This window comes from Topomyia yanbarensis, chromosome 3 (genome assembly GCF_030247195.1).
Source record: "Topomyia yanbarensis strain Yona2022 chromosome 3, ASM3024719v1, whole genome shotgun sequence".
NCBI classification, from domain to species: Eukaryota; Metazoa; Arthropoda; class Insecta; order Diptera; family Culicidae; genus Topomyia; species Topomyia yanbarensis.
This window is the reverse complement of record NC_080672.1, coordinates 397,213,368-397,335,263: the sequence shown is the minus strand read 5'-3', so window position 1 is coordinate 397,335,263 and position 121,896 is coordinate 397,213,368. Positions and strand designations below refer to the sequence as shown.

The following is a 121,896-nucleotide window of genomic DNA, read 5'->3' as shown; positions in this document are numbered from 1 at the left end:
TTGAATTTCTAATGGATCCGACTTCCGGTTCCGGAATTACAGGGTGATGAGTACGATCACGCAGAAAATGTCGATTTTAAGAAATTCTGCAATGAATGTATAATGGTGAAAATTTTTCCAAAATGTGACCACAACTGCTTCGATTTGTAGTACTAGGTCATTAACAGCCATTCAAAGTCTCTTTGGTCACATTGGCCACCATCATCGGTTCCGGAAGACCCGGCGGAAGTATCCAAATTCAGACTAACAGTCACATCGGTTTCTCGGAGGTGGCTAGACCGAATCAACCAAACTTAGTCTAAAATGAAAGATGTTGCGTCCCCGTAAATGGCTATTTAATTTCATCCCGATCCGACTTCCGGTTCCGGAGTTACAGGTTGTGGCGTGCGATCACATAGCAAATTGTGATTCAAACCGATACTCCGATGAAAGCAAAAAAGGTAAAAATTTCGCTAAAATGTCTCTCAAACAACTTAAATTTGCTGTTCTAGGTCACCGACGGCCAACCAAACTTTCGTTGACTACATTGACCACCATAGACGGTTCCGGAAGTGCCCGGGAAAAGCGGCCATCTTTCAAAATTTATGAACTCACATCAGTTTCCCGGAAATGGTTGGGCCAATTTTCACAAACTTAGTCCCAAATGATAGCTATATTATCCCCACAGATGTCTGTAAAATTTCGCACGGACCGCTTGTATGGTTCCGGAAATATAGACTGAACGGTCCGGTCACACATGAAATTCCCATATAAGCCGGAACTCAAATTTTTTTTCAAAGGGGGGACCCCATGAAATTTCAGAAATCGAATTCGTATTTTTGATGCCAAACATCTTTAAAATGCATGAAACGTCGAGATTTTATGTTATCACGAAATTTTTTTTTTTTTTTGAAATCGACTTTTTGGGACTTTGCCTTTTTTCAGTTCAATATTACCGAGGCTGTTTTTTCTTTTTCAAAATTTTAGAACTCGAATAATGATTTATTTTCCTGTATATAGTTGTCATGTGATGTATGATAATAAAATGTAATATATGCATTTAAAAGTTTTTAATGAATATAAATAACGCACACATTCTCGTGATTCATGATTGAGAAAGGCACAATTGCACCGCTAGGTGGATTAAAATAGGTTTTTCAGTTCAATATTACCGTGGCTGTTTTTTCTTTTTCAAAATTTTAGAACTCGAATAATGATTTATTTTCCTGTATATAGTTGTCATGTGATGTATGATAATAAAATGTAATATATGCATTTAAAAGTTTTTAATGAGTATAAACAACGCACACATTCTCGTGATTCATGATTGAGAAAGGCACAATTGCACCGCTAGGTGGATTAAAATAGGTTTTTAAAATGAAAATCGACTTTTTGGGACTTGTGACTTTTGTCATATGCCATTCGAATCAGTTCATCGAGATCGGAAAATGTCTGTGTGTGTGGCATTTAAACTCACATAATTTTCTCAGAGATGGACGAATCGATTTACACAAACTTAGCTTCAACTGAAAGGTAAAACGCTCCCATAGGCTGCTTTTGAATTTTTAGTTGATCCGACTTCCGGTTCTGGAGTTACGGGTTGAAGAGTGCCACCACAATACAAATTTCCATATAAACTGGTACCACCATGATGTCCAAATGATGTAATACATATTCAAACTTACTTGGATTTTCGGGTCTAGGTGACTGATGATCAATGAAAGTAGCTTTGACCACATTAGCCAACTATGACGGTTCATGATGCCCCCGGGATACTCGTCAAGTTCCTAAGCTCTTTTCCAACGTATTCCTTACCGATTTTCACAAACTTAATTTTAAATGAAAGATATAATAATGCCACTGACTTCTATTGAATTTCATTCAGTACCGATTTTTCGGTTCTGGAGCTACGGGTTAGTTATTACGGTCACATAGAATTTTTCATATAAACCGGTACAATCGTAACACCTCGTAGGTTAAAAATCTATTGAAGTAAGCATCAAATTACTTCGATTCGCAGGCCTAGATCACTGATGGCAAATCAAAGATTCTTAGAATATTTTGTCCACTACCGATAATTTTGGAAATCCCGGGTTCCGGGCATATTCCAGAACTAAAGCCACTTCGGGGATGACTGAACCAATTTTTACTCACCACGTCTCAATTGGAAGGTATAATATGAAGTTGGTTGTTGAATCTACCCCAGGGGCGGATCCAGAAAAAAATGCGGGAGGGGTCTGAAATTCAGGTTTTTAAATGAACATTGCGAAATACGTAATAACCTTATTTAATGAATATCAATTTTGTTGGAAAAAATTGGTTTGGAATGATTTTGAGTTAGAAACTAATATAAAATTGCAACTAATTTTTAATTTATCAACAAAAAAATTTCGGAGGGGGTCCGAATCCCCAAGACCCTCCCCCTGGATCCGCCACTGATGTACCCCGTATACCAAAATAAGTGGTGACTCCCGACGCATTCTTCCCCTCCCACTAATTATCTACACCCATCCTCCCCCACCATTTCAAAATATGTTACCTTGAAGACAACATCGAACTAACGCTGATTGAGTTAATTAAATTTGACATTTTCGTTCGTTTGAAATGTGTTAGCGTCGACATGTTGTTCATCAGGTTCGTGGCAGTTGTTAACTTATATATACTTACCGAGTGCAATAAGAATGTAATAGATATTTCCACAATAGTATATTGAACGTATCCAACTATTATATCATAGTTTGGATAAATGAAAAAGGCACAATTGCACCAGGTGCAATTTCCGTGGCCGTTTCGAAAAATTTTTGTAAACTAAAGTTCCCATACATGGTGCGAACATTACCCTTCTTCTCCCACCAGCTGATCAAGACGACCAAACTAAGTCTGGGACCGTTCATAAACCACGTAGACCGAAATTTGAGAGTTTTTAACCCCCCCCCCTCCCCCTTAGTAGATCTTAGTAGACTTTTATCAACCCCCCGCCCCTGCCAATAGTCTACGTAGACTTTTAATTTATTTTATTCGCGGGAAATGTGCAATAATGTTAATGTTATAATGTTAATATTATAATGTTATAATGTTTATAATGTTCAATTAAAAATTAGCGTTCAGATTTATTTCAAGCTTTTTAAATATTAAAGAAAGGTTTTTCACATTGGTTTTTGTCTATGATTGATCAAATCAATTAATACCAATTCAAGATGCTTTCCAACGATTGTGTTAACGGAATACTTCTTTTCAAGGTTAGTCACTCAAATATATGCAAAAAGATATATTGCTATAACTAGCTTAAATTTTGGCCGAAGTGCGACCTACACCAACAATGCAAAATTGCTAAACACTTTTTGAGCCTTACTGGTGCATTCAAAATTGTTAAATTATAAGAAACATTTACAAAATAAATGTGTACTACAATCTAGACTAAAATAATAAACCAAACATGTACACAAATTTCACTTTTCGTGAACAAATTTCAATATTTCTAAGATGATAAGATAATCTAAATTGTCTTATTTGATTAAGGGAACGAATATTTATTTTTCTTATGTAATTAATAGCCATATCACCTGAGAGTATTATCGCAAAGTATCAAAGCTTAACTCCGAATATTTACGAAAATAAATATAGTAGAACCGGTTTGCACGGAGTTGCATAGGGTCAAGACGGAAAAATTAACGGGTGTTTAAAGATTTTGAAATCAGTGTAAATGATTGCAAGAGAAACTGATTAACTCGAGTAAACACTTTGTTGTAGAAGTTTAACTACACTACTACTTTAACCACCGAAATCAATAAATAAAAAATTAAAAAAAAATAATCCACTTATTGTTAAAAATCGGGTGTTTTGTTGTTACAATGCTTAACTTTGACCATTTTTTAACTTTTTATGGTTCATACATTTAATGGTCCATGCATGTCTGCTAACTAGCGGTGTCTCAGATGATTTCACAGTCAAAATCTTCCGTCGAGAGGAATTTTGGGCGATCGTCTTTTAATCTGTCATTTTGTATTATTCCTAGATCAAAACTATACGCAAAATATACGCAAGAAACAACACCGTGTGAGGTTATCCAAAAAAAATCGTGGGTTCTGAGTTGAGTGGTCGCTTAACGTCAATAGTGTACTAGCTTTGTAGTGTCTGCATAAATACTGAATAGACCGATATTTTGAATACAACTATCTTTAAATCCCATTTATAATTAGTAATACGAGAATAACAAAAAATAAAAGTCTACGTAGACTTTTTCAAAGACCCCTCCCCTCTCCCCTCGTAGACAAACGTAGACTTTTGCCAGACCCTCCCCCTTATGAGTCTACGTGGTTTCTTTTTTTTTTATTTCAATTATAGAGGTTTTAACCTTAAGGTCATTCGCCTCTTCGGGTTAGAAAAATCTCTTAGGAAAAATTTCTAACCCTATGTGCGGGGTCGGGACTCGAACCCAGGTGCGCTGCGTACAAGGCAATCGATTTACCAATACGCTACGCCCACTCCCCTTCTACGTGGTTTATGAACGGCCCCTCTCAAACCTTATCGGTTTTCTCCTCCACTTCCCCTCACCCTCATGCTCGTTTGGCTGCACTTTTTGACACTTCGGTAGTCTGTGTAATAAAGTGTCTGTAGTTGTCATGTCATGTATAATAAAAATGTACATTTGAAAGTTTCCAATGAATACAGTGAAAACCCGTTTTTATCAGCCCCCAATTTTGTCAGCTTTTCGACACGATTTCGTGAGCCGGCCAGGATTATGAGGCTATGTCTGCGGAACAGCGTTGAATATTTTAACATCTTCGGTTTATTAAAGAAAATAAATAAATCTGTGTTGTTGTTGCCCCTATTTTGTAAACCTAAAATACACCAAAGGGGCTGATACAAAACGGGTCTTCGGTGTATAAACAACACTGACATTCTAGTGCTCATTATTGAGAAAGGCACAATTGCACCGCTAGGTGGATTAAAACAGGTTTTTGTTATTATTATTACACGCTATTTACCATTCGAAGGATGGGTCGTTAACCCATATATAATGAAACCGAATTGTGATATTGCACGGTAATCGCGGGTGGCCGACCCTAACAATACTCCAATTTTCTGAGTTACTGAGTTCTATTGCGCTGGCGCATCGTTGCGTTAACATTAATAAAAATCCCCAAAACAATTCCACGCACACATAAAAATCTACACCCCACTGGAAGTGTGTGCTATCAGGCTCCCCATCATAGCGATGTGATTCACATTCTGAATACACACGACAAACGAGTGAGAGCACTTCAGCACTCATCCCGTCCTGTTGCAGGTGTTTAGTTTACTATCCAAGTCCAAACTATTGTCTACTTTTTTGGTGGTTGATTAATTATTTATAGTGGTAGCTACTACACGAGGGTCGAAAATCCGTGCTAAGCCGCGTGGTTGCTCTGCACGTGGCAGTGTGCATCGATAATAGATAGTGCTGAAAACGGAGATAAAACGATCGCTCGCTGTCATTATTTTGTGTACTGTTGCCAGTCACGGTATCGTGGCTGGGCTACTATAGAATGCCCTGTTGAGTGATGTAGTATTGAAAGGATACATGCATCAGTGAGGGTGGCCTACTGCGTGTGTAATTTTGTTTTGATTATTCGTGTTTTGATTACTAATCGGCAGAGCGCCTTAAGAAGAATTGTTCGGTGAATTCTCAAGTTGCTAATTGAATAGATTAGAAACGCCAACTTTAGTCAAAATAAAATAATCAAAACTGGGACAATATTCGTTCCAGGGCGGAAATAATGCAATAAACATACAACGGTGTGACTGAATGGTAAGTATTTTATTTCGTGTGAGCATGTCTGTTCTGAAGGTCGAAATTTAGTACTGGTTCTGGTGAGAAATGTTCTATTGTTGTGTGTCAAGGGTTAAACAAAGTCTGCCAAATCATGGATTACTCTCTGTTTTAAACGAGGCGATGTTATCATAACTTGAAAAATTTGTCTTTGAGCATACACCAGTTACGGAGTATTCTGTTAGACCCCGTACTTAATCCTAGCCCCTATATTCATCCAACCCATTTTAACGCGTTAGTTATCTTTTTTATTTCAGTTTTTATTTGATTATATTTTTTAATTTACTTTTCATTTTAGTACATTTCTAATATAATATATAGACACCAAATCATGTAAGGAATAGGGGCGAAAGATACCCGCATAAATCTGTACCATATGCCAACCATTGTTTCAAACGTCGAAAAACCATTTTCAATATGGTTCGTTCAACAATAGATTAACCATTGCCTGGTATAATATCGAACATAACCAGTGTCGTTTTTCCATGCTCGACCATACAAACAAACAACGGGTCGTTAAGAACAGTCACCATACCAAAATATGCGATTTTCCATATACATTCTGACAACATACCATTCAAGAACTATACAGATTATGGTGGCATGCATATTTTAGATCTAGCGATGTATAAAATATTGGCGCAGAAAAAAAATGTTTTCCCTTTCACTTTTCAATTCTATCGATTGATGAAATTTCATTTTGTTACACGCTATCTTCTGATGAGAGCTTGGTTGAGACTAACTGGACTGTCGCTTTATCCAACTGAGCTATTGCCGTAATATTGCAAGATGAATATTTTTGATCTTGTTAAGCTACAGGTTTTTGGATCAGCATAAACAGATATACGTATAACAAAAACCACCAGAGCAATATTAACCTCTAGCGCAAAAGTACAATGTAGTATACAAATCTAAAAATATAGCATAAGTGGAAGATATTGGAAATGGTAACTAAATAAGTATGATAGTATAATAGTTGAATTATAATGATGGAATGTATCAGTAGTATTCCCAATATGGTGAGTATTATATGAATAGTTAGGAAATGGTTCCGAAGATTTCTGGAATGGTATTTATTTATACGGGTACCACTTGCGGTTTAGCCACAAGTGGTAACTTGCACCCCTCGTTTTGAAGTGATGTGATGGCTACTATACAGCGTGCTGAGTATTATTCGTGTGCTTTTTGTGAAAGCGACTACGAAACTTCATATCATCTAGTAATGCAGGTTTTTAAATCTCAATTTATAGACGAACCTAGGTCCAGGGAGCTAAAACCTTAAAGATACATTATTGTTACTCACCCAGTGTAGTAAAGAGCCATAGGCTTTATCAGTAGGATTCAACATTTTTTTCGAGAGTTAAGACTTTTATTAAAATATAAATAAAAATATTAATAATTACAAAAATGATTTCTCGACAAACATATGATTACGGCCTAAAAGCCAACTGTCAAAATCCACTTTGAATGGAAATTCCAGACAAACCGTTACTAATCGAACACAGTTCACAACAGTTTATGAAAGAGAAAACTTTTCTCTTTCATTTACTATCAACATCTGTGATTGGCGTGTAACTGTTTGTCCGGAATTTCCATTCAAAGTGGATTTTGACAGTTGGCTTTTAGGCCGTAATCATATGTTTGTCGAGATTTGTAACTCCGAACTAAACCGAATTATCTTCGGATTTAGGTTTAAAAGGACATACACAAATGATGTACCATTTTAGGGCGCAAAGGGTGTAACAAGTTTGTGACGAAGTATGATGAGAGGGAGGGTAGGGTTAGCAGTTGTGCGATGTATCATTAAGTTTAAAACTGTTGATAGGCACCATAGTGTATTGCTTTCAGAGAACAATTTAATATTACCCCAATACTCTAGTATGGGAATGTCAAATACACTCATGTCATTTTGCCATTCTGATATAGAAAGATGCGATCGCTCAGGATTTCGACTTTTTAAACAAAGCCGAGTCTTCTGCCATTCAACCCATTTCGTCGAGATGGGAAAATCTATGTATGTGTGCGTAGGTGTGTGTGCGTGTTTTTAGAGAGCAATGTTCTAAAACACCCTAAGCACGAAAAATTGTACAAAAACCAATAACTTAGGGAACGAGGTTGGGCAGCCACCCGACCTGCTAAATCAACTACTCTTGCACGGAACCTGATTCCTCGCCGGCACTACCTTACGGCATTACTTTGGGGATAGGTTTTCTATGTGCACAGCACACGTTCCAATCCAACTGCTTAGTAGTTCAGTAGGATTAAAGGGCGAACACGAAATTATTGCGACACATTCAACAGGACATAACTTTTTTACCATTGGGTAAAAATCAACCAAATTTTGCACACTTTCTCATTGATGTGTATTGTTTACATGCTGTCAAACTCGAAGTCGTGTTTTTCGATTCAACGAAAATGGAGGTGAACCAACGCGATCGAGAGAACAAATTCTTTCCAAACACCTGGAATTTCCTGACCTGTCGCACCGGCAGTTGGGTAAAAATGTTAAACATTCACCATTCAACCGTCTCCAGAGTGTTGAAGCGGTTGACGTTGGACCACGGCAAAGGATCTGGAAGAAAACCGGGACCGGAGAACAAAAAGACGGAGGGAAAGGTGAAGCGGATGATTAAAGCAAATCCCAACGTCTCAAGCCGTGATTTGGCTAAAAAAATCGGCATGTCGCAGAGCTACGTCTAGAATGCAAAGAAGAGAGCTGGACTGCATACATACAAGGTACAGAACTTCCCAAACTGCGATGAGCGGCAACAATCGACGGCTAAACTCGGGCACGGAAGCTCTACGAGAAGATGCTGACAAAATATGGCTGCTGTGTGATGGACGACGAAACGTATATAAAAGCCGATTTTAAGCAAATTCCGGGGTTGGAGTTTTTCACCGGCAAGAGCACGTTCTATGTGGACGACAAATTTAAGAAGAAGAAAATGTCGAAGTTCGCCTCAAAATATCTCATTTGGCAGGCCATCTGCTCTTGCGGACTGAGGAGTGAGCCTTTCGTGACAAAGGACACAGTAAATGGCGAGATCTACATATCTGAGTGCCTCGAGAAGCGCCTTTTGTCGTTCTTGCAGCAGCACGACGAAGCTCCGCTATTTTGGCCAGATTTGGCATCATGCCACTATTCTAAAAGTGTCCTGGAGTGGTTTGAGGCCAATTCTGTCCATTTTGTTCCAAAGAACATGAATCCGCCAAACTGTCCGGAGCTGCTTCCGGTGGAGCAGTACTGGGTAATGATGAAGCGGGAACTTCGGAAGGGCAAGAAGACAGTCACAGACGAGAAGGACATGTTGAGAAAATGGAAAAAAACTGAGAAACTGGTACCGGATGACACTGTAAAGACTTTGATGGAGGGCATCAAGCGAAAATGCGTTCAATTTTACACTCAAGACTCCATCGATTAACTTTTCTTGATTTTTGAAGTAAATATATGTATAAAACTACCCTAAAATTTTGGTTTGATTTTAAACATTATAAAAAAATTGACATTTTCGGTGTTCGCCCTTTATGCAAAAAAATATAAAATTTTATGTTCAGATATTTAAAATGCAAAATGTTAACAGTTTCGAATTCCGCCAGGTAGAGGTGTGCGCCGCCGCGCCACGCCGCCGCCGCCGATGATTTTGACACGCCGCCGATTTTAGGAAAAAATGGTCAGCGCGCCGATTGCCTTTTTTGTGCTGCGCCGCCGATCATATTTAAACTCGCGCCGAGTCCATTGTAAACGACCCAATGGGTCACGCGCCTCATCGAGACGACCAGATCTAAAAACCCATCAACTTAACGATCATGAGAGGAGACCCACCGTGTACTCGATCGCGCTGGTATGAAACGACAACCAGTAGAAGAAAGCCAATCCGCGTGTGCTGAAGATTATATTCTAAAAAGTTTACTCGATTTATAAATTATAAAGATTTATTTGAAATTGTATTTAAAACACAGTTATACGCTGCAATTTGCAAGTCGCGTTAGATGTATTAACTCGTAAAAGAGCTGTGATCATTATCGGTGATAGAAATTCACATTTAACAATCTGTAACTAATTCGAGGTTAGTTTCCCACTAAACTGCTTTTGTATAACTCCATAAAATTAGCAAATTTTCATATTGTAGTTAACGGAACCTAATTCACGCACTTCACAGTCACGATTAGGTCACTAGTGACGCTGCTGAAGGTAATATCATTGAAACTTAATACTAAAAATACTAGGATTAATGCAATATAATATTGCAGAATTGACACGAAGTCACAAATAAGTTGCGAACGCAAATATAGGAGGAATAGAAGAGGAATAAATACTAAACGTAAGTTATGCGCTCTGAATTGTATATAGCATATGCTTATAACATATCATTGTCATCCTAGGAAGTTTTTATTATTCATTGTGAATAAATAATTATTCGGAAATCATTTGCTCCTCTCATTGCGAAGCAACAATTTGACCTGAATGTGTATTGAGTGAAAGAATTTTGGTTTACTTTACGATAATCTTATTGGTTGTAATAGTTTTGTGTGATTCTTACCATTACCAATCTTGAGGCAGCATATTGTAGTCCATATGGAAACAAAGCTGCTTTCGAACCGCACGGCAATTCAGCAAGAAGTTAAACTGTCACCGTATCTGCGAGCGGTTTGCTTATGAACTGTGAATTTATATAGTGTTCCGCTGTTTAAAGACTGGACAAGCGAATATCAGCCGAATAGGTCGGTAAAAGGTATTAAGATATTCAGAAGTTAAGCAATATACTTGTTCTAAGCGTTTCTTGTTTTACTAATCAATCAATCGATATGATAATAAAATAGCCTGGACAATACTTTTGCTGCCTTCCTACTCGCATAGTCATCCGGATCGCAGCAATCAACAGTCAGTCTGTGGAAACCATAATACTCTCTGCTGTTGAATTCTCAGTAGTTAAAGACACAAGTTACTTAGTGCAAGAACATATTTGGCTCATGCGGAATTAGATAGCATATCGACCGAATGATGTCACTTTTTCATGGTTAGAAACAGTTAAAACTTAATGAACCGACATATAAGCCAGTACAATTGTTTCTACAAAATCTGTGTAAATATTTAAATAAAAATACGTTGCAAATTACCATCGCACGCGTGAATCACCATTCTACTCAAATTTGCACGCAAGCAAAGCTCGTATAGCGATTGCTGAACATCTACTGGCGATGTTGAAAGCAGGCCTCGAAAGTTAACTCACGTCACGTCATGCCTTCGATATAGTAATTCAAGCCGTACGACTTTTAACTATTAACCTTGGTCTGGTAGTTCAGAGGGTAAGGCGTTGGTGTCGTATAAGCCACCCGTCGTATAAGCCAGCCCCCGCCAGGAAGGATTCTTAGTAGTCAGTAGCCTCGTAACACTAGCCATGCAGTAGCACTGCACATTCCTAAAACCTGGCTGCAAAGTCTGCCGAAATGAAACTTGGAACGAAAAACTAGTGAAACATACTTCTGTCAGCATAATGGAAGGTTTTCTGTACGTTTACAACTGGTTCTCTCTAGAAAAATCCGCATTTCAATTTTCTTATCCTTTGTTTCTCTTTTCCTTTAATTTACCGAAAAAGTCTACAAAATCGATACAGTAGAACTTTGCCGCAATCGAAACTACCATACCATATTGGCCTATTGTTCGAAAGTGATTCGATGTTTAACCTGTATTGGAAGCCGCACCATTTTGTAATTTTATCATGCTAAGGATTTTTTCCAACGATATACGTGGACAAAATATTGAGTGCGGTGTATCAAACGATCAGAGTGGCCCAGAAAACGTCCCGTTAATTTCTATTTCAATATTTCAGCAAAAACATTATTGGTTATCCGCAGAATCTCGTGCTCGTGACTTTCTATTGAGAGTGGAGACCTTCTTTAGCGGTGGGGATACAGTTGACTGCTTGTCTGCTGTATCTTTGGGATTATTTGCTTCTCTCATGTCTGACGTCCAGGTCTTCATAGTTAAAGCTGTATTGGTGCCGACGGTCGGATGTTGAATCTTACTTCTTGCACTTGCGCGTGAGCAACGTCGCCTTTTTATCCTCACCGATAGTGCTAACAGTTGATTTTGGGGTGCTGGATGCTGTTTAGCAGTTGTCATTATGTCCTGAACAACTGTCACAAATTTGGGAACCGTTTGTAGGTATTTGTATAGAGATCACTGTTCAAATAGGTATATCGTCGATGAGTCGGCAATTCGCTGAGATGCATTCTCGTTTGTATATGTATCTTTGTATTGCGCAAGGATTGTTCACGATGTGGCGTCTGATGTTAATACATGCGCGTAAGAATTTGCATGTTATGGGGACAAAGCGTGGTTTATTTAATAGTTCCGTGATTTTCAGTTGAATAATCGATCCACATTCTCAGCATAAAGAAATTTCTCCAAGTATCAGGTTAATAAATTCTATTTCACTTCACTCGGTTGTATAGGTCTGGCTCAGGCAGAAGTAGAAATTAGACTGAAGACCAGGTATTGTTATTTTATCTCAGAGGAATATTTATTAAAATGAATGGCATAAAACTTTGCTTTCTGAAACTGTGTTAGCATCGATATTCGTAACGGTTGGCATTGCAAGCATTAGGAGCGGTTGTTTAAATTTATCTTTAGTAATCGCAATTTTGGATATTTACTTTTATTTTTTTTCCATTTTCTCAAATAAAATTAATTCCCGGTTAAAAAACAGTGTTATGCTTAAAGCTGATGACACCGCTACCTCATCAATATTTGGTTTAATTTTGACACACGCAGACACAATAGTCAACATAGCAAGATGATTGAGCAAATTACTACTTTCCATCCATATCAAAAAATATCCCACGCCGCTTTGCGCCGCCGCCGCCGCCGATGATTTTAGCAAACGGCGTCACGCCGATACGCCGCCGCCGCCGGCCCAAATCACACCTACGCCGCCGACAACGACATTTTTCATCGGCGCACACCTCTACCGCCAGGGATAGGATAGGATTGTTATATTTTATAAAGCTGTGAGATAATTTTCACAAAATTAAAAAAAATTGATATCCGCCTTTTCCGGTTTAATCATATAAAATGATTTCCAACCTCGAATATAATTTATAGTACACAACCCGGCTCAGAGCTCTACCACACAAACTTCCGACATTTATTTCGATTCGTTTCTGTTTATTAACGCCCAGATCGCTCAACAACAACCATCAGCCTACTGAGTGACTGTTTGGTTGAGCTCAATGTTAGTAGTATGGCAGTCACACTGACTGTAGTATTCCACTGTAATACGCAGAGGGACCAAAGTATTCAGCTCACGGGCTGAGTGGCATGTGATAAGATAATGGCTGCTTTCACTGGCTTCAGAAATGTGCTACTATAGATAAGGGATTGTTACTCACCAACACGCATCTGAAGCGGGATGACCAGTTGAAAGAAATCGACTAATCGGTCAAGAAAGCTTCGCACGTCTTATCCGCTGTGACGATGAAAACGTCGACACGCACGGTCCGAGCAACCTATCCTTATCAATCATACACGAACCCGTGGCAGGCATTGGCATTCTTGTCGACGTTTTCTGCTCTCAGATTGCGCTTGACAGTTGCTGCCGTTGTTGTATGGGCTGCAGAGTCCGGTACTGAGCAATAATTGACGTAGGTAGCTGATTTTGCAATAGTGGAAGAAGAGATTTGAATACGTGTTCGTTACATCTGTCGGTTGTCACCGTTATCGTGGTACTGCATCCGCTTGCAGGTCGTAGTGTTTACCTATTTAGTCCGTCCGTTCTGGCAGCCTCAGCAGAACTTACCTTCATAGATATTCATATATCGGGTTGTGCTGCTTAGCAGTGTTTATCCCACCGCGTGCAAACAGTCATAGTGATAAGCCGGTGTGCGGTGTGTCGTGTGATTCAAGAAGTGGTGCGAGTGGGTGAGAGCTACCAACCGCGACGATTGAAGAGGGAAAGAAGTAAGTCAAACATGCAGATTGACTGATAAAATAAAAGAACGCGGTTGCACTAGGTACAACTCCTCGCTGGCATTAATTTATTATAGCCCACACCATAGCATTTTGGAAGGCAGCCGGGCGCAAGTTGAAGCTCACGGCATCAGAATGTACGTGCTACTATCACTATAATAATTCATCCGTGCATAGTCAACAATAACAAAAAAAACCGAAAAGAAATTACTTTGTAGTGCTTGCAGTTCGCTTGTTGCCTCCGATTCCCAAACCTATAAGCTCAGTTGGGCAGCAATGGTCACAAGTGTCATTACGGTTGTTACTGCGTTGGCCTCTCGTGCAAGTGCTCCTAGTGCGTGTAGTGAACTGGAACTGGAACTAGGAACCGTAGAACGGGACGGTGGTGCTCGGAGGAGATCGTCTGTTTTGAAGAGTTTGTTCAGACGTGACCCTGGCGGTGGTTTGACGCAGACAGGAAAAATCGGAACCAAGGTGGCCAAGGTATTGTGCACGGATTAACTACTTGAGATAAGTGAACTATGGCTGCAAACGGTCCCTCTGTATAATTGACTGCAAACTGGACCAGAACGAAAATATTATCGCCATATAAGCGATCTAAGAAACAATACAATTGACCTTGAATCATGATTTGTATTACTATTTTTACCAGTGTAAAACACTTCATGAAAACATTTTCGATTTATGGAAAATTTATTTGCTGGTATGATACCGAGTGTTGCAGTGTTTGTAAGCTCACATTTTAGAATCAGATTTGATATTTTTGGACTCCAAAATAATGAACATTTCAAAAGACTTGTCTTACTTAAAACTAACCAAATAAAAGTGCTTGATAACTTCAAAACATCGATGAAAAAAGTTCGCTGGAATCAGGTTAGAAGCTAAATCGAAGTTTACATAACACTTTGTTATGTCTGTGTCTTTAAACATCACGTACATGATTGTTAGGAAAGCCCGTATAATGAGTCGTTGATTAACATTGGTCATAGTTCGGACCATTTTTTGCTTGGAGCATAGGCAAAATTATTCTAAATGATTAAAACAGTCTTTGACGATTCTAATAAATTGGTGCCACCTAAATAAAATACAAAAAAAAACTACATAGATTTGGCTCTATTTCTGCAAGTGTCGCACTATTTCGTTAATTCTTCGGTCGGTTGATTCAATTACCACCTTGTGAGAGAAGAGGTGCTTGATTGTTTCATTGCATGCAGTGCCTCCAGGATTAAAGATCAGCATGTGTTTGAAAGGTGGGAAGCCCTATTTGGCAAGAACCGTCGGAGCTGGCGACTCCCCTTCCTGGGAACGAATAGAAAGCGACAGTGTGTATGCGTAGTGCTTGTTGGTGGATTTTGAAATATTAATTAATACCTAAGGTTATGTGGAGAAGGCAAAGCGTTACGCATTACCTAAGTCAAGGAACTGGAATGGTGTAACGCCATCGGAAGTGGTGGCTCCTTGCAAACAAGCATGAGATGCATTAGTATGCCCAGTTTACTCGAATATTGGAATTGATTCCTTTTTTCAAACATGAGCAGTTCTTTGAATCTTTATTCTAAATAACTCTTGTAGGCAAAATTGTGATGTTCTCGTTTTCCCAGTTTACTTAAACATAGGGGTTACTTCTTTCGAGCTTTCTGTGTATCTGTATTAAAATCAAATTAATTGCACATTTTTATCATGGTGCTGGGTTTTTAGAACAGTCATATTCCTTTTTGCATTAGCAAAATTTCGTACGAAAACCTGCAATCCACTCGATTGCTCGGTTTTTTCAAACATATGACACTAAACACTTTCGAATGTATATACCAATGGTAATAATACTACACGACTGTTATGTTAAATGACCAGCTACCATATAATGTCTTATATCGAACGACATTATGCCAAAAGACTTTATGCCAAACAGGCTAGTCTCTTTTAAACGTTGAGAATTTTTTATATGTTGTGTTGCATTGGTTATGCTGATTATTTTTCACATGAATACATTTTATAAAAGATTTTCCCTTTTTTCAACGTGAATTGTTCTTTTGAGTTTCATTTTTAAAACATTTGTTTTGATACCTTTTTGAAGTTAAGCAGCTTTTATTTACTTTCAAGCTAGTGACTATGATTAAAGTTTCTTATTTGATGCGTTTCATTGATCGTATTCATCAGGAGCCAATCCAGAATATTTTTTCGGGAGGGATTTTAACCCATTATAACCCAGGGGTTTCAAAAAGTGAGCCAAATGCAGTGATATTTTCAATTCCACCAAAAAATGTATCAATGATTATGGGAAAAATAAAATCATCGCTTAAAATGGTTTTGAGAATGAAAATTTCTAGTGCAAAAAATTTCGTGCGCTTAAATAAAAACAACAAATTTTAAGTTGTTTGACATATTTCTTCGGATTTTCTGATAGACAACACTTCTTTTACATCTGTCGGAACGTTTTGTCACATAATGGAATTATTAGCAGGAATTCCAACAATAAAATTCAATTAAATGTATTGCTTACTTTTCAGCCGCCATTTGCCCCAGCTATACACGGTTCAAAAATGTAAACAAAATTATAAAAAATGGCAGTTGTCTTGTTTCACAATAAAATATGAGGTGCAATGATCCCATTAGTGCAATAATAAAACAGTTAGATGCCAAAAATCTGCAGTAAATACGCGTTAAACGATGGATAGTTCTGCGTATGAAATTTCATACGCTGGGATATAATGGGTTAAAATGAACATTGTACAATTCGTAATACTAAATAAACTTATTTAATGAATATAAGTTTTGAGTTTATAACTAATATAAACTTGAACCTAATTTAAAATTTCTCAAACAGTAAAAACATGTCGGAGGAACTTCGAACCCCCAGGATACTCCCTTTGGTTCGGCACTGGTATTTATATAACGAAGCATGATAAATGAAATCAATGAAGATGACATCTCTTGGTTGATGGTCACGGTTACAATGAAAATGCTTCTTTTCAAGCCACAGAGACAGATAGTCTGCCAAACCAGATAGTCTATACTGAACTTCGACAATTTAATTTCTTTCAAAATGTTTCCAAAATGTTTTCCGCTTCCGATTTCCTCCCAATCGACTCATTTTGATTATCAACAAACATCCCCCAAGCACTTTTATTATGTTGCTGACTGTTGATATGGATACTTCTAACGATTTCGCCAACTTAGCGTGCGAATAGGTCAGATTTTCGTGAGGCACGAACAAACTTTTTATGCGTTGCCCCTCTCGCGTGAAAACCATTTTTATAAATGAATGTTCAAATCAAATTCATCATTCTGTACACACATCTATAAAATACACACTTAAAAGAAATACAGATTTTTTCCCTTTCTCATATAAGAAAGGTTATGCAATCGGTCCAAATGAACGCGGCTCCCCGTCAGAATCACATACTACAATTTGCAGACGAGACAGGCAATGTCGCCCACTAAAACACTGCATTAGGCCAATTGTAGCGGGCCGTGATTCTGAATGTGATATTCATTGTACGGTTCAGGTATGTGCGGGCGTAGTGACTCGCGATCGCGTGTATCATCGCGAAGAGCTCGAGCATTTGTAGTTAACGTGTTCGATCGCGTGTGCGTTTGTATGTCGCGTGTGCTAACGTGTATGTAACTTCGCGTGTATAAATTCTATTTTATTACCGTGTGCCTTTCGCATATTCGCGTGTGTTCTTGAATAAACGCGCGCGGACCGTGAGTCTAATACTTTATTTTTTGGTGTACTGCTAAGATGCTAAAGGAGTGTGAGATCTTCTATATCACCAAAAAAACCCGGTGATGCCGCCATGAAACGTGTTGTCTAGTGGATACGCGCCTTATTTTATTTTTTTGGTCCTACTGAATGTATGGACCTAAGTTATTAAGGTTGCACAGAGAATGCGCAAAATTCGCAAACAAAAAAAGCAGTGTTTTTCCAAACAGTATGTATGATCTTCATAAAAATCAATCAGCAGTACTGTAACAACATTCTACATACGCTGATTGATTTTTATGAAAATCTGACATACGGTGTGGAAAAAAACTGCTTTTTTCGTTTGCGAATTTTGCGCATTCTCTGTGCAACCTTAAGACAGAGAGTAATGGTTTCCGGACGTGACCGATTCATGAGCGTGCGAGAACGGACGTTTGTAGGTTCGTGTTTGAGATAGCGTTTGAAACATCGTGAGTGCTAAAACGTTCTCCTTATTACCGAGGTGTTATTAAGTTTGTGCAATCGCGAACGTAGGTGTGCGTTGTTAATCGCGAAGGGCTTAAGCGTTCGTACGTCAACGTGTTTGTCACGTGTGCTCGCGTTCATGTGACTTCGCGTGTACAAGACTGGATTTTGTAACCATGTGGCATTTCCTATATACGCGTGCGTTCCTGGATGGTCACGTGGACCTTCATTCTGATAGTTAGTTTTTGGTGTACAATTCACATTCTGACAGGGAGTAAGTTACCCCATATCACTTGAATCCTGGGTCATCTCGCCACGTAACGTGGTGTCCAGTGGATATGAGAGCTTTCTTTTCTTTTAATTGATCCAATTGATGGCATGGACCTAGTCTGCTGACATCAAGGATGGAAACATCCGGAAGTGACCGATTCATGAACGTGCAAGTGCGGGAGTTTTTAGGTTCACGCTTGAGACCGCGTTTGAAAATTTGTAGGAGCTGAGACATTCACTTTATCATTGGGATGCCATCATGTTTACTAGATCGCGGGTGTAGATGCCGGGGATGATCGCGAAGGGCTCAAGCATTTGAATTTTAACGTGTTTGTCACGTGTATGTGACTTCGCGTGTATAACTTCGATTTTATAATGACGTAGCGTGTATTTTTGTTTGATCGTGCGCGGATCGTGAATCTGATACTTAATTTTTAATGTATGGTACAGATGGTAGTCCGTTTCCCTATGGGGAAACTTGAGTTCCAGGTCATGTCACCATGGAACGTGTTATTTAGTGAATATGAGCGTCACTTTTTTGATTGGTTCAACTGAAGGCATTAGACCAGACTGGTAAAACTTTTGGATGTGACCGTTTCATGATCGCGCGAGTGGTGGGTTAATGTTTGAGACCGCGTTTGGAAGTTTAAAGATGCCACGTTTACTTAACTACCGGGGTGTTTTCATGTAGGCGAAATCGCGGGCGTAAGTATATGTGGATTATTGCAATTGCATGGTCGCGTTTGTGGCCAGGTTTGTGTTATCGCGAAGGCCACGAGCGTTTGTACCTATATGAGTATAGATAGCGTATAGTAGAGATATACTAATAAAAGGAATCATAACATGTCGAATAAAGGAAAAAAGATGCAAAGAGCTTGACTAGAAGTGTATGAATTGAACAATACTTTTTTGGTATACATAAATAATGGAAAAGCAAACTAATCGATGTACAAAAGAAACAGACTAATGAAGTAGAATAGAAAAACACATGTAACATGCAATCAAACTCGTCTAAATGCAGCAAATGTTGTATATTTACCTTTTACGACAATTGCATGCTGTTAGACTTTCATCATGCTATGCTGGCCGGGAACGGATGATTCGCGTGTGTCGGTAAATTTATTTTATTCTAATTTATCCAACCCGATTTTCCGAATGAATAGAACCAAATGCTCAGATTGATCACCAGAAGTATTAGCCACTATTCTATCATATACGTCAGTTCTGCACCCATTCCCTGACCCAATTCTCACAAATACTCAGACGAATACATACATAGATAGACATACGACCAGCACATAACAGTTGTACACTAGAACGAAAAACTACGATTATCACAAAGCTACAACTAATAGGTTTCTACTTATTCTACTTTATTAAATTAATTTAATTATTAAATTAATTTAATTAGTATATGCATGATGACGAAGTCGACCGATAAATGGACACACAATGACTCCCTCTGTGAGCCCCGTCCACGAATACCACCAATAGAACAATATTTGCAAACATGTCACACAGCAAAAGTCAATCTACGTTGATCTGCCAGTCGGCCACGACACCGCGCGTAGACCAGTGGTTTAGCGTTGGTATGCGCAGGTGCAGAGTATGAAGAAACACATAACATAAAAAAAAAGGCGCATAAGCCCTCGCGGTATCCTCGATGCACCACTATCGAGGCGTAATGCAATACCCATCTTAAAGCAATTGATGCCTGATGATGTTTGCAATACCGTCAAACCCCTAAACCTTGGGGAGGGGATTTTCCAATTAACGCGGTTTTTGCAAAAATATTCCAAGTTCTTTTGAATGCAAAAGACTTTGACTTTTTTCTAAAAAAAAATCTATCCATTTAAATGCAAAGAACTTAGAAGAATTTTAGCAGTTTTTTGCACGGATTTCGCAATTAACACGGTTTATTGAAAAAAAAAAATATTCTAGGTACCGTAAAATGGGATTTCTTTGATCACCAGGGTAAGTTTGATCGAATTAGACTTTTTTCAGTAATGTACGATAAGATGAATCCCTCTATCAAAATCATCGAAACAAAAAAACAAACCATAGTCTAAACATATTCAGCATCTATTAGCAATGATTATTTCGTCATTTCAGGGCTTAAGACCACTCGGGGCCCCTGTGCACTACTGAACGAAGGGGCCCCTATAGTTGACCAGAATTCTCTGTACTTCATTATGCGCTTTAGGCTATTTTCGTAAACAATGCGGTTACGTATAACTGCGTATATATTACAACATCTATTATATGTCATAAGAAGCCATTCTTCATTGATAGATGGGCAGGAATACCAGTTTAGAAATCTACCACTGACTGAAGTATGACTTATTGAAACGGACAAAATACGGGAACACTTCATATTTAGCTATTTTGATTTCTCTTAGTTCATACTATCTTCAGGTTTTTAGGGCTTCCCACTCTTAATGCTATCCTCTAAAATATTACACCACAAGCCTTTCTCAGAATCACGCAGAATTACCATGTTTAGTTGAGGTACAGTTTAACGTGTAATGTTCATATTCTGTAAATGTAATAATGTGCAAATGTAAATAAAAATGTAAAGTTTGAGAAATTTGGTGAGTTTTCTTTTTTATTAACATAATCAGAAAATTTAGCCTAGCAAACTTTAGAAAATTCAGCTCGCACATTGCATGAATTCTAAATGATCCCATCGCTAACTTAGAAGCGACTCGTGAACACCACAGTTTCGAGAGTACCTGATGTTTACCGCCAAAGATTGATTTAATATCATTGAAAAATACAAAAAAATTGGAATCAGGTCAGATTTCTTTTTTTTTGATCTGGCTAGCAATTTGCAGTCGCGGCAAACGAGGTCAGATTTGTGTCACAATCGGGATTATGATCCAGGGCAAGGAATTTACCACAAAGTGTGCCTCAAAAAAACGTCGACTACCTCTTTTAGACGTAACAGTTATGCAAAATCATTTGTGGAATTGTATAGAGTCATCAAAATAAATGTTGTGCCCAAAGACTGCAATACGCCGAGAAACTAGCTCTACAGCTCCAGTAGGACAACTCTCGAAAAAAAAGACAGCAATACGCCAAACTGTCCGGAGCTTTAGTAAATCGAAAGATACTGGACAATTCCGAAGCAGCAACTAAAAATCCGATTTTGCTAAAAAATGAAATGAAAATTTAATGACAGTACTGATGTATGGAGAACAAGATTGGATGGTTTTACCTAAAATTGTCCGCTTACAGCCATTTTTTCTAAAAATGATTTCAAGTTGAAGTCCGTTTTTGTATTCCGGGGTGACTTTGATAACCTGCATGTTCACCATTATTAAGTTATTGATGTCAATGTTTTTCATTCAAATGTTTGTTTAAACTAATTCTGGAAAGGCACTCATTGTTAAATAGATGTTAATTGGTATTATACAAAGCATTTCAATGTACTGTAAAAAACGAGTAACCCAAAATTCGTATAATTAGTGTCCAACTAGAATAAAAGATTCTGAAAACCTTTAAAACCACTAAAATTGTTTATTTCAGTGCTTTATCAATATACAAAAAGTTTCATCCATTCTAACACGTTGGAATATTGAACAATAAAAAAAATGTTGCGAATTTTAGCTTAAAATAATTTGAAATAATTGCCAATTAGTTCCACAAGAATGTATTTAAAATAAACAAACTCTGAAAAGTAAATTTGGCACATCCCACTCTGAAGGAAAATAAAAAATCGCTTGTAATTTATTACTCTTGCACAAATCTGAGATTTTCTTGTTTTATAAAAAATAGACACTTTACGAAGCTTCGTAAAAATAAGGTAAAGTCAAATTTCGGTTTTTTGTAGTTTTTATGCCCAAAAACCGAACAATATATTCAAAAAGTATAATAAATCAGTATTTAATAAGTTTAGAATAAAAATCATTTCAAATTAAAATGATTCCGTAGACTATTCTGGTTTAATAAGAGATCTACGAAAAAAGTTCCGAGTGATCAAAGTCACCCCGGTTTACGGTACTAAAAGTACACACCATATAAACAAAATCAATACCACTCAGTTTGACGCGTTTTACTTCAGACTGAGCTAATAAGAAGTGCATATTGGTTACGATTTTAACACGAATATGTCTTTAAACGAAGCTAATTTAAAATTTTTAATGATGTCTATTATTAAACTACGGGGCTTACAAAAGATTTATTCTTAACATACTAAACGTGAGTACCACGTTCCTGATGTGATGAAACTGGATATAATGTGGCTTCAGAAAAGCCATATGTTGTTTTCCAATAAACATTCCACTTCGCGAATCAATATTGTGTTGGCGAATCCATTTCAAATGATTTGAAATCAGGATATCCTTTTAACAGTTTCGCGTTTCTTGCTGCAGGATAAGGAATAACGACTCATAGTTTATCTTTGCGGTTGATAAAAATTTGGTTAAATCGAAACTAAAATCAGCAACTCGAAAATACTCTACTTGTGATCTGTATATTAATCCAAGAATGGTCATCGAAATATTTAAAAAAAAATTAAGATTGCGTCGCTCTCTTCTTTTGAATTTTTTTATGGCGCCAGCAATGCAGACAGTCAGTATGATTTTATGTGCTTATCCTTATCGCCGGGCCGCTGGCCTGGACCCAGTGTGCCCATGCGTAAAGACGGCACTGCGTCATTTTATGCACTTTTTATGAACACAAATTCAAATTGAAAATGATAAAACTCTTATGCATCGTTTCAATCTGTTCAGACAATCCCTTCTATATTAATAAAATCAATCAACTTCAATTGAACTGATCACTGTTTTAGAAACTGTGAATATTTTTGTCCAATAATTCAAACTGAGATTTTTGTTGTTAACCTTTTAATTTCGACTGTTTTCTGTTGACCAAAGAGTACAAAACACTAGATTAGGATTGCCGCTGGCGTTCCCATTGTTTTCGCCTCGGCCCATTTTTTTTGATTTCGGTATATATCTGTCGAGATATCGAAAGCCTTTCTAGTGAAAGTCTTTGGTCCACACTTTTGGTACACGCCAAACAAAGAGGCCTGTTTGTAATAACAATCCGTTTGGTTGAAGCATTTTCAACAAATCGTTTGGGCAAGGAACTTTTCCGGTGATTTGGAAGGAATCGTACATGTTTTTGGTTTACAAGAGCGGTCACTGTCAAAATGTAAGGAACTACCGCGGTGTAACTAGCTTATTGGTAGCATCCAAGATATTTGAAGTAGTTGTGAGCACTGTTGTGCTTTCGCGCACCAAAAACTACATCTCTACCGACCAACATGGATTTATGGCAGGACGATCCGTAAGTATTGTGTCTCTTCTCATTATTAACATCGCTAAATGTCAGATAATAAATTTCTACCTCATAGTCAATCCTATACTTTACGACTACCAGATCGAGGGGCAAAGGCTCAAAAGAGTTGATCACGTCAGTGACCCTGGCGTCTTATTGAATGCTGAGCTAACCTTCAAGGATCCGCACTGCTTGAAGGCGTTATACTGTTCGTTGGTTCGCCCACTACTCGGTAATGCCAGTCTAATTTGGAGTCCTTATCAGCTTGTTTGGAATCTACGAATTGAATGTGTACAGAAAAGATTTGTTCGAGTCGCTCTACGAGACCTTCCCTGGCGGAGTTCTTTGGATCCAGCACCGTACCCAGATCGATGCCGCCTGATTGGCCTCGATTCATTAGAACGACGCAGAAAAATTGAACAAGCTGTATTTGTGGCGAAGGTGATCAACGCCGAAACCGCCTCTTCGAAGATTCTATCCCTTACTAACTTCCGCGCTTCGCAACGACCTCTATGCTCCACTGGCTTGCTTCAACCAAGGTTTCATCGTACGGTGTTTGGATTCAACGAACCGATAGCAGCATGTATGCGAAATTTCTCCACAGTTGGGGATCTGTTCGCCTTTGGAGAACCGTCGCACAAATTCGCGCAGAAAATATCACGATCTTCGTTATTATAATTAGATTTTCGTTTATTCATTAAGACTATTACTATGTTGACACTACAGAGTTAAAACATGTTATAATAATTAGTAACAAGGAAAATGTCATCAAGATAGCGTTATAACACGTTTTAACTCGTAGTGTGAACGTAGTATATGTGTTGTCAGATGAATTAAATAAATAAATAAATAAAAATGGTAAAATGCAGAGTTTGCATATTTTTATTTCCATCTCTTTCATTATGCTATTATTTTTATGCTCTCAAGACCGAAAATGTCCAATGCAAAAAAAATTATAGCAGAAGAAACGAGAGCCAAACAGAAAAATCTGCTAGGAAAGAAATTCCATTGTGGTATACTATTATAATTTTTCTTTACGCCACATAAATTGCAATAGTTTTCACATGATATCTATGTGTGACAGATAATTTTATATTGTGCTACTACAAATCACAATCATGTGTGAAAGCGATAGATTCAACAAAGCTAATTTTATCAGTGTAAAGTTTTCGACTATTGTTGTTATGACATGAAAAAGTTTGCATATACCGCACAAGGAAATGAAAATTCAACAAAATTCAGTACAGGTTTAGACAATTTGTATATTCTAATTAGTGAAAATGCATCAGCCAATAATGGTAATTAGTTTGCTGGCTAAAAGAAACAAAAATTATTAGTCGCCAAGAAATTTTTTTTGCTTTTTTATTTGGCCCATTTGACAGCTATATACAGGCCAGATTCGATTATCCGTAGAGTGCAGAAAAATTTCGCTTCGGGTAATCGAATCAAAAAAATAATGTTTTTTTTTCTTCATGAAATATATTTGTTATATGTCGAAAACAGTATCTAAGGTAAATGCATCAATGTTTGACCTATGGTACATGCATTAGTGTTTGACTTATGGACGAATATCGATCACTTTATATTCTATAAAGTGAAAGTAAGACATGTAATAAGTTATTTAAGCAACTTATTTTATGTGAAGGTTGAGCAGAGAAGGGGCAAAAAACGAAAACGAAAAAAGCAGTTTTTTTCCACGCCATGTGTTAGATCTTCATAAAAATTAATCAGCAGTACTGTAACAACATTCTACATAAGCTGATTGATTTTTATGAAGATCTAACAAACGGTGTGGAAAAAACTGCTTTTTTCGTTTTCGATTTTTGCCCATTCTCTGTGCAACCTTAAAGTATTGTGTTCGATTAATTTGCATTGATATACTTATGTTTCGGTAGATTCAGACAGAAATAACAACTGAATTTGAAATTACACACCGCTGGTTTGTATACAACAACAAAACTTTGGGAATCCTCTAAGAGAAGCAACATGCTAGATTCCACTGAGAAGCCCAAGAATTTGTTTCAAAACCATTCAACACAAATCCAGTAATAGACGCCTGCTGAACGGTCTGCTGGGCGTCACCCAACGTTGGTCCAAGCAAGAGCCAGCATTGGACAATTTTGAAACATGGATTTCTTAGGGTGATGAATTTTGCACACGTTGCGAATATCAAAAATGCCCAACTTTTTATGCGCACGACACCAAGGTGCGTGCGTTGTTCAATCAGCAGCAGTATCATCATCGTCATCATGCGCTTTAGAGATATTGTTTAGCGAACCAATCAGACACTAGCTGAATCTTGCTTCTTGGATATTTTAGCTATAAATATGCTTGTTCAAACGCATTAAATGATTCAGTTTGTTATACATCGTCGCACAGTAAACTTTTTTCTCTTGTTTGCTTGGTGGAAACACAGTGGCGTAGTAAGTAAATTTTTCGGGGGGTATATGAATTTTTTTTGTATAGATATGAAAAAATGTTCAAAAACATTCTGAGCAGGAAAAAATGTCCAAAAACCAACTCAGGGAACGGGTTTGGGTAGTCAAGGTAGGAAAGCTGGCTGTTGGTATAGAATTAATGCTCTTCCCCTACGAGGACAATCTGGGCGGCAAACTTCAGACTGTCTAATTTACTGAACCCTTCAGTTCCCTTGTGCCATTCAGTCCCACTTCCTCGTTGAGCTTCCGACTGGTTCGCGAACTACTCGGTCTAGTCCCCGACGATAGATCTAGCCTACTCCGACGAAAAGTTCCCCGGCGAGAGAAGTTCGAGTCAACCAGCCAGGTGCTGTCAGTTCGGCGATTCCGGTAGAGTAGGGCATCCGGTTTGCTGGAGCCCCGGCGCGACTGGTGGTGTCTACGCGGTCTCGTTCCCGGTGGTAAATCTTACTGTAAGCTAACGGACAGGTTCCAGACGAAAGAAGTTCTCCCGATACCGATTCTTATTTGGTTTCAGTACTACAACTTCTTGAGCCCTTTGGCTCCGTAACCGATGCCATTTAGCACCGCAACTCCGTTAAGCCATTTAGTTCTCTTCTTGGGCCATTTAGCACTACTTCCTTGATGGTCCATTCAGTCCTCGACTTGTTCGCGAGAGAAGTTCTCCCGAGGTCGAGCTAATCAGCTAGGTGCCGAGGTCAGTTCGGCGATTCTGGTGAAGCAGGGTATCTGGTGCACTGGTGTGCCGATGACCCGCGACTAGTGGTGTTTCGTCGCTCTCTACTAAGTCTAGAATCTAGCTTACGCTAACAGAGAGTTCCCTGGCAAAAAAAAGTTTTCCCAATATCGATTCTTCTTTGGTTTTCGCTATTTTTCAATCGGAACAACCGGTGGGGTGCCGTGGTCGGTATGGCGAATTCGCATGGAGCGTGACGTCCGGTTCGCTGGCGTTTCGACGACTCATACTCGCTGCTCTGTTGCAGTCTACTCGAATAGTCCTCGGCGGTGGATTTAGCTTAGTTCCCTCGGACATTCAAAGACTCTCCTCGGACATTCAAAGACTTCAAACCTCGGACACTCAAAGACGCTCCGGTGTCTCCTCGACGTTTTCACACTCCAGGCACAGGAGCTGTTTCAGGTGGAAGGTCATCTTTCCGTGCTTTCTATTGACCCACGTCGACAAGTTTAGATGAGCCGGTAGGTCCACTTTCCTTTCTCCGTATTGTCCCATTCCTGCTGCCACGTCACCATCGAATCGATTCTCATCATCTTCCTCACGTTTCTGACGTTTCATTGATTGTAGCACTTGATATCCTCCGTCAGGGTAATGCAGATGAGGAAAGTCTCGGCGTCAAGGCATACTGCCTCCGGTACGCAATCGCAACTCGTACGACCAGCAGTCGCAGCGTCCTTTTCAGCTTTTCGCGGTTTCACTTGGTTTTCAGCACCGCACCCCAATCAGGAGCCCCATATCGCAGTATCGATGACGAAACACTAGATAAAGACCCGACATTTCGCATGTGTAATCAACGTGGTTGTTTAAGCTCAATCAGTCATCGATTATCACTCCCAATTACTTCAGTGCACGCTGCGATGCATTCACATGCCCTTCGAAAGTGATCTGTATCCGCTGAACCGCTTTGCAGTTGCTGTCCAACAACAAATCCGTCTTGTAGTGAGCTATTTGCAGCTTGACCCGTTCATTCAACTCTCGATCGCATCGATTGTCTCCGTCACCGACACCTCCAATTCTTCAAGTGTCTCTCCGTTAGTGACACATCGTCCACGAAACCAACGATTTTCACTTTCCGGGGTAGCCGCAGTGTTAAGACCCCACACTGATAGAATTTATTCGTAAATCGCTAGAGGTTAATTTCGTACAAACAACTTTCATAAAATATACGAATTTTTCGTACATATGATGAATCGTTCGTAGTTCTATCGAAACACTTTTATTTTTTATTGCGAGTTTTTCGTGAAAACCACGAAATGACTTTCGTTGGCTTATTACAGCTTCATTCAGCAAACGGGTCCTTCGCTGTTATATACGAATATCTTTATAATATTTACGAGCACCATTCGTCAAACCGTCCACGTCAAAAGAGCAATATGAAGCAATTGTTGCTATAAGTCAGATAATTGTTATTGTCTGACTATTTAGTAGTCGTATCCGTGTCCGCCGGTTGCAGGAAGATTTGCTGAACCTCTTTCGCTTCCAGTTGATTCAGAATCTGGAGCAGTACAGAATCAGTTGAGCCGTCGCGAACTGCTCGTTGGTTTTGTATGAATAATTTTGAGTTTTTCTATGCCGGAGCAATATCGGTGCTGTCAAATATCGATCCTAAAAGATCGAATGCGACTATTTACAATGCACGAAATTACTTCGTTGCCGAAAACGACGAATGAATTCGTGCATTGCATGATCGATTTCATTATATTTACGAATTTATATTATCAGTGCATCGTACATCCCATTCCAAAGTGTTAGACAGAGAATGGAGCCCTGAGTAACGCCCGCTGCGTTGCCTTCTGCCCTTTCGTTCGTCTGGTACAGCAGTGCTCTACTCTGGAAGTAGCTCTTCAGGATGTGGCTCATTCTTTTATGCTACGCTGCGGCATTGGTCTATTCGAGGCTGGATGGCTCGGTGACTTCCCTGACTGGTGTCGACGGACCCTCGTCTTCGTCATGACGACTCCGTACGCGTCCCCCAGGGATTGGCGTTTATTTCTCAGCACAGCTACTTATGGCAATTGGCTTGCTAAGCTTGATCTCCCGTTTTAAAGAGTCCCTACCTTCTAGATACGTCGCTTGCGCTCCTTTCTCACTCTCCGATCTTGCGTTCTGAGCCCGCCTTCTGGCTCTAAGACAAGCAGCGTGTAGCGTACTGAGTTACTCATTTAACCAGTAAGCTGCACGCCGTCTACTTTTCGTGACATTGTAACGTCACAAGCCGTCACAATCCTTCTTGTTAGATCAGCCTATCAGCGTACTTGATTCCGTTGTTCGCCGAAGTAACTCAACAAAGAGGTTGTCGTTAAAGGCTTTCGTCTTCCACTTTAGCTTGCCGCCCGTCCTTCTTCGTGCTGCAGCAGGGTTGCATTGGCCGATGCGATAGCGAATCGCCTGGTGGTCTCTATGGGGATACTTCTCTCACACTCTCCAGTCCATGTTCGCCGTCAGTCAAGGACTACAGAATGTGGTAAAATTTCTCTCGGTACCGATATCCGTTTCGTGAACCATTAAGCTCCTAGCTCCTCGCTTCACCGCGATCTACTTGTTATAGTCCTCGGAGGTTGAGCTAGCCTCCACAACGTGCCGACAGGTAGGTGTAGAATCTGCAGCGAATTTTCACTACAAGGAAATATTTTCACAAGATAACTTTTGCAAATGAAACTTTGAGAATTTCATTTAAAATATTAGGCATATTTTTGTTTAATATATTCAATTTTTTCAAATTTCTCCAATATATTTCGGGGAGGGGGGGGGGGGGGGGTTCGCTGTCAGATGTTTGGTGTTTTTTGTGTTGTCGAGTGACTTTAGTATATCCCTCTTCTTTTTGTTTTTGTTTATCGCTTTCCTATGTATGGTATGGTAACTATTGGTTTGAGGACACCGTGGAATATTGTTTGTCCGACAATTGTTTGTGGCTGCTTATTGCCTTAAGTTTCGTTTCCTTGATTCTCATCAGCTTAAATCAGAACTTCTTTTCTTACGGGACATCGCGTAAGACTAGGGGCTTGCTCAGAAGCACAAACTGTGTTTTCATTTTTTTGGAGTTAGCGTCAATCCGGCGCTAGCTAAGTAAGTGTCGCATTCTGATGTGAGAAAGTCAAAACGCCTCTCCAATAACTAATTTAGTTATAGGTTTTGTGTTCTTTACGCGCAAAAGTGGTTTATAACAATTTTCTTCTTAGAGGAGAAAAATAGTTTTTACCCAAATTTTTCTCCACCACGGAGATATATAGCATAGTGAAACCTACTTTATCCATTTTGTTTCCGACTCAATTTCCCAGCATTTTGATTGCGACACGTATTCCATACTCATAAGAACATATTCAAAGTTCTTTGGGCGAGAACGCGTCCAAAAATGATCCCTGTATTGACAAGAGTGCTTTTGAGCGGATTGCATAATTAAAAATAAAGGGTGGATCACATAGCGCCGCTGTTGTGCTATCGTATGACAAGTGCCATTTAGCACATTTCGGGAAACACGATTTTTAAAATTTGAGGTTGAATATCTTGAATTTTATAAACAATTTAAAGAATTTAAAGAAGATAATTTATGCTTCTATCTATTCTGCATTAATCCCTCAAATATTACGAAGATCAGTTGATTATATTAAGAGTTCATGCTAAAAGGGTAAACAAAAGTCGGACTCACACGTGTCATAACTGTGTGTTGATGACAAAATTTGTATGACTTGTCATAATTGTGCATTAATTGTTAACTTGTATTCATATCTTCGTCTTAAATTGGTCTAGAAACATTTGGTGAGATCCAATTTAAAGGAAATTGGTCAAGGAATCGTGAAAAAATATTAATTTTGGTTACAGTGCTGCCAAACATGCAATTATTCTAGTTTAAAAGTAAAACTACGTTTTTCTCATAATGCAAGAAATTTTTTTGGGAAATTTTTATAACACAGCCAATATCTAAGATACAGTTATTTGAAGCAAAAATCACGTTTCTCGCTATATCTCCGTAACCAAGCAAAATTTCAAAATTTTGAGAACGCCACTTTGTAGAGAATTTTCAGTCGAGTAATGTCGTATATCTAACTCAGTTAACCTCAAAATGGCGTTTGTCATGAGATAGCACAACAGCGACGATATTTTGAAGAAAAAAATCTTCAATGCACTTTTAAGGCAGGTGCATACTTGTGTGATAGTCCAATTTGGTGTGAAACTGACAATAAGCCACCAGACATAGGTTGTTGGGTCACCTCACTGTAAAAAAAGGAAAAAAAAACAATTCATCGTCGCAGTACAGTGCAATTGCTGCGCTTCGTGAAAACAAACAAGTACACATCATTGTAGCATACCACGGTGCACATAGGTAACATTACCGAGAAGGGCACCGGGCGGTGGAAAGCCGATATCCTGCCCCCAGATTGGCATTTCGTCTCGCTTGGTAAACGATACACACTAACGAGCTAGACCGATGAACCAGATCAAGCGGAAAGTGTCTCCACAATGACGCTTCAGCTATAGTTAGGTACCTAGGTACCTGAGTACGAACATTTCCATTTCATTTGTTTCATTGCGTCTTGGAAGTTGGAAAGCCAAGCCGAGAAGCCAATGAAAGTATTGTTTTCCCAAGAAACAAACACACCGACTCAAGGCGAACTGCTGGACACGGCAGGATACGACAGAATAAATATAGCATTCAAGCGCGAGACGGAGCCAAGATCGGTTTCGAGTAAAACATGACGATTATTTCGAGTACAGTTTTTTAATCGGCTTATCATCGGTAATTTGTTTCTTTCTGCGTGCTCATAAACTCATTAATGAGGCACAGGGTTTTATTGACAGCAGTATTGGTTCGATGTTAGAATGTTACGAAACCGAAGCGGCTGTGATGTGACTGACGCGGCATCATGATCTCACTCCGAACATTCTGACAAACTCTCCGGCGGTATTTATAATCTTCCGGATGTTTAACACTTACATGTTTGAAAATATTAGACGCTTTGTTCAATAGTCTGAACTGCAGGAACAAGCATAGCCTGATAATGCGTTTTGTGAATGAAGTTGTTTTTTTAAACCGTTTCGTTACACAAAGCACGGTGCTCGTTTTGCTGATTAGGATTATTTTCGATTTGCTACTTTTTCAATTAAAACGTTGGTTTTTGCTAAAATGCCGCAAAAACAACGGAGCTCCTTGTTACTATCTTTTAATTGCCGTAAAGTTCTACAGTATCAGTTTCGTTGACTATATGGTTGGACTCTTTTAATACCTATGAATGGATGGAAGGGTGAATGTCTCCTAAAACAGAGTAGGGTAATGGACCTATAATGGCAGTAGATCCTATTGTGACCCTATTTCGCACATATTGGTTTCGAATCAAGCATACCTAAGGGACTTGAAGAGTGCCATAAAACCTTAATTGTTACTAGGGCAAGCATGGGATAATGACAATATCTATTTGGCTGAAGCAGGTGTGCAAAATCAAGCACAAGTTATATATTTTGTTTGCTGTGCACATATTATGTTGAACTGGCCTCTGAATCGAACTTTTCATTACAATAAAATACCCTTCTTGAAATATCTGCCAATTCGCCTCATTCACAAAGTAAACCGAAACAGGACGCAACGACGCTTAACAAAACTAGGGTGATGAGCCCATTTGCGCCATGTTTTTATTTCACCCTACCCATTTGAAGACGTTGGTTAGAGCAGTGTCTGCCATCTTTGTTCAACGCATTGAGTCAAATGGTAGCCCAACAATAGGGGCACTTGGTTCGAGTTTTCGTTGCGCTCTGGGTTATTATATTGGTTCTTAACAACGAAGCAAAGCTGTTGATGTCAATTTTTACGCATTCTATTGATTGTAGGCCGAGAAATTGATGAATTAGTGAGGCACCCCGCTTAGTATGGTGAAAATAGGTACTTTACCCTATAAGCTATGAGTCGACAATTATCGCCGCATATCTCGTTATTAGGCCGCAACTATATTAAACATTGGACTGGTATACACCTTTATTTTATCTGCAAAATCCATTTAGGGGCCATCCATATACCACGTGGACAATTTAGGAGAGGAGAGGAGTCACGAGAAAGTCCATGCCAGTCCATGGGGAGGGGGGTCGGGGTATTGGAAATGTCCACGTGGACTTTTCATTATGTTTTTGTCTTTTATAAGAAAATGAAAGAAATTTGCATCGTTGTTGGTGTTAGCGTTTATCTTTAATTTTTTCAATAGGGAGATGACCCAATAGTGGATGAACGCCAACGCCCAAGCAATTTTATAAGTAAACTAACTCAAATTTTCTTATACATGCGCTGTATTTGTATTTATATGAAAGAGCTTTCAATTCTACAGCTAAAAAAATCCGTATATGTAAGTTAAACCTCCACTTTTTGCAAAATGCTAAAAATAGGAAACGCTGTGTATGACCCAATAGTTGTGATATTGTTCCTATAGTTGCAATATCTGTTTTCGCTTATCCACATGGGTTATTTAGTACCATTTTAACAAATATAATGATTCGAACATTAAACATTATCAAATTCTAATAGTTTAATAGAATATATAGTATAAAAAAATATTAATTTTTTTGTTAGTTTATCAGTTTTTTGTCCGACAGTGTACCCGGATACCTTTTCATATTTAAATCGTGAAATTCCAGTGTTCTTCTCCAAGCTGGGGATTGGTATTTAGTGACATCTTAGAACATCCTCAAGTTTAGATTTTTGGGGAATAAAATTGATGAAGTGGAAAACGGGGGTCTGAGGAAGGGTTTCTAGATTTTTTTTACCCCGTAACAGGGCAACAAGGGTACCCGGGTAGCTAAAAACTGAAATGCTCGTGAATGCGGCATTTTCTAACTGATTTTGACTCCAAAACATCTTTTGGATTCAGGAACTTATCTACTTTTAGATTCTGTGAAAATGGATTTTCAGGGATTTCATTTGTGAATTTCAATTGGATACTTGCAATATGGATATCAAAATTAATGGTATTGCCTCAGAAGACTGCATCTTAGGGTCCTGAAATCATTTAGTGATTTGACTCCGAAACGAACAGTGTCATGGTCCCGTAACGATGAATAACAGATATCTAAAACAATTGCAACAATTTTGATACCCACTTTGCCAGTATTTCACTGAAATTCATAACTCGTGTCACAATACCGGAACCGGGGCTGGGGGAGGATTCCGAATTCTCGGGAACCATTCGAATTCGTCAGTTTCATTTTCACAGAATCTGAAAGATGGTGAGATTCTCAATTCAAAACACTCAAAAGTATCCAAATCGGCAAAAACCGCCATATTTTTTAACCTTTTAATTGGAGGGTACACGAGTAACCTTGTCGGCCTGTGCTGTTTTGTGGTTGGTTAAAAGTTGTATAGTGTAAGAATAATAAACGAGGACAACTATGATTAATCAATTTAACAACTGGCTACCTGCGCACTTATTTTTATTTTTTCCATTGAACGTAATTTTCGTAATTTGTTGTCACTTTGACGTTGTCAAACTCGTAAAACAATCCCAATATATTGGATGGAAAAAAGGTTTTTTTTTTAATTTCGTTTATTTGACGCGGCTCATAGCGGTAGCTTAACGGAGCCATGGATCTTTCATGTGTTTACGATACGTAAAAAATGAAAATAAAAACAAATATTGTTGATTGTCCGTTGGATCTCGTGCGCGCAACTTTTTATTGCGCGCGGAGATCTTCTTTCGCGGCTCGCCTACTGCGTCATGGGGACCATTCAATTCTCTCCTGTCCTCCACATCAAGGTCATCATCGTTAAAAGTGCCTTGGTGCTCGCGACCAGATGTTCTTTCCGGCTTCTTGCACTTACGGGTGACCAATGTAAATCCGTCGTCAGGGACGATCCATAAATGACGTAGCATTTTTAGAGTGATTTTTAACACCCCCCTCCCCCATCGTAGCATTTCGTCACAAACCTCTAAATACCCCCCTGGTAATTACGTAGCTTGACGGTAATTCTCCCCCCCCTTGACCTGTCAAATTTAAAAAAAGGAAAAACGATGTTAGTTATTACCCTTTAAAAAGCTGCGTAGAATGACATGACCCCTCTGTCGTCACACATCATCACAAAATACAAAACTCCCCCCTCCTCCATATAATGCTACGTCATTTATGGATGATCCCTCATTGTTATTATCTTCTTCACCGATATTGCTTACAGTGGTTTTTGGGGTGCTGGATGCTGCTTTGGCAGTTGTCAATATGTACTGAACAGCTGCCACAAATTTTGCAACCGTTTGTGCTTCGGGTATTGGTACTAAAAACTCTTTTTTGGGTTGGTTTTCCGTGGATTCGTTGGTAATCGGTAGAGATGCACTCTCCTCTGTATCTTCCGCGCAAGGTTGTCCGTGGTGTGCAGTCTGATTACAATACTTACACGTAGGAGTTTGCCTCTCGTGGGTGCATAACGTAGTTTGATTATTAATAGCATTTTCGTGGGTTTTGAGTTCTAAAATCAAGCGGGAGGGGATAGGTCTTTCGATCCGCATCCTCACCACAAGAACACCGTTAGGTGTACCCGGGAAGAAATTTCTCCACGTATCAGGTGTAACGGATTCTACTTCTCCGTATTGTGCCATGTATTCTGCAACTAGATCAGGAGGGGTACGTGGTGATAGGTCACGTAGCTTTACAACTACACAGTTCTTTTCTATATACACAGGAGTCTTAATTCCAACTTCATCACTTTCAGCCACGTGCTTCAAGTTATTCTGCAAAACGAAACGTTCAGCTTGGGCTAACGTGTTGAATGATATGAGTTGCGAAGATGATGATACTGTAGATACATAACATCCTTGAGCCTAAGCTGCATCTTCACCTTCAGCAGGTATTCCACTTCACGAAAACTCAATCTTATGGAACAGAATTTAAAGTCAACGACTGCTGTGTTCGGTCGGAGCAGAGATTTTTCGTCAACTTTACTCATAATCGAAGGAATTATTTAAAAGTTTCCTTTGTTCTCGAGACAATGCACACTAGATCGAGAGGTTGCTAGTTGTTGTTCACTTGGTTCGATTGTACGTCTGATTTGGGCAGCAGTAGAAAGTAGACTGGAAAAAAAGATATTGTATATTTCCAATCTATGTATGTAGAAAATAGATAGAAACACAAGTATCCAGTGAATTTATCTCCCATATCAGTGGTAGCTGGAGTGAGATTGCACTATGACATCAAACAGAAAACTATTTATGCTATCAGTGAAAGCAAATTGAAAATTCATTGAGATGGTGAAATATTTCATTGATATCAAAATAAGTAATCAATTTGATGTTTGCCAAAGAAATAGAAACAAACATTTTTTTCTAAAATTGTAAGCACATCAAAATGAGATCAAACTATCTAACAGGCAGCAAGTTGGTGTCAGTTACTGACCAGGGGAACACGAAAAACTAAAATCCAAATTTTCAATAGTTTTTTTTTGCAAAAGTGGAACAATTACCCTCAATCCACCATCACGTTCTGCGAGTAAGAAGTCTCGCTGATGAAGAAAGTTACGATACTTGGCCTTTGGCATGGATAACACTCTCGCCCGATCCGACCAACTAAACAACGTAATCCCTAAAGCCTGCGGTGCTCTGCTAGTCTTTCGTAGATTTTCCACTGTTTTAACCTTTCTTAACACCTAAAAAGGTGAAAACTATTGTTTACTTGGTGGGACCGACTTTTGCAACGTTTTTTTTAAGTTTGCGGCCATTTTGACCAAGTTCATCAGTGGGAAATGGTACCGAATGCGGTTATGTGTGGACTACATAGATGTAGGCAGAACATGAATCATAAATGAATACAAACAAAATTAAAAATGTCATACATAATACATTTTGTACATCTTACGACCTATCACGGATGTTCAGTATTAAAATTCAGATGCCGATTTCGGCGGTACAATAGTATTTCGGATAATACTGAACAAGCGACAATGTGGTCAATCATTGAAACTGAATATAATTTCCTTGAAAGCTTATATAAAACCCCATCAAAAATGATATTGATATTTTGACTTAAATATTGATCTTGGATGCTACTTACAGGAAAATCTTCAGGAAGATCGGGAACATCCGTATAATTGTTCAATTCATGAATCTAGTCCTAGAACTCTAAAGTTTGTTCAAAAATATTTGTTGCATTAGCTTAGAATCGTAGTTATGATTGGTAAATTGACCCTATTGGTCACATAATGACCTTCTCAATGATCTGGTAGATTGGCGAAACTGGTTAACTCATGAACCCTGTCCTAGAGTTCCGAGTCATTGTCAAAAACATATAAGAAAATATCTTTCGCGTGCATACAAGCTTTTGAATGGTACAGGGAACCTATTGAACATGCTAAAGATTCATCGTAGAATTGGCCAATTCACAAATTTGGTCTCCTAACTTGTTAGCTTTTTCAAAGTACTTTTTAAGTTTCTGTAGAATCAATTCATTTTTGTGCCCGACATCATGAACCCTGGTTGTCTTTGTAGTGACTTGTCGATCAGTAACAGTTTGGCAGTATTTTCCTTGCTTGACAGGTCACGTTGCGCTTGCGTGAAATCAAGGATAATTTTTCGAAAGGATCATTCTATTATTATAAATAAAGGATCAACTTTCGGTTTAATGAAACTAATAGCACTTCCAGGCAAACTAACACCACCACCATGATGAAAATGAATGAATTAATGAATGGAACGAATTAAATGAATTGATTGAATTAAAAAAAAAAATCAATAAAATTAATCACTTAATTAAAATTAAACAAACAAATTATTAAGACTAATAAAATGATCAAAATAAATAAAATGACTTAAAATAATAAAATTAATGAACTGAAGTGAATGAATGAATTGATTGAAATAAATAAATGAAAAATTAAACGAAATGAAAAAATGAATTTGATGAATAAAATGAGTACAGTAAAGATCCGTTTTTATAAGCCCTTGGTGAATTTTGGGCGGATAAAACGGGGACATTGACAAAATCGGGACATATATTTTTCTTTCTTTTTATGTAACCGAAGCTCTTACAATATTCTTCTTTAGTCCCTAGATATAGCCTCATAACCCTTTCTGATTATTTAGTTTAATTTTCTTTTAAGGGGGTCTGACAGCGAAAAATCAAAAAAAAAAAAATTTTTTTTGTATATTCCGGATATTTATTAATTTTTTTTATTTATTTACAATACTAACTGGGCTCAATCGGCATTAGCCATCGCGATATATTCCGGATATCTAAGATAAGAAATATGTGCTGAAGAAAGGATTTTTTCGAATTCAACTTGGTTCTTCTGCTAGAGCCCATCAAACTACCAACTATCAATTCTCATATGAAGCTGACAAAATCGGGTCAAGAAATTGATAAAATCGGGTCTTCACTGTATAATGAATGAATTGGATAAAATGTACAAGATGACTGGAATGGATTAAATGTATGAAACGATTGAAGAAATAAAATTTAAAATGTAAACGAAATGTATAAAATAAGTACGATAAAGAAATTGAATATGGATAAAATTATTAAATCACTAGAATGAATACAATCAGTAAAATAAACAAAATGAATAGAATATCTGAAATGAAAAGAATGTCTAAAATGAGTAAAAAAATACACATAATTAAACGAATTAAATTAAAAAAATGCAAATATCAATTGTATTATAAAATTAGAAAATTAATAGAACTAATTAAATTGCGCCAAATTAATAATCTGGATAAAATGATTACAATGGATGACCGGAAAAAATAGTAAGCTTGCTACAAAGAAAAAACTAAACAAATAAAAGTGAATAAAATGCATAAAATGGAAACAGCGAATAAAAATGGGTCATTCCGCGCGATGTGATCAAGGCACGTATAATCGACCTTCACGGATTTGAACCAAATTTGGAGGAATTGTTCATCTAGGGCCAATATATGAAAACCCAAATTTTTGTGTAAATTGAATCACCCCTAGGGCCATGGGGGCACCTTACCACTTCCCCAATCCTTCCCATCAGGAAAATGATGAAAAGACGATTCTTGGCAAGGCACAAATCTCCGATCAACATGGGGACCGTGCCATTTGAGCCAGACGCTACTGATTCCTGGGGGCACCCACCCGTTTTGACAAATTGCCAAAACCCTTGATTTTCTTTTGATTATATCTCCAGTTCTATTTACTCTAGAGCCAAAATGTAAGATAGTTCTTGAAGAAAATTATTCAAGGAGTCTTAAAAAATAATAATTTATAGCGGCAGTGCTGCCAACAATGCGATTTTTTCAGTTAAACATCAAAAGTTAAGTTTACTCTCAATACATATATTTTAATTTTCAAAATTCTAATGCCATCGTATTCCACAGACATTTTTACATAAAAACACTTTTAACCTCAATATAATTTGAGCCTATCCGGAGATACTTCGTATTAAATAAAAAAAATCGCAATTTCCCATATGAAATCGCAAGCGCGCAACACAAAAAAAACCAGCTTGAGTATTCTGAGTTCACACATAATTTTTCGTGAAGTAGACAAGAAATAATGAAAAATTCCGTTTATGGTTTGCTTCTAGCAGATCAGGGTCGATTTTTATGACCGTTTGAAGATTTTCTCAATTTCGGCCAATAAAAATGGATTTTTATATCAGAAGATGCGTGTTTTCGCTTCAAAACGGTGTATGTCAGGATGTGCTCAAATTATGTTGAGATTATTAGTGTTTTTGAGTAAATTGCCTGAGGAACACGAAGGCATTAAGATTTTCGAAATTAAAATATATGGGAAGCCGGGGCTATTCGGATCTACTTAAACAAATCGCCCTTTTAGGTGAATAGATGTGAAAGAATTAACCGGTAAATTGTTTGTTTGAAACCTCAGCTACATTTTGTTGCCATAAAAAGTTCATTTGCACCACTCAATGGTAGCGCTAGACGACGATTTGCAAACCTCTACGTTTTTCCATCTTTTTACAATGTAGGACCTGCTTACGGGGTTATTCAATCCGTCATTTTTCTTTTTTTTTACAATTGACTTATTATTACCTATAAAATATCTATAAGAGACACTCCTTAGGAAGCAGCTTTACAAAAACTTAATCTGGTAAGTCACAGCTGTCGATTGGCGGCCCATGTGTTTGCTTTGTTGTGGCGAATGCAATGGTGTGCGCAGCCACTGAACAGTGGTTGACGGAATAGGGGGTCCGAATAGCCCCGTACGCTCATTTCGCACAAAAGTGGTGAGCGTCTCGAAAATATCTGTGTTTTCACCCAAACAAAAATCATTCCATAAAACAGGAGCCCCAAGCCTTCCAAAACACTTACCTTTTTGCCTTTCTCATATAAAAAGGTTATGCAATCACTCTGAAAAACGTCAACCTAATCCCGGCCCGGAGGGCTGAGTGTCATATCCCATTCGACTCAGTTCGTCGAGATCGGAAAAAGTCTGTATGTGTGTGTGTATGTATGTGTGTGTGTATGTGTGTGTGTATGTATGTGCGTATGTGTCAAATAATGTCACTCATTTTTCTCAGAGATGGCTGGACCGATTTGCCCAAACTTAGCCTCAAATGAAAGGTGCAACCTTCCCATCGGCTGCTATTGAATTTTGGATCGATCGGAATTCTGGTTCCGGAATTACGGGTTTCAGAGTGCGGCCACACAGAAATTTCTCATAAAAACTATAGGATAATTTAAAAATAGAATTTTTATTTTTGATGCTAAATGTATTCAAGGTGCATAAAACGTCGAGATTTGATGCAAACAAGAAAAAAATTTGACGAAGATTCACTATTTTGGATTTTGCACATTTTTGCCTTTCTCATATAGAAAGGTTATGCAATCACTCTGAAAAACGTCAACCTAATCCCGGCTTTCGACTCGCATAGGGTTTCTGGACTTTAATAGGGGCGTAGTTGATGGTTTACGGAGAGGGGTTACACTCCCCCTACACTGTTCGCGCCCCTCCTTTAAAAATCTCCTTAAATCATCCCTCAGACCACCACCCCATCCAGCCCTCATACCCCTCCCTTTCAACCCCATCATTTTTAAACCACTACTATATCACAAAGCATACCAATTTAAGCTGGGGAGTCGTTCGTTCATGGGACTTTCGCCCTCCTCACATACCCATCCCCGCATGACAAAATGAGTTAGCAAGCAGATAACATTGATCTAATGCTGATTAGGCTAATGGAGTATGATATTTTTTGTTTCAAGTGTTTCACCGTCGACACGTAGCTCATAAAGTTCGTGGCTGGCATGCCATTGTGTATAAGTGCAAAGTGTACTAAGAATGTAATGGACATTTCCACAATTATGTTGAACATAAAAAGCCTCCGTGCCATAGTTTAGAGAAATGAGAAAGGCACAATTGCACCGCTAGGTGGATTAAAACAGGTTTTTATTTTATTTGTTACTTTTATTTGTTGCTTTAATCATGGTTTTTCCATCATTATGATTTTTGTTTTGAGAATGGCAAAAAAAACGAAACACGTTGTATTTCCTTTCTACAAAAAACAAAGAATCAAATTCAGCTTTGAAAATTAATGTTTCAGAATAGCGCTTCCACGAATATGTACGATAGTCAGAAACTCTTGCTATTTTCTGAGAAATCGAGAGGGTCCGAATTACCCTCACTGTCTTGATAGCCATAGAGTTCCCCTATGTATTGAGAGAAAAAGTAACATTTAATGTTTAACTGAAAAATCGCATAGTTGGCAGCACTGCCGCCAAAATTAATTTTCTTCAAAAGTGTTCTTACGGTTTGATTCTAGAGTAAATATAGCTATAATATATAGAGATATAATTAAATCAAGGGTTTTGGCAATTTGTCAAAAGAGGGGGGGGGGGTGCGCCCATGGTCCGAGGGGTGATTCAATTGACACAAAAAATTGGGTTTTCATATACTGGCCCTAGATAAACACTTCCTCCAAATTTGGTTCAAATCCGTGAAGGTCGCTTTAAAGTTTGCATTTTTTTATTACTTCGCGCGGAATGACCCATATGTTAAATGCATGAAATGTATAAAATCATCACAAATAATTTACAGAATGAAACGGATAAAATAGTTTAAATGAATAAAATGAACTCAAATAAACAAAATGAAGAAAAAGATTACTAAATGACATAAATGATTAAAATGATTAAAATGAAATGCTTACATATTTACAAAATATTTCAATATTGAAAATGAATCAAATATACGAATCAAAACCAGTCCATGATTAATAAAATGAAAAAATGAGCATATGGGATGAAATTTCCAACAAAAATTAATATAAATGAAATGTAAATGTAAATGAATTACGTAAATGAATAGACCGAATTAGACGAACTTGAGAAACATTGTGTCATAAAGTTGTGAAATGTTTGTGGCAACCTCATTATTCAAAGAATGGCTTTTTATCTAATTTTTCAAAACTCCGTTTCGTTTTTTTTTAATTTTTCTTTTTTATTTATATTTTTATCTTTTCAATCTATTTCGCTAGTTTCTGTATTTTTAACGTTTTACTCACTTTTTCTATTGTTTTATATATTTCTTGGTTTTAATGTAAAACATATTTTATTATTTTCGATTCATCGAGTTTTCAGATTTATGCAATATTTTACCAATTTTTCATTATTTTCATCATTTTTTCAATAATTTTCGACTGCTTCAATCTTAGCAATGTTTAGTTTCCTGTTGTCTTTTATCAATTTTTTATCTTATGTCTTTTGGCTTTTCTCGAATATATATTTTTGACAATTGACTTTGAATTGTTTATTTGGTTGATTGTATAATGTTTGTGCATTCTTTCAATATTCAGTTTGCCCGTGGTTTAAATTTTTCATTTTTCCATTGATCACCGATTAGAAAATATTTTTAGTTTTTAAAATTACATAATTTGTAATCGTTCCGTTTCTGCACTTTTACTAATTTTTTCGTATTATTTTCACAGAATGGCAATACATTAAGGCTGCGTAAGTTTAAAAATCCGCGTAAATGAAAACTGTCTAAATTCAAAAATTCGCATAAAAACCGCGTAAAAATACCGCGCAAAAGAAAACCGCGCAGAAATAGCCTGAGTGTATGTTATAGTACTGCAGAACTTTGACCGATCTGGCCAAAAGACGATACCATTGACATTAGTTCCAAAAAAACTCGTACCTGGACATTCATTACAAATTAACAAAAATGGCTCTTTTCAATGTCACCATAAATTTCGAAGAGATATTTCGAATACTCTACAAGCAACTAAAGCAAAAAACTGGTACATAACTATAACATTTCAGTGTATTATACGTAATATCAGTGAACTCCAATGGCTTTCAAACTTGAACGTTTTGGTACTCTTCAGAAGTGGGGGCACGTTCGTTGGACCCTCCAGATCCGTATTTTCTCTCTACGGCCATGCCTCTGACCTAAATCAAACACATATAACAGACTACCGTACGAATAGAAAATTATAAATTACAATAAGTTTTTTTCTGTTTTGAAACATTTTCCAATCTTCAACAAAGATTTTTATCCTTGTATGTGGGTGTCATATGCAATAACAATGCAAGAGACATGTTCATAAACAGCTATGGATTCATTGTTATCGTAAATAAGAAAAGCACAATTGAACTACTAGGAGGATTAAAAATGTTTTTTTTTTCATAATCGTAGAGTCAATATAATGTAATCAAATTTTTCGCACGAAGAAATAAACTAGAACTTTTCATCTACCAGTGGAAGTGAAGTTGTGTCACATTGTTTCAAGAAACATTTCGCATGCGAAATCCGCCATCACGCGGAATCGAATCCTGCGGGTGGCTCAAAACCTGCAATCCCGTCACGTTCATTCCATTCCACCTACCTTTCACGGATGAATTGAAGTAGACAGACCAGGCGAACGACGATGGAAAACCCCATCGGCACAAACCAGTTACCATTGACATTTACCGCAAGACATGCCGCAACCGCTACAAAAAGGATCAATTTCCCGTTCAAAACGATTTGAGCCGTACATTGCAATGCAATTCAATGCACGCAACGCATGACTTACGAGGCAGTAAAACAACATTTAGTCGAAAATGCATACGTTCGGTGTGACGAAATTGTTTTGGATGCTGACCGCGACTTCATACATACTTTGAAAAAGTTGATTCAGTGCATAGCGGTGAAGGACTAAATGGTGCTTTTGTTCAAGGATGCTCTACAAATATGTGCCAGTTGTTGATAACGGAGAAAAAAATTCGAGTCAAAAAAGAATCGAAAAAACACAACATAATTGGAGCTTATCAGTAATCCGTTGGCGTTCGGAAGTGTTTTGACCGCGCGAATTCAAATATTTGCCCTTTCCTAAGGTATGATAACCTTTGGAAACTAGTCACACATTAAATTCTAAAACAAGACGCTGAGTTCTGCGATCAAACGTCGAAATCGTAACAGTCATAAAGTTGCTCATCAACCATCGAGTTCGGATCAGTTTGTTGGCGGAGCTGCGAATTAACTGCGCCTCAAGTACTTTACGTTTATTACGCGACGAAGCTTGGCACGGTGTTCGGGAAATTCGATATCTTCTTTGGTGCGTGAGGTGCATGCCTGGTCGAAGTGGGGGAAACTTACTCTCAACTGGAAAGCGTGCAGCCGGGTGTTATTTCGCAAAGGAAAGGAATATTATTCTTGGCATTTTTGCCTTTTTGCGGTACCGATCCTCGACTGAGGGCACCACCAGCATTCGCTCGCTCGGTCGTCGGTGTGTGGTTGTGTGTCGGTTTTTTTTATGTAACAAAGTCGACGACGACGCCGACGACGGCTGTGAGAGCTGCAGTAATCAAATTAGATTCTATACGTCGCGCAGTATCATCGGTGAGGCACACAAAAAAGCCGATCCTACTACCATAAGTTAGACTCGCTTCCGTGCGGTAGAGCAAAACAAAAACATTGCTAAACGCGAGCTCGCAGTGTATTGTGGCTTTCGAGACAGACGGTCGTTTGAGTGGGATTAGCGATCGCGATGAATAGGACAGAATCCGAGGAAAGCCCGGTCGAGCTGCTGGTGGAAACTGTGTCACCTACGGCGTCCGATCTTGGTTCCATGTCCGATTCTCCGGTCAGGACTCAGTCAAGACAGAAAAAGAAAAAGAGTGGCTTGTCGTTTAAGAAAATTCGAAGCAACGCTCAAAGACTAATGCCGGGACGTAAGAAAAGTGAAAAAGATGGAGAAACTGAGGAAATGGAGCAAATCGAAGAAGGCCCGCCCACTGCGTCACCACCCGATCCCCGGGTGGACGAGATCAAGTCAACGGAAAGTCTTCCAGCGATCAACGAAGAGCAACCGGTTCTGCAAGTGACCAAGTCCAACGATGAAATTCCCGCCGAAAGAAAAGCGAAAAAGATTCACAAACCGAACCGCGCTGCAAGTTTCGTGAAAAAACTCGCCGGTCGGAAGGGAAAAGTTGCTCCCAATCCAATCAGTTTCCCTCAAGAGGACGACACTTCAGCTTCGACCATGGAGACTCCACTCAGCATCAAACGACGAACGCCAGAAGGTGCGAATCTCAGCGTCTCCGACACAAGTTTGTACGAGAGCGATAAACCGAGCGGCGAAAGTTTCAAAATCGAACTGCTCGAAAGTGAACCCAAAGTAATCCGTACAATAGCTCCTAAAAAGACCGAAATGAAAATCACTCTGGTAAATAAACAGCCACCAGAAAGCAAAGGGAGTTCTAGGGCTTCTTCCGCTGCCGGTGTTCAGTTACTCGAGACGTCGGCTTTAGTCATTCAATCATTACCACCAGCAGCTTTGGCGTCGTCGTCGTCGTCGTCATCGTCATCATCGTCGGCTTCATCGTCATCGACAAGCGGCGGTGATAGCGCAAAACCAGGCTCAGTCGCAAGTGTTGGTGAGTCGAAGACAGTCGCATCAAGTTCTATCGCTTCGAGCTTCGATTCTAAACCAATTAGGTCCATTCGTTCCCCGAAGGTAATAACCACGGCCATTCAGGACAATATCGCCGTCTCATCTACTAAGGAGATTATCAAGCCGGAAATTGTTACCCCAAAAGTCGCTCTACCGGAAGTTGAAACAGACAACGTAATCGAAACACTCGAAGTGCATGACAATAGCGTAAAAGTTTTACCATCGCCAGAAAAAACTACCGACAAATTGAAAAACTTTTTTATGAAGAAGGAAGCCCAGAAAAAGTCCTCCACCGCCCCGGAAGGTTCGTCACAAACCACTGATCCTCGCCCACCAACTCAGAGTACCGTCCGAACGCAGGAAGCAGCCAAACCGTACCAGTTGGGAAATAACATAAAAAACCCGAATCTGTCCGGTTTCAAGCCCAGCGCCAAGACACCGGAACCAGCTGAACAAAAACCATCCACCTCCGGCGTGAGTAAGGAGGAAAATCGTCCTCCCGATGCAATAGTGTTCAACATCGGCAGTCAGGTTCGACCGAACCGCACTTCGAGTCCGCGACAGTCGAGGACACATCAGCCACCGCTTCTCGCTCCATTGAACCCAATCGTAACGGATACCATCAGCGGACCCCAGTCCAGCAGCTACAGTCGATCGAAATCGTTCGAGGAGTACAATTCTTCGCTGGACAATCGCGTGTCCCTGGACGAGAGTTTGCTGAGTGAGAATTCACGCCGCAGGATTGCATACGTTGCACAGCCTACCCTATTTACCCCGGAGGAGGAGGAACTGGTGAGTGGTCGGCCGTCACTGCTGTCCAGCGATTATTCCGCGGATTCAGCCGATTTTCTCGATAGCAAAATGTCGCCCCATGGAGATTTGCTGCTGGAGAAGAATGATAATGGGGTGAGTGAAGCGTTTGTGTTTTTTTTTATTAGTGAACATTGTGTAAAGGGAAGACAGTGAGCCAGTTACATCCAGTGAAAGCAGAAGGTAGAAAGTATATAATCAGTCTCACCTAATGATCTATCGATCAGGACAGTTGCCATTCGACTCAATAACGAGTCACGAAGTTGTTTGTTGTTAAATGTTTTGTCATTGCCACCACTAAGATTATGAAATGTGATTTCGAGCTACAATGTTGTCATCTTTGTTGGATTTGTTGTTGCTTTTAAATGTAAATTGATTAGTCTTCCTGTGCTGCACAGTGACACATTACCATACAAACTAGTGGCAAAATGTGTTAATCCTTTTGAGTAATGACATATAGTGCTAAGAGAATATATTCGTAAATATGTTACAAATAGGTCAGGGACGTCTAAAGACCTCTGGGGCCCCTAGGCTTTACTAGACTAAGAGGGCCCTAGAGATGATCAGATGTAGAATTTCATTCTACGAAAATGATAAAGAATTACTGCACAAAGATTATTGATTATAATTCAGAATACCGTTTTGAACCCAAGGTTTTTCAAAATAGTGAATATTGTAATGGAAAGAAAAACAGTAATTGATTTGAAATATTTGCATCCGTTCAATAATATCCGCAGTTAACAGTATTCTAATAGCGGTAAGCTTGAATCTAGTTGGTACCGCCACACGGTACTATCTTTGATTTTAGGCCTGAGTTTAGTCCGGCCTAAGACGTTAGTACCTGTCATTGCAGAAATGGCTGCATCCTGAAGCCAAATGAAAACAGTGTAAAAGGCCTCCATGTTCCTCTTTCATACATCTCAATAATTTGAATCAACTTTTCGAACTTTATGTGCAATATTATGGCCCATGTTGCACACAAACCATATGAGGGCAAGTAAGCAAGTTTTATCCCGTACGAAAAACAGGTGTAATCGAATTTTCAATGATTTTTTTAAAATATTCTTTATCGTCCTATATCTAGAAGGTGCTACACGCTCATTTCAAAACGCCACATCGAAGAGTTATATTGCAGGTTAGCAGAAGTCGAATCATATTGAAACAAACTGTCGAACGAAATTTTATAATTGGATTCAGAGATGAAAATTGTTTTCGTTCGTTAGTTTACCTATGGCTATCAAAATGAGTGAAGTTTAATTTGCTCACAATTTTTTAGTTATTTTTACACGAGGAAAAGAATATATAATCACAATTTGTTCCCTTTTCTAGTTGTATCTTCTCACAAAGAACACCATAAGCAAGTGGAAGTTTATTTACATTTTTACTGCTTTTGAAAGAGTTTAAAACTAAGATTGAATAAAAAATTGTAAATGAAGCCATGCCATATAGCCTAAGTAACACTTTTAAATATGACGGCAAACAAACTGTTACAAATATTCTCATTTTGATCGTTATTTAAATGTTATCGGAGCTTGCTTGTATTATTTCGTAATTTATAATTTTCTAGCATATCTTGAACGATTTGCATTTCCGCTGTAGTACAAAATTTCGTTTAATTCTTTATGATAGGACAGATATGCACAGGGTATGAAAGAGCTGTCAAAGCTGAGACTAGACAGATGACTTGGCAAAATGACGCAAAAAGTTGAATACGGAAAAATCGCTTAAATCGTGTCGGAACTTAAGGGGGGTTGTGTAAGGTATTATCGTCCCAAAAATTGATACTTTAATTTTTTTCGATGCAAAGATTCTTTGTCTTTTCAGTCAGGCGCCACATCGAAATCTTGTTTTGCGGTATACACCATAACTCAAAATCTACTGGACAAACGTTGAGACATTTGCACAGTTGTTTTTCACAGCATTTCACAAGTAATTAAGGGAGCTTTTATTTTTTGGTCGATTTTCGATTTTTTCGTAGTACTTTGAAACGAAAGTCCGATTATTGCTAAAACAACGATTAACATGTTATTGTAAAGTAATAATATTTAGCAGTTTGCAAAAAGCTCTTATAGTTGCCTGGGCAATGATGTGAAGAACTGTGCAAAATTCAGAACGATTGGTCCAAGAAATTTTGTCTGCATCCAGTATCAGGTTCAATTTGTAAATTTATAATTGTCAATTCATTATCAGACAGATGTCAGACTATAGGAAATAACTAATTATAATTTTTATTAATTAAAATTACTGGACTTTTGGTATTTCAGGCTTGATTGGGTAGTCGTGCTGATAATTTGAATTACTTTATTTTCAGCAAAGTATGTCTGCCAAATTCTATATATATGGTTAGTAGACTAGTTGGGTAGGATGGTATAATAAGCCCCACCAGGCTAAAATTTCAGATTTCCATTCCATGGACGACATAATTATATGAAGCAAATAAATAATTTTTATGGGATTTTTCATGTGCTGCAGGACAGCAACTGATACAAACTTTTCAAAAGATGTAAGCTTCCACTCTTTTTCTATAAGCATTTGATTCAATTTGGAACAGTCAGATTTGGCTGAACTGACAAACTACTAAGTGTAATGTTAGAGAAGCTCTTCAAGCCCTTGGAGTGGCTAGCGCCTAACAATACAACTCTATAACGTTCTCGATAGTATGCACCATTATTAGCAAAATAACTGTTTGGTCAATTATGGATCTTAAATAATAAATTATTTAAGCGGTTACTCCACTGTAGAATTTTAAAGCAATCGATTTTTTATTTATTAGTCTAAAATGTGTTTTAGGATTTAAAAAATGATATCCCAAAACATGGAGAACGAAAACAATTCAAAAATATAATTTTCAACTTTGCCGCAACGCTTCTTATGTATAACCCATGTGTACTGCAAACTTTAACCGCGTTTTTCTCGAAACCACTGGCCGGAAATGTAACTCGAGCAAATGATTTTTGGTCGTTTTGAAATTTTCACAGTATATTCAAAATTGATTTTTCTAGTCACGTACGCAGGATTAAATTTTTCATTGCTTACCTTTTATTGATTAACGATTTTGTGTAGATTTTTATGACATTCTCTACGTTTTTTCACTCTAAACTGCGCCATTTCGCTTAAAATCAAGATATCGAAAAAATCCTACGTACATCGCTATTGATATAAGGAATCAGAAAAACTTTAGTTTTTGGCGCTAGGTCAAAAATCACGGGAGATAGATTTCCGACCGTGGACCCCTTCCAAAAAAACGCGCATGAGGTGAAAATACTGCAGAGCCGCCATCTTGTGATGAAATTGCTCGAAAAAAATATTTTATTTGATACAATACTTATGTTATAAATCCCATTCAACAAGATGTCGATTCACCATTTTATTGAGCAATAAAAAAATTCTCGAAATAATCAGACTATTAAATGGCATAAACAGTGAATTTTAAATTAACTTTATTATACAGTTTTTTAACATAGCCGTGTATTGCTGATCAGAACGCAGCAATGCAAATGGCAGCATCATGTTACCGGAAGAAGATAAAAATATGCAAAAATTTGTCATGCTTCTCTTGCATACATTTTGTTATTTTCAATCCTCTCTTCGGCTTTCTTAAGTATAAATATGGCTCTCTTTACTCGCAATAAAGATGGCAATAAATAAGCCAGTTTATCAGGTAGGAAAGACAAGCACTGTCGAACTACACTAATAAAATAAAATACCAATTAATGCGTAGAAAACTACGCATTTGCAATAAAAGTGGAATAACCCATTAAGTGGGTAAAGAGTTCGTATCCATAAATGAATACAGCTCTTGTACGTCAACCTGGGTATGTTTTACCCTTTATTTTTCGCAGAATTGTTACAACAAAACGCGTGAAAAATATCCATTCATGAAAATCGTGCCAGAATGAAAAATGCTGTCAATAGAATTATTTCTGAATTTAAAAAACATAAAATAACATTCATTTCAGGGGTGGGCGTAGCGTAGTTGGTAAATCGATTGCCTTGTACGCAACGCACCTGAGTTCGAGTCCCGACCCCGCACATAGGGTTAGAAAATTTTCATAAGAGATTTGTCTATCCCGAAGAGGCGAATGACCTTAAGGTTAAAACCTCTATAATCGAAATAAAAAAACATTCATTTCACATTATTGTCTCCTTAACTACTTAACAAAATAAAACCGCCAGCTGGATATATTTTTAATGGCTGGATCTTTTGGCTTCTCTAAAAATGCCAAACGCAAATTTGCAACATCCTCAGTAGTTTAAACAGCCGTTTTTTATGAGCATTGCCGAAATGTTCCGTTTCCGCCACGTACTCAGATGCAGGCCGGTAATTTGCAGCTTCCGCTACTAACCTTAGTTTGCAGGTTAACTCGCTTAAAATAATTCTTAATGACTTTTCCCTCATTATTAAGATCAGTATATCCATTGACATTATCTCATCGAGTAGTTGTGAAATGAATAAAAAGCACCAATTGTTATAAGCAATAAAATATCCATTTTTTGACAGCTCGAATAACTTCCGAAATGGGCAATTTGAATACATAAAATGGGTAAAGTATTTTTAACGTGTTTATCTACTCGCATTTTTTTATTTCCTCGTTCTTTCCTTCTCTCTACACGCTTGATTCCAATTGCACATCAAAGGGTCACAGTAGAGCACGTTTGGATAAATTGAGATCTATTCAATCAATTCAGATCAAAGTTGTTTTTGTGAATTAGAAACAGAACTACAATAAGAATTGTTTTGATTCTTTTCTTTTTGCTTATCGATAAGAGAATAAGCGGGGCCATTTCCTTCGTTAATATAAATCGATAACATATTTTCACGAATGATTGCCCATATATCTATTGTATCACACATCAAAGAAAGTAAATAACGGAAGAAAATTATTGTTTTTAGGGGATAGATCCAAACAAATGACAATTGGATATAGATCGTAAAATGCAATATTTTATGTATTTACTTACACTGGTCATGATCAAATTGAATCAGAATGTTAACAACTTATAAATTAGCTCCACAAATACCCTAAGCTAAGAGTAAACAATTAATTTTAAATCTGTTCAATATTCCAATAAGAATAAAATCACATAAAACTTCTGAATACAAAATGTTTTGAAATTTATTGTGAACACAACGGTGATCAATATATTAATTTCGATTTTTGGCACAAATCGTTCCAATTTGCATTGATACATTATAGAAATGTATCAATATTCTGTCTGCCAAAGTGCAAAAAAATTAAATATTACCCTCGTGAATATAAATGATCATTCTGTCAAAGTTTAATTTTCTGTTTGATCTTTGTTTACTTTTTCTTTAAACCTCGCTGAAAAACGTTTATAATTTTAATTCGCAGACCTTCATTGATAATTGATCTTTATTCCAAACTTGTGAAAATTCACTTGAAACGAAAATAAAGGTTCTCCCCCACGTCGATAGGTATCATGTTCAATTAGAATGACACTCACAGTTCATTTTAAATTCAAATTGAAATATTTTAACCAATTTTTTAATCAAAGTATGAAATCTCGACAAACATATAATTCCGGCTTAAAATCCAACCGTCAAAATTCTCTTTGAAAGGGAATTCCGGACAAACCGTTACTCGCCAATCACAGATGTTGGCAGTAAACCAAAGAGAAAAAATTTCTCTTCCATTAACTGCTATGAACTGTGTTTATCCAGCGACGGTTTGTCCGGAATTTCCTTTCAAAGAGAATTTTGACAGTTGGGTTTTAACCAGTAATCATATTTTTGTCGAGAAATAACTATCATGTCACCAATTACAACCGATGGTTTAGCCACCTCTAACTCGACGAGTGCCTATTCAAACTGAATAGAAACATGCATATGTATATCAATTTATTTTCTTTTGTGCATATTATGTCACTACAAAGTACTGCACATCATCGGCCAACTTTCAACTATCAAACACGTTAAAGTTCTATGTTCAGAAACATATCGGCAACAAGTTGACAAAATTGTTCTCAAATCCTATGCAACGAGATATTTGACGAAGAAAAGCTATTTTACTGCAAGAAAGTATCGGAATGAATTTACTAATTTTCTTTAACTTGAATATGTTGTTTTTTAACATTGACGTGTAACGCAGATCAGAACGCAGCCATATAAATGACAGCATCGTTTGGTTAAAGCTTACCACATATTTTAGGCCGGTTTAAAAGTTAGTCCGGTTTAAAAACAGTTAGTACGGCTTTGTGCTTACGGCTATAAAAGAATTAACATGTGGTAATCTGGGCTCATAGTTACATACCGTTGTTTGAGTGTAAAGAGTGCCTTGACCAAGAATGAGGAATGATGAAATAGGGCGGGTTGAACGCATATGCACCATTCGGACTTTATGATGTGTTCTAAATTGTTTTCGTGAATGGAGTGCTCTGCTATTTATGATTAACTCTACAACGTTGCACTGGGATACAAATGTACCCCACGCCACCTTTGGACCTGAGTGAAGACGAGAGTTCGGCATTTACCGACTCGGGACCCTAATCATAATTAAATTTAGTGTTCATAATAAGCGTAGGAATTACACCCTTTTCCTTAGCCTTTGGCCTTCATGGAAGCAGGAGTCAAAGTTGACGTGGGGTCATTTGTACCCCAGTGTACGGTTAATGTTTCGTTCTGTCAGTGGAAATGTGACTCGTGACAATACCAGTTTAAATACTGGTTGTTTTACTACGTAAATAACAATTAGTGTTATGTAATCGTTTTTAATCATTTATTCAATCAATTTAATTTAATTTTGAAGTAGAAAAAAATTGTTCTCATTTACGCTGATTTTTACTTTTTTTTTTTAATTTTTATAGTTTTTCAAAATAATGCACTTGTATTTTTCAAAATAATGCACAAGTATAACTTGCATGCACTAACTGCTGTAATAGTAACGTTGCATGTTACCAATGTATTACTGGTCAGAAATATTTTTTCGCTTCAATTTGCACCCCATTTCGTGGTATTTTCCAAAACCAGATTTCTCATCTTTAACTCTTCCAAATAATCGCATTTTTCAAAAATCTCAAAATTTCATTTTATACCGTTTCTAGACCATTCTTTCAACTTTTAGAATCATTGATTTTTTTCAAATCGGTTTAAAATTGCCAAAGTAATTAATGGTAATTTTTGTGAAAAAAGTAAAAAACCACGATTTTTTCACTTTTTTTTGTTTAGTCCAATTTATATATCATTGATTCAATAAATTCCGTACTTTCACTATGATCAATGATATATTATACATTTCTTTTATTTGCGTTTGCATCTGCGAAAATTGCGATCAAACGCGTGGGGCACGTTAGTACCTCAGTGCAACGTTCTAAGGTGGAAAAAGTAAGTGTAACGTTCTAGGGATAAGTACTTAAATATTTCAAGAAATACGAATTTAATTTTCATTCTTTTACTCCGAGGTTATTTTATGTCAGAAGATACCAAACTTCGTTGACAATGGTGATGAACATTGGTACTTTTGCAGTCTATCGCTGAAGTATCCAAATAATGCGCACAAAATTAAGAAATAATTGTTTGTTGTTTTGGTCGATTTCATTTTGAACAATTATTCGAGTTTTTGGAGCTCTCTTCTCCTAGTTCTGTGTACTAAAAATACGTAGGGGAGAGTTAGGACACTTGATCCTTGGAGATATTTGATTCCCTGGCCATATCTCCTAATCTATACGCATAAAGTTATCACAATACAAAAAGAAAATAAAGTATTTGATCGATTATGATGTTTAAAAAACAAATCTGATGTATTACATTTGGTTTGGAAAAATTGTATAATATTTTAGAAAATATGTGTTAGAATCCATCTCGAAGATCTTTTCACAAATTTTTTGAACGGTTGTATGAGATCGTCGAACTAATTATTTATAAATGTTTTCAAGTACAGTTACTTTATAAGGGCTTTTGCCTACAAAAAAAAGGAATTTGGAATAGAAAGTTTCACTACACATGCGAAAAAATTAAATTTTGTTCACCTCATACAACACACACCAAAAAAATCTGAATTTTATCGTTGACGTAATTGCAAACATGACACAATTCAACAAACCGTAATTTACCAAATGACGGAACATTATCGTGTTCCGTTTAATTTTGCATGAAAAATATACTTTACATGCGCAATGACATAAAATTACACTTCCTACCATTCAGAATAAATGCTGTATGTGGAGTAAAATTACATGATTTACGAAATTAAACGTCATATAAAATTAAAATCATACGTAAAACTAAGTCATTTTTGATGCTCGTATATGTCAGGGTCAGGAGACGTAAATTTACACTATTTTTTCTAGGTGTGCAGGTATCTTTGATCCCTGTAACAATGGGAATTCTTGATTCCTAGCATTAGTTTTCTCAAACACTTCCGAAATGTATAGAAATAGCAAAAAATTATTTTTCATAACGTACCTGACACTACTAATTGTTAAATTTTTTTTCCGTGAACAAACGATGGTATAAGTTATTGAAGGTTGAAAAAGCCAGTTAAACAGCATTGATTTACCGCAAATACTTGTATCGACTTTCTACTGTGGTTAAAGTTTGTCGTGCATCTAAAAAGGTAGTCTTATTATTTAATATGTCAGGATAGGTGGTTAGCTGAACTTTCGTATCTATAGGTCATAGTGGGCTTTGTTTCTTTAGTCCTAGTAGGCGGGGGATTAAGTTACCACCAGGCTTGCTGGAGCATCACTCATGATGCTAAAATGAGGTGAGGTATCAACATTCTGAGGAGGACTTCACACACCTCGCCAATAGCAGAAAAAAAAACTCTTCTCCCACTCAACAAGCAAACTCATCATCAGAGGTGATGACTTGTTCAATGATTAGAGGATGTTATGTGCATCACACAGGAAAGGCGAGAGCGCAAAACTGATTGAAGATGGGTTGGAATTCCTCTTCAAAAATGCTGAGAGTGTGGAGCGCGAGAGTGATTGTTTCCCTCTCTTGTTTTAATGGGATTTTGTCTGCTGCGTAGGATGCGGATATAAGTATAATTTTCGTGGTGTAGATCAGTGCTTCGTGGAATACGGATATCATCATGTGGTGGGAATCCAAGAGACTGGAGGACCCAGACTTGACTCTACTGTGCCAAACGACCTTGAGGCTTGAGCACTTCTTGTACACAGGTTTCAATTGAGCGAGGATTCAGTGGCCTTGGGAAAATACTAACTAACGATCAGATAAACCTCAGCTCGGAAAATTTAAAATCAATCCTATTCGTCAAACTTAATAACACCATAATAGAAGATAAATCTAGAAAAAAATTAGAATACACAGATAAAAATATTTTGTAATTTTAAGATTATTTTCATGCACATATTTGGAGCATGAATATAAATGTAAAATTAAGCTCCACCACAAATACACACGACTTGTCGCGCTTTCTTCAACGAATTTTATTATAATTTTACACGTGGGTTGAAAATTACAGTTTCTTTAAACAGAAAACACATGCACTTCAATGTATTTTTACTCGAATACTGTTGTAAAATGATTGACATGTAATATTACACGAATGAAAGTGTAAAATTGTATGCTGTTTGATGCTCCAATTGATGTTAACGTGATTTTGAATCAAATTTTAGATTCAATTGTTGTATGTTTACATTCGTATTGATTTACATGTCGTTTAATTTTCATTATTTTTTGGTGTGTAGAACGTAAGTAACTTTTTCATCTGTTCATTACTCGGCCATTTCAACATTTACTACTCTACTCTTTGCATAATATTCTAGTAAAAACCGTCGGCTTTCGATATGTACTGGAAAATTAGTGCAAAGTGTTGTAATGACGTCGTAAGAAAGTAAACAAAGAGAGGCTTTCGATGTTACATCCTATTGAAAATTTTCTCTAGAAATATTTTAATTTTGATATCTAATACAACATGACATCGCTTCCAAGTAAAATGGGTGCATAATATTCGATTCTATTCTAGTGTTCTTTCTCAATAAATTTTTTAAAAAATGTTGTTATCAAATAGTTTCGTTTCTATCTCTATTATAGATTGTTTTGGCTGGTTAGTTTCCAAGATATGGACAATGAAGTTTAAAAAAAAAGTTGTTTGTGTTTATTTGTTACTAAATGTCAAAGTAGAAAGTTTATGCGGATAAATTTCCAATGGGCAATACATTTTTAAAATGAGATAATTATCGACAGCGATATTTAAAATTATACATAGTCGAAAATTGTATACTATCCTGATTATCTACTTTCAACGCTAGGGTAATAAGCCTATTTTTGTCTTGTTTCTATTATCACCCTACTAATTTGTAGCCGCTGGTTAGAGCAGCTTTTCCCATCTTTGTTCAACGCGTGGGTTTAAAAGGTAAGGCAATAATTGGAACACTCGAACCGAGTTTTCGTTGCGCTTAAATACAGCTTAATTACAGCTTTCATACCAACTCAATCAGAAGCACAAATTTTGTTTTCGAACTCGAAACGCATCTCCATAAATAGTTTAGTTATAGGTTTTGTGTCCTTTATGCGCAAAGGTGGTTTCAAACCATTTTCTCGTTAGTGAAGGAAAATAGTTTTTAATTAAAATTTTTCTCCACTACGGATAAATATAGCATAATGCCAATTGTGTTATTATATTGGTTCTTAAGAGCAAAGTAAAGCTACTGATGCCAATGTATACGCATTGTATCAATTGTAGGCCTAGAAATTAGTGGTACACCCACCATAATAGGGTTTATTTTATGTAAGGGGCTTACCTCAGTACCCTATATTCGGAGGAGAACACGAAGCTTCTTATTTTGATACTGATTTCACTAAATAATCCCCTACAAGTGAAATAATTTTTTGAACAGATTGTTTAGCAAATATAATGAAAAGATGAGTTCATGAATTATATAGGATATACGTTAGCCTTTGCCTATTCAATCAATTCCATTACAAGAATCCAACATTTGTACAATATTTTCTTAAATTTTCATTGCAAAATATTAAAATTTTGTGAGTGACATTGAATTTTCAGGAGGAAAATCGAAAAAATGCGGTGTACACACTAACCTAAAACCTCCTATACTAATCGTTTAGAAATTTCGCAGAGTTCTTTCTCACATCATTGCCCAGGTTCCTATGGGAGCGCTTTACAACATCATTATTATTTTTCAAGTAACATTTTAACCGATTTTTTAACGAATGTATTGGCATCAACGTGCTATGAAAAATTCGAAAAAATGAAGGCTGCTCTCATTACTCCTTATCATCTTCACTTATAGCAAAAACATTTTCTGGGACCTTTGGCACCAAAACATTAATTACGTTGTCCAGTCTTAGCGCCGATTTCTAACAAGTTCTAGAAAGAGAAAAATACACCTTTCCAAAGGTATGCTGTATTATTCTGTTATAAATATTGTGCTAAATTGCGACAATAATAAGAAAATTGTCATTTTTTGCATTTTTTTCATGACAAATATGCAAATGGTTCAACATTCTTCCAAGGGCACGTCATGGTTCTATGTAATAATAATTCGGAAGAGCATTTAATTCTGCTATAAATCAATTTGGGGGCATGCAACATTTTTCAAAACTTTTTGTGTTGCACTATAACCTATGCTAGTTCACTTGAAAAGTTAAAAAAAATCACTATAGCGCCGTGAAAAGAGTTATGATGTCATCCGGTTATCCACCTGGACAGTGCGTAACGAATAAACGGTTTACTTCAATATAAACATGTATGTCACGTTTTAGCTTAGCTATGGGTGACAAACGTCAAAAAAGGTCGCAATCTTTGATACGTAACTACTTCTTCCTCAACGAGTATTATATTTTAATAACAGATCGCTTGGCAAATTTTGGCCCTTTAAGGAGGGTACTGGACTATTGTATCACTTACAAGGCCTAATATCGATGAAATTTCTATAAATTGGCACCAACACGTTTGCTTCGTTCCTAAGAACCACTAGTAAAATAATAAATGGCCCGAAAATGGTGGAATACTTCTGTTTGAGTGCAACTAAAACTCTAATCGGATGCCCAAAATATCGCACTACCATTTAAGTCAAAAGATAGTACTAATATATGGCAGACACAACTCTAACCAATGGTTTCAAATGGGTAAGGTGCTAATTGTAAGAAGGTGAAAAGAGGCTCATGACTCTATACATATTTGAAAACTATGTATATATTTAGATAGTTGCATTGCTTCATGCAACGCTTAACTATACATTCATTTCAAATACAAAAATATACATCAGAAATAAACTTTACACACGCATCAAACCCATATAACAAAACGTTATAGCAACTAATCATTACCTCCTCACAAGGCGTGTGAGGACATCACAAACTCCTCTTGAATCATCATGAGGTGTAGCACATTCTCCTCCACGGAGCAAATATTCCATGCGTAAGAAAATATTTATCTACATCATTTCGTTGAGCAAGAGAGGAACTCTCTCATTTTTCGGTTCCTCACACACAACGGTAGAGATGCTCCCGTTACTTCATTCTTTTCTACCTCATCCTGAGGGAGGGATATTAGCCCTCATCGTGTGTTGAAGTGTTTATAACAAGTCTGGTTACCACACGATTTTATAAATACCTCGTTTTGGCATGATTTTCAAAACTGTTCATATTACTGACAGGACATAGTTTTCCGATTTACACATTATTCACAGCTCTTACAATTCGAATTAACTACAAGATGGCGAATTTTGCTATTGAAATTTTTATTTCATTGAAAAGTTATAAGTGAAAAACAAAAGTGGGATCAAGCGTACACATTCTCCCCTACTATATAAACCACTGCAATACCGCTCGATTTGCTATATTTTACTACGGACTTAGCTAACTGATATATTCGACTACACCATTTGACCATGTATTACAATTTGCTATAATGACAATCTACGAAAATGCAAGCAGCGGTTTGAATTATATTGGATCAAGTATTTTACAAAATTTGTTCGCTAAAAAAACTAAACTATGGGACTACCAGTAGTATGGTTACAACAGATGTCCAGATTTTGCGACCAGTGTGACAGTGTGAACCATTGTGAATTTAGCAGAAATTTTATTTTTTTGCTAAAATTAAATGATTAAGCCTTAGAATTGGCAAAGTTGTACTTTGCAAGGCGCTTCTTTTTGTTTAACCAGGAGCTAGGGTGGTTCTAATTTTAGCAATAACTAAAATTGAGCTTTGTAACGGTTCGAGATAGAGCTTGACTTTTATACTTTCCACTGCACGAGAAATCCAAATGTGAGCTTTAGGGTGTTCCTTAAAAAACGGTTTTATTTCTATTACTTCTATAGTTTTAATTTTACACTAAAGTACCCTTTGGACAACTTGAGCATTATTTTAGGGCGCATAATTTCACCATAAACCATAAGCACCAACTACTAAACTTTTTTTTCGTTTCGAAGTTATAAGCACTTTTATATAAAAAATAAAACTTTTTTCAAATTGTATTATCTTCGATCAGGGCACTTAACATGAAATATCGTTGCTGTCATATGTAAAAGCATGCTTTGTAGTATAGATCATCAAAAAATGGCGAATGCGAAAATTTTTTGTGTCTTGCAATATTTACTCAAAAAATAGTTTATTTTAAGTAAAAACCCGATCAGAAACACATAACAAAAATATTTCAAAACTATATCTCGCGTTGTTACTTGTTATAATTTTCTGTTATTTTAAGGTGAAGATATGTGGAAGCCACGTTGCTAGGCACCGACTCGCTTGTTTACATTAGGAAAAACTGAAATCTGAAGTGAAAATTCAAACGCACAAATGAGAGTTTCCGAACATTTTCCTTTGGTCATCTGCATATTGGCAGAAAATTTGAAGTTTTGTTAGTAAACGATTAAAGTTTCGCGAGTGTTTTTGCAGTGGTTTGTGAAAAAAGTGCATTTGAAAAGTGCAATGAAAACGAGAAGAAGAGTGTTTCGAAAAGAAACCCCAAGTGAAGAGGGGTGATATTTTCGCACAAAATAGAAGCTACAGATAGCATTCCGTCAAAAACTCGGATTGATTACATAGGAAAATATTCTAGCTTCCTTAAGTAGCAGTTTCGCGGCACACCAGCAAGGTTAGTGTGTTGAAAAACGTATTTTTATATTTGCTCATGTCAGATACATGGTTAGGCAGGGGAGAGGGGTGTGTGTGGCGTAGGAGCTATGTTGTGGCTCGCATGTATAATGTCCTTAACTACTAACGAGACCAAACTTATAACACAGCCTACTACGAAATTTGCATTCTGTTATAATCTTGTTATTGCATTCTGATCGGGAAGTAGGGTAGGGTGGGGTCAACTAGGTCAGTTTTCTTTGGCGAGGTCGTGCGATGGTATTTTTGCATTGATTTTGACAAACAAGCATTCGTTGGAGAGGTTATACATATGGCAATAAAGGTTTTATGGCTGGCGAAATATTTTTCAAGCTAAATCCAATAAGACGAAGGTACTTTTTGCGATGTTTTTAAAGTTAGGGGGTACGATAGGTCACTATATTCGAGGTTAAATTAAGCAATGTGCACGCCTAAAAAATCACGTGTTCAACTTTTATTTGAAGAGTATTAACAATGCAGATTTCTTGGAAATTAAATTGACGTTCTTCATGTAGAAAAATGAAATGTGGCAGATGGTATGAAACCACGAATAGAAATGTTTTACGTAAGAAAATACTCATTGGACATTTTGTACATTGATTAAATGTATTGCACTGACGACGAAAGACAACGCGTTTTCGCAGAATGACATGCGAAAACACAAAGCTAGAGGTCCGGTATATTGAGACAAATTGTTCTTCTTTAAAATATCCGAAAGTATTTCTAAAGTGATTTTGATGAAAAATCAAAACTGACATAAAGAAAACCATTTTTTAAGAAAACCCTCATGAAAAGTACACGACATAGAGTTCCAGTGTCTTCGACAAAGTTTTTTAAAATTTCATTTTTTACAATTTTCTGGAAGACAGAGAAACTCTATCTCGAACCATTAAAAAGTTAATTTACTGATTTAAAAAAAATAATACCACCCTACCCATTATTTAGAATAATAGAAAAGTATTGTAAGGTACAATATTTTATCATGAAAGCCAAGCTATATTTTTATATTGTCCACCGTGAAAGTAATTTAAACATTTTAATAATAGGGTCAACTCATGAAAACCAAATTTTTAATATAACTTTTTCAGTTTTATTTATTTTTTTAAATCTATCCATTAGATGCTTTTCAGAGTTTTTGAAGACTAACATTTTCTTGTAACACATCAAAACTCTAGCTTCTATTATTCAAAGGTATAAGCAATTAATAGGTCAAACATAGATTTTTTGAAATCAATTTTATGAATTTAAAAAAAATATCGTTTCCTCCATTTTTGCTCAATTATAATCATTATAACTAATCATAACCATATTTATAGTTGAAAAAGAATCATCTTTTGTTTGCCCCAATGAGTGATAATGTTATTCCAAAGAACCACATTTTTGGCAAAAAAAGTTCTAGTCGGTCACTTTAAACGGAATTGTCCCACACTTGCAGTAAAGTGCTTTTAGTGCGAAGAAATCATCGAAGTCCGCGGTGTTCCGCTTTAAGAAGCCCAGCATTCCGAAAGCCTTAGCAGTTGTCGCGGTCATATAGAACGGAAAAACTCAACTTCCCATCGAAGAGCACTCCCAAGTCACGGATCGAGTCGACGCTTTCAATTGTTATTCCTTGTAGGCTGTATTCATAACGTCCTGGAGTAAGCGATCACTTCCATTCCGTTAGCCGGGCACCATTCTTGAATTATACGGATATCTTCTTGAAGCACTCCGTATAGCGTATAGCATTTTTCCAGACCTGATCCGACTACAGATATCGTTAATAAACAAAATAAAAATAAGTGGACCTAGATGACTGCCTTGCGGGACATACTGACAAATGCCGAGTCATCGAGAAGATAAGAGGTTTCAATTTCAGGATTACGATGTTGTACGGTCGAAAGCTTTTGAAAAATCGATGTAAATTGCGTCCACCTGATGACGCTTCTTGACGACGGGAAACAACATAGAAGTGTAACCTATCAGATTAGAAGTTGTTGATCGTTTCGTGACAAACCCGTGTTAATACTCCGAGATAATGTGGGATGCAGCTGCATTCGTGACGTTGTAGACCAGGTTTTCGAGAACTTTGGAGAGAGTTTAATAATAAGATACCTGTAACTTTCGACATTGTGAATATAGATTGAATAGGAACGATTGCAGCGAGAGAGCGATTGAAAATAATGCATATTGGAAGAGAAAGCACGCAGCAGATCAACAGCAGTCAGAGCCTTCAAGATGTCGGCTCGACTTACAACGGGACGAGAATGATTTATGTTGTACGATGCAATGTTTCCAAATACTCTTCTGAAGGGGCGGTATAGTCAGAGGAAATAGATATCAGCATACAGATTTACGGTATCAGCTGGTGATTGTGCATTTGCGTAACCAAGAAAAACGTCAGTGGGAGTACTACAGGATCGTTTTCTGCTACTGAAGAAAATCTTGCAGGGTGACCTCGAAGGCTATTTTGAACACGATTCTGATCTGTTCTGATTGTAGGCGAAAATAACGCCTGCGTTGTTTTCGCATGGCAGCGAATCTCAGCGTTGCAGGAATCTTTCTAGAGCTAGCAAAAAAACAATCCAAAGAAATGTTTCAGAATATTTTTCCCACTACCAATTCATTTTCGACATTTGGAAAAAACGAGAAACGGTTTTCGAAATTCTTATAAAATCTGTATTCTGGTGTAGCTATGACTGCCATTCAAGGATAGAATAGTTACATTTAAGGAGTGATAAAAACTTAGTTTTAGTAGTATTCTTCGTCAAATGGAAGTCGGATGATGAAGCAACACCGTAAAAAATACACTGAAGCCAGTAACAGCACTCTGGCAACAATAGTTTATTTTGCCATCCCAAAAAATCATATACGCCTATTAACAACGACATGCTGTAATGTGACTATTTGTCTGTATTATCAGACCATTCATAGGGTGATGAAGTAGGAATCAAGGATCAGAACATATTGGCTCCATTGGCACGTTCCCCATCACTTTTCTGATGGACAGGGAACAGAAGATGAAAGAAAAAGTTTGGGAAATGGAAAATGACAAAACAATACAATCACAATGTAAAGCAGTATACAGGTTGAAATCCTTTTCTCCTGAAGGAATAATGAATTCTACTAACAAAGCTCTTCACACCGCTGGGTTATCAACAATAACATATCCTTGAATTTTAGCTCCCTGTACATATATTCATCTAGGTATGGAGAATCCAAATGATATAAGGTTCCGTAATCGGATTCACAAAGATCGCACGAATAATACTCAGCACGCTGAATAGTAGCCATATAATAATTGAGTTGGCAATGTCCAGTCAGTGTTCTGACTAGAATACTGCGATTGTGCTTGGAAGAATGCAATAAATTATTTTTTTTGACGAAAATGTCAAATAATTTATTGCATTCTTCCAAGCACAATCGCAGTATTCTAGTCAGATCACTGACTGGACATTGCCAACTCAATTATTATATGGCTACTATTCAGCATGCGGAGTATTATTCGTGCGATCTTTGTGAATCCGATTACGGAACCTTATATCATTTGGACTCACATCCGACAGAAAAGTTTTTATTTCTGCCACAGTATGATACCAAAATATATGCGGAAAATTATACGTATTTCCTGTGTAGGTTATCAACAGTCATATTGACTATGACAGCACAAATATCACGAGTAAAGTTACGAATACGAGGTTAAGTAGCTTTCCAACACAGAAGATTTCTTTATGGAAATACATAAAAAAAAAACATATATTTGTTTCAATCGTTCTTTTAGGATCACAACAATGATCCATGACAACAACGATTTTTTTGATTTTTTTAACTGGCGAAATCGATTTTTTTTTTCAAAGAAAGATTGTGGTGTGAAGTAATGGCCACTTGATGCACGAAAGTTTTCGTAAATTTTACATATTTAGTGTACGTTGCATGAATGTTATTGTTGAAAACGGCAATATTTTTCCGAAATGAAACGAAATGTTTCGTTTATTTTAATAAACGATTGTGTATATTACGAACGATTTAGTTGGTCGCACGAATTCATTTCGTTTATCCTAGAAGAGTTTTCGTATTTAATAGCATATTATTTTTACATTGCTCCAGCAGAGAAAAACTCAAACTTCTTCATACAAAACCAACGAGCATGGCTCAACTGGATCCGTACTGCGCCGGATTATGGATCAACTGGAAGCGAAAGAGGTTCAGGAAATCTTCCTGAAACCGGAGGACACGGATACGGGTACTAAATAGTCAGACCGAGATCGTCGTGATGATCAACAATTATTGTCCCATATTCTACCTCTCTTTTGACGTTGACGGTTTGACGAATGATGCACGTAAATATTACGAAGACTTTCGTATATAGCAGTTAACAATTCGTTTGTCTGATGAAGCCGTTTCGTAATAAGCCAACGAAAGTCGTTTTGTGGTTTTCACGAAAAACTCGTAAGAAAAAATATAAGAGTTTCAATTGAACTACGAATGATTCAGAATATGTACGAAAAATTCGTATATTTTATGAAAATTATCTGTACGAATCTAATTCGCAGCGATTTACGAATATATTCTATCAGCGTAAGGAATCGAAAAAACAAATCTTTTCCAAAAGAACTAGTCTGTGGAAAAATGTTGTCCAGCCGCAATCTTGTGTTGAAAACACTTGAAACTTCTAGTTTTTGTACATCAAAATTAGTATTTTAACTTGCATTTTACGGGACCTTGATTCATCTTTACATTGCATCAAGTGAAATTTCCAAAATTCCGCTACATCCGCTACATATACAGATAAGATCGAAAAAATTTAGTTTTTTTTATTTAGTTTACTATATATAAATTGAAGAATATATCGAAACAATATATGTAATTTTTTTAAGATTCTAACAATCATTTTAACCTTTTCTGTGGCACGTTAGTATAAAAAATTTATGTCAAAAAATGTAATTTCTAGAAGACCGCGGAAAAAACGGGTACAGAAAAACAAACAGAAAGTAGGGTAAGGTGGGGCAAATCCGTCCGTTGGGTAAACCCGACCCCCCTCTGTTACCGAAAATCAGAAGCACTACGCGAACTGATATCAATTTTGTCGTGTAGAGCATCGAAAATAATCATAATGATGGTATGACAGCATTTTATTAGTCTACATTGAGATGCTCATACGACAAAAAGTGTGTTTTACAACTTTTAATATGACTTTTGTGCTTAATTGACTACAGGATATTTCTGATTGTTAAAGTGATTGCATAATAAATGTAAGGATTTAAATTCTTTTATTTAAGTCCTTCAAAGTGCATAGATGAATTTAGTTCAACCTTTTTCATATATTTTTTAATTGCATCGTAATGAAAAATGACGCGGTGGGGCAAATCCGACCTCTAAATATTGGGGTAAATCCGATCGCTTTTTTGCTAAGAAAATTTTTATTTCTCAAATTGAAATATATTTTTATTGTTATTATTTATTATTTTTATGCAATATGGTTCATAATAACAAATGAAAGACACAAAAACGTGATGATTATAGTATTCGTCAAGCAATTGCTCCGATGCAAATGGGTATATCATTACTTGCTACTGCTCGTGATTTTAGCATTCCAAGATTGATATTGAACTCCATTTTCTGCATGTTACAATTCAATAACACAACATTCATTGATTTATCATTGTAAAACCATAAAATTTGAGTAATATCTGCACAAAATCAACCAAAAACATAGGGGGTCGGGTTTACCCCACCATTTTTGAATACAGCAAAAATGAACATTTTTGTAAAACGCTTGTATCTCAAAATATTCCGAAGATCCAAATAAAATGCTATATACAAAAAGTTGCCCAGGAGTCTAACCTTTAATTTGGTATATTAAACGACTGGATCCGATTTAAAATGAGAATTTTACAGCCAAAACCATTTACTAGGTCGGATTTGCCCCACTATACCCTATACTTATGTAAATTGGAAATTTTGTTGTTTCGTTGGTTTCAACCATACCTACCAGCTGTATTTTTCCAGTAAAGAGATATTTCTTTACTCCGCCATATTGTGAAGTTTTCCAAGGAAAAGTTTTATTTTGATTCCCAAATGTGTGTAGTTAGGACGTTTCTTTCCCTTTCAAAAATCACGAAAACAAGCCTCTTTTTTGTCTTCCAAAGCAGTCCTCCCGCTTAATTGTACCTATTAATTTAGGATACTTTATAAACAAAAACTACCCAAACAAATGAACGAATGGGAGAAGGTTCGCCAAATTTTGAAAGAAACCGTGAAATTATTCTTTTAACAAACTACCAAAAATGGTGTACTTGGTGTAGTTCGATGTAATGAAAAAACCTGTTTTTTCCATCTTGTGGTGCATTTGTGCCTTTCTCATTTGTACAAACTACGATTCGATGGCTCATTATGTTCAATACGATGGTGGAAATGTATATTACATATACAGTACGATTTGCACATAGTACATACAATGGATCGACAGCCACGATTTTGAGATACTATGTGTCGACACTGAAACATCGCTTGAAACCAGCGGCGAATCCGGAAGATTCGTTAAGAAATTTTAAACTAGCACTCTTCAACCCGTAACTCCGGAACCAGAAGTCCAATCAACAAAAAAAATTCTATAGCATTCGATGGGAAGATTGTACCTTTCATTTGAGACTAAGATTGTCCAAATCGGTCCAGCCATCTCTGAGAAACAGAGGTGACATTTTTTTCCACATACACATACACACACAGACATTTTACGATCTCGACGAACTGAGTCGAATGGCATGTGACACTCGACCCTCCGGGCCGGGATTTGGTTAACGATTTTAAGAGCGATTGCATAACCTTTCTTTATGAGAAAGGCAAAAACTTATCAAGCGTACAAGCACTTTCGCTTTTCTCGTTTGTCCGTATATTGAGGTTTTCAGTTTAGCACGCGTGTACCAAATTTTTAAATTAAAATAAATATTTGACTAATTCTGTTTCCAACGTAGAAGAAAGATCTGCTTGTGATCGGCATATTTTGATTTTTGCTTCTACATAATTCAATACAAAGCAGAATACTTCTCACGTTTCCGCATAGGGATTACGTTTTGAAATTTGGGAATAACAAAAGGGTTAGATTTCAAACGAGAAAATTTTTTGTCGTGCTAAATGGAATCACTTAACTTTTGTCTTCTGCTAATGAGGGTCGAGCTTAGGCAGCATAACTACGGATCACCCTACCCAGTAACCTCTAGCTAATTGAATGTCGTTAAAATGTAAAAAAGAAAATGTAAATAACATAGTCGAAATAAAAAAGGAAAAAGGAACTGATAGGAATCCATCATTGATTGATGCTAATAGTCGACAGGTTTTCAGTGATGATCTTGCATGGCTTTTCTTTTGTCGGTTGTCACTGTAAAGATGAACTTGTCTCTCCATACCAGTACACATGCTAGTGAACTCGGGTGATTCGTAGTTATGCTGCCTAAGCTCGACCCTCATCAACAGAAGACAAAAATTAAGCCCGTAAGATATTAAGCCTGTTCTAATGATCCTGCCACTTCTAGTTTTCCGATCTGTATACTTCACATCGTTGCTCTCGCTTGAGTACTATGGCTCTAATTTTCATAACTTTCCCTCTCCAGTAATCTCTAGCTAATTGAATGTCGTTAAAACGTAAAAAAGAAAATGTGACTAGGATAGTCGAAATAAAAAAGGAAAAAAGTTCTTGAATTGAATTCACATCTGCTTCATAGAAAGGTCGGACACACGACTACGAATACGAATCACCCGAGTTCACTAGCATGTGTCCTGGTATGGAGAAACAAGTCCATCTTTACCGTGACAACCGACACGACACAATTCAAGAACTTTGGCACTTTCCCGAAGCTTCCAATTCCGCCGAAAATGTCCAAAGTGGTCAATGTGGGTTTAATTGGGCATCACTGAGGTGAAGCTATAAATTCAAGCCGTTTAGAACACATTTTATGATGTTTGGCATCTTTTAGCTAACATGCTGATTCCGATTTATATGGGAATTTCATGCTTGACCGCACTCTTCAATCTGTACCTCCGGAACCGGAAGTCGGAATTGAATAGCAGCCTATGGAAACGTTGTACCTTTCATTTGAGACTAATTTTAATAAAATTGATTCGGCTATCTCCGAGTAACCCATGTGCATTTGTTTGGTCACATACATACATTCACACATACATGCATTAATAATTTTTTTCACTTCATACAATTTATTTAGTTATTTCGTTTTAATAATCTGACTAATTTTTTCAGTCATTCATTTTATTCATTGCATTCAAATTATTAATTTGACACAACCTAATTTATCCTGTTACATGTTTGCGTTTCGGCTTCGCCTCATCAGAAACCGACACTAACTTTTTGTCGGAATAGATTAGCGCCGGCTTGACGCAAATCCCTAAAAACTAAAACATACTTTGTGTTTCAATCGAACGACTGATCAAACGTGATGTCCCGTCCGAGCAGAAGTTCTGCTTATGCCGATGAGACACAGTGATATATAGCATAGTAATTTATCCTATTAATTTTTTAAATGTTTTGATGTCGCTTAATTTTTTATTTATACGTTGGAATTATTTTATTCTGTTTATTTTCTGTTTTTTGTTCATTTTATTACATCTATTTATTTTGTTTATTTTATTCATATAACTGATTTCATCCACATTATTCACTACATGTTTTACTTATTTTATTTGTTTTATTTATTGTATTTATTTTGTTCATATTATTTGTTTAATTTATTTCATTTGTTTTATGTATTTTAGTTATTATATTTATCTTATTTATTTTATTTATGTTATAATTTATTTATTTTATTGATTCTTTTATTAATTTCACCCAATATGTTAGTTTTGATCAATTTAACTTATTCTATTATTTTTATAATTTTATATTGCCTAATTTTCTCTTAGTGATCGGAACTAATTTGATGTATTCATTCTTTTGGTTTGATTTAATTAATATGATTTACCATAATTTATTCAGTTTATTCAAGGTACTATTCGTGCGGAGCTCGAAGCTTCATTTCAACTCTAGTTGGGGCCTACTTGTCCTTAGTTCTGCAAACTTATGATTGATCTAACAGTGATAAATGTAAGAAATGTCTCATCTCACTGATAGGTGGAGTTTTTTTTAAACGAATTTTCTCAGCATTAGCTTATTGTATTTAGTGTCATATGAAATGTTGCCATCCACATCTGAACCCTCAGTAGTGGTAAAAGCCTGCGCACAATTTAAAAAAATACTACAAAGCCAAAATTAAAATCAGTACTTGTTGTTGTTGTTATTGTTGTTGTTTATTAGAGACACTTTACAAATCAGTACTGAAAGAGGTAAAATTAACCATCGTATCACTATCACTTGACAAAAAACCCGAAGATCATCCCCAACAACTAGAGTGTCCGGATCAAACCAGAAGGGGTGAAACCCCCATTTACAAATGTTCACTATTTAGTTACGTAGCCTTCCCCAATACGAATGCGATGGAATTCCCAAAACAATGTTATCTCAGAACCGATTCCAATGAACATATAAAGATTATCCACAAATAAATTCTAATCTCATTACTTCCAAGTTGCGTCTGGAACGTGTTCATTTTTCGATCAGAAAAAAATGTTCGGCTTGGATCTAATTGGAAAATTAATTTTAAATGCTACCTTTTCTATCTGCTTGACAGACAAATATGTCCACGACACCGTCGGAGAAACGGGAACATCTGTACAAAATCCTCGTAATTGGCGAGCTGGGCACCGGAAAAACATCCTTCATCAAACGCTACGTGCATCAGTTCTTCAGCCAAAATTACCGAGCGACGATCGGTGTCGATTTTGCGTTGAAAGTGCTCAACTGGGATCAGAACACCATCATCCGGCTGCAGCTATGGGATATTGCTGGTAGGTGTTTTACTACAATTTATGAATGTGAATTTGAGTTTAGAGATAAACTGTTTCCTTCAGGTCAGGAGCGATTCGGCAATATGACACGCGTCTACTACAAGGAAGCCGTCGGGGCATTTATAGTGTTCGATGTGACGCGGAGTGCGACCTTCGATGCGGTTATCAAATGGAAACAGGATCTGGACTCTAAAGTTCAACTACCGGACGGGAAACCGATCCCGTGTATATTGTTGGCAAATAAGGTAAGGCTTCTGTATTTGTCAAATCAGCGTTATCTCAAATATTTCGATTTTATTTTATAGAGTGATCAACAGAAGCAAGGTATTGTCACGACACCGGCCAAACTGGATGAATACGTGAAGGAGCACGGTTTCGCTGGCTGGTTCGAAACGTCAGCCAAGGAGAACGTCAATATCGAAGATGCTGCCAAATCCTTAGTCAATAAGGTAGCACTGATTGATTTTGTAATGCCGAAACAGGAGGTTTCTCATAAGTGTACAATTTTCTTTCAGATTCTGACGAATGACAAGCAGAACAACATGGGAGAAATTGTGGATGCGGACCGGTTCGCCCTGGCTGGCGGCCGGACGGATTCGAGTCCGAAGAAAAATTGTGCCTGCTGACCGTATGCCGCCCCATATGTTTCAGTGTCTTTACTCGATATTTTATGTTATTGATTATTTTTTACGTCTATATAATATATACAAAACAAAACTGCATACAGAGGAAACAGAGAAAAATGGCAGCGTAATGCTGCAACTAGTATATTCGTCTAAGGTTCAACGTGACGTCACTCGCGAGTAAATCAAAGTACCAAAAAAAAAGTGCATCCTTCGAAATCACAAAAAAGAAGGTGTTCATTGCCAGCAATGTATTCTAAAGGGAAATAATGCAAAATCCAGTCCAATGTTACTTAACCGTCTGAGCTAAAGCTTTTTTAACTGCAATTTGTTATCATAGAAATGTCTGTACAATAAAGAAACGTATGTTGGATATATTGAAAAACAGAAAACCTATTCAAGTTTAATATTTTAGTATACAACTCAATGGTAACTTAACTCATATTTTGACCCTAACCAGTTGTTACATTTATTTAAGATTTCGGGTGAAGCTGCACCAAATCCAAATAATTTTAAACTGGCATTGTTGCCTACATTCTTGGATCGCACTCGAATCGGTCGATAATTTGCTCGTTAAACTGTGCTACTTATTAGACGTGAAAAAAAAACATTTCCCCGCGAACGTGCTGCAGAGGATGCAACGCGGCTTTTCACTCCTAGCGAGCCTTTGGGGATTTACGTTAAATGCATATGTTTGGAATAAACCAAATGCGCCCCCATCCGTCGGTCGGTCGGTCGGTCTGTTCATTCTTCTTCCTATCAACGCGCTTTGCACCTCATCGCTGCCAGATTTCGGACCCGCGAACGCGCGCACTTTCGGCCATCGCCTTCGCCTGCAAAAAGTAGACGATTCGCGGCCAAAGCAGCAACGATTTATGTTTTTCCGCGGAAAACGGGAATTAGTCAAAATTTATAAATACCCTTCTACCAACGCAAAAGCAACAGCCGTCGAGCCAGAGATCGATAAATCTTCCAAACAAGGGGAAATTAACTAGTGTTTCAGAGAAATCTTTACGCGCAGATGAACCTCCCTGCGCTGTTTTTTTCGCCGATAGCTTCTCGGCCTATCCTCGTCCAGTTTCTTGATCCGATTCAGTTCGATTCGATTCGGATGACTACCGTAAGCTCTAAGTATGTTATAATTGCTCGTTAAGACTCTGATACCTATAGGAAAAACGGCTGTGCTTATCCGCGGAACCGGAAGTGCACTGTACTTGGGGTAATTAGCGAACTGGAGCTTTTAGATTGAAGCTGTAAAATATACCAGCCAGTTTATTGGTTTGAAAATTGCGAAACCAGCGGCCGCTGGATCCGGGCTGGGTGCGTCAGCAATCAGCATAGTTTTGCATACTTCACCAAACTGTTCATTCCCTCCAATTACATGCGGGGTTTTAATTGCACGAACATAACTGGCACGTTACATTGGCCACATCGATCGTGCTGCGGGATTACAACACACCGTTTGGCACCGCTTTCGTCGACGGCATCGTCTAGCTGTGCGTAGCGCACGTAGATGCTGGAGCCAAGGTAAAAGGTGTATAGGGTTGAACGGATGAAGGACAAGGTCACGGATCATTCGATGATCGAGGAATCCGAACTGTGATTTAAATTGGTGACTATTTGTTTCTTATTTAACAACAGGCGAAACTGAATGCGCTTGTCATGAGTTTTGTTGTTCATAGGGCATTTACATTGTCCTAACGGAGAAATTTTATTCTAATCGCCATAGATTCTAAATCTTAATAAAATAGGAAGAAGCGCCTATTAATTTATTAATCTATTAGTTAATTGCAGTATAACAAATAACCATACGATTTTACAATTTTTTTTACATTTTGCATTGTTGCTTTTATTTACAATGTTTAATTTATGGTTTTGTTCAATGAATTCGATTATATTTGCTATTCACAATCAAATTTCCACGTAAAGCCAATGATATTCAGGTGGAGGTAAGTAGGTAGCTGAAGTAAAGGTGTATAGGTTGGATGGATGAAGGACAAGAGCGCCGATCATCCGATTGAGGATTCTGAGATTTTATTAAAATAACTGACTTACACAATAATGATGACACTGACTACGCTTGTCGTGAATAGCCACTAGTAATGTTTGTTCATAGGACAGTTACATTGTCCAGACGGAGAAATTTTATACTAATCAACATAGATTCTAAAGCTGGGTTAAATACGGAGAAGCGTTTGGTAGAAAAATAATAAAACCAACAACCTATTAATTTATTTATTGTCATTCGTTCTGTGACTCTCGGACCGATTAGTCTATCTTCCAGTTCGTGCAGTGTGACGTTAAAACGAATTGCACAAATCCGCTGCCAAGGTTATCTTTCGCATTCTGCGCCTCGTCGAGGTTTCAGTATTTTTCCCTTCTTTTGTGTGTCTGCGCGTTTGCCGTTTTCCATCCAATGAGTAATCAGTATTTTTTCTAGTAAGCCATCTGGATACCGTTATATACACAATTGAGGTACCGCTGTAATACTACAATTCCCGTTCTTGTCAATAATACCAGCTTGGTCCATCCAAAAATGGCTTACCCTGACAGTAATTCATCTCACGGCGAGATGGAAGTCAAAACAAAATCGGGTTCCCGACTCAAGGTTTATCCATGTTCGGCCACAGAGTTTTACGTCATCTTCTTCCGGGTCGAAGACAAAAAGTGTTTGAAGATTTCTTGAGTTCTAACGGAACGATATTCGGCCGTGACAGAAATATCAAAAATAGGCCCAGATGAGAGTCGAGTGGTAAATACCACAGCAGAATTTTAAAAAAATTCAATTTTTGTTTATTGGTCCAAAATATGCTTTTGTATGTTAAAAATAATATCCCAAAAAATAAGAGACGAAAACAATATATAAATGTTCAAATTTTCAACTATGCCGCAACGCCTCTTATATATACCTTCATTGTACTGGAAACCGCGTTTTTCTCGAAACAACTTTTTCGGAGCAGGCCGGAAATGTAACTCCAACAAATGATTTTTGATCGTTTTGAAATTTGTATATATTCGAAATTCATTTCTCCAGCGATGCACGGAGAATTTAATTTTTCATTGATTAGTTGGAGTTTTTATTGGAGCTGGCTAGGGTACACTAGAAGGTTGATAACAGTCTATTATCTTTCTCCGGACAAAACCAACCTAGAGGCCATGTGGCATCCAGTGGGTTGAAGTTGTTCAACCAAGAATTGGTCCACTGGGTTCCTGCTCGCATGTCGTAAGAGACGATTTAAAACAGGAGTCCTCAAGCCAAGGTGTTTCTTCGTGCCGAGCACTGACTGGCTGGCAGGACTACAATGTACCAGTCTAGCACGTAGTGTCGTGGATCTTACCCTTGCTGTGTTAAGCGAATCTCAGACTCAGTGGACGTTTGTTTCTTCGCAAATGGTAGGATTCAAATGGTGGTCATGTCCCTAATACCCAATTCGGGGTTTACTACAGAAGATTATAAGCCAACGTGGTATATTCTAGTTACTGTACAACAAGTGCTGATGATGAAATGTATAGTGCTGTGATCGAGTATGGTTAAAGTAGTACAAATTATTCTTTAGCATAAACGTACACAACTATGAATCTATCCCGCCTTGTGCAGGAAGGAAAAGCTTCTATAGCTTTGGTTCAAAAACCATATTTCCATAAAGGAAACTTCTATGTTGGAAAACTGCTTAATTCCGTCTTCATAACTTTCAACGAAAATGGCATGGTGGGCGAATCCACGTGAAATGCCTCGTGCATGAATACTTGCGAATAATGCTATTGCCGCATGTCTTGTACCAGACCTCACAACTCGCGATATTTGTGCTGTTACAGTCAATATGACTGTTGATAACATAAACAAGAAATACGTTCTTGTTCGGTTCGGAATCATCACCTTCTGATGATTTTAAAAGGGTTATATCATACTGTGCCAGAAATGGGTTTCATAATCGGCTGTGATGCAAATGCCCATCATATAATTTGGGGCAGCTCAGATATCAATTTGAGAGGCACCGAATTGATGGAATACTTAAGCAGTACTAATCTGCATATACTTAATGTAGAAAATCGCCCAACATTTGCACGAGCTGGCAGAGAAGAGGTGTTAGATGTAACTCTTTGCTCTGATAGTATTATGCATGAAACTGGTTTGTACCAAACGAACTCGAACCATCGCTATCTGATCATAAGTACAGCGTCTGTTTAAACGTCATATATTATAATCCCAAATTCACGAACTGGGACCTCTACGAAGAGGGCTTGACGACTAGGTTTCAGGGATATCTTCTGACGATTGACGATTTCTCTGAGTGACTTGGATGAGGTCGTGCATAAAACAAACTCATTCCTAGTAGCTGTTATGAGGAAGAGCTTGAAATCACAGACGCAGGGACGGGTCGGAGGCCTTTAAGTTGGCTGGCAAAGCATACAAAAATGCCCTTCGAATCTTTGAGCGAAGTGGTTGATAAAGCCTATGCACCACAAATATCTCAAGTCTCTACGAGGCTAGCAGATTAAATAAGTTACTTTCGAAATCGAAAGACTTTTATGTCAGTTCGATTTAGAACTACTAATAGTGAATACTCGTCTGACGAAGATGTAGTACTCAACTGTCTTTTTAACACACACTTTCCAGGCTGTACGGAGCCATCATTGACGATTGACATTGTTTCTGATTTCTTTTCAGGTCGTTCTGATTCTTGGGAATTTGCTTGTAAAATTGTGACAGCCGAATCGATCAACTGGGCCATTGAAAGTTTTGCTCCGTATAAGTCTCCGGGAAAAGATGGAATCATTCCAGTTCTGCTACAAAGAGGACACTTCAAGCACATTTTGTAAAAGGTTCTTACATGTAGTCTTGTAACTATAAAATTCATTCCCAAAAAAGGCCGCGTCACTTATGAGTAGGCAAAGAGTTTTAGACCGATCGCTCTAACCTCCTTCATCCTCAAATCAGTGGAACGTTTAAACGACCACACTATTCGGGATATTAGCTTGGGCGAACACCCGCTGCATACAACGTAACATGCATTTCAGAGGTGAAAGTCTACTACCACTCTGTTACACAATATTGTCTACAACATTGAAAAAGCTTTTTCACAAAAGCAATGAAGTGTAAGAGTTTTTCTCGATAATGAAGGTACTTTTGACTTGTCTTTCGAATCCATTATAAAAGCAGCACGACGTAATGGAGTACCTTCATATATCACGAACTGGATACACGCAATGCTTAGCAACCGACATCTGTGCTTATCGTTAAGACAAGTAGAGATAAGATAAGGTGTGCTGTCACCATTTCTATGGAACCTTGTCGCCGATGGCTTATTGAGGAAACTTAATGAGCTTAGGTTTGCGACATATGGTTTCACCGATGATTAACATATAATGATCACCAGTATTTACATTAACACACTTTTTGATATGATGCAACTAGCCTTATGTGTTGTTGAGAAATGGTTTCTTCATGTTGGGCTATCAGTTAGTCAATTATGCTTTTCGCGCAACGAAGGATTACAACTGAAGCTCGCTCGTTGCAGTTCTTTGACACTAAAAATGTTGTCGCAGATCAAGTTAAGTACGTTAGGGTAATTCTTTAATCAAAGCTTAATTGGACAGCTCACATCGATTTCAGAATCAAGAAAGCTTGCATGGCCTCCGGGGCTTTCGGTAAATCTTGGGGACTCAAACCCAAGTACATTCAGTGGATCTACACAATAGTTGTTAGACCAATACTGGCATACGGGTGCCTTGTTTGGTGGCAGAAGGGAGAAGTCATGACAATCCATTCAAAGTTAAACCATCTTCAGACGCTGGTCTTGACGGCGATGATTGGTGCGTTCTCGACAAAACCTACTGCTGCTCTAGAGGCACTCTTGAACAGAAATCACTATCTCTGTTTTTAAAACAAGAAGCACTTTCTAGTGCATTGCGTTCTTAAAGTTGGAACAGTAACCCAATAGATCGTGCAACAAGCCACACAAGACTGTTACCCTAAATGGTTACTTTAGATGAGTATACACTTGCTCTCAGTGACTTTACACTCACACGTAGTTTTCATTTTAAAACCTTCAATGTAAGAATTCCTTCTTGCAAGGAATGGTTGTCTGGCTAGATGGAGCGACAACTTGAAGAATACGCAGTTTGTTATACTGACGGTTCTTTGTTGCAGGCCCAAGTCACACGGTATGTCGATAAATTGTTTTTGCAACACCAATGTCAAATATAAATTTGTGAAAATATTCGTGCAACAAGCGTTATTCAACTGTTATGCAATTAAAAAAGCGCAAGAGGTGGCGCTTATAGGCAACATGTGCATTAGTTACGAATGATGTACCAAGAATCATACTAACAACAGAGATTGTTGCAATAATGTTAGCGATTGCTTTGAAAACAACTTTATCAAAATGAAATGAAACTTATTGTGTTTCATGAAATCACAGAGAAAAGACGTCCGTCTTCAGCATTCAACTTGTGTAAAATCTCTAACGGTTTCGAAGGTAGTTGAGATATCCAAACCAGGTGCGCTACTGTCGTCATTTTTTTTGTGGCTGAGTTCGACTGAATTGACAGCGGTTATTCCTCTACCTAGTGAAACTAGTCCGGAACCGGTTCGGACTTTCAGTATGAATTCCAGCTCAAATGCATGAGCTGATAGAGTCGGAATCGGTTGTTTTTTGGAGCATGATTCCATATTGAATCCATTCAGGATTTCGAACCGGTTCCGGATTTGACGAATAGATGGGATAAGTTGATGTGGCCGCGCTAGTGTTTATCGTATATTAATTCAAATGTTTACACACGTTTTTTAAATATTTTGTACGATCATGGATGTCTGTTCTCTGTGATGAAATTGTTTTACAAACAAAGCATAAATATAATGTCCACATTCGAATATGACAATATGCGGATGAAAATGTATAACCAATAAAAATGGATCGTATAATTTTCGAAAATACTTTGATATTTTTAAAGGGCCTTAAAACATCTTTGACATAAACTCAATAAATTTTATACTTATTGTGTGAATTATTTATTGTACGCAAAGCACTGTGTTCAAATATGCTTTTTTAAAAGTAATCAAAAATTTGAATCATATTAATGATGAAAACTTCGGGTTCTGATCATAAAATCTAAACATATTAACTGTTCCTCAACAAATTTTATCGACAAACAATTCATTCTATCGATAAATATGGCGGTTTTTTGTTTCTACTATGTTACAAACTCAAGTTGCGTAAAAGTTTTATAAGTGTATCCGCAAGTAAGTTTGCTGACAAGGTGAATACTAATGTCATTTCCAGTTTTCCTGATAATGTTTGCAACAAAATTCTTTTAGCTGTGCAGTATAGTCACAAAGACGTTGCAAAAAACATCCATAATATGTGTCAAATTTGTTTTTTTTAGAAAACATTAGTAATACAAATAAATAACTTAGATGTAACGTGCAGCAGCTGTGTTTCACACATGCAACAATCGTGTTTTTGCTATTCTGTTGTCATTGTAATGCAGCATAACTTTTGTTGTTTTTCTAGAACATGTTGCAACTGCTACTTGGGGAGCCGTGCTGGTGTCTATTGTCGTGAAATGATATTAAACCAATCTCATTCGCTTGTTAGATACTATACTGTGTGGCGTACAATCGACACATCAACGGAAAATTTGCGGTAAAAGAATCTATTTTTGCTCTGACAGTCAGGCTGACCTGAAAGTACCCCTATTTCGGTGGACTCGCGATAAAAATTAATAGTCGCATGTCAAATCGAAGAACGTAGCATTTCAAATACTATCTACTTCCTATGGGTACCCGGTCATTCCGGTATTACTGGAAATGAATGGGCGGATGAATTGGCTAGAGCAGACGCTGCGACTAACTTCGTTGTTCCAGAACCAGTTCTACCACTGTCGATAAGTAGGATAAAGCACAAGACTCGCTCTTGGGCTGCATCCGAACATGCCAACCATTGGCGTAGCTTGCAAACTTGCGTTCAAACAAAAACTTTTTTGCCTGTTGTCAGTCCGAAAATATCAATGAATTTGTTGCATTTTTCAAAGCACAATTGCAGTAATTCAGGGTCAGGGTAAGTCAGGGCACTGACTGGACATTGCAAACTCAATTATCACATGGCTACTCTTCAGTGTGCTGAGTATTATTCGTGTGATTTTTGTGAATCCGATTACGGAACTTCATGCCATTTGATATGTAACTGCTCTGTAGTAATGCAATTGCGTCTCCGGATTTTTGGCTCTCCATACATACATGAGGTGAAACTCAAGGCTATGCTATTGTTCCAAACCCAGTGTGGTAAAGAGCTTTGGTTTAAGCCGTATTTGAATGACAATATCTCTTCGGGAGTGTTGTCGTTCTGTTATCTCAATATCTCCTCGGTGGTGTTGATATGTCCGCTCACTGTTTAAAAAAAATATCAATCCCTCCGAGGATTGGAAGTTTTATTCCTACATTATAGCACCTGCAGATTGTTCCACATCCTTCCAGGGGTACAGAATGCTCTGTTTTAATTGTTCTGAGTCGTTATTTTCCTACTCCTAACTTTACCACTTTCTCAATACTTCCCATCAGGGAAATGATGAAAAGACGATTTATGGCAAGGCACAAATCTCCAATCAACATGGGGAACGTGCTATTTGAGCCAGACGCTACTGATTCCTGATTCTTGCACGATGCGCACGTGGAAAACGGAAAACGGCAGATAAAATAGGCACGATAGGGATACCTATATATGCAATATAGGCAATGATTTTATACGCACTCTTTCCCGTTAGAATACGAATACGCGCTTCTGCGAGAAAAACTTTGATTTTCGAGGCTACGAGCTACTATATACAGCTGATTGCTTGTTCGGGATCGACACGCGAAAAAGTACACTCGCCAAAATGCCCCCACCAACCACAGCCTCACTAATCTGTCGACGTTGCAGTACAAAAAACGCTAATTCGCGCACGCGCCCTCGCTTAACAAAATCCAACAATTTCTGACCATGAGGTTTCATCCTGCTTGACAGCTCCAGTGCTGCTGTCATACGGCCACTTTCAAAGCCACCGAGGGTAAGGTGCGTTCACGCCCGTCCACTATTTCGACTACGTTTTACACGCTCCCGTATTTTACCTTATGCACTCGTCAGGCCCTGGCACCTCTAGAAAATGAGTGATGTTTTTTAATACAGATACATACAGCTGAGTCGAGTGGTATACGCAACTCGACCCTCCGGGACTTGGTTGGACAACCGTTTTTCAGAGTGATAACATAACATATAAGAGAAAAAGTAACAAATCACCTTCTTTTGTTCATATCTTCGGAACCAAAAAGTCGATCAAAATGAAACTGGAATCGATTCAGCAATCTACGAGAAATAGGGATCATTTTAATTCTAGAGCTTGGCAACATTCCCTTTCTAATTCTGGAGCTTGGCAACTTCCGTTCTGTCGAAGATAATCAATGTAGTCAAAGAGGAGTTCAGTGAACATCGGTGTTCTTAACCTAAAAATTAAAGCTCCGGTCCTATTGTGTTGAACGTGATATTTTGTTCAATATTCTATTCTATTCTAACCCTTACACAGCCAGTATTGAAAAGCATCCTGGAAAACACTACAGTTATTCTGTGGTGTTTTTCTTGTCAATATTAATATTTGAAGCTTATTTTCATATGTCGCAAATATTAAAACGGCCAGGCCTACTGTGCAGAGTTTGGTGTTAAGATGTTTCAAAATTAAACGGCAATTAAATTATTCAATTAATGAATAATTTGATTGACGAATCGTTTTGAATCTTAAAGGAAGAAGAAACGAGGACAACCGTACCAACCGTTTCCGTTTGAAGAGGAAATGATAAATCGTATAAATATGAATATTGAACAATGAAAAATGTTGTGAATTTTAGCTTAAAATAATTTGAAATTATTGCCAACTAGTTTCACAAAAAAAGTATTAAAAATAAACAAACTCTTAAAACTACATTTAGCATATCCCTATCTAAAGGACAATAAAAACTCGCTTGTGATTTATTACTCTTGCTCAAATCTGAGATTTATTTGTTTTATAAAAAATAGACACTTTACGAAGCTTCGTAAAAATCAGGTGAAGTCAAATTTCGGTTTTTTGTACACAAAAACCGAACAATATACTCAAAAAGTATAACAAATCAGTATTTTATAAGTTTAGAGTAAAAATCAATTCAAATTAAAATGATTCGGTAGACTATTCTGGTTTAATAAGCGATTTACGAATTTTTTTTCGAGTGATCAATATCACCCCAATGATCAAAGTCACCCCGGTTTACGGTACTTATAATAACTACATAATTCCGAAAAATTAGGAAATCAGTGCAGACATTTTCATCTTTTGACAGATGTATCACGTTGACTAGTCCATGACACAGTTCGTTGAACGTGATATTTTGTTCACTAAACACCAAACAGCTAACTTCCCAAGAATATTTTCCAAGTAGACAAACGTGGATTTGCGAGGCATTCAAGTAGGAAAGTAGCCCTATCACTGTTAGGTAAAATGATGTGCGAGTTCTAACCGTCGCAGACCGGCTTGCTTTCTTCTCTCGTATAGTCTTATCAACAGTGATACAACTTGTTCGTCAAGAGATCACAAAACATCTGAAAAGTTTCATTCTTTGAGTTAAGATTTGTTTAGTAGCAGATTCTCGCTCTCGGCGCAAACATGTATCTCGGAGTGGCTAAGCTAGTGTAAACATTTCGGCCGAGTTGTTCAAAATAATACACTACAACGGTGACATTGTGTTTAGCTTATTTATATGCGAGAAAAGCCAAAACAATGGAAATCGACGCGGGATCAAGTCAGGTACTGAAACCAAATTCATACGATTCTTCAGTTCTGTTGGAGTGGAAAAATCTCACAGTTAGCGTAAACAGTGACAAATTTTGGAATTTTAGAAGTGAACAAAAGGATGCAAACTATATTTTGGAGGGTGGTAATAAAAATTCTTATTCCTACTAAATCTTACATCTACTGCAAGTTATGTCAATCAATTTCTAGCAAACGGTGCGGTTCGATCGGGGAACTTGATGGCAGTTATGGGTGCCAGGTGAGTGGCGATAATGACAGTAACTGATCACGAGTCGTTCGTTCTAATAAACAATTACCTATTATCGAAATTTGCTCTTTCGCAGTGGATCGGGCAAGACAACAATGTTGGCTGCCGTTTCGATGCGCATGACGGCAGATGACGTCCGAGGGCAAGTTCTCGTCAACGGGCGGCTGGTGAGCGGAACGCAGATGAAGCGCTTATCAGGCTTCATGCCGCAGTTTGAGATCTCAATCAACTCGTTGACAGTTCGGGAGCATCTCACATTTGTGGTAGGTCATTTAACGCTATGCTCGGCTGAGTGATAAGTGATTCCACTTTCTACCGTCACAGTCTAAACTGAAAGGAGTATCCCGGTCCCAGATGAGAACAGTTATCAATGAGTTGAGATTGGAAAACTGTGAACTAACGAGGATTTCGAAACTTTCGGGAGGGGAACGGAAGAAGGTCAATCTGGCTGGAGAGTTATTGACTGACCCGCATGTTTTGTTCTGCGATGAACCTACCACTGGGCTGGACAGTTTCAATGCACTTTCCGTTATCAGAACACTCCGGAAGTTAGCCACGGAACACAGAAAAGCGATTCTCTGCACGATTCATCACCCGGCATCGGCACTTTTCGAGTGCTTCAGCGACGTCATGCTGCTTAGAAAAGGTAAAGTATACTACCAGGGACCCACGACGGAGGCTAGGTCATTTTTCAATAGGTGAGATCTATCTCGGTTATCTAAATTCGCCTATATCTAATGTCCATATTTTTGGTTTTACAGTATTCATTTCCCTCTGCCGATAAATTGCAATCCTGCGGACCATTACTTCAGACTGGTGTGCGATTCAGAACATGATGATGAGGATGATAAAGTTGATCTTCAAACCCGCCACGAATTGGTACACAACAGTCAAAGGGAAAATATCACAGAAAAGTGTTCAACTGTAGTTTATCACGAGAGAAACGTGATGAAGAAACTTGGCGGGTATGTACTAATTGGAATGGTTTTGGTTAGTTTTGTCTATATAGTAGATACATATATAAAAATTAAATATCTTTTGACCAACGATTTCAGAAGAATAGCTTTGTCATATAGTTGGCTTCAAATTGGCCTTAAAATTAATATTGTGGAACTTCACTAACGAATCCTTAAATCATTAGTGTATAAAGTGAGTATTCGATAAAAAAATGGAAATACAAATATGTCTAGGTTTCTACTATACCCTTAAACAATCACAGATTTTAAAATGAAATTGGTATGAAATTGCTTGATTTCACAAGCCAAGAGTATCTACTGATCCCATTTTACATTACATTTCTAAATTTATATTGAAGATAACCAATAAAGTGGTAAAAAAAGTATTGAGCGATAATGTACCGGCCGGCTTTTGAAAATATAGGTAAAAAAAGACTTAATCCACCTATCAGTGAGATGAGACATTTCTTGCGCATACCACTGTTGAATCAATCATTAGTTTTCAGAACTCATGCGAAGTAGGCACCCAACTAAAGATGGGATGATCATAGTTTACTAGAAACTGCACGAATAAAACCTTGAATAAACTAATAAATTAATCAATAAAACTAATAAAATTGAAAAAAAAATCAATAAAAGTCAACCAATTTTATTAAATTCATATAATGAGCAGAATGATTAATGCAAATTAAAATAATAAAATAAATAAATCCATCCCGGGATTTTTAGCTTTCTCGGGATTTGTGGCTTTCACGGGATTTCCGAATCCCGGGAAGATATGTTTCTCCATTCCGGGAAAAGGATTTTTTAATTTATTTCATAAAACTTACGTTCTGCAAAAAAAATTTGGAGGCAGTATCTCGACCGGCAAATACTTGGAGTGAGTAGTAATTGTAATATATACGTTTTTAAGTGGTTCGCAAATCAATGGGCGATATATCTTTGAACTCGGTAATCGCCTTTGTTGTGATTTTTTAAAGTATAGTGTCCAAAACTTACGCAAGTCTTTGCTAAAGAATGTTCATGTTTTCATGCCAAAATTGACAAATTCACGGACTATTACCGCGAAGTACTTCTTTACAGTAGCGTTAGTGGTGCGTATAATATCTCCGCAACCGATGAATCAATTTATGGATTTTTAAATAGTTCTTTCTTATTTTAATAACTAGATTTTCAATAACAGTGTTTTCAAATAGAGATTAGAGATTAGAAAATTGGGCTGATTTCTTTAAAAAATCGATTACCGTCATCGGGGGTTGCTTTACGCCACGGGGGCTACGTTACGCCAAAATTAAAGAATGATACTTGAACTTCTAGTTAAAAATTAATGTTATATTTTGACAAAAGCAAAACGTAGCATTATTCGCTGGTTCAACACAAATATCAAAATTGGATATAAGTTGAATAAAATACTTGCAAGTAATCGTAGTAGGCGATGAATCCGAAATATAAAATATACGTAAAAAACAATGCAACTTAAATTCTCTTGGGGAAGTACTAAAATACTAATCAAATTATTAGATAAGAAGATATAGATTACGTGAAATTTACCTGGGAATGTAACGCAATTATTTGTGTTTGTACTTTTTGTCCGCATTTTTGATTATTTGGTAATTTGTGGTAATTTGTCCATTTTATCTAAAATTGGGGCTACATTACACCAAGCTTTACTTAAGTCTTTTTTTTTACAATGGAGAAGACCTTCACGTCCTAGCCCAGTACACGTGCTATTGGTAGGGTCCAATCTACCACACGGGGTGCACTGGTGGCGTGTCGGGCTCGAATGGTGACCAGCCATTAATACCGACTAAACTCGATTGGGCTCCGCCATCATTCCTCCCAGGAACTACCTCTCGGTATTACTTCTGGGGGATGGCTGTACTAAATGTACTCATTCACTCTCACTCACACGTTAATATGAGGCTTACTTGGGTGCTCTCTCAATCGCACTTTGATTCACTCTCAAACACTCCCACATGAGGCTGACTTGGGTGCTCACCCTATCACCTGATTCACTCTCAATCGTGCCACTCTATTGTACCTTTGTCACTCCCCCTGGCATCCCATGTGGGACATTTTTCTTAGGCCCCACTTCTGACATACCATGTGAGGCTGACTTTTGTGCTCACCCTTAACATGCCGTGTGAGACTGACTTGGATGCTCACCCTTCCACTCCTCTGCCACGCCATGAGGTATCGATACCTAAGTCCCAACATACTACGCTACGACCCTCCCGTCTTGGCATGAGGCAGTCCACTTATACGCCTATACACTCACTCTTCTGTCTTGCTTCGGGGTGGCTGGGTTTACCCCTTACGCGGTTGCCAGTCGCTGCGCCAAACCTGCCTCGGCATGAACAGACCATTCACTCCCTTTTTTGCGCTTGGCCTTTTTCGCTCCAGCTAACCAATCACTAGTTAGCCGTGCCCGTCGTCTGTTGCTCGGTTCGCCAGATTACCTGTAGCCTACTGGCAATCTGGATGGTAGCAGCCGAGACTGCGTTCCACTTCTCCACCGATTGACACATCCGCTGAATAAGGGTATCAGGGGTTGTGTCCCAGCCACAGACGTCAAGCATTGCTCTTCTTTCGACGTCGAACCGATGACATACGAACAGTATGTGTTCGGCAGTTTCATCTACACCTGGGCAGTCCGGGCAGACTGGGACCTCCGCGTGCCCGAACCTGTGGAGGTACTGACGGAAACAGCCATGGCCTGACAGGAATTGTGTCAGGTGGAAGTGAACTTCCCCATGGGGTCTTCCCACCCAGCTCGATATGCTAGGTATCAGCCGGTGAGTCCACCTACCTTTCGAGGAGTTGTCCCATTCACGCTGCCATCTGGCGACCGAGGTCGCCCTGGTGCGCTCGCGGGCTCCCCTATTTCCACGTAGCTCAAAGCACTCCTCATCTTCCCGAATGACCAGCCCGACTGGCATCATGCTCGCTATCACGCAGGATGCATCGTGTGATACCTTGCGGTAGGCAGATATCACTCTGAGGCACATCACGCGGTAGGTGCTCTCCAGTTTCTGCAGGTAACTGGTTATCCTCAGTGCTCTTGACCATGACGGGCCGCCGTACCTGAGGATAGATACGGCAACGCCTGCCAGTAACCTACGTCTACTGGCGCACACCTTTGAGCTGTTGGACATCATTCTCGATAGAGCCGCAACAGCAGTCGACGCTTTCTTGCATGTATAGTCGACATGGCTGCCGAAGGTTAGCTTGTCGTCTATAATGACTCCGAGAGACTTCAGACTTCGCTGTGAAGTGATCGCGACTTCTCCCACATGGATAACTGCATGTTGTGCCGACTTGCGGTTGTTGACGATAACTACCTCCGTCTTATGATGAGCGAGCTCCAGGCCTCTCGCGCTCATCCATTCCTCCACCGTGCTGATCGCGTGTTCTGCGGTTAGTTCTACCTCAGGAATTGACTCCCCGTAGACCTCCAAAGTTACGTCGTCAGCAAAGCCGACGATCTTGACCCCAGGAGGGAACTTCAGTCTCAGAACCTCGTCATACATGAGGTTCCATAGCACCGGGCCTAGGATCGAGCCCTGCGGGACTCCGGCAATAATCGGAACCCTTTTCTGACCGGCATCGGTCTCGTATAGCAGTACGTGGTTTCTGGAAGTAGCTTTCCAGGATCCGGTACAGACCCACCGGTAGGCTAAGCCGGTGTAACAAGAGCGCGATGGCATCCCAGCTTGCGCTGTTGAATGCGTTCTTCACGTCAAGTGTCACTAACGCACAGTATCGAATGCCTCGCCTTTTTCGTTGGATCGCTATCTCGGCAGTTTTTATCATTGAGTTGATAGCGTCCACCGTGGACTTACCCTTCCGAAAGCCAAACTGGTTGCTTGACAGGCCGTCCGTACCTTCTGCGTACGGGGTGAGCAGCACCAATTTCTGCCTTTTCCATCTATCGGGGAAATGGCACTCGTCAAGGCATCTCTGCATAGCTAGCCTGAACATGTTCGGGTTCGCTATGATCGCTGCCTTGAGAGCGTTGTTTGGAACTCCATCCGGCCCTGGAGCTTTGTTCATTGCTAGGGATTTAGCCACTGCGAGTAGTTCTTCATTCGTCACTGGAGCCACCATTTCGACCGTGCCCACACTGTCTCGTAGTGCAGGTGGCCAGGGGCTTGTGGCTCGAGACGGGAAGAGTACTTCGATAATCGTTGCCAACCGGTCCGGAGACCGTTCTGGGGGTGAGGAGCCCCCTTTGGTCTTGGTCATCACAATCCGGTAGGCGTCACCCCACGGATTCGCGTTGGCACTCTCACACAGGTTGTCGAAACACGCTCTCTTGCTGCTTTTAATAGCCTTGTTAAGGGCCAATTTCGCAGCTCGAAACACTTCACGGCGGTTCTCTCTTACATCCTCGGTGCGAGCTCTTTGCATCCTACGTCTAGCTCTGAGGCAGGCTGACCGTAGAGCTGCAATCTCGGCACTCCACCAGTATACCGGGCATCTACCGTTTCTTGGCAGTGTTTTTCTCGGCATAGTGGCGTCGCACGCGCGTGATAGAACAGCTACCAGCGCATCCCCGCTTAGACTGTCGATGTTGGCCTCCATTTCCAGGGCCGCGGTGAAAGCTTCGCTGTCGAAGTGATTGGACTTCCACCCGCGTACCTGACAGGGATCTCCCGCCCTCGGATGCTGCACACCATAGTTGATCTTAAAGCGGATTGCTAAATGATCGCTATGGGTGTAGCCTTCGTCTACCCTCCATTCCATGCCTGGAGCCAGACTCGGGCTGGCAAATGTTAGGTCAATCCACGCCTCCACTCCGTTTCTACGGAATGTACTAGCGGAGCCATTATTAGCTAGCACAGTATCGAGTTTCGCAAGCGCTTCCATTAGCGCTTGACCCCTGCTATTTGTACAGCGGCTGCCCCACTCCACTGCCCAAGCGTTAAAGTCTCCCACTATGACTACCGGTTTCCGGCCCACTAGGTCCGACGAGAGCCTGTCGATCATCTGGTTGAACTGTTCTATTGGCCACATAGGTGGGGCATAGCAGCTACAATAGAACACATCATTGATCTTGGCAATCGCGACACCCTCGGCGGAGGGGTGTATTACCTCTTGAACCGGGAACCGTCCCGTTGTACAGATTGCCACCATTCCAGACCCATCCGACACCCAATTGCCGTTGCTGGCAGGGATGCGGTATGGGTCTGATAAGAGGTCATTTCCGCTCCTAGCGACCTGACTTGGGCGCCTTCTCCAAGGACCTCTTGGGCCAAGGCCTTGTATACCGCACTAGATTGTGCGCCTCGCTTCAGCACCAGAAGCATTTCCCCCGTGTTGGTGCGTCTCACGCTACGCACATCTTGCCCATAGGCCGAAAGGCTTTCGGCCGCCTTCATCGACTTTAGGACATCGGCGTATTTGTCCTTGTCGGTTTTCAACCACAAGGCCTCGCCTCTGTCCTTGGCCTTCTTCGCGGGCCGCGGTACCTCCGGTGTCGGTGCCGGCATTTTCTTGGTGACCAGCGTCCAGGGGTTTGGGTCCCCCTGCCCCGGTCGCGCCGTGTTGCTGGTACCAACGCTCTGCTCAGCGAGGTCACTCTCGCCCTCGCTTACCTCGCCCAGACGGCGTTTGACCTTAACGGTTGCACGCCGTGTGGTGTCGCTTTTTGCACCCTCGCCTGGCGACTTCTTAGGGCGCTTCGCGTTCGACGCCGTCTTGCGATTGCCCTTGCCCTTGCCTTTTCCCTTCGAGGGGAACTCGGCCGCCGATTCGAGCGACGTGGCTGCTCCATAGAAGGTGAAGGCCACTGTCTGAGTGCCCGTATCGACCTTCTCTTTTCCCTCCCTCTTGGAGGCCACTGCACAGTGGTTCCATTCCTTAAGAGAGGCGGTCATAAATATATTCAATGCAAATTTTGATACATAACTGTATTTCTATAGTAAATTTGGGTCGCAGAATTCAAATTTCGCAATAAAAAATTGGTTATATCCACCTAACAGTGTAATACGGCTTTTCTTATTACATTAAGATTCATATTTACTTTTTTTGTTCCAGAATTTTTTTAGCATTGAATAGTACAATAAAAAAAGGAATAATTATTCATTGAAAGTTCTCTAAATTGTAGCTTCTGCACCTGAACGCAAATATTATGATATCGTCTTCGGTGAGCATGATATATCGAATTTTAAATAAATCGTGTATTTCTTTCCTTTAAAATGATGGTTTTCGTGAACAACCAATGTGTTTTCCTACAATAAAAATTATCCCATAATAAAAAAAAACTCCGAGTACCAGCTATTTTAAAATGGAGAAATACTACTTGTACTTGGGAACGTAGTTGTAATACAAAGTGGAGTGAGACATTTGCCTCGTACAGCAAATATTCCGTAGTGACATGTGTTTCAAAGAGAAGCGTCAAATAAATCGATATAACTCAAGTTCTAATGATTCGATCGATAAGAAATTTTGGGAAAATAACAAAGAAGCTATATAGTTTCGAGATCAGTAGTAATTATTATCGTAATATAATTTGACAATCTGATATAAAGTTTTTCGTCTTGCATTATCCCGTTAAACATGTACAACATCTTAGATTTTCTAGGCATTCTGGGCGCAGAGATGCGCAGCTGAAACCTAGTTTAAGTGGATGTGGAATGTCTGACGACCATTTTGAAAAGAAGTTCGGGAAGGATATCGAGGGACAAAGTTAGTTAAAGTCATATTGAAAATTTTCAGGTTAATTTTTCTATTACATATACAAATAAACTCATATTTCAGCTCTCCTTACACTCCAAAAACTGAAAATTATCATTTAATACAAAGCTAATAGTAGTGTTATCTGAAAAAAATTGAATATTAAAAATTACAGATCGACAAAAACATTTTTCTGGTGAGCTATCGATTATCGATATTATTTACATTATCGGTAAATAACGAACCACCCTATGCATTCTTCTATATACTAAGAAAACCAGTTCAGTATTGACAAAATTAATTATGAAACTATAAAATATACATACAGAACGATGTATTCGCAAGATAAAAACACGCCTTCGCCGAAATATTTTTTTTGTATTATTGGCCTATGGGGGGACCACTGTGCACTGTCTGGGTTTCTCTGTCGGACTTCTCCCGACATTCCACCCTCTTGGCATAAGCCTACTGTTTCTGTCTTGCGACACGAACAGTTTTTCGGAGTTCCAGGAGACTCTGTTTTAACTCCTTGCTTATATTTTGCTTTGCGCTAGTGTACTCGATTATTGCATCGAGCTGCTCCACCACTTTGCGCATCGCCGATGATGGCCCGTCCGGTGCGTTGGTAGGGCTATTTCCTACCGCTGCTGGGGGGTCACTGGTGCTTTCAGATGCAGCACTCATCGCTCCACTACTCTCCCCACGGGGGGAGACCTCGCCAAATCACCTCTAGCGAAGGGGTTTGGCACCTCCGACTGTTTATTTTTATTTTTTGTTAACTCCATGTTTAATCCCACGAGTAGCGCGAGAATAGATGTCCGCCACGCCAGAGCTCCGCATTAACGTGGTAAGGGACGCTTACTGTGGGGGTTGCCCAGGTACCCCACAGGCTCCGTTAACGATCGAGCAACTTTTTCACCCCCTCGATCACTCATCCCTCGGCACAGGTCGCTTCACGCCTTGGAATTGGGGTTATGACCTAACTTGCTTTACGTGGTGACCTCGGCCCAGATCATCACAACCATCCTCCTTTGCCAGGGCTTTGGACCTGTAGCTCTGGTTCTCAATAGTTCCATGTTCGTATATTATTACAGACATGCCACTATTGAGATCCGTCATTCGCTAGCGGAGTCTATATTACTCAATCTGAATATATGATCTAAAATGTACTCTTATTTTGGGATTTGATTCAAATTCAAAGCAGAATTTTTAGACCTTTACAACAAGTTATTCTGATATTACTGTATTTGATAAATCTCTTCTGCGGTTTATGAACAATAAAATTCAAATTGCATTCAAGGTATGAGTCTCTGAAACTTACAAAAATAATATATTGAAAAGTACTGACTTTAAAGGACTAGGGATTCACAAAGTGTTTCCGTTTTTTGGAGATAGCATCAATTCGGCGCTAGCTTGGTCACGCCACTAAGTTAGTGCCGGATTCTGATGAGAAGTCAGACAAAATGCAAATTCCATAACTAATTTGATTATAGCTTTTGTGTTCTCAACCCGCGATGATAGTTTTAAGCAATTTTCTCCTTGGTGCAGAAAAAATAGTTTTTACCTAAATTTTTCTCCACTTAGTAGAAATATAGCATGTTGTTTTATATCTCGATATGCTGCGTTCATGCAGTCTTCATATTTCCAACAAAATTGTTCTAAATGACATTATCAATAACTTTGCTGAAGACGCCAAATCTCTTACTATTTTTGAAGAGTTAATTCTCCATAATTATTTCTATGAGAATTAATCACTAAAATGTTTATATGCGTTAAAATTTTTTTCGAACATTTATCCCACTTTAAAAGATCGTATTCTTTGACATCATTGCTGTTTTGAAAAATGTGTAAGCCGAAAAACAGTATTTTTGTTGACAACAACAATTAATTAAAGCAAGAGCATTATCGTGATTTTGAATCTACCGCATAATATCTTTTATTTAATATCTTGTTTTGGGCGAGACTATCAACTGTTTTCGTTTAATCGGCGTGTGAATATTAGAAAATTGGTTGGACTAAATCGGGCTTTTTGCCGTTTATACGATCTGATTCGCGACCGCGAAAAACCGTTTGAGACGAAAGTATGCGCAATCGGTTGAGCTTTCAGAAAAACATAAGTTTTCGCAAATCGGTTGACAGATTTCGACGTTATAGCTCATAACCTAGTTTTAGGTAATTTGGCCCAGTTTTTAGTTTTCATTGTATATTTCCTACCAAATTTTGTATACCAAAGAGAACTTTTCATTTCACAATTCGAAATATAGTGAAAATCCAATAGGAATTACTTAGGCCAAAATAGGAATTCATTTCTATTGCAAAAAATCAAAAAGAAATGGATGGTCCGAATCGGCACCGGGTTGAGATAATTCGGACCTTTCATGTACTTTTGCACAGAACCGTTTATACAGAATACGGCAAAATATTGGAAAAAGTCGCCTTAGAAATGATCAGCTCTCAGGAAAAAATATTTATTTGGAATCGGTTGCTTCGTTCAAGTTCTATAGCTCATAAACCATTTCTAGGTCCGAATTGGCTCAGTTCCCCCTATAGGTTTGAAAACCGTTCCATTTTGATTCTCCTTGTTTGCCTGGAACGACATCTGTTAGATTACTTATGTTTCTGAATTTTCAATAATTTATCAAATCCATGTTAAATTTTAGCATTTTCCGAAAAATTTATGATTTTCTTCAGCGCACATTATTTTTAGAAAATCATGAAGTTGGACATATCGCATGACAGGTTTTAAAACTCGTCTCGTAAATATTATACAAGAAAATAATCTATAGGGGGAAGTGGGCCAATTCGGACCCTCAGCTGTTTCTCAGCTATGACAATATATGAAAAGCGTATATATCATTGACATATCGCATGACATGTTTCAAAACTTGCCGAAAATTGTCCTCTTTCCGGAATATCCCGGGGTCCAATTTGACCAACCCCCAAATGTTCTCCAGTTCACTGGTTGCGCAAAATTATGAAGTTTGACACCTCGCAAGACGGATTTTATAATCAATTGAAAAGTGTCCTCTTTGTCGGATAACCAGGTTTCCGGAATAGCCCCAAGTTGTGGCCAATTCGCCCAAAAACTCAAAATGACATCATAAAGCTTGACATGTCTCAAGATGGGTTTTATAACTGGTCGAAAATTGTCCTCTTTGCCGGAGGAGCCGGGTTCCCGGTATACTCCAGGGTGTGATCAATTAGACAAAAAAACCAAAATGTCCTTCAGTGAACTTGCTTAGCAAAATCATGAAATTTGACGTGCAGCAAGACGGTTTTGGAACCAGTCGAAAATTGTCCTCTTTGCCGGAGGGACCAGGTTTCCGGAATACCCCGGAGTGTGGCTAATTAGACCGAAAACCCTCAAAATGTCTTTTAGCGTACCTGTTTCGCAAATTCATGCAGTTTGACATGCCGCAAGACAGGGTTTCAAAAAGGTCCAAAAGTATCTACTTTACCGGAGGAACCCGGTTCCCGAAATATCCCGGAGTGTGGCCATTTCGTCCAAATGCTCTCAAAATGTCTTTCAGTGTGCTTGTTTTGTAAAATCATGAAGTGTAAAGTGCTGCAGACGGGTTTTGAAACCAGTCCAAAATCGTCCCTTTTTACCGAAGGAGCCAGGCTCCCGGAAGATCCCGGGGTGTGTCCAATTTAACCAGAAACCCTCAAAATGGTCTCCAGTGCACTTGTTTTGCAAAATTTTAAAGTTTGACACCCCGCAAGACGGGTTTTATAATCAGTCGAAAAGTGTTCTATTTGCCGGAGGAACCAGGTTCCCGGAATACCCTGGGTTTTGGCCAATTCGACCAAAGACCCTCAGAATGTTGGACAATGCGTTTGTTTTACAAAATCATAACGTTTTGTTCGTTGCAAGACTGGTTTGAAGATCGCTATGAAAGTTTTTTGCTTTTCGGACGGGGGGTTACCCCAGTACTCACAACAACATATCCGGAACTACGGTCAGTTCCGGAAAGGTGGCCTCGGTTTCTAAAACTTTGGAACGCGGCAGAGAACCACTATTTTGAAATTTAACATTTTCAATGAAATGGGGATTGGGGACGTAAGAGTTAAAACAGTCTTTATACATGAAGGGCACAAAACCTAACTATGATTAGATCAGGTATTTGCGTTTCGACTTCGTCTCTTCAGAAGCACGACACTGGTCAAGTGCCGTGGTTCTGAATCGTCAAATGCCTTGGTCAAATGCACCGGGCTGACGCTAAGTCCACTTGGATGGAAGTTGAAATAAACCGTTATGGAATAAACAGGGTTTGCAAATAGCTCTGGGGCACAAATGTACCCCACAAAACCTTTCTATTTTTAAATGCTTCTGCTAGAAAAAAGCCAGCCAAAAGATGACTCATACTACATACTACTACAATTTTCGCAAACATATTATGATAAACTCATCCATTTTTTCACAACATAAGAAAAATGTTCGTGATAATCGACTGCTGATTCACCACCATACACCGTTCAGCCCGATACAAAATTTATTCAGACCAGGCCCGTGGGCAAGGAAAGGGTTTTAGGGGTTCAAACCCCTCCCTGAGGGTTTTGAATTACTTTTAAAAACTTATTAACTTCCTGCTCAGGGATAAAATTCCACAGCGAGCAGTGTCATTCGAGTTCGGTCACTCTAGAAACAAGTCATTGAAAAAACCAAGGAAGAAACCTCGCGAAGGTGGCTGAAAAGGGATGTAAGTTGGTCGACATCTCTGAGCCGGTTCACGTTTCGCCATGTTTCGATATTAGCACTAGTTGTGAGTAGATCAGCTATATAGCAAAGGTCGATCAGCGGGATCGTTATCTGCAGAAATTTTACAGCCGATGATCTCTCCGTCAGAGTGACTGACAGTTAAATGATTTGCGAAAATGGTCATCGGTATCGGGAGAAATACCGCCGCCGAGAGTTTCTCAGCAGCAGCTTGCAAATAAATTGAAACGAGCAGTGCCAAGAAGGATAAGAAATCCTGCGAAGGTGGTTGTAAAGAGATGTAAATCATTATGGTCGACACCTCCGGATCGGTTCGTGTCTCAACAGGTGACGATATTTGTAGCAGACCTGAGCAGGTCAGATATACCGAGTAGGTTGGACAGCAAGCAAGAAAAAGCATCAATGGAAAAAAAAACATGAAAGATTAACACAATATAAAAAGATCATGAGTATAATCCCCTCTGAAGTAGTGCGTACATCCGTTCATAAATTCATGAAAAACGATCATAGCAACTTCGTGAACTGAACGATTTACGAAAACTGTGACCAAAATTATGAACAACAAAACCTCGTATCCATGACACTATTTGTGTTTCCACAATATTAGTTCGCCCCAACAATATACAGTGTGTCCCATATGTTCACCCCATTTTTACAGGATACCTTTTTTTTGCTTGAACAAATTGCACCAAATTTTCAGCGCTTGTTTTAAAGCTTAATAAGCGATGTTTCTCGAAATTTGGAAGCTCTGGTGCGTATCGTTCATTTGTTTTGGCAGTTTTAGTGAAAAAATTGGTGTCCCACATTATTTTTTGTCCCACATTTATACGTTCACCCAACTATTTTTCAAATAACTATTTTTCTATTCACACAGACTGCTCCAGATTTTCAACGTTTGTTTTGAAGCTTAATCAACGATTTTTCTCGAAGTTTGGAAATCCTGATGCATCTTGTTCGTTTATTATGGCAATTTAAGTGAAAATGTGTCCCTTATTTATCCGTTAAACCTATTTTCTCATAATATTTTTTTTTTCATTGAGGCGTACTGAACCAAATTTTCTAAGTTTATTTTAAAGCCCAATTTACGATGTTTCTCAAAATTTTGAAGCTTTGGTGCGTTTTGTTCGTTTGTTATGGAAGCTAAAGTCAAAACAGTTGTTCCTGCATTTATATGTTCACAAACAACAAAATCGTTGTTCCCAAAAAATTCTTTACTCGAGTAAATATCGGGTAATAATCAATACTACATTTATCAGTCAGTTGAATTCCCATCATTTTTGAATACAAGTTTCATTTGCTTCGGCATTTAATTATTACGATATACTATATTTATTGCTCTCTTGAATTAAGTCATACACTTTGAAGCCCTTCTAATATCCCTTTTTCCAGACATTACCCGATTGAAAATGTTTCGAGTATGATGATTCGTGATGTATATGACAACGCGAAGCAGTATTCGTCAGTTGCAAAGTTCAAGAAAGCAATCAAACCATTCTAAAACAAGTTCATAGCAAGAAATATAGAAAATAGTAATAATTAAATACTGAAGCGAATGAAACTTGTATGCAAAAATGGTGGTAATTCGATTGATTGAAGTGTTAATTTTTACTGGATAAAACTTAAATAAAGCATATTTTGGGAAAACATATTTTTTCTTTGTGAATGTATAAATGCAGGAACAACTTTTTGCACTTAAACTGCCATAACAAACGAACGAAATGCACCAAAGCTTCGAAATTTTGAGAAACATCGTAAATTAGGCTTTAAAATAAACTTTGAAAATTTGGTGCAGTACGTTTCAATGGAAAAAAAATTATTCTGAGAAAATAGGGTTGACGGAAAAATAAGGGACACATTTTTCACTTAAATTGCCATAACAAACGAACAAGATGCACCAGGATTTCCAAACTTCGAGAAAAATCGTTGATTAAGTTTTAAAATAAACGCTGAAAATCTGGAGCAGTTTGTGTGAATATAAAAAAGTTATTTGAAAAATAGTTGGGTGAACGTATAAATGTGGGACATCACTTTTTTCACTTAAATTGCCAAAACAAACGAACGAAACACACCAGAGCTTCCCAATTTCGAGAAACATCGTTGATTAAGTTTTAAAACAAGCGCTGAAAGTTTGGTGCAGTTTGTTCGAAAGAAAAAAAGTTATCCTGTAAAAATGGGATGAACGTATTAATGTGGGACACACTGTACTTGTTTGGTTGGGTTACTGTTGTTCGCTGGACATGTTTGTTACGAGTCTTGTTCATAATTTGGGAATACACAGCCGATAGTCATCGGATATTGATGATTTTAGGAGCTAATCCCCATTTTTTGTGATTTCTTATCACGCTACCGTGATATTTTATTCATGAGTTTACTCTCTGATTTTTATGTCAGAGTAGCGGGATCTATGTTCATGATTTCAGGATCTTAGTCGAGATTTTCGTAATTTCTATTCACGTTATCGTGATATTTCAGTCACGACTAAAGTGATTCTTGTTCATGATTTCAGGATCCTAGACACGATTTTGAATATTTCAATCACGTGATGTGATTTATGTCCATGATTACAAGAACTTTGTCATGGTTTTCATAATTTCCGTTCATGTTGTCGTGATATTTTGAGATACATGAATCCCTAATGTTTATTTATGCTAATGATTTCAGGATCTTAGTGACGATTTTTGATATTTTTGTCACGAGTTACGTGATTTATGGTCGTGATTTTTGTAATTTCTGTTCATCTTATCATGAATTAAAATTTTATTCTATAGCTTACTTAGATTCTTGGTCGCTAGCAGCTGGATATTTCATGAAAAAATGCAAGGAACAAGAATGATTCCCCGACTAATACTCCAAATTTTGTAAAATTGGCTCACGTGAAAATTTCATTACCATGTTGAATCAAATTCAATATGATCACGCAAAATAGATCGTGAATCATGTACTAGAAATCATGAACCACTTCACGAATACATGAATAATATGTAATGAACTTGAGAACCATTTCACGAGCATTGGATCTTGGCTAATATATTAGGAATCATGCCATCAATCAGGCATGGGAAAATTCGTTCACTCGCGCGACTGTTGCTAACTGTGGATCACAAAGTAGTCAAAATTTTGTGCTCACTAATTAACCATAATCAACGCACGAAGAGAGAAGTCTAATAACTTCAGAGCAGGTCACTAGATGGACAAACTGCGAATCAAAAGTGAAGCTTAAAAATTTAAGAGCAGCGTCAATTCTTCGCTCGTGAATGTTTGTCACGTAGCTTCGCGAAGCTCACAAAGGTTTCTTCATGCATGATTAAAACATAGTACCTATTTTTGCACTGAATTTTTTGCTGACAGATCGCGTTATGGGTAGTTTTGTGATACACTACTAGCAATTTGATCTACTGAAGTTCCTTGCGGCCTATTTGTTAGCAGTGCATTGTTGCAAATTTTTAAAACCATGCTGATTATCAGCTAGTTTTAAAATGGTATATGGTTTTCCAAGTATTAATTATATTCTGCGAATATGAAAATGAAATAAAACTGTATAATGAAAATCCTATGCAAACCGCGAACCGCTCGAGAAGAGCTTCGCGAACGAAGCCATCCGCGTTGGGGAAGGAAAGTATTAAAACACAACTGATGTGCTTCTTCGTTGGTTGTTATAGCTTTGAATCGCATGTGTCCGTAACGACAGGTTGCTAGGTGTCATTTTCGAAGCTAACAGAATGCATCACAACTGAAGAAAGCTTGCTTGCGAAGCGCGAACGATCAGTTCACGATGCGATTTTTCCCATGCTTGCCATCAATACTTGATGGCTTTGTGAACTATTTCACAAGCGCGAGTGGTTTCACCGCCAAGCAAAAGGATCTCAACACGCAGCAGCAAACTGCGTCAACAAGATCTGGCAGACCGACATTCTTAGATTTTTTTTAATTTTTACTTATTGTAAACAAATTAAAAGACCCACGGCTCAGTTGTGCTAACGCATTGAGCCGTTTCAACTAAATCATTAGATTTAAAAAAAAACAAGCACGAATGGTAACTTGTGACTATTATATTAAATAAAATGAACCAGTACACGACGTGACTAACATTTTATAATTTTGTGATTTATTTCACAAGTACGCATGGTCAGTCGTGACTACTATACTAGGAATCATGAACGAGTTCACGAATACATGAATAATATTTCATGATTTTGTGAACTATTTCAGGAGCACGAATGGTAAGTCATGACTAATATATTAGGCATCATAATATATTCATGAATAAAATTCCGATTTTCGTGAAATAGATCACGAGAAAATATCCACAATGTTTTGATTTTGCGAACTAAGTTCGCGTACAGAAAATCGATTTGTTAATGACAAGGAAACTGTGACTAAATTTCACAAAACAAAAACAAATATTTCCACCAATAAAAGCGTTATGAGGACGTTACTGAAGCTGAACATAATTATAAAACATATGATTTTTGTTCAAAGTCCTGTTTTCGTCACGTAAAAACGTGAATGTTCCACGGTACTTTATGTATGATTTTAGTTACAATGTTTTTAAGGTGTAACGGTGGCCTCGGATGGCAAGATACAAGAGGTTTAAGTTTAGTCATAAGGATTAACTACTTCAAACCAATCAGACACTACCTCTAACCAATTTCATTCCTTCTATATAGTAGATATTTACCCAATTTGTTGAGCTGAGTCGATTGGTACGCAATACTCGGCCCAGGTCTCATAAAAATCTCCAAAGTTTAACCTTTCCTTTATAAGAAACGTAGAAAAATCACGAGCATTTTCTGTGCATGGGCCTCAGACAATACTTCGTTAAAAGTTTGATAACTTCTCCTAAAGTTGAATTAAATTGTAGTCTTCGACAAAATTGTACGTAATTGAATTATCACTCTTTTTTCATATGTAGCGGTAATCTCATGTGGCACTTAGCGGTAGAAATGTGAGATTTTATTCATGTAAATTGTCTAAAAAACTCATACAAGACACCCCTGGTGAAATTGACTCAAGGGTAGGCCGATCGAGTTTTCAAAAAAGCGTTTTTTTTCCTTTGCGAAATTCATTGTACCCCGTAGAATCAATTCCAACTGGTTCGAAAATATTTCTGGTACTAAAATAATTAAAAACTTTTCCTTAATTTCAAAAGTTTTGAAAAAAAAAATTGGTACTTTCAGGCGACCGCAACGCACCGCAATAATAAAATAAACTGAATTAAAGAAACAATGGCTGCTTAACCTTTCTATGAGAGAAAAACAAAAAAATCGTGGAATTGACCGATTAAACTTTTATTTTTTCGATTTAATTTGGCTTGGGAAAACCGGACACTCTAAACTAATACTGAACTTACTCAAATAGATTGATAAAATATTCCATTTCCAATGCACAGAGAACCCCAGTCAGTCCAATCGGACGACATTTAAACAACAAACAGAAGCACAGCTTTGTAATTGATGAAAGAATTAAAGTTTGATAAATACTTTGAAAAGATTAACAGTTGGTTTAAACCCACCATTTGAATTTAAATTCGTATCTTGTCCACAGGAACAACCGTCAACCTGACTGGTCAACCCAACTCTACCTCCTGCTGCACCGCGGTGTCATCGATAGCACACGCAACATTCGCGAATACGTTATAGTGACATCTTTATTTCTGGTAAGTTTCCGCAATTTTCCACATTATCACAGACGCGGCACACGACCATTTAAAATATCTGATCTCATTCGAAGCATACTTTTCTTCTTCTTTGTTCCTCTTCCACTTTGCCCATCTGGCCGTTTTTTGCTCAATTTGGATCCGATGATCATTGATCGGATCAACCTGCCGCGCCGGGGCGTGTATCGGCGTGCTTATGGGTGTTCGTGCGTGGCATGTGCCTATCTAGATCACCAGCATTACCATCTCGGCGCTATACTTTCACATCACTCCCACCAGCCAGACGGCGATCCAAGATATCCGCGGGGCGTTTTTCCTCATGCTCTGCGAGCTGCTCTACACCGTCAGCTATGCCGTGTTCTACATGTTCCCGCTGGAGCTGCCCCTGCTGCGACGGGAGGTGGGCGAACGGACGTACCGCCTTTCGGCCTACTACGCTCACAAGGCACTGTTGACGGTGCCGAAAGCGTTCTTCGAGTCGTTCCTGTTTGTCGGAATTATCTACGGATGTGTGCAGTTTGCCGCCGGATTCGGCACCTATGTCGGAATTGCTACCGTTTGTTCGGTGGCTAGCCTGCTGGCCGTCGCTTACGGTACGTATCGAAATATGTTTCGTTTTCTTAAGTAACGTTGATAGTTAATTTAATTTGTTGTATAGCTAATCGTGCGTGTATCTTTTGGTAAACCTTTAATTTAGGATATTTTTTCGGTGCAATCAGATGTAGACAAAATCTGAAAAACATTCCCAATCGCACGTTAGTATCAATGAAAGATTCCTTTCCAATTGTAGTCATTTTCTCTGTATTTATAGAACAATCGAAAATTTAATGGAAAGCTTTATAGTATACCGTAATAACTGAAAGAGTAGATAATCAATCAAAGACTCTCGTTATTATTTACTTCGCATTGAAAATTTTCACCAAAAATAACGCAATGATTTTTGTGCTGGAAAGTGACTACAAGGATTTTCCAAGAAAATTATTTTTAACCATCTCGAACCCGCTGCTAAGCTACAGCAAATGGATTCAGCTTGCAAGCGCAATCGCTTTCAGTCTCGGGCTCCATTAGCAGGTGCATTAGTTTGCCCGTGTCCGTGCGGTTATGCGAGAAAGTTGCAAAATGCAAAATATTTAATTTCAGTGCAAAAAGATCAACGTTTTGCACTACATATATGCTTTCTAAGCCTCATATTTTCCATCATTTCCTCCCCCGTTCGCAGGCTACCTGTTCTCGTGCATCTGCGGCTCAATGGAACTCTCAATCGAGTACGCTAACATAATCTTCTTACTGTACGCCCTGCTCGGGGGCTTATATCTGAACGTCCGAGCATTTCCCGTCAGCAAGTTTATTTCGTTCTTCTTTTTCGCCTCGGAGGGCATTTCGGTGTATTACTGGCGAACGGTTGGCAGCATCACCTGTGATCCGGGACGAAACACTACCTGCCTGCGGGACGGTCAAGCTGTACTCGAGGACTCAGGCTACCGAACCACGCTGGAAGCCATCCACTACAACTATCTGCTGATGGTGGTCGAAATTTTGCTCGTTCACTTTGCGGCCTACCTCAGCCTGCGAAGGTTCGTCAAAAGGGTGGGCTTTTACTAGTAAAAAGGAAAGAAAACAAAACAATCCTTTTTTGGGAACTCGTTTTATCTTACAGGACCAGTCAATATTAAACAAAGCAAGATTTTTTTCCGGGTTCAGGTACTATCGTTTTGTTATTTGTTTCGAATCCGATCAGTCCCTAGAAGCACATGTTGATTAATAGTCTGACGAGCTAAAAACAGCGTCTGTAATTATACTTACTCGAACGTTCCAAATTCACCCTCGATGCTCTGGGTTAGATTTTGGTAACTCTTATTATACGCACGCCTCGTGGGTAGGTCCGCCGTAACATAGGCTAAAATGCAAAATCTGGGAGGCCGCGGCGAAAATCGCCACTACTACTACACTTTCGGTAAATGGAGTAGCATCAAACAAGAAAACAATTTTCGGTATAAGAGAAATACGAACAATTATAGTAGAAAATAGGTACCAGAGGGTAGCAGTGAAGATAAAAAACCACGACCAACGAAGATCCCCGTTCCGCGGGTGCTTTGACCGAAAAGCCTTGACTTGCTTCACACTTTTAGATAATGGGCGTTCGGACAAAAATATTGAATGAATAGAAGCAATACACGCCGAGAGTAAAAATATTGTTCGCGTAATCGCAGGTAAATTTGCGGTTAGTTTTTTGGATTTGATCATTACACTACTGGACTAGGCCATCAATCGCGCGAGGCTATTGATACTTGATTGCTCTTGCCAGAGAGCAAAAAAAAAAGATCGAAGTGCAAGCTGATCAATCATTCCTTGCAGTAGTAGCAGTAGGCTTTGCAATCGGTAATCGACGTTGTCTACACATTTGGTGCCCCACTCAATAACGCCGGTCGACGAGAGAGACCAACATTATTTAGTTTTCGGGCCTGTGGATTTTTATAGTATTAATACAATAGAATTACAATAAAACTAGCTGCGTGTCATTAATATTCTATTCTATTCTATTCTAACCCTTACACAGCAAGTATTGAAAAGCATCCTGGAAAACACTACAGTAATTCAATATTGTTTTTCTTGTCAATATTAATACTTGAAGCATATTTTCATATGAGCGACCGAAAATAAAAGTCGCAAGGACAGAACATGCTTCGTAAAACCCGTTTCAAGTATATTAGAATATAAAAACCGGATATAAACTTCAAGCATAAAAATCGGACTGGGACATTTCTTGGTAAGAGTCGGATAAAAAAAAACCTTCAGTAGAAAACCCGGAAAGATATATATCCGATTCTTACAAAGTAGTTTTTGTTAGCCGACTTTTAATCTTGAATAGCAATATATACGGATGCTCCTACCAGCGATTTATTTATTTGAAAGCGATTTTTATACTGGAGGTTCATCCTTGACGAGTTTTATGGGTGAAAACTTTTTAAGTGATTCTTATGCTGAAAGCTTTCTGTCCGATTTTTATGCTTGAAATTTATTTCCGATTTTTATATTTTAATATGTTTGAAACGGGTTTTGCGAAGCATGTTCTATCCTTGCGACTTTTATTTTCGGTCGCTCATATGTCGCAAATATTAAAGCGGCCAGGCCTACTGTGCAGAGTTGGGTTTGGAGATGTTTCAAAATTAGACGGCAATTAAATCATTCATTCAATGAATAATTTAATTAACGAATTGTTTTGAATCTTAAAGGAGGAAGAAACGAGAACAACCGTACCGACCGTTTCAGTTTAAACGGGATATAATAAATCGTTGGGAGTGACTTGGCTAAGAAAGTTTATGTCACTCCTTTGATCCTTTGGGATGGGACAGAGGTATTTACTCCTTGACCTGGCTAATAAGCCTAGGTTAAAGCGCCTTTACTCGCTCTCAAACTTACCGTGCCATGCAAGATAAGAATAATAACTATAACTACATAATTCCGAAGAATTCTTAAGTAAGTGCAGATATTATTATCTAGAGACAGGCGATCCACGTACCCCAATCCATGACACAGTTCATACTCTCCCTGTCCAATTGAAAAAAATAAATGCATATAACGAATCTTATGAATATACTGCAGATAATGAAAATAAAAAGTAACATAATACTACGGAATAAAATCACCTACCACTATAGAAAAAATGACATAACAATTTGAAAGTAGAAAAAATATTGTCAGAACGATCTCACCGTTAATTGCAAATACATCACACTGCGCTGTGGCTCTGTCGGCGTAGATTGCTGGTTGATGTTTCGCTTCTGATGACGATGATGAATACAACACAATATATTCGGACGTTGGCAAAGTGTCAGTTTTGCTGCTGGAACTTGCTAGCGTTACTCCACTAGCTGCCATCTATCGATGGCGGATCAATATTGACGAGTGTGGGTGAAAATCTATATCCGGAATAATATTTTGTTCCACTTGTCCCTCTGATACCACCAAATATACAAATTCTCGGTAATGTTTAATTTGACTATAATATTTTAATAATTAATAATAAGTCAATAATTAATTAATTATTATACTGTTGATATTGCAATGGAAACAAACCGAAGACATCAGTCTTAAGGGGGCTAACTTTGTACCTCTCATTGTAGGATGACGGATGAAGCGAACCGGCTGTACTACGCACCATCATGTCGAATCCGCTCAAATGCCTTCATAGTCTTCTGTACAATGACCGCTGAAATCACTTCCGAACATAACCAGCAGCGGCGGGCCGGGCGACGGTTTCGCTCGAACTTCACATTCGCACGTAGAAGCTTGCTTCTCAGCGAGCAGCACAAAAAAATCTTCCGAGAAAACTTCCAGAGCCAGTTCCGAATCTTCCGAAAGGTTACTACGTTACCATTGGGATCCCTATTCCAGTCCCAAGTACGAATTTATGCGAATGATATTTCCAAAAATATTTTCGAAACAATCTCGGATCCTTAGGATAAGGTTTATGAATTAGCCAGATCCACTGATGTTCCAGATCTTCCGGAAGGCCATTATGTAACTAAAACAAACACGTGTAGGTCATAAGTACGAACTCATCCAAATGAGAATTCAAGAAACACTAAAAACCACCTAATTCTAAGACCAACTTTATGAATTGATCAGTTCGGCGAAAGTTCCGGATTTTTCAGATGATCATTATCTAACCAACAGGGTCGATTTTTCACTTTGAACTTGGAATTTAAGCCAATGCAACGTGAATAAATGTTTTCGAAAAGACTTTAACATTCTAGAACTAGATTAATGAATTAGCGAATTTTACGGATCTTCCGGACCTTCCAGATAACTTTCATGTAGAATCCAGGGTTAGTATTTAAATCAGAGTATCAATATCATTTCAGATGGGATTTTATTTAAGCCTTCAAGAATATTACAAAACTTTGGGATTAGTTTGATTGCTCGCTCGTACAGTATTATGAGAAAAACTGTTTTACCGTAGGAACCGGCAACAGAATCGTAATGCGAACCATCTAAAATCGGTCGTATGGTATACAAAACTGATATGTACATTCTTATTTTCCTTTCGTTTGTGTTTGTTATTAGCATTCTGTCAATAAACCTATGATTTATGTTGGAGGTTCTGCATACATCTATGTATGCCAAACACGGCCCCATTCGGCACCGATTTCCACCAGCCAACCACTTCAAAAACTGCAATATTCCCCAGAAAATGAAAATTGAAATTCTAACCAACAATTTTGGTACAAGTACAAAGATTTGGCTGAAAATGTGTCCTAAAACTGAGTTCAAAATCCGGGTCCGGACACCTTATTCGTAATTCTTTTTGTACAGCCCTTCAGGAATGTCCGATTTTGAACTCTATTGAAAATTGCTGCTCTCCATGAAAGAGGAAAAATCAGGAAATTGCAAACTTCTAGGTAAAAAACTTAAGAAGTTATCGCAATTTGAAAGTTTATTTTGGATCATATTGAGCCCAGCACCTAAACCACGGAACCAGAAGTCGGATCAACTAAAAATTCAATATCAGCTTATGGGAGCGTTATACCGTTCAAGTGAAACTAAGTTAACTTAGAGTCAAATAGGATATGACACTTAGCCGAACGGGTCGGGATAAGGTTGCCGATTTTCAGAGTGATTGCATAACCTCTCTATATGAGAAAGGCAGAAAATGGCGGAATTATAAACCATCTCGCACACTCGATTTCACCCGTAATTGGTACCTGAAACAAAACTAGTTGCGTGTCATTAATAGTTTGCAAAGTTCATGATTGTTCATTGAATTGTAGGAAGTGGCATTTTAGCTAATTCATTCTAGGTAAACTGATGGTACGACGGACACATGATTATTTCAAGTTCATTTCTCTTAAAAGTCAAATTAATTTTATGCGTTACTGACAAGACCGCCGAAATGGTGGTGCGACTCGGGCCCGGAGTTGTAAAGGAGCCCGGATTTTGAACAGAAACTAGACTTCGAATAAATATTATGAGCATGAGCTTGATGACCGTACACTAAGGCAAAACTCACAGCGAAAGTCGTAAGATTTATCTTATAATGAATAGAAAAGTAACAAAACTATGTTTTCATAAGATTAATATGAAAAACATACGACTTAACATTTTATAAGTTATTGCATATGCCAGTCGTACGAATTTCATTCGAGCATCTTATGATTCTCATAAACATAAGAGAAATGTATAATATAGTCTTATGATAATTCAAAGATACCTTATGGAACATGAAATCATAGCAAAACGATTTAACAAAATAAATGCCGTTTCATAAGATAATCTTATGATTTACATACGTGCTACTTGTGTCTAAAGATTATACGATATCCCTATGAAATTCGCTGTATTTTTTGCCTGAGTGTACAATTCGTAGTTGCTACTCCGTGATTGGCCAGAACAAGCGAAATTGCACAGAGAATCAACGAATGGACCCTGGGAGTAGCTATCCATTCTCAATGTTCATGTTTCGAGAGTTATATACTTTGACATGCCAATAGCGGCGCCGGCCACGTCCTTACAGTCATCTAGAAGGAAAGGAATGTTAGTGTAACAAACGTTGTTATGGAGACCGTGTATACCTCTGCATCTCCACGTTTGTCACGGGAAGGAGTTTTTGTTAGTAGGATGAGGTAAAGAGTTACAAAAATCTGGATTCACGTTGATAAGTGATACGATCTATGCAACTCGCAGAAGTATTGTCATGTGTTCATTGCTCTGGGCAGCCGGCTGCCGAGAATTTTTGATAGATTTATCGTTTGTTGAATTAATTTGGAAATGCTTGGTTTGTAAAAAAGCAACTTCAGCTCCGGATTGCCGACAGTCGGGCGTGTTGCTTATGTTCAATTTAATCAAACGGTATGTGAACGATTTTATTATTCCGACGAAACCCGACTTTTTTAAAACAATACAATATCATGAAAAGCGATTACCTTTAGCGTCTCGAGACATTTGTCGAAATATATCGTATTAGCTATGTAATTGAAGATTTCGTAATACAAGTATTATTTATCGTGTATAAACGTTGGTATTTTAAAACAAATAAAACGAGAATTATGTATTAATTTCTTTCTCCGCGAACAATTGAATAAGGGGCCGATTGATTTGTTATTTGCACGCGTTTTTAAGCTAACTAAAGCGTTTTTAAACGGTATAAAATAAGAACTACCGAAATACCGGAAACGACTAGCCTTGTATGTCGAATATACAACCGATGACGCGAATTTTTACTGGAGCTAGTAACTGGCTCATACATGATTCAACAGTCATCACTTAACTCAGACAAGACCATGCGAATTCCCCACGCACACAAAACGCCCCGTGGATTAGTTTCCTAGTTGGTCAAATAAACACTAAACAAACAAAGATATTAGTTTGATCAATCCAAAGAAATGTAAGCTCGATTGGCATCAACCGGCGGATACGTGTTTCCTTACAATGCCATCAAATCAAAGAATATTTAAAATTACATACGACAAAGTATGTGCAATTCTGAATATAACAAAATGAAAACTACTTAATTATTCGCAATAAAATAGGATCGGAAAAATTAGTTGCTTAACCAAGGATCATTCTCAAAGATAGCACGGTTGATGAATCACCCTATAAAACGAAAACAGCTAACCACCGCCAATTCGAATAAATATTATTTCGATAAAAAATATTTAAATGAAATTTCAATATTTTTGGTAGTGGAACTGGGGGTAAGACGGACATGTTTATTCAAATATAACATAGAAAAAGCATGTTTTTGTTAATATGTAATAGTCTATATTGTAGTTCCATATGTTGGTTTTCGAGTGCACAGAGGGATTGTGTTACAAAAATCAATAAGTGTCTTTTCTAAATAAATAGAAAACGAACAAATATTTGCACTTTTTTCAGAGTGCGGGTGAAATGGACATGTGGTGGGGGCAAGATGGACAGGTTGGAGATATCAATTTACTTTTTCGAATTGATGTTTTTGAATAGATTATGGCTCTCCTTAATATATATGTTCAATTCGAGGCGAAAATTTACGTTTTGTGGTCCAATTTAGAGTGGAAGTATATGATGTATTTTCTAATGTCGTTTGTGCCGTTGTCATAAAGATAGCTGTACAATCACTTCCAATGATCACTTATTATTCAAAACTAGGAAGCAATATACTAAATGTGCGATTGATAACATCAGTTCCTCGATTACGCACAGCCAGAACATGGGACCTGCACGCAATCGACAACCTTTTGCAGGTTCTAGAAATTACGTAGTTAACTTCGGTCGTATTAACATACATCTTACAGTCTACTGCATGTCAAACTTCAGCTAGTTCAGGAATCAGTAGCGTCTGGCTCAAATGACACATTTCCCATGTTGGTCGGAGATTTGTGCCGTGCCAAGAATCATCTTTTTTATCATTTCCTGATGGGAAGGATTGTGGAAGTGGTAAGGTTAGGGGTAAGGAAAATAACGACACAGAACAATTAAAACTGAGCATTCTGCACCCCCGTAGGGATGCTGAACCATCTGCAGGTGCTACAATAGCAGGAATCAGGGGCGGCGAAACACTTTACGCCCGAGTGGGTAGAAAGCATAGGGTGAGGGGTCCTTTAGTAAGGATTTTTTCCCTTTTCACAATGCACACGCTTACATTTCATTCACATTAAGTCACGTTCGTTTATGCAAATGGAATTGTGGTACATCGATGTTTTCAAATGTGTGTAGTGCGAGATACATGCGTTGCACATCTAAATTTATTGAAATGGTTCAAAATTTCGAGTGGGTAATTACCCACTCGGTTATTTTCGAGTGGGTAGTACTACCCATACTACCCACGCTTTCCGCCGGCCCTGGCAAGAATTAATCTTCCAACCCCCGGAAGGATTTAGAATTTTTATTTAAACAGTGAGCGGATATATCAACATCCCCGAGGAGATATTGACGGATTCAGAAAAAAAATTCGGAGGGGGTCCGAGATTTCGATTTTGAAATGTTCAATGTACAATACGTAATATGTAATACCCTTTTTTAATTAAAATCAGTTTTGGTTGTCGAATCTGGTTTGGAATGATTTGGAATTTAGAACGAATTTAAAATAGAAAGTATTTTAAAATTTCTCAAGGAGATAAACAATTTCGGGGGGAGTTGTCCGGATCCGCCACTGCCCCGAAAAGATATTGTCATTCATATACGGCTAAAACTATAGTTCTTTACCACACTGGGTTAGGAACAATAGCATATCCTTCAGTTTAAACGCTCTGTACATAGGTTCATCTATGTATGGAAAACCAGAAATCCGTATATGTAATTGCATTACTACAGGGCAGTTGCATATCATATGATATAATATTCCATAATCGGATTCACAAAGATCACATGAATAATACTCAGCGCGCTGAATAGTAGCCATGTGATAATTGAGTTTTCAATGTCCAGTCAGTGCCTTGACTAGAATACACCCAATTTTTTTACGCGGTTTTTTGCGCGGTTTTTTTACGAGGTTGTTTTTCGCGGATTTTTCAATTAACGCGGATTTTCCAATTACCGCGGTTTTTTCCGCGGATTTTCCAATTAACGCGGTTTTTGCAAAAATATATCCTTATGAATGAAAAAAAAATATAAGTCGTTTTAAATACAAAAAACTTGGAATTTTGGCAGTTTTTATTTTGCGCGGATTTCGCAATTAACACGGTTTTTGCAAAAAAAAATTCTAAATCCTTTTGAATGCAAAATACTTTGAAGATTTTCGGAAAGATGGAAGAGACGGGTCCGGAAGACTCCTTATGGCCCGCACCCCAACAATATGGTTATTTTCGGAATGGTCTTAAAGAGTAGCTGCCAGAAATTGATTTTTGGCGCCATTTTGAAATCAAAGATGGCGACTTCCGGTTTAGCGAAATTCGCTATAACCCAATCAATGGGTATTTTCGGAATGTACTTGAAGAGTAGGTGCCCGAAATTGATTTTTGACGCATTTTGAAATTCAAGATGGTTACATCCGGTTTAGCGAAATTCGTTGTAACCCAATCAATATGGTATTTTTGGAATGGTCTTGACAAGTAGATGCTAGAAATTGATTTTTGACACCATTTTGAAATCCAATATAACGACTTCCGGTTTAGCGGAAATTCTCCTAGTATATTTAGTAAATTTATTCTACCTCTTGCGAACCTAATTCCGCTCATATATATTGTAGACACTGCTAATAAAAACGCTTTTAATCCACCAAACAGTGTGATGAAACATTTCTTATAACTCCTATCGCTCTCTTCGGGTATTATATCGATTGAGAAAATTTAGAACTTGATGCTTCGCGATGTTTTTGATGACACATTACATGGGATAGTGGCAGGACTCAGAGAATCGCTCAAATTAGCATAGGACAATATCAATGCAATAAATCTCAAAGGTTAAACCAATTTATTGGAAAAGCGAAAAAATGGCCCATAAAATAAAAATACAAACGAATTATCGCTAATGCTCCGTTAATAACATATATAAATTCTTCAATCAATGCATTGTGTAGGGAAAACTGAAATTTTCCTAAAGAAGTTATATATGTTGTGCTGAGTAAAAAAAATCGAAAAACAAATTTTCGAAGTTCATACTCGCAATAGCGTTTACTCAAATTTCCAACGCAGAACTAAGCACTGAAATTTCAGCTTTTGATATCTCGCTACCTCTGAAGTGCATGCGTGCATAGTTCAGACTTTACTTCCATATAGACTTTTTCTAAAAATGACTTCCCAGTAGTATCTTTGATCTGAGTTATTATCCCTAACCCTAATGCCAAAGAACAAATAAAAAACTCTCGAAGCCAGTTAGAGAAAATCATTATCATTACTGGAGTTTTCTTTTTCACGAAACTATTCGATAACTTTCCGTCACTTCTATTAAAAATTTTCAAATACTTTATAATTTACATGATCTTATTAGGAACATATGAATGGGGGTTTTTCGTCTATGCAGTCTATGGTAGCAGCAAAAACGATGTATCGCTTCAACTCCGACGTATCGGTGGTTTATTCCACCTTTTTCAAGGAATCTAAAATTAATTTCATTTTTATATAATTTTCGGTTTTTGTTTCAGTTTGCGTTAGGGAGAGTTTACTGTGTGTTAGACTTACAAAGGCTATTCTGTTTTGTTGTTAAGTGTGTGTGTGTGTATCTCTAACATCAAATCGTCTTGGTAAAAATGCAATGGCGTTTGAAAAATGTGCAAATGTGTCGATATTTTTGCGGTCGATTGTTTTTTCTCTTTTTGCATCGAATCGCTAGTCTGCTGGTACGGCTTGAAAAATTTCCTGTTTATCTGTTTGCCTAATCTCTTTCTGCTAGTTTTGTCACATTGGTGTTTGTGTTTCAAGTTTTTATAGCAACTATGACATTTCTCGGGTTGTCATTTTCTTGTCTATCGGGATTGTGTTTGTGTTGATTTGAGTTTTTTAATGTGTTTATAATTCCTGCTTATATAGTACTTAGTCTCTGTGTGTCAGTTCGTTTGTTTATGCTATATTCGGTGGACATAATGTGGCAAACTTCAAGATATGCTAGTGACTGTTTTCTGTTGTGTCTGTATACATTCTTGCTTCGTTTTAAATCGAACCTGTGATCAAATGCTATGCTAGCACTCCCCAAAATTTTGCTGAAGACATTAAGTCTGGAACTAAATTTGTTTGAAAAGTAAATTCACCGTAAATACTTCATGGACGATATAACTATGTTATACCCCCAGGGTGCAAACTCATATATGCTGATGATCTCAAACTCTTTATCATTGTGCGGTCAATAGAGGGCTGCATCGAACTTCAGCGACATCTAGATGCTTTCTGTAACTGGTGTAATCGCAACTTGTTGGCTCTCAGTGTGTCCAAATGCTCTAGAATATCTTTCACGCGCAGGAAAAATCCAATTCTTGAGCGTTTTTTCAAAACGTCATATCTGTAATGAGTTACTCTCTTTGTTTACTTTCTCTACTGTTAGTAATTCGGTCATTTTAACATTTATCTTTCAACTCTTTGCATAATATGCTAGTTAAAACCACCGTCTTTCGATCTGTACTGTAAAATAAGTGAAAAGTGTTATAGTGACGCCGTAAAAATCGAAAGAGAAAGCAAATAAAGAAAGTAACTCATTGTAGATATGACGTTTTGAAAAAACGCTCAAGAATTCTCTGGAGCTACAACATCGCCGGCCAATTGCTAGAGAGAGTGTCAGTTATCAGAGACCTTGGTGTACTCCTGGACTCGCAACTGACATTCAGAAACCATTACTCTCACGTTATAACACGGAGAAATAGAAACCTTGGCTTCATAATAAGAATAGCCAACGAGTTTACTGATCCATATTGTCTGCGGGCATTGTATTTTTCACTTGTTCGGTCTGTCCTGGAAGCTTCCGCAGCCATTTGGTGTCCTTATACGAGCATTTGGACTAACAGAATTGAAGCAGTACAAGCAAGATTCCTCCGCTTTGCTCTTAGAACTTTGCCATGGCGTAACCCAACAGAGCTACCACCATACATTGATCGCTGTTGTCTGCTCGATATGGAAACTCTGGCAAAAAGGCGAAATACATTCAGAGCGGTATTTGTTGGGAAAATATTGACTGGCCAAATGGATGCCCCAGATATTCTCTCATAAATCAACATCAACATACCCACCAGAAACCTTAGATCACGTAACTTTTTAAGACTCGACTTTCAGCGCACCGAGTACGGTTAGAACGAACTCATAAGGGCGATGTGTTGTGTTTTCAATCGTGTGTATGACTATTTCGATTTTTATGTTTCTAGTGATGTTTTCAAGAATAGACTTAGGAGATTGACTTAGCTTATAAGAATATGTGAAAATATTTCTGTAATGTTATTGCAATGCTGTATACCTTGTATGTAATTTTGTTAATTTGTAATGTCAGATCATTGTAGTTGTAGAAAAAACGTGCCAAAAGATTATGGGTTTTTACGCGCATTCGAGGTCTGCTTCTAAAGTGAACCTTGAAATGGGCTTTTCCCATACAACCAACAACATTAAATTTCATGTAGACCAACATGGGTCAGATGAAAAATGAAAATAAATAAATAAATATATAAATAACGACAAAATTATTTTATCAAATGATGTGCTGTTTAACGTTTGTAAAATTCATCGAAGATATTAAACCTGCAAAATTGGGGGAACGGAAAACGCCATTTTTCATAAATTCCCCTACTTTTGGAAGGTGGGTTTCTCGTTATTAATTCTATAATTTTTTCGTCTCAAATCGACGCATTCCCAAAATTAAAACATTTTCAGCAAATGTTGGAAGTTATGCAATTTTTCGGTGAGCAGATCTAAGTTTCATAGACATTAAAGCAATTCCAGTTTCGCTTCCTATTAGAAAAAGACCCTAATTCATATTACAGACACCCCTTCCAAACTGAACTCAATATCATAGGAAATTATGATTATGCTTGATTTCAGAACTCTGGCTGGAATGAGTTTCTATTGGAATGTTTTAGGCAAGTATTTGACATTGATGTTATTAGACAACTGTGAGATCAAGACCAATAGATCAGGATCGTATTCCCACAATTTTACAATGTTCCTTATGATGTTTCAAACAATAGGTTATCAATGTACTGATCAGATAATTATCATTGTAATATTGAATTAAATCAGACTGCATTAATATATTTTCAATCGCAATCTAATTTTTTTTGTGTGGGGAGTGAAGTTAAACCACAGACTAACAGACATAACACTCAAAAACAAAGCCTCGCCTGCTTTAACGGTCATTTTAAATATATTTGTATTTGGGACTGTGGCCACATTTGAAATTATGGCGCCACTGACATATGAACAAGCATATGGGGGATAGACCACTAGTGAAAAATTGTTCCCAAACATGAGGGGTAACCCACCAGTAAATGAGTGTTTGGGACCGTGAATAAAAAGTGGAGCTAGTGTTCTGGGAAAGTTGTCGGATCGATGTTTTTTGAGGAAATTCTTTCATAGTGTTATGTCTGTTAGTCTGTGGTTAAACCCCAAAGCATCCTCTTGGCTACACCACTGCTTGGAGTTATTCATTTCGCTTTTCATTTTCCGAAATATGTTTCAGATCAATCCGATGGTTATAAGTCAGGAGGTTCCCGCAAATGAAAATTTTGGAACCGATAAGTGATCAAGTTCCATCTAGACAACTTGGAATTGTTCGGTGGATATTATAGCGGTTGTAGATAGAAAAATGAAATACGAAATTCGTTTTATCGAAATAATATATGGCTCATTATTACTATATTGAACAATAAATAGGCGACAGAGGGTAATCCACAAACAACATGCCAAACCTTCTAAAGTATTCGAAATATGTATTTGATGTCTTCGGTAGAGTTATTCGCAAAAGTGAGAGCTACAAATTAGCAGAAGACATTATTTCAATACAATTACTTCCAAGAAAATTTATGAAAATATCTCATTCTTAGGGGAATTAATCAGTAAAATCACAATATAAAAAGAAAGGGCATATTGTATGCTTTAAATTGTCCGAAGACACTATTGACCTAAAATTATCCGTTTTGGCGCTAATAATACATGTTTTTGTTTTATTTCTGGCTATGGGAAACGATTAAAATCTTTCGTCCGAATTTAATGTTAAATATCTCTTTTGATAATAATCCGATTTCAACAATCTATTGTCCGTTGAAAGGTATTCGTATAAGCTTTCCAAAAATATATAAATTATTTAGTTACGTCGTCAATTTCGGCAGCAAATTTCAAAAAACTGCGAAGAACGCGATTTTTGCACCTTCAAACATTCATATCTTGGAAACTAAACATCAGAATCAAAAACCACTTAATAGCGTTCTGTCTGGCTGTGAGGCCTTTCATTTTAAATTAGTTTGGATAAGATCGGTTCAGCCATTGCTGAGAAACACGAATGAGAGTTTGTCCGTTACATACACACACAGACATTGTCCCAAATCGTCGAGCTGAGTCGATTGGCATATAAGACTCGGCCCTCCAGGCCTCGGAAAAAATCTTGAAAGTTTGAGCGAATTCTATACATTTCTTTTCTAAGAAATGTAAAACATATAATGCTGATTTTGAAATTTACGCGGTTTTCATTTACGCGGCCTGTATCGCCCGCGTAAAAAAAACCTTAGTGTACTAAATTTCATTTTACCGGATAGTTCCGATAAGATTATTTTTAGAATACTTGAATCAGGACCCAGTTGGTATTCCCTGAAAAATCACGGCGCTTTGGCAAGGACTAGGGGATTTGAATTTTAAGGCAAGGTAATAGCAGAAACCAGACTGACCACGTAGGCTTCACGAATGCAGACGGCCAACACCGACGAGCGTATATGTTCACGCACTCAACCCGTTGAGCCATCTAAACCAAACTGCCCTTTTGTCAAATATAAGCAAGCACCCGAGAAACTAGCTACCCATCAAAGAGATAGGCATTGCGTAAAAATCGATCATCCCCACCCGACGATCAAAGCCGAGAATTTATCGTCCCAGCAAACCTCACCTGCAGTAGATCGCGTCACCGCCGGCCGGCCATCCGTACACACACACACACACACATACACACACACACACACACACACACACACACACACACACACACACACACACACGAAAAGACATTATAGGTATAAATATATGTAATTTGAAAATTAAAACAGTGCCTTGTGTTTCTGGTTGGTGTCCCTGAGCCGACCTTGCGAGTACAGCCTCTCAAACTCGAGTTGGTCGTGATAACAGAGGCGTTTGATGCTCACTCCAGACGGTCCCCGTGGCTTGTCCAGGTGCAAGGAGTTTAGTCAAGGTCCTTCTGATTGCGAAGTAGCACTTTTGTTTGCTATCAGCGGTGGTGCTGGACAATTAACGGTTTGTCCGGAATTCTCCTCAAAATGAATTTTGACAGTTGGCTTTTGAGCCCCAATCATATGTTCTTAGAGAATTAATTCATTTTTTTATGGTTTTGACGTAATTGCCTTATTTAAGACTCTACCTGGGACGTTGTCATAGCCCAAGGATAGCATCAGAGTTTGTGCATTGGGCCGACCACAATTGCTTTCGTTTAACTCTTCATTTCGATCTCTTTTCCACGTTGGATACCACAAAAACGGCTTAAATAAGACATTGGTACTTACGTCAAAACCCCAAAAGTAATTTTTTTGACTGTCTTTTGTAAAGGGTCAAACTTTTTTTACCATTTTTTTTTGAAATTGCTATAGTCTAAAAATGACAAATTCTACAAAAAAAATATTGTAGGAATGATTTTGACAAAATTAGTTAAATTTTCGAAATAAAATATTGAAAAAATTCTTCATCAACTCCTACACTAAAAAAATCGATTTTAAAAATAAAGTCGATTTACAAAAAAAGATCATCTTTGATTTGGATGAAATTTTGTTCCATGATAGGTAATTATGTTCTCTACCTACCGTCAAAAATTCAAGTTGGGCACATTCAAGGAAAATTTTTTTGAAAAAAATCTTTTCCTTGTCCAAACTGAATTATAGTTTTTCAGTGTATTTTTATCAAAAATAAACCAATGCAAGTCACAATCATCTCAGAATCCACTTTCCCTACTGCTAATTGCCTGATACATGCAAAAAGTATCAGTAACGAATTTGGTATATATTCATAAAAAACTTAAATCTTAAAACTTAACTAAATACCACTTGGCGGAGTACGAAGAAGTATCTTGTCTGTGTACCCGCCCGGGAATTAGATATTGATGGTGTAGTCTCCAGCAGGGGATGTATGGGGTTCGTTCCTTTACCCTTTGCTTCGGCCAGTGAAAATTCTGGTTCGCCAGCAATTGCGTTCAGGAAAAATGTAGTATATATGAGTATATGAAAACAACTTATTTTCCATCACCCTCATTTCGAACCTTTCGCCGAATTTGCTCTTCCAAACTTTGATCTTTTGGACGGGGCAAGTTAACCTGTTCCCGTTTTTGTACCGCTAGGCATGAACTACAATCGTAGCAAACAATTGGGCTTACAGCGACTTATTGTAGAAACAAGGCACGCTGTGGAAAATGCGGCGAGAATCATGAAAAGTTTTCTTACTGTGAAGAGACTCCGCATGATCTCTCGACAAATCCCGCACATAAATTTTTAGGGAACAAAATGAAACATTATTTTAAGGAACGCTCCGATTTAATATTTACGTTTCCTTGTACACTAAAGAACGAGAGTCTGACCATCCCATTGTGGAAACATCTTCTAATGTGCCTATAAATTTCCGAAAGACTAAAATCAGTTTTCTCTCCTAAGCTTCCTCATAAAGTCCTGAGAGTGTCCCTTGAAGGGTGCTGTTACAACCGAAGTAAGTGGTTCCTGGTAATCTTAGAAACTAGTAGGAATTTTCACATGGGACATCAAAAACCCTATATTTCAGTCCCTAAATTTCCCTCCAGGTTTTACACAATACATTTTCACTACGTTTAAAAGTCAGACGAAACGAGTACCCGATGCGAACAACCATGAACTGTCACTTACTGCGTGGTGAGCAGAGATTGCTTAGAATTGTACGCGAAAGTGACTTTTAAACGTCGGATTGCCCGAATTTTTCCCAATATACGCTACGCTACGAATACAAATGAAAAATTTGATGAAAGCTGAAAAACGCGACTATTGGCACCGGTACTTCCACGTATTAACGGACGGATCATCAGAGAAACAATGTTTCGTCTGGTGGCAATGGCCTACGTTGTGTATTCGATTCATCCTGTGATTGGAATATACGGGACGTATGGCGACAGCTGTTTTTATGGTAATTATTATGACAGTAGTGGTGAGTGCAATCATAAAAGAGGCTGTGCTGCCAACTTTCTCCCCACAAAACTGATGGTTTTATATTTACCAATCAACGACCATGCCCACATCGTTATAGTTACAGGAGGCTCTCTGTTTGATGGAGCATGAAAAGGACTCTTTGTATTTCCTGGAGAAAATAGGGGAAATCCGAAAAATCTAGGTGATTACCTTAGTTTGAATTCTTTCGCTGTGCTCCATTCCAGGTAATGAGAAGGCGGCATTTGGATTAGAATGATAATGAGAAGATGGACATTTAGACATTTAGATCTTAGACATTTACATGGCATTAGAAGGTGATATTTATGAAAGATCGCGTAGCTTCAACGAGTTTTTAAATATTTTTTCTCAGAGAACACTCGAAAATTGGCAAATTTCGGGGAGCAATGGAAGTTCAGGAATCCCAAAGGTATAAACAAACCTTGGTCTAAGAGAATGGATGAGGGTCATGACTTAATTCGGGTGATATCTTGGGTCATGTATAATCATTATACGTAGAATGCCCATCTCCGGCGTATTGAGGTTGTGGAAAGCGGTCTCTGCGCTTGTGGTGGCGGTTATCGCGACATTAAACATGTTGTCTGGTCGTGCGCTAAGTGTTCTAGTACTAGATTCCGTTAAACGAATCCTTTCGGCCTCGTTCCAGTCCAATCTGAGATGCTATACCAAATTCGTTACTGATACTTTTAACATGTATCTAGCAACTATCAGTTGGGAAATTGGATTCTGAGATGATTATGACTTTCATTGGTTTAGTTTTCGATAAAAATACACTGAAAAAAAAATTATTTGGCAAGGAAAAGTTTTTTTCAAATAACTTTTTTTCCTTGAAAATGCCCAACTTGAATGTTTGACGGTAGTTAGAGAACATAATTAGCTATTTTGTAACAAAATTTCATCCAAATTAAAAATGTTTTTTTTTGTAAATCGACTTCAAATTTTTAAAATGTAATGTAATGCATAAAATCAACCATTTCTTCGAAAAACAAAAATAACCGGATATACCCAACAAACATTAGGAGCTGAACTATAAGACTACGTGTTGATTTAAAGCAGATTAAAGGTTATGTAAGCTGAATAAAACCTTCGCTGAACTATTTAAACATTAACAGTCTATTCAGCCTATTTAAAATCCAGTATTCGCCAGTTCCAACTAGGCTGAACTATATTGCTAATAAATGTAATAGCGACAATATTAAAGCTTTTATTCAACCATCCTAATTAGACTGAATTGCGAGTTGAATAAACGATGCTGTTACCAATACTATTACCTTTAATCATTAAGCTGCACTACATGTCTTCAAAAGGTTGTTTCTACCTTTACATTTGCCGTTATACCACCTTTGACTTTTAGCTGAATTGTGTGTTTAACAAAGGTAATTGTAACTACTACAAAAATTGGCGCGATTAGCAAATCATGAGGAATGGCAACCGACCTGGGTTCGAGTCCCAATACACACACAATATTTTTTTACTATTAAGTGAAGGATTTTTTTTATTATTTCGGTATATTTAAATTGAGATGTTTTGCATATATTACAGTTAAGGAGCAATAGATCAATAAATGAATAAAGAAAGTTGATTTAGTTTTTTTATATCTACTGAGTTTTCACCACGGGAAATACACGATTTACAGTTTTTCAATGTACAAGCTTACCAAATCACACGCGCCCACGTTTATGTAAATTTACCTTTTAATTCGAAACGGTCTGTTTACTTGTGAAACATGAATATTCTCATATTGAACACAAGAGAAACTTTTTTTTCCAACGTTGCTATAAATTTTTGACACCAGCATTGTTACCATGATTTTTTTTCTATCCATCGACTTGCAAACAAAGGTACAATGAAATGATTATTCACGCTGGCGAACTAAATTGATATAAATAAATAAACTATTGAATTCGAACAGCGACTTCCGCTTACCAAAAAAATCACAATGCAAAGAAAATCATTTGGCAGGGAGTGGTAAATAAATGGAGGAGATTGCCACCTTAGAATTATAAATGACTTCAGGAATCAGGAATCAGAATATATTGGCTCAAATGGCACGTTCCCCGGACATAGTCGGGGATTTGTGCCTTGCCGTGTGTTTTCATCATTTCCTGAGCGGAAGGAAAGGACAAGGAGGTGTGGGGAAGTAGAATTGGAAGGGTGGGAAAAATAACAACACAAAACAAAAATAAACAACAGGTAAGTTAAACTCACAAGTAGTTCAACTTGCCTGCGAATAAGCCTAAAGCTCTTTACCACATTGGATAAGAAACTTTAGTATGTCTCTGAGTTTCAGTCGACCAAACATGGTTTCGTCTATATAAGGACGGCTGAAGACTCGAAATCGCAATTGCGCTACCGCTGGACAGTTGCATATCAGATGATATGAGGTTCCGTAGTCGGATTCACAAAGATCACATGAAAAAGACTCAGCGCGCTGAATAGTTGCCATGTGATAATTGAGTTTGCAGTGGCCGGTTAAAGCCCTGGTCAGCATGCCGCAGTGGAGCTTCGAAAAATGTAAGAGATTTTTCGAAACCACTGGGCATGGTTGTTCTAGAAACGCCTTTGTTTGGCGACACGTTTGTAGATTTCTCCAATAATTTCGGTGCTCGGACGAAGCCCAGGACCGTATTTTTTCCCTTATCCAACTTGTCGAAATTGGCAGCGCGGGCTCAGGACCAACGAAGTCAATCGCTGAGCCTGCCCTGGCCAATTCGTCAGCCCATTCATTTCCAGTAATACCGCAATGTCCGGGCACCCAGACAAGGTAGATAGTGTTGACAATGCTTAGTTCTTCGATTTGGGTTCGGCACGCGATCACTAGCTTGGACCGGGATTTGTCTGAGCTAAGAGCCTTGATTGCAGCCTGACTATCGGAGCAGAAGTTTATAACTCTGCCGGACAAACTCAGTTGAAGGGCCGATTGCACCCCGCACATAATCGCAAAGATTTCTGCTTGGAATACAGTACAGTATCTACCTAGTGAGTGAGATTGTTCCAATCTCATTTCACGACAGTAGACACCAGCACCAGCACGTCCCTCCATCAGAGAACCGTCAGTGTAACAAACCACTTGCGTTTGTTGTTGTCTTTCCATAAAGCCAGACAACCACTCCTCTCGAGAGGGAATCTTCACATGAAATGTCCTGTAAGGAAAACTACAAGTGAGTGTAATATCGCTGGGAGCAAGAATATTTTCACCCCATGTAACCATTTGTGACCACAATCGTGTATGACTGGTAGCAAGATCAACATGATTACTGTTCCAAAGCCCAGTAACCTGCAGTCTGTATGCACATGATAGTGCTTCTTGTTTTAAGTGTATGTGTAATGGTTTGATATTTAGAAGTGCCTCAAGAGCAGCAGTCGGAGTCGTGGTGAAAGCACCAGTCAACGCCATGAGCGCCATTCTTTGCAGATGGTTTAGCTTTGACTGGACTGTCACCACCTCTCCCCTCTGCCACCACACAAGGCATCCGTATGACAGTATTGGACGTACAATTGTCGTGTAAATCCAATAGATGTATTTAGGTTTGAGACCCCAGGTCTTTCCAAAAGTTCGTCTGCACTGCCCGAAGGCCATGCACGCTTTCTTGACTCTGAACTCAATGTGAGCAGACCAATTCAGTTTGGAATCCAATATGACTCCAACGTATTTCACTTGATCCGCACACAGTAGCTCAGAATCAAAGAACTGCAAGGGACGAACCCCGGTTGTAATTCGCTTCTTCGTGAAAAGAACCATTGAAGTTTTGCTTGGGTTAACTGATAGTTTAACTTGTCGACACCACTGTTCGACAGCTCTTAATGCCTGTTGCATTAAGTCAAAGATTGTTCCGATGCAAAATCCAGTAATTAGTATTTGGTAATCGTCAGCAAACCCGTAGGTTGGAAATCCAAGCTCATTGAGTTTCTTCAACAAGCCGTCAGCTACTAAGTTCCATAACAAAGGTGACAGAACGCCGCCCTGAGGACAACCGCAAATACTCAACTTCCGTATCTCAGCCTGTCGCAGTGACGAGCAAAGTATGCGGTTACTAAGCATTGCGTTTATCCAACCTGAGATACATGCAGGTATCCCATGACCGCGCGTCGCTTCCAGAATAGACTGGAAGGACACATTGTCAAAAGCACCCTCAATATCTAGGAATACACCCAAGCTAGATTGCTTGAGCGAGAAGGCTTTCTCAATGTTGTAAACAACATC

The 121,896-nt window shown here is 38.1% G+C and overlaps 2 protein-coding genes and 1 long non-coding RNA gene across 6 annotated transcripts; all 3 read left to right on the top strand.

Moving 5' to 3' along the window:
* Positions 1-5,244: 5,244 nt before the first annotated feature.
* Positions 5,245-71,230, top strand: LOC131689226 (ras-related protein Rab-32). Of its 4 annotated transcripts, none has more exons than XM_058974173.1 (5): positions 5,245-5,770; positions 69,999-70,215; positions 70,279-70,460; positions 70,521-70,664; positions 70,731-71,230. In XM_058974173.1, exons 1-5 carry the CDS (start codon positions 5,768-5,770, stop codon positions 70,839-70,841), a joined length of 657 nt encoding a protein of 218 aa, XP_058830156.1. In that variant the 5' UTR covers positions 5,245-5,767; the 3' UTR covers positions 70,842-71,230. The 4 variants fall into 4 exon arrangements, with proteins under 4 accessions (XP_058830156.1, XP_058830157.1, XP_058830154.1 ...); XM_058974174.1 differs by lacking the exon at positions 5,245-5,770 and adding an exon at positions 13,560-13,751; XM_058974171.1 differs by lacking the exon at positions 5,245-5,770 and adding an exon at positions 13,801-14,243.
* LOC131689231 (uncharacterized) lies at positions 9,806-10,115 on the top strand. The gene is made up of 3 exons (XR_009305363.1): positions 9,806-9,858; positions 9,952-9,983; positions 10,043-10,115. It is a non-coding gene; the product is annotated as an uncharacterized LOC131689231 (long non-coding RNA).
* Positions 71,231-81,183: 9,953 nt separating the features above from the next.
* Positions 81,184-101,614, top strand: LOC131689227 (protein brown). Its single transcript, XM_058974175.1, has 8 exons — positions 81,184-81,777; positions 81,843-81,891; positions 81,977-82,163; positions 82,225-82,598; positions 82,662-82,865; positions 99,796-99,907; positions 100,137-100,500; positions 101,127-101,614. The coding sequence occupies exons 1-8, from the start codon at positions 81,621-81,623 to the stop codon at positions 101,507-101,509; spliced, it is 1,830 nt and encodes a 609-aa protein (XP_058830158.1). The 5' UTR covers positions 81,184-81,620; the 3' UTR covers positions 101,510-101,614.
* Positions 101,615-121,896: the final 20,282 nt, after the last annotated feature.

Bases quoted from the DNA above. Each gene is read 5' to 3' on its own strand.
- LOC131689226 (XM_058974170.1), top strand. From the start codon at position 44,564: ATGAATAGGACAGAATCCGAGGAAAGCCCGGTCGAGCTGCTGGTGGAA. The intron at 46,376-69,998 runs GTGAGTGAAGCG...TCTGCTTGACAG, and splicing joins TGGAGAAGAATGATAATGGG to ACAAATATGTCCACGACACC. The intron at 70,665-70,730 runs GTAGCACTGATT...ATTTTCTTTCAG, and splicing joins CCAAATCCTTAGTCAATAAG to ATTCTGACGAATGACAAGCA.
- LOC131689227 (XM_058974175.1), top strand. From the start codon at position 81,621: ATGGAAATCGACGCGGGATCAAGTCAGGTACTGAAACCAAATTCATAC. The intron at 82,164-82,224 runs GTAGGTCATTTA...CTACCGTCACAG, and splicing joins GGGAGCATCTCACATTTGTG to TCTAAACTGAAAGGAGTATC. The intron at 99,908-100,136 runs GTAAGTTTCCGC...GTGCCTATCTAG, and splicing joins TAGTGACATCTTTATTTCTG to ATCACCAGCATTACCATCTC.